At 46.0% G+C, this 144179-nt stretch overlaps 1 protein-coding gene across 2 annotated transcripts; it reads right to left on the reverse strand.

Annotated features, from left to right (window-relative positions):
* Nucleotides 1–29729: 29729 nt before the first annotated feature.
* On the reverse strand, nt 29730–90488 carry LOC100501270 (uncharacterized). 2 transcript variants are annotated; one of them, XM_020539145.2, is made up of 43 exons: nt 90163–90488; nt 89772–90090; nt 88317–88417; nt 87712–87833; nt 87520–87616; nt 87326–87436; nt 87109–87237; nt 86862–86954; nt 86419–86510; nt 86207–86339; nt 85977–86114; nt 85827–85903; nt 85527–85614; nt 85310–85438; nt 85110–85224; nt 64394–64731; nt 54959–55011; nt 54801–54861; nt 54646–54727; nt 54505–54554; nt 52888–52974; nt 48393–48515; nt 48218–48312; nt 48060–48144; nt 47821–47981; nt 46522–46645; nt 46304–46398; nt 46096–46219; nt 45847–45998; nt 34195–34304; nt 33971–34096; nt 33813–33881; nt 33544–33733; nt 33240–33351; nt 33026–33145; nt 32839–32954; nt 32669–32752; nt 32142–32254; nt 31793–32022; nt 30899–31696; nt 30693–30743; nt 30418–30603; nt 29730–30203 (listed from the first exon to the last, which is right to left on the reverse strand). In XM_020539145.2, the coding sequence occupies exons 2-43, from the start codon at nt 90031–90033 to the stop codon at nt 29973–29975; spliced, it is 5853 nt and encodes a 1950-aa protein (XP_020394734.1). In that variant the 5' UTR covers nt 90034–90090; nt 90163–90488; the 3' UTR covers nt 29730–29972. The 2 variants fall into 2 exon arrangements, with proteins under 2 accessions (XP_020394734.1, XP_020394735.1); XM_020539146.2 differs by having other exon boundaries at nt 89772–90087; nt 90163–90391.
* Nucleotides 90489–144179: the final 53691 nt, after the last annotated feature.

The raw sequence follows: 144179 nt of genomic DNA on the forward strand, positions 1-144179 counted from the left end.
GGCGCGGACTTTATCCCTCATGCGACCTGAGACTGGGTCTCCCATTCTAGATAAGGTGGGTACAAGTGCGGCCACTGCACGGCGGCGGCCGGGGTCAGTGGAGCATTGTATGCCAAGGCGGTGAGGCCTGGCCGCGAACGGGGAATCGATGGGGACGATTGACGTGTGTGGGGACGGAGTGCCCTGACATGTCGTGTGTTTAGGTTTACCTTGCAAGGTTAAAACTCGATTCGAATCGTCTGCTTCTCACAGCTAATGAGACTGCTTGATCCATTGTACTTAGGGGTGGTAATGGATCATGACCCTAATACTTCCTTCACAAACCAACAAGGCCCTTAATTTTGTTAGTTCAAAATTGTATTGTTTTATGATCCGGCCCTAACTTGACCCGATCCTTAAATTTGCTAGGCTAAATTAAATAGCCCATTACCACCCCTAATTGTACTGCATTGAGTAAGAAGTGGAAATGAGATACTGATAAAAGATGTTGATTGATATAATGTTTGATACCATGTATGAATAGATAGTTTCTCATCTAGTCTGAATTATTATTATAGAACTTGAAAAATCTAAAACTTGATTTTAGACTTAGCTAGTGCTTTTGGCAAACCAAACCCCTCAGCCAAACAGCTGCATGTCTAGAGGTAGAGTAGACTCCTCACACCGGGTAAGTCTAGCTGAGTATTAGTATACTCAGTCTTGCTTGTGGCATAATTTTTGCATGTACTCCATAGGATGATTGGTTGATGGTGTGACTTGGCCTCCATCCCCGCCACCGGGATAGATGGTCGAGAGGGTTACCACTTCCACAGGAGAGGACCAGGAGGAGTAGCGTGGCCAGGCTTCGCCATGTTACTCAGTTTTCTCCGTTAGTTATTTCCGCTGCATTAAAAACTATTGTTACTATTTCTGAAACTCCGATAATGTAATTACTAATGATACTTATTAAATTTGTGGTATTATGCTTAATTGTATTTCTCTGTGCCTCACCTTCGAGTGAGCTAGTGGTATTCGATCCTGGATAAGTGGCTTTATCGGACTAGATCCGAGGGACTGACGGGTTATTCCGATTTAAGAGTGTTGCTGCCTTTAAGGGTGCGACTTGGGCACTTAAGCTGGAATAATTTGGGCGGTTCCGCCACAGCTGGTATCGGAGCGAATACCATTACAGAGAAGCCAATAAGTCATGATTACCAACTTTTCAAAAGTAAAACTTGCTTAGAAACCAATGTTGGATAGATCGTCAGGACGATGATGATAGACTTAGGACGTGAAGCATTAGGAAATAGACGGGTAGCTAGGTGGCTATTTATATAGGCCATAAAGGCTATTACTACTACTATTAGGATGCTGTAGAAGCACCCGAAAAATTAGTTAGGTCTGAGAAGATGACTAGAATGAGCATGCATCATGATTGTCACATTATCATTGTCTCTTGTACACCAACATGCTTCTCTCACCTTTATTCCAATAATAATAACTTGTGAATAATGTGATGTACTGCTATGTTAGGAACTATAAGAAATGCCTTACCTCGTGTTAGATTGGTAAGCCTTGTTAGGTCGTGTCATGTGCTTCTCTTGTCTTGCTATCTAGGAAATGTTTTAGTTGTTCAACCCTTTTCCCCCCAACCAACAAAAAAAATTATATATATAAAAGGTTGTTTGTTTCGCTCATGAAAAGACCCCCCATCCAACAACCATGAGTTTGGCAAGTGAAACCTCTTTAAAAAAAGTCCTTGCTTGTGTTAGTGTTTTCTAACCACCATAGGAGTCTTTGAAGGATAAGACATATGCATATTGAATTTTTCCAATACCTTTTGGGTATATGTACTTTGATGTACAAGGATTCCAGAAGGTAAATGCTCAAGTTGTAGACCTAAGCAAAATTTGGTTTTACCCAAATCCTTCATCTCAAATTTCGTCATTAAATGATGACGTGCTTCATCAATATCAAGTTTATTTCCTATGATGTTAAGGTCATCAACATAAACTGATATGATACAGAATCCCACTTTGGATCTTTTGATGAAGACGCATGGGCAATCATCATTTTTCGTGTATCCCTTACTCAAAAGGAATTCACTCAATCGGTTGTACCACATTTTGCCCGATTGTTTTAAGCCATATAATGACTTCTACAACTTTACACAATACATGTTGCGCTTTGCCTTTGGATTCGGTACATCTATTCCATCAGGAACTTTCATGTATATATCAGAATCCAGTGACCCATAGAGATATGCGGTCACTACGTCCATCAACTGCAAAGATAGACGATTTTGTACTGCCAAAGATATTAAATATCGGAATGTTATTGCACTCATGACTGGTGAATAAGTTTCATTGAAATCAACGTCGGGTCTTTGCGTAAACCCTTGTGCTACTAGCCTTGCTTTGTATCTCACTACCTCACCATTTTCATTTCATTTCTGAATGAAAACCCACTTATATCCACAGGGAAGATATCACGTGGTGTAGGTATTACAGCAGAGAAAACTTCTCTTTTGTAAAGTGAGGCTAACTCCGCTTTGATTGCCGCCTTCCATTTGATCCAATCTGAGCGCTTACTGCACTCTGCCATGGTCTTAGGATCTAGATCATTTTGAAGGTCCTCAGCAATCTGCTCGGAGAAATATATGTCGACATTGGTAGCTTTTCTATCATAAGTTTCACCAGTCTCAACATAGTTGTTGGGGACTTGTTCTCAAATGCTATGAATTAAGAACAAGGCAACATAGAATATTAAATATCAAAGCCCTTCGTCCTTCGAAACATTATTTCCCCTTGGGTATAATGAATTTCGGACGAAGGTTATGAAGGTCATACCTTCATAATCATAATAAGAGACAAGAAAAGATTTATGCATGAAATAGAGAGAATAACATAATTATTTTAAACATTATTATTGATTTATTTCTATTTCATTTTACTCGTATAAATAATGGTAAATTACAAATGTACCTTCGGTTTGAAGAGAAGCAAGGGTACAAGCGTGATGCGAGTGCCAAGTCAGCGTGAACAGTACGGGAGTACTGTTCATCTATTTATAGGCACGGGACGCAGCCCGTGTAAAATTACATTGATGCCCTTTACATTTATCAATAACTCTACAGTAATTCTTCAGGGTCTAATTTGGCTTTTCATCTTTAAGTGGTTCCCCTTTTCTATTGTCATGCCGAAGCTTATCTGCGCATAGCTTCGTGATGATCTTTTCCTTCGTCACAATCGCCTTCCGTCCCACTCAAGCTTCGTCTTGACCATACTCTTATATACTCGTAATCCAATTCCGAAGATACCTGTTCACACATTTCACTTGGAAAACATTGTCAAATCATGTTTTTGAGGACCTTCGGAAGCCGAAGGCCCCCAACAGTAGCCCCTCGCGATATTAATTTGTTGTACTGATAAATTCATATTGTGATATGGACGAAGGCCTTAAACCAAAGGTCCGAAAAAACACCTTCCCCTTGCTAGAATAGCAATCAGTCTTTGACAAGCGGGACCCTCCAGTTTTCAACGCTCTGGGCGTATAAATAAGAGCTCATCCCGAGTTATTTGACACGCTCTCTTGCCAACTGTTTTTACTCACCCAACCTTTAGCCTACGCGCAACAACCTTTGCTCGGCCTTTTAAATTTTAAGGCTTCGGAGTTGAGAGCACTTTCTCAGCGTTTGCAAGGATGTCTGAAGATAACAAAGTTGTTGGTGATTCGAAGCTGAGTCTTTCTGAGGAAATGCATCTGGGTTTTCTTCAATCTATGTCGAAGACTAATACAGAGAAGATTATTAAAGAAATTCTGGAAGGTTTATCTGAAGATACTGGTGACAGCGACAGCTATGATGTGGATAGTGGTGGTGAGGACTCCGAAGATCGACCTTGGCGGCCAAGCCATGCGGTTTTCGGCAAATCAAGTATTAAAGAAAATCATCTTGTCAACATGAGGGGAAGATATTTTCGGGACTTGTCCGTTGTGAGGGCCGACGAAGGAGAGAAGACTTGTCCCACTCCTGAGGAAAATGAAGTCGTAGTATTCCGAAGCTTCTTGAAAGCTGGACTACGATTTCCCCTAAGCAGCTTTGTTGTAGAGGTGCTGAAGATATTTGAAATCTACCTTTACCAACTTACCCCCGAAGCAATCATAAGGATGAATATCTTAGTGTGGGCCGTGAGAAGCCAAGGCCTGGAACCTGATGCGAAAAGTTTCTACAACATACACGAATTGTTATACGAGACAAAACCCTGGGGTAAGGAACAGTATCACAACAATTTTGGCTGCTACAGCTTCGGCTCCCGGTCTGGGTCAAGCTGCCCAGTGCTGACCTTTCGAAAGAGGTGGCCTGGCGACTGGATGACGGAATGGTTTTACGTGAAGAATGACTTGGAATCACGAGAAGATATAAAGAAGATCATTATGCGTCCCATCTGGCAACACTTCGGCCTGCGGAGGCCGAAGGTGGAAATGAATGAATCAGCCGAAGAATGCCAGAGAGCCTTCGGAGTTGTTTGCTCTTTTATTGGGACGAGGGATTTGGTCCAAGAACACATTGCCTTCAGAGTATGGCCGCTTGTGGAAAAATGGGAAATGCCGCAGGAGACCATTAAAGAGGCTGACGAAGGTGGACTAGTCAGGCTGAAGTACACTTTTAAGTTCGGAGATAAATTCGTTGAGCCAGATGATGACTGGCTAAAAAGCATTGAAACTGTAAGTGATGAACTACTTGGGGTATATTCAAAGGCCGAAGATACTGCATTGTCAGCAGCCTTCGGAGGCCGAAAAAAGAAGAGACTAAACCGAGTGTTCGACGTAATTGGGTTCGTGTACCCCGACTACCACTATCCAGTGCGGGGTCAAAAAAGAAAGAACACTTCCTCTGCGAAGGAAACTACTTCAGCCGCTCCTAGTGAGCCGGTGCCGAAGAGGAAAAGGGTAAAAGTTCTCACAAATCGGCCACGTTACATTGAACTGCCCACAGTGCCTGAGTTCACTGGTGAGACCTCTTCGGCCACCGAAGCTAAAGAATCAACTCTGCTGCCAGGAATCAAAGAGCTGGTCGAAGAGCCAGCAACAGAAAAGATAGAAGAAGCAAAGACTGAAGAAGCGAAAACATTAGAAGTTTTAAGTGCTTCAGCAAAAATTGAGTCAGAAAAAAGCCAGAAGGGTCCAACAGTGACCCTAAAAAGAAAAAGGATGGTTAATGTGTTAGATGTTTTGGAGACAATTAAATCTTCGAGCATAACTCCAAAGAAAACCATTGGAACTTGTGAAGTATCTACTGAAGCCTTTGTTGCTGAAACTTCGAAGCAACAACTTGAAGCTGAAGCTGGGCCTTCAGAGCCCTCCAAGGAACAACCTTTGGAAACCGAAGAAACAAAGGTTACAAAGGCAGCATTGGAAGCCGAAAAAATAAAAATGTCAAAGCCAATTTCGGTTGAAGGAATTGACACTGCTGCCCCCGAAGCACCTTCCAACATAAGCGATTACATTGTACGGCATGCTTCGAGGAAAAAAACTATCTGAAGAAGAGATTTATGAAGCTAATCACTATGCTAGAGAATTAAAATATCCGAAGGGAACATTAGTGTTCAATGGAACAGACGAAGATGACTTCCTATACTGCCTCCCTGACAATAAAGAATTATCTGTCTGCCGGGAGATGGCTAGGAGTATGGGGTTTCCGAAGCTTGAAGCTGGATTATGCGCTATGACAAAGGAGGATCTTGCGGATAGCCTTGCATATAATAGCCTGAAGGTGCAAGAATTCTATATTTAAAAACTTACAATTTTTGAATCATTCTTTTATTCTTATACTAATTCTTGTATATACAGGGCTTAATATTGAGCAACGCGCTGAGAGCACAAAAGAATGCCGAGGACGAGAGCTATGACATTGCTTTCAACAACCTACGATCAGAGGTTATTAAGCTGAGAAACGAAGCTTTAGAAAAGGATAAAATTCTGCTTACATTGGTGGACAAGATAAAAGAGGACGAAGCTACCTCTAAGGCTCAAGCTGAAGCCCAAAAACGCGAAATTAAAGATCTTCAGAAACAGCTAGCCAGAGCTAAGGAAGAGTGTATTCTTGAAGAGACAAAACGAGAGCTTAGTGATCAATGGGCCAATCATTTAGAAATAAATGTTAAAGAGCTTCGTGCATCCCAGAGAAGATGCTATGTTAAATCCATAGAGTGCGTCAAGAAGATAAAATCCAGCTTCGCCAACGTTGGCGCATTCTCTAGCGAAGAGGATTTCTCAAGAGGCAATCCCGAAGGTCCAATGGAATGGATCAGTCATGAAGCTGAGGCCTTCGAAGAAATCCTGAATATCCGTGGAGACATATGTGCTTTTTCAGGTGCTAGAGGAATTGCTACTGTTTTGGAGAAGAAAGGTTGTGAGCATGTAAAATCTCTAGCGCAATCCGAAGCTACCTTGTCCTCCGAAGACATTAAAGACCCCTCAGCCGAAGCAAGCATGATCGGCGGAAAATTTTTCACTGATATCTGGGACAATGGCGGCCGAGAAATGGCGCAAGAAATTATTCAAAAGAGCGAAAAAGGCATCCACGATGCTAGAAAAGTAGCAGAAGCTGCCGAGAAAAGTACAGAGCCCGAAAGGCAAATAGGTATTAATTAGTGGTTTTTATTATGTTGTAATTTTTGATTCCAGACTTTGTTCGCGGTTTGTAATAGTAATATAGTCGTATCTTCTCTTCCCTCAGAACCTGCTGAGGCATCTCCGGGCCCCCACCCGAAGGGGGACGATGAAATTAGAAAAATGGCCGAAGCCATTATGGACAAGGTTGTCGACCAACTACTGAACGAAGCTGCAGAAATAGTTCTTAAGGAGGATTAAATGCTATTGTAGAAACATTTGGAATGTAACATGTGTAATACATTGTAACTTTGAATGTAATATATAATCTATTTATAGTTTAATTCTTTACGATGCATGAAATTTTGCATACATACCATTTTTTGAGCCTTCGGCGAAAAAACACCTTCCCTTCTTTTCATGCTTCGTGAAGAAAATCTTTTCTATATCACAAGAATTTGCATACTTCTCTGATGAAGAATATCCAAGCTTCGTGAAATATTCTCCGAAGCTATAAAAAAGTTCTATGTTGCCTCTCTAATGAAGCTACACTTCTTCTCGATTTATCTTGTGCCTTAGGACGATTTTCTCTTTTCCAAAATATTCTCCGAAGATCAACACTGTATCCCCTTCTTGTTCCACATGCAGTATGTTGTATGATGCTTATGTTATGCAGAATGATGTGATGATGTTATGTTATGCAAAATGATATTTGTGCCGCAGATACATATCCCTATAATAGAGCACACACACTTTTTATATCAGCGCTGACTTTTCGCTGTAAGCCTCCCTTAGGAGCTTCTTCGCCTTTTACTTTCAGCGGAATCAGCGTTTATTTTTCGCTATAAGCCTCCCTTAGGAGCTTCTTCGCCTTTTACTTTCAGCGGAATCAGCGTTTATTTTTTGCTGTAAGCCTCCCTTAGGAGCTTCTTCGCCTTTTACTTTCGGCGGAATCAGCGCTGACTTTTCGCTGTAGGCTCAGAAAACTTACTCTGCGCTCGCTTAGGAACGACTTTTTACTGTTTCGAACAATTTGCACTATGTTCGTTAGAACAAATTTTTGATAATACAAAGGTCCTTCATGCCACCATAAATTCGTATGCTTCGGCAACTCAAGCCTATGGAAAAGACATATTTTTATTATGGTAAAAGACGAAAGTGTTACAAGAAATTGAAAAACGATAAAAGACACTTAAGCTTCCCATAATTGTTCCTTATTAACAAAAAAGTAATACTAAATATAAAAATGCGAAAAAACTGCTGTTGAGGTAGGATATTTATCAATAAATGTGCTTCGACTCTGGCACAGTGCTATTGACTGTGCGAGCTTCGGACTCCTCTCTGAAGTCTCTCTGAAGGTGATTGTGTTGACTCCCTTCTGGCTGCTGTCCTCGCTGCGTCGGCGGTGGCGGTGGAGGTTGTTGCCAAGATGCTTGGGGTTGGCTTGCTGAAGCAACAGAAGCTGCAGGGTGGTTGCCTACATATTCTGGAATATAAGGCGAATGATACGAAGCAGTATGCATGACCTGCTTCGGCTGACTTTGTTGCGCTGCTGCTTCTGCTATCTCCTTCTTCTTCTGGATGGTAACGTGGCACATCCTGGTGGTATGGCCCTTGTCTTCACCCCAGAATAGGCAGTAAATTTTTCTTGGCTGATCTCCAAACCTTCCCCCAAAGCCCCTGGCGCCTCTGCCCCTTGGCGCTGACGGCTGAAAAGAACTTTGCTGCTGCCCCGAAGCTTGTGAAGAGTATTGTGGCCTTTGCTGCTGGCTCCCTCGATCATCACTTTGAGTAGAGTTATGAATTGACCTAACATGCCTCGGGTGAAATCTTCCTCCGAAGCCCCTGGTCATCTCGGAGAACCTGAATGCTTCCTCCCTTCTTTGGCGGAAGTCATTGTCAGCTCGAATATACTCGTCCATCTTCTGGAGCAGCTTCTCCAAAGTTTGTGGTGGCTTCTTGGCAAAGTATTGAGCTGAAGGTCCCGGCCGAAGCCCCTTAATCATGGCCTCAATGACAATTTCATTGGGCACTGTTGGCGCCTGTGCCCTCAGACGCAGAAACCTTCGGACATACGCCTGAAGGTATTCTTCATGGTTCTGGGTACACTGGAAAAGAGCCTGAGCAGTGATTAGCTCTGTCTGAAATCCTTGGAAGCTGGTTATCAACATATCCTTCAGCTTCTGCCAAGAGGTGATTGTCCCTGTCCGGAGAGAGGAGTACCAGGTCTGAGCGACACTCTTGACAGCCATAACAAAAGACTTTGCCATGACTGCAGTATTGCCACCATACGAAGATATGGTTGCTTCATAGCTCATCAAAAATTGCTTCGGGTCTGTATGACCGTCGTACATGGGGAGCTGGGGTGGCTTGTAAGACTGGGGCCATGGTGTAGCCTGCAATTCTGTTGAGAGAGGAGAAGCATCATCGAAAGCAAAATTTCCATGATGGAAATCTTCATACCAGTCGTCCTCATTGTAAAAGCCTTCTTGATGAAGCTCTCTGCGCGGAGGCCTTCGGTTCTGATCATCTTGAACAAGATGACGAACCTCTTCCGAAGCTTCATCTATTTGTCTCTGAAGATCAGCTAGACGAGCCATCTTCTCCTTCTTTCGTTGCACCTGCTGCTGAAGGATCTCCAGGTTTTGGATCTCCTGATCCAAGTCGTCCTCCGGAGGCGTTGGACTAGCGGCCTTCCTCTTCTGGCTTCGGGCCTCCCTAAGGGAAAGGACGTCCTGATTGGGGTCCAGCGGCTGCAGAGTGGCAGCCCCTGTTGCTGAAGCTTTTTTCGGCGGCATGACGAAGGTGATGCTTGCCGAAGGTATTCAAAGCTCAAGAAATGGAAGTGAGTTCACCGGAGGTGGGCGCCAATGTTTGGGACTTGTTCTCAAATGCTATGAATTAAGAACAAGGCAACATAGAATATTAAATATCAAAGCCCTTCGTCCTTCGAAACATTATTTCCCCTTGGGTATAATGAATTTCGGACGAAGGTTATGAAGGTCATACCTTCATAATCATAATAAGAGACAAGAAAAGATTTATGCATGAAATAGAGAGAATATCATAATTATTTTAAACATTATTATTGATTTATTTCTATTTCATTTTACTCGTATAAATAATGGTAAATTACAAATGTACCTTCGGTTTGAAGAGAAGCAAGGGTACAAGCGTGATGCGAGTGCCAAGTCAGCGTGAACAGTATGGGAGTATTGTTCATCTATTTATAGGCACGGGACGCAGCCCGTGTAAAATTACATTGATGCCCTTTACATTTATCAATAACTCTACAGTAATTCTTTAGGGTCTAATTTGGCTTTTCATCTTTAAGTCGGTTCCCCTTTTCTACTGTCATGCCGAAGCTTATCTGCGCATAGCTTTGTGATGATCTTTTCCTTCGTCACAATCGCCTTTCGTCCCACTCAAGCTTCGTCTTGACCATACTCTTATATACTCGTAATCCAATTCCGAAGATACCTGTTCACACATTTCACTTGGAAAACATTGTCAAATCATGTTTTTGAGGACCTTCGGAAGCCGAAGGCCCCCAACAATAGTTGATGGCAATTTCATCATTCCTTAGAGACTCATCAGAATTTCCCAAATTCATGTGTCTAGGATTTTCCGATGTCCCAGCCTCGGTTATGTGCACATCCGAGCTGGGTCGTGGATCATCACAATCCACATGATACATTGTATCATTTTGGTGTCCTTTTGCATTCACTATTGTTCTTTGCTTTTTAGCAACAGAACAGCGCTTATTCACCATACTTCTCCTCTCTAGGAGTTGAGTGGCCTTACTCGGTACTTCCACTCTTTCTGGTGCATTCCTAGCAGGAATGAATGATTTAGTGACATATTTGTAATTAGTGAATGCATCTGGCAGTTCATTTGCAAGTCTTTGCAAATGTATAATTTTCTGAACTTGCAGTTCAGTTTCTAAAGTACGTGGATCAGAACCTAGAACACATTGAGTATTCCAATTTATTTCCTGGCATTCTTTTTGGTACTTAAATTCTCCCCCTAATGTTGGGAAATGTTCCTCATCAAAAATAGAGTCAGCAAAACGGGCTGTAAATAGATCCCCTATTAAGGGTTCTAAATACTTAATGATCGACGGAGATGGAAATCCCACATAGATCCCCACTTTCCTGTGTGGGCCCATAGCTGTTCTCTGAGGTGGTGAGATTGGAATGTATACACAACATCCAAATTTACGCAAATGGGAAATACTTGGAGGATTTCCACGTACCATTTGTATTGGGGATGTTGAATGATATGCAGTTGGTCGTAATTGTATAAGGTCAGCAGTGTGCAGAACTGCATGACCCCAACACGACGAAGGCAATTTGCAATTCATCAATAATGGCCTTGCTATGAGTTTAATCCTCTTGATTAGTGACTCAGCCAAACCATTCTGGGTGTGGACATACGGTATCGAGTGCTGTACTTGAATACCCAGCGCCATACAATAATCATTGAATGCCTGAGATGTGAATTCAGCAGCATTGTCCATCCGGATTGAATTAATCCGATGTTCAGGAAAATTTGCCTTTAACTTGATAATTTGAGACATTATCTTGGCAAATGCATGGTTGTGTGTTGATAGTAAACACACATGTGACCATCTAGTAGATGCGTCAATCAGTACCATGAAATACCTGAACGGTCCAGAAGTTGGCATAATTGGCCCACAAATATCTCCTTGAATCCTTTCAAGGAATTTAAGCGGTTCAGCTTTAATTTTGAGATATGATGGTCTCAAAATAAGTTTCCCAGTTGCACATGCGGTGCAAACAAAATCTTTAGATTAGGGAAAACTTGTTGTAGGCAAATTATGACCAATTGAATTGCCTGTAATTTTCCTCATCATCCCTATGCCAGGATGACCAAGTCGATCATGCCAAATCTGGAATGCATCAACATCTTGGAAAATTACCTTATATGCAACATGTGCATTGCTCTTAATATATGTATAGTACAACCCTAACGTGAGTGATGGAATTTTCTTCCATATGCGCTTGCCATATTTATTCGGCTTGGTCAAGAAGAGAAAATCTTCTTGATTTTCATCATGGGTTTCAATATGAAATCCATTCTGCCGGATATCTCTAAAACTTAGGAGGGTACGTGTAGAATCAGGATACAATAATGCATCCTCGATCACAATTTCAGTACCCATGGGGAGGGTAATAGTTGCTCGACCAGAGCCAACTATCACAGCATCGCGTCCGGCGATGGTCAAAACTTTCCCATCTCTTTTCTTAAGAGTCTGAAAGTATTTGATCTCCCTAAGTATAGAGTTTGTGGTACAACTTTCCACAAGGCATAATTCCTCTTCCGTCGAGTTGTCATCATTATGCTTCTATACATAAAGAAAATTCTGAATAAGAATTTTGTGATGCAACTTAGTACTATACAGAACATGATATTAAATATCACAATGTCGAAACCATATTACAATAATGGTATGGCGACTCAACCAATGAGTTCGCACTACTCACAGGACCCAACAATGGTCTGTAGAGTATGTTACATCTCAAAACATGAGATTGTATACCTCTACTTATTACAACAACATTATAAAGACAGTATAGAACAACCACACAAGCCACAATGATCATGATCAAATCTCCAAGCATGAGAGATTTATGCCAAATCTCCAAATGGATCCTTTGACATATACTCAATGATCATATCATCAGATTCATCTTCTTGTAGAAGGGGAGGCTTGTTGTCAACCACATTGAGGTGCTCTTTAGCAAGAGTGTTCTTCAGACCACCAGAAGCCAGTGAAGAACTTCCAACCTCAATTGGTGCTTCAGTAGAATTGAAATGAGCCTCAAAACCAGGCTTATTAGACTTTGGCTTCTTTAGGGATTGTTGATACAAAAGAACTAGGTACTTAGGGCAAGTGCAATCCCTAGCAAAATGGCCCTCAGTACCACATTTAAGGCAAGCTCTATTGCCCTTAGATGGTAGAGGCTTGCCATTTCCTTTTCCTTTTCCTTTACCTTTCTTGTGGAATTTGTTCTTATTGAATTTGCGAGGTCCAGGAGGATTCTTGAAGTTTTTCTTGAATCCTTTCTTATTCTCAGTCTTATGCACATTGAAATGTACCTCAGGCAGAGGGGCAGACCCAGGAGGGCGCTGCTGAGCATTCTTTAGAAGAAGCTCATGATGCTTTTCTGCTTGGGTCAATGTGTGCATAAGTTGAGAATATCTCTGGAAATTACTAGAGTGATACTGCTGATGCAATATCCTGTCCTTTGGAAGCATGGTAGATAGAGTCTTCTCTATCTTGTCTGCTTCAGAGGGCTCTTTCTCGCAAAACTTCAATTTAGAACAAATGCTATGAAGAGCATGGTTATATTCTACAACAGATTTAAAATCTTGTAGTCGAAGGTGGTTCCACTCATGGTTGGCTGACAGCCATATGAGCTCCTTCTGCTGTTCATAGCGCTCTTTGAGAGCTTTCCACAAGTTGTGAGGGCATCTCTCCATAAGGTACTCTTGCTTAAGGTCCTTATGGATGTAAAGCCTCAAAAGGAAAAGTGATGTGTTCTTTTTAACCTCATTCACTGGATCAGTACCAGTGATGGGTGCCGCAATGGCATCAATGATCCCACGAGAAGCAAAAGTTATTTCAATATCTGAAGCCCAAGTTGGGTAGTTATGTCCATCAAAGGCGAGTTCCTCGAACTCTTTGGTTGACATGTTCCTATAGTCATTACCATGGACATCCATTAATTTACGCATAAATTAATAGTCACAATGGTGATGTTGTAAGCTCAATATGCAAAACTTCTTAAAATTACATATGTAACGAGTTCCTTGAAGGTTCCAAACCTTCCCATTGAATAAATACTTTGAATTTTAGTAAGCATAGTATAGATAATCCTCAAATTTATGAGGTAGATCTAGTAGTGGGCAAGAAACTTGCTGCCTAAAAGCATGGTCTCTGGGCTGATAAGTTCACGGATGAACAAACCGCAGCCAATGCTTAGGTCTCCACTACCCATGCTCTACTAATTATAAAAGTAAAATTCAATAACTCTTACATGTGATATGAGTTTCCTGAAGGTTCCAAACCTTCTAATTGAATAAATACTTTGAATTTTAGTAAGCATAGTATAGATAATCCTCAAATTAATGAGGTAGATCTAGTAGTGGGCAAGAAACTTGCTGCCTAGAAGCACGGTGTCTGGGCTGATAAGTTCACGGATGAACAAACCGCAGCCAATGCTTAGGTCTCCACTACCCATGCTCTACTAATTATCAAAGTAAAATTCAATAACTCCATATCCTGTTATTTTGGATAGCATGTATAGGTAATCATCCCGAGGGATGTAGACCTCATAGAGATAGGCATTCCAAATGCTGCCACAAGCACGGTCTCTGGGCTACTAAATTCTATAAAAGAATTTAGTGCAGCCAATGCTTAGGACTCTATCTCCCTATGCTCTTAATCCAAAATAATGTAATTTCATTTTTGCATGAGTTTTATTAAGTCTGAACTTAATAAATGCTATATTTATATGCAAACAAAAATGAATGCATAAATAATAGCAAGTAGAGATATGTGAATTATTAATGTAAAACAAACAATAATTCACGAACTAAAATCTGCTATATGTACAATAAAACAGATATGTCTTTACAATATATGCAGCCTAAATTACGAATTTAGACGCCTAACATAACTTTGAACTAAAATCACATATAAAACAGAGTCTTATACTGAAATTCAGAATTTAAAAATAGTAAAACAGACTTTATTGGGCTCTGTAAAACAGCCCAGGCGGCTTGCCAGGCGAGCCAGGCAGCGGCCCGGAGGCCTGCACGCCGGCCCAGCCTGGCTGGCCGGCCCAGGCGGCTCAACAGAGGGCCAACAAGTCGGCGGCTAGGGTTTCAAAAGAACCCTAACCGCCCAGGGTCTTCAGCCGCCGCCGCGAGTGAGAGCACCTAGAGGGGGGGGGTGAATAGGTGATCCTGTGAAACTTAAACTTATGGCCACAAAATCTTGTTAAGTGTTAGCACAATAATTGCCAAGTGGCTAGAGAGAAGGTCTTGCACAATATGATAATCACAAAGAATTCAACACAGAGAAGACACAGTGATTTATCCCGTGGTTCGGCCAAGTACAAAACTTGCCTACTCCACGTTGTGGCGTCCCAACGGACGAGAGTTGCACTCAACTCCTCTCAAGTGATCCAATGATCAACTTGAATACCACAGTGTTTTGCTTTGCTTATCTTTATCCCACTTGCGAGGAATCTCCACAAATTGGAGTCTCTCGCCCTTACACTTAAAGTTCACAAAGAAGCACGGAGTAAGGGAGGGAAGCAACACACACAAATCCACAGCAAAATGCGCACACACACGGCCAAGAAACGAGCTCAAAAGACTATCACAAAGTTCTCACTAGAACGGAGCTCGAATCACTGAGAATGACAAACGAATGCGCAAAGACTGAGTGTGGATGATCAAGAATGCTCTAAGGTTGCTTGGTGTACTCCTCCATGCGCCTAGGGGTCCCTTTTATAGCCCCAAGGCAGCTAGGAGCCGTTGAGAACAAATCTGGAAGGCCATCCTTGCCTTCTGTCGTCGGGCGCACCGGACAGTCCGGTGCCCGATTCCCTTCCTTAAATGGCGAAGCCGACCGTTGCAGATGCGGGAGGCGTTGGCGCACCGGACATGTCCGGTGCACACCGGACAGTCCGGTGCCCCCTTCCGACCGTTGGCTCGGCCACGTGTCCCGCGCAGATCGCGCGGCCGACCGTTGGCCCGGCCGACCGTTGGCTCACCGGACAGTCCGGTGCACACCGGACAGTCCGGTGAATTTTAGCCGTACGTCGTCGGCGAATTCCCGAGAGCGGCCACTTCGCTCGAGCCAGCCTGGCGCACCGGACACTGTCCGGTGCACCACCGGACTGTCCGGTGCCCCAGACCGAAACAGCCTCTTGGCTGTACACAGCCAACTCTTCTCTTCTTCTTTCTGTTTCTGATACTTAGGCAAGTATATTAGTACACAAAACCAATGTACTAAGACTTAGAAACATACCTTTGCTCTTGATTTGCACTTTGTTCATCCATGGGCATAGATTCACCTTTAAGCACTTGTGTTGGCACTCAATCACCAAAATACTTAGAAATGGCCCAAGGGCACATTTCCCTTTCAATCTCCCCCTTTTTGGTGATTTATGCCAACACAACATAAAGCAACTAGAACAAGTGCAATATCACTTCAAATAAAAACTCAAATTTATTTTGATTCAATTTTGGCATATATGGATCATCCTTTGCCACCACTTGGTTTGTTTTTGCAAATCAAACACAAAATCCTATCTCTAAGTCAAATCCACTTGTAGAGACATAAAGAGAGGTTTTCCAAAGAAAATTGATTCAAGATTCCAAAAACTCCCCCTGTTCCCATAATCAACACTTCTCCCCACAAGAGGCCAACTTTTGACAAAAGAGACAATGCAAGAGTTTTGTCAAAACAAAAAGCTCTATTCTACTATTTTCAAAATCTCTCAAGTGGTAGCTGATCCATTTATCGCTTTGGCCTTTATTTTCTCCCCCTTTGGCATCAAACACCAAAACGGGATCAATCTTGGCCCTATAACCCCATTGCCTCACCAAAGTCTTCAATTAAGATCAAATGGCAATAAGAGTTCATGAGATGAACTTGGAATAAGTTACCCTCTCATCGGAGTGCAGTGGAAGTCTTTCATGGTCCAAGTCCACCTTTTCCCTTTCAATCCTCCTTCGAGACTAAATCATCAAACTCAAGCGCATGGTTAGTCTCAAAAGATCAAGTTGTAACACATCTCCCCCTAAACATGTGCATCACTTTGCAACGGACTTGTGAGGTCCAGGGAATGTTTGTACAACTTGAGCACCATAATAAGCAACAAAATGCAAAAAGGAACATGATCAAAAGCATAAATACATGTATGCTACAATTCAATCCAAGTTCCGCGAATCTAAGACATTTAGCTCACTACGCAGCCTGCAAAAGGTCTTCTCATCTAGAGGCTTGGTAAAGATATCGGCTAGCTGGTTCTCGGTGCTAACATGAAACACTTCGATATCTCCCTTTTGCTGGTGGTCTCTCAAAAAGTGATGTCGGATGTCTATGTGCTTTGTGCGGCTGTGCTCAACAGGATTCTCCGCCATGCGGATAGCACTCTCATTATCACATAGGAGTGGGACTTTGCTCAGATTGTAGCCAAAGTCCCGGAGGGTTTGCCTCATCCAAAGCAGTTGCGCGCAACACTGTCCTGCGGCAATGTACTCGGCCTCAGCGGTGGATAGGGCAACGGAGGTTTGTTTCTTAGAGTTCCATGACACCAGGGACCTTCCTAAGAATTGGCACGTCCCTGATGTACTCTTCCTATCGACCTTACATCCAGCATAGTCGGAGTCTGAGTATCCAACTAAGTCAAAGGTAGACCCCTTTGGGTACCAGAGCCCGAAGCAAGGCGTAGCAACCAAATATCTAAGAATTCTCTTCACCGCCACTAAGTGACACTCCTTAGGATCGGATTGAAATCTAGCACACATGCATACGCTAAGCATAATGTCCGGTCTACTAGCACATAAATAAAGTAAAGACCCTATCATTGACCGGTATGCTTTTTGATCAACGGACTTACCTCCTTTGTTGAGGTCGGTGTGTCCGTCGGTCCCCATCGGAGTCTTTGCGGGCTTGGCGTCCTTCATCCCAAACCGCTTTAGCAGATCTTGCGTGTACTTCGTTTGGGAGATGAAGGTGCCATCCTTGAGTTGCTTCACTTGGAACCCAAGGAAGTAGTTCAATTCGCCCATCATTGACATCTCGAATTTCTGCGTCATCACCCTGCTAAACTCTTCACAAGACTTTTGGTTAGTAGAACCAAATATTATGTCATCGACATAAATTTGGCATACAAACAAATCACCATCACACGTCTTAGTAAACAGAGTTGGATCGGCTTTCCCAACCTTGAAAGCATTAATAATTAGAAAGTCTCTAAGGCATTCATACCATGCTCTTGGGGCTTGCTTAAGTCCATAGAGCGCCTTAGAGAGCTTACACACGTGGTCGGGGTACCGTTCATCCTCGAAGCCAGGGGGTTGCTCTACGTACACCTCCTCCTTGATTGGCCCGTTGAGGAAAGCGCTCTTCACATCCATTTGGTACAACCTGAAAGAATGGTGAGCGGCATATGCTAGCAAGATACGAATTGATTCTAGCCTAGCCACAGGAGCAAACGTCTCCTCAAAGTCCAAACCTGTGACTTGGGCATAACCTTTTGCCACAAGTCGAGCCTTGTTCCTCGTCACCACCCCGTGCTCGTCCTGTTTGTTGCGGAACACCCACTTGGTTCCCACAACATTTTGCTTGGGACGAGGCACCAGTGTCCAAACTTCATTGCGCTTGAAGTTTGTTGAGTTCCTCCTGCATGGCCAATACCCAATCCGGATCTAGCAAGGCCTCCTCTACCCTGAAAGGCTCAATAGAAGAGACAAAGGAGTAATGCTCACAAAAATTAACTAATCGAGATCGAGTAGTTACTCCCTTGCTAATGTCACCCAGAATTTGGTCGACGGGATGATCCCTTTGAATCATCGCTCGAACTTGGGTTGGAGGTGCCGGTTGCGCTTCTTCCTCCATCACGTGAACATCTTGTGCTCCCCCTTGATCACACGCCTCCTTTTGATGAACCTGTTCATCATCTTGAGGTGGGGGATGCACCGTTGTTGAGGAAGAAGGTTGATCTCGTTCATCTTATTCCTGTGGTCGCACTTCTCCAATCGCCATGGTTCGTATAGCGGCCGTCGGAACATCTTCTTCATCTATATCATCACAATCAACAACTTGCTCTCTTGGAGAGCCATTAGTCTCATCAAATACAACGTCGCTAGAGACTTCAACCAAACCCGATGATTTGTTGAAGACTCTATACGCCTTTGTATTTGAGTCATAACCTAACAAAAACCCTTCTACAGCTTTGGGAGCAAATTTAGAATTTCTACCCTTCTTCACTAGAATGTAGCACCTGCTCCCAAATACACGAAAGTAAGATACATTGGGTTTGTTACCGGTTAGTAGCTCATACGAAGTCTTCTTGAGGAGACGATGAAGGTAGACCCGGTTGATGGCGTGGCAAGCCGTGTTCACGGCTTCCGACCAAAAACGCTCGGGGGTCTTGAATTCTCCAAGCATCGTCCTCGCCATATCGATTAGCGTCCTGTTCTTCCTCTCTACCACACCATTTTGCTGTGGTGTGTAGGGAGCGGAGAACTCGTGCTTGATCCCTTCCTCCTCAAGGAACTCCTCCACTTGAAGGTTCTTGAACTCGGACCCATTGTCGCTCCTTATCTTCTTCACCTTGAGCTCAAACTCATTTTGAGCTCTCCTGAGGAAGCGCTTGAGGGTCCCTTGGGTTTCAGACTTATCCTGCAAAAAGAACACCCAAGTGAAGCGGGAAAAGTCATCAACGATAACTAGACCATACTTACTTCCTCCTATGCTTAGATAGGCGACGGGTCCGAAGAGGTCCATATGCAGCAGCTCCAGAGGTCTTGAAGTGGTCATCACATTTTGCTGTGATGCACTCCTCCCACCTGTTTACCTGCTTGACAAGCTGCACAAGGTCTATCTTTTTCGAATTGTACGTTAGTCAAACCTATCACGTGTTCTCCCTTTAGAAGCTTGTGAAGGTTCTTCATCCCCACATGTGCTAAGCGGCGATGCCACAGCCAGCCCATGCTAGTCTTAGCAATTAAGCATGCATCTAGACCGGCCTCTTCTTTTGCAAAATCAACTAAGTAAAGCTTGCCGTCTAATACACCCTTAAAAGCTAGTGAACTATCACATCTTCTAAAGACAGACACATCTACATTTGTAAACAAACAGTTATATCCCATATTGCATAATTGACTAACAGATAGCAAATTATATCCAAGAGACTCTACTAAAAACACATTAGAGATAGAGTGCTCATTTGAGATTGCAATTTTACCTAACCCTTTTACCTTGCCTTGATTCCCATCACCGAATATTATTGAATCTTGGGAATCTTTATTCTTGACGTAGGAGGTGAACATCTTCTTCTCTCCCGTCATATGGTTTGTGCATCCGCTGTCAATAATCCAGCTTGAACCCCCGGATGCATAAACCTGCAAGGCAAATTTAGACTTGGGACTTAGGTACCCAACTCTTGTTGGGTCCTACAAGGTTAGTCACAATTTCCTTAGGGATCCAAATGCAAGTTTTATCACCCTTGCATTTTGCCCCTAACTTCCTAGCAATCACCTTTCTATTCTTTCTACAAATTGCAAAGGAAGCATTCAAAGCATGATATATTGTAGAAGGCTCATTAACTTTCCTAGGAACATTAACAACATTTCTCCTAGGCATATTATGAACAACATTCCTATCATGCTCATAGAAAGAACTAGAAGCAACCATGTCATGATGAACATATGAATCAAAAACATTATAACTTCTATTTGCATTTCTAGTATGTCTCCTATCATGATACATAAAAGCATGGTTGTTTTTAGCACTACCAGCCATAGGGGCCTTCCCTTTCTCCTTGGCGGAAATGGGAGCCTTATGGCTTGTTAAGTTCTTGGCTTCCCTCTTGAAGCCAAGTCCATCCTTAATTGAGGGATGTCTACCAATCGTATAGGCATCCCTTGCAAATTTTAATTTATCAAATTCGCTTTTGCTAGTCTTAAGTTGGGCATTAAGACTAGCCACTTCATCATTCAATTTAGAAATTGAAACTAGGTGTTCACTACAAGCATCAACATTAAAATCTTTACACCTAGTGCAAACCATAACATGTTCTACACAAGAGTTAGATTTACTAGCCACTTCTAGTCTAGCATTTAAATCATCATTAAAACTCTTTAACTTAGCAATAGTTTCATGACAAGAACATAGTTCACTAGAGAGCATTTCATTTCTCTTAATTTCTAGAGCAAGAGATTTCTGAGCTTCTACAAATTTATCATGTTCTTCATACAACAAATCCTCTTGCTTTTCTAAAAGTATATTCCTATCATTCAAGGCATCAGTCAATTCATTAATTTTGTCTACCTTGGTTCTATCTAATCCCTTGAATAAGCATGAGTAATCTATCTCATCATCATCACTAGACTCATCCTCACTTGAAGAAGCATAAGTACTAGTATTATGAGTGCTTACTTTCTTCTCCCTTGCCATGAGGCAAGTGTGTCGCTCGTTGGGGAAGAGGGATGACTTGTTGAAGGCAGTGGCGGCGAGTCCTTCATTGTCGGAGTCGGACGAAGAGCAGTCCGAATCCCACTCCTTGCCAAGATGAGCCTCGCCCTTTGCCTTCTTATAGTTCTTCTTGTCCTGATCACTATCATTGTCGGGACAGTTAGCAATAAAATGACCAAGCTTACCACATTTGAAGCATGAGCGCTTCCCCTTGGCTTTGGTCTTGCTTGGCTGTCCCTTGCGACCTTTCAGCATCGTCTTGAATCTTTTGATGATGAGAGCCATCTCTTCATCATTAAGTCCGGCCGCCTCAATCTGTGCCACCTTGCTAGGTAGCGCCTCCTTGCTTCGTGTTGCCTTGAGAGCAAGGGGTTGCGGCTCGTTGATCGGACCATTCAAGGCGTCGTCCACGTACCTTGCCTCCTTGATCATCATTCGCCCACTAACGAATTTCCCAAGAACTTCTTCGGGCGACATCTTGGTGTACCTGGGATTTTCACGTATATTGTTCACCAAATGAGGATCAAGAACGGTAAATGACCTTAGCATTAGGCGGACGACGTCGTGGTCCGTCCATCGCGTGCTCCCGTAGCTCCTTATTTTGTTGATAAGGGTCTTGAGCCGGTTGTATGTTTGCGTCGGCTCTTCCCCCCTTATCATCGCGAACCGTCCAAGTTCGCCTTCCACCAACTCCATCTTGGTGAGCAAGGTGACATCATTCCCCTCATGAGAGATCTTGAGGGTGTCCCAGATCTGCTTGGCATTGTCCAAGCCGCTCACCTTATGGTACTCGTCCCTGCACAAAGAGGCTAGCAACACAGTAGTAGCTTGTGCATTTTTATGAATTTGTTCATTAATAAATATGGGACTATCCGTACTATCAAAGTGCATTCCACTCTCTACAATCTCCCATATGCTAGGATGGAGAGAGAACAAGTGACTACGCATTTTGTGACTCCAAAATCCGTAGTCCTCTCCATCAAAATGAGGAGGTTTACCAAGTGGAATAGATAATAAATGAGCATTAGTACTTTGAGGAATACGAGAGTAATCAAAAGAAAAGTTCGAATTGACCGGTTTCTTTCTCTCATAGTCGTTGTGGTCGTCGTCCTTTTGGGAGGAGGAAGATTCGTCGCTGTCGTAGTAGACAATTTCCTTGATGCGCCTTGTCTTCTTCTTCCTCCCATCTTTTCTTTTGTGGCCTGAGCCCGAGTCGTTGGACTTGTCATCCCTTGGCTCGTTGACGAAGGACTCCTTCTCCTTGTCGTTGATCACGATTCCCTTCCCTTTAGGATCCATCTCTTCGGGCGGTTAGTCCCTTTCTTGAAGAGAACGGCTCCGATACCAATTGAGAGCACCTAGAGGGGGGGGGGGTGAATAGGTGATCCTGTGAAACTTAAACTTATGGCCACAAAATCTTGTTAAGTGTTAGCACAATAATTGCCAAGTGGCTAGAGAGAAGGTCTTGCACAATATGATAATCACAAAGAATTCAACACAGAGAAGACACAGTGATTTATCCCGTGGTTCGGCCAAGTACAAAACTTGCCTACTCCACGTTGTGGCGTCCCAACGGACGAGAGTTGCACTCAACTCCTCTCAAGTGATCCAATGATCAACTTGAATACCACAGTGTTTTGCTTTGCTTATCTTTATCCCACTTGCGAGGAATCTCCACAAATTGGAGTCTCTCGCCCTTACACTTAAAGTTCACAAAGAAGCACGGAGTAAGGGAGGGAAGCAACACACACAAATCCACAGCAAAATGCGCACACACACGGCCAAGAAACGAGCTCAAAAGACTATCACAAAGTTCTCACTAGAACGGAGCTCGAATCACTGAGAATGACAAACGAATGCGCAAAGACTGAGTGTGGATGATCAAGAATGCTCTAAGGTTGCTTGGTGTACTCCTCCATGCGCCTAGGGGTCCCTTTTATAGCCCCAAGGCAGCTAGGAGCCGTTGAGAACAAATCTGGAAGGCCATCCTTGCCTTCTGTCGTCGGGCGCACCGGACAGTCCGGTGCCCGATTCCCTTCCTTAAATGGCGAAGCCGACCGTTGCAGATGCGGGAGCCGTTGGCGCACCGGACATGTCCGGTGCACACCGGACAGTCCGGTGCCCCCTTCCGACCGTTGGCTCGGCCACGTGTCCCGCGCAGATCGCGCGGCCGACCGTTGGCCCGGCCGACCGTTGGCCCAGCCGACCGTTGGCTCACCGGACAGTCCGGTGCACACCGGACAGTCCGGTGAATTTTAGCCGTACGTCGTCGGCGAATTCCCGAGAGCGGCCACTTCGCTCGAGCCAGCCTGGCGCACCGGACACTGTCCGGTGCACCACCGGACAGTCCGGTGCCCCAGACCGAAACAGCCTCTTGGCTGTACACAGCCAACTCTTCTCTTCTCTTCTTCTTTCTGTTTCTGATACTTAGGCAAGTATATTAGTACACAAAACCAATGTACTAAGACTTAGAAACATACCTTTGCTCTTGATTTGCACTTTGTTCATCCATGGGCATAGATTCACCTTTAAGCACTTGTGTTGGCACTCAATCACCAAAATACTTAGAAATGGCCCAAGGGCACATTTCCCTTTCAGCGAGAGGCTTTCCCAGCTTGCAACCGACCCTGGTCGATCCTCGTGCACATGGTCCATCCATGGAGCCAGTGAGCGCCGCCGGGCTGCGCCAGGACGGAGATGGCCTCCACCGGACCTGAGGCCGAGCCTCGTCGAGCGTGCCTGGTCGCGTGAAAGCCGTTGGGGCCACGCCAGGGGGAGCCCGCCTGCTCCCTACGCGCCTTGTCCGAGATCGGACAGCGCCAACGAGTTGGCGCCGCGCAAGCCGCGCCATGCGCCGGCCGAGTGCCGCGCTGAGCGTGCCAGGCATGTGCCCTGGCCGGAGCCACCCACGCCGGGGCGTGCGGCCGCGCCATGCGCCGGCCGTTGCCGAGCGCGCGCTCTACCAGCCGCTAGGCCGGGCGCCTGGCCGGAAGCCGTGCCCGCAGCCAGGACGTCCGACCGCGCCCGAGGTCGAGTCGCGTAGCCGCGACCGCAGTCGCCGAGGGTGAGGCCTTCCCCGTGCCCGCGCTGGGGGCTTGTCCGCGCCCGCGCCGAGCGCCGGGGTGGGGCGCTGCGTCGAGCCCGCGCCTCGCCGGCCGAGCCGCGCCGAGTACCGACCTTCTGCGCAGTGCAGCGCCCGCGCCGAGGCTTGTCGCGCCACTCCCCACCCTCTCCCCCCAAACGGCCGACGTGGCGGCCGGATCGAGGGCCATTAGGCCCTCCCGTTGGAGGAGGAAGACGAGGCCATCCCATTTGGGCGATGGCCAGTGAAGATAATGCGTCCACGTGGAGCATCGACGGCACGCGGGGGCTGTCCACGACGGGCAGCAATGGTCTCGACGACCACAGGCACCGGCGGAGATGGTGAACGATGAGTAATTGCCTCTGCAGTGGGCGGTGGCGGTGGTGGTGTTGCCAAGTCGACATCCATGGGGACCGATGCAGACGATCCCGCGTCAAACACCGGCGCCGGTGGCAATGGGGATGCAGTGGGGAGTCCACACTCCACCACCGGCAGTGGAACCACCGCTGTCCATCCATGGAGAACGCAGAAGTGCACATTTTGCACTTGCACACGGCGTTCAGGGATCTCGTGCACCGGTGGGAGTGCTGTGGCTTGCCCAACGGTGAACGCTTCCAACATCGCAACATCAACAATATGAAGAACTTCGCGTATACGGCGTATGCGCATGGAAACGGTATGCTCCATACCTTGCTGTTGATGTGTAGATCGATCTTGCTGTTCTTGTCAAGAACAGTGTGTTCTTCTTCTTTCTTCTGATTTCTTCCTTGAGACAGTGTTGATAACGTGTTGCAATCTATTGCAGTGCTCAGTGGCAAATGGAAAAGAACAGACACAAATGATAGAGAGAGACAAATGACAGGGGACTGATTCTTTATTGCAGAGATAGATGTATATATAGTACAGTACACAGGGTCCCCAAAGGGTGCAACCCTTAGGCAATAACTGCCACCAGTTGGGATTGATCACATGTGAAACTTTTGTAACACAGACCATGCCGCACCTCAACAAACTCCCATGGCTGGCATCACAACAATCCCCCTGATCTTCTTGCAACCAGCCGAGTCTCAGGGATAGAACATGCATGTGTGCCCTGCCCCTTTCCGTGCCACCCAACAAAACCCTGTCATGGCTAAGAGTGCCACGAGAGCCAGCGACGAGACAAATGGGAGGGAGATCCGCCACTGGAGAAGATCGCGTCCTCGAAACCAATTGAACCTTCGATGGGCCGAGGATCATCGCCGTCTCGCTCCATGCGTGCATGTGGCATCCTCGGAGGAGGGGAACAACGGAACAGACGGCATTGCTCACCTATTTGGCTATTTGCAAGAACCACTACCGAGCCGCTACTCGCCGGGGTAGCGTAGAGACTACCTAGATTCATGGTAAGCATACCCTTATCATACTCATTGTGCATTTGTCTACGTGTAGAACCCATTGTCTTTGGGATTAGCGCCAGGGGGATTGAATCACGTGACGCCGGTGAAGCCTCGCTGTGTCACGACTCACGAGGCCGGCGCCGTCATGCATGGTCTGCGTGTTGGGGTGATGCAGGGGATGGGCATCAGCCGTCAGATCTCGATGGACGGTCAAGATTAGACCTGGGTATCGGTTTATATTGAAGCATCGGGTGCCGACGATCTTGGATCGTGTGGATTTAATTTGATCTGAGGTGTTTTAAAATTTGTGCCATCGATCACTGATCTAACGGTTATAGCGCCGTATCGGTTCGATTGAATCAAAGTCTAATCTGGACCGTTGTCTAGTAGATCTGCGGTCCACGGCAGAGCACGTGTAACAGCCGATGTAAAATAGTTATGGTGTGTTTGGTTTGTGAAATCACTCTATGCTTCATGAGGTGATGCATCATAGGTTTATTCCATCAATTTTGGTGGAATTAACCCACTCCTCATGTATATACTAATTATTAGCTTATGAGAAATGGGGTGGTGATGGATCAACCCATTTTATTACACAAACCAAATAAAAAAGTGAGGAGTGAGAATAAGATGGATCACTTTATTCCTCAAACCTAACACATTCTTAAAGAACCACCAGGAAATCAATAAATCAACCCGTCATCCGCATGTGTTGAAAAGTAATCATAGATAGGTCCTAATTTTTGTAGATCTGATCATGAGTTTGCTAAATATGCAACTGTCATCCAACAGTGCCTTTTAATTATGAAAGTAAATCGGGAATTTAATTTTTAGTAGGAAAAATAATTCTAGAAAATTGAAAAACCAAATCTTGATAGTTTTAACTTCGATTGAACACATTCAAGTTGTGTTAGCTCTGTATTAATATTACCTGTATATTAGGCAAAATTATTTCCTCATGTTTTCAGAAGTAATAAAATAATGGTTTAACTTGTGCTCATTAGGGATACTTTCCTAATTAAAAAAATAGGTATAATGCTTTTCGCCCATAACTATGTTTTGACTAAAAGATAATCTCTGACCAAGTTATACCTTAGTTTAAGGTGGAACTATCTATTTCTTTGTAATCTTGCCTCCCATGAATTATATTAAATAACATAGAGTATATATATTATCATTATTTAATCATCTAAAGCTTCAGAAAATCATATCTTCATAACCATAACTCTGATTTTAGTGGTTCTCAAATCTACGATCTCGTATCGACGCATATAAATTTATGATTGCATTTGTTCTCATGTTTGCAGTGATGTTAATTTTTCCTATGTAATGTTTGTTTGTATTGTTGTAAGTAGACGAGCAAGTGACCGAGGAGCTCGAAGCACATCAGGTTGATGATTCTGAGCAGGAGCTCGGTGAAGGCAAGTTGTGCCCTTGGCCACTCTTCTTTACCTAATAATGTTATCTATAATCATTGTGATGTGGTCAGGTTAATTTGATAGGACCTAATAGGTTTCCCTAGTCTGTTTACCTCACACCTTGCATACAAATGAATTATTCAGTAGTTTGGCTATGCTCTACCTGATTTTTGAAAAGTAATGTTATACGACATATGATCATGCTTTATTATTGTTACTGGATTATTTAGGGTTCATGATATGATTATGGTGTTAATTGGAACATGGAGTTTAACTTGAGATAACAGTGCTACCACAAGGATGGAATGGGACGCCATTGGCTAAAAGGGGCAAGCGTGGAGCGCGTCGCTGCAGAGTATAGATTGGTCCTTGGGTTAGACTGTCTGTAAAGCTTTTTGGATGAGGGATTCCTATGCTTCCTTCCTGAATCCATAGCGGGTTTTCTCGAACTAGTGGAACTTTGGAAAGCCCTCATAGTGCTACCCTGCCTTGTCTCCTTGGTAGAGATGAATGGAAATTCTAGGCCCTTTGGCAAATGGGTAACCCGACTTGTGAGTAAAGATGTGCAACCTCTGCAGAGTGTAAACTAGTATATCAACCATGCTCACGCTCAGGACTCTCGCATGATTAACTTATGTAATGAAACTTAAACTTTCATATGCATTGCATTGTGAGATTTATTATCAATTGTGAGATTTATTATCAATTGTGATCTCTTATTTTATTGGATGGTATACACTTATACTTAGTAACTGCTAATAAAATTTTTACCAACTTATTAAAAGCAATGCTCATCCTTAACCATTATTGTTGATCAGCCTTACACTACACATGAGCCCCCACCGTAAGTGAGCTCATGCACATTATTCCCGGCACTTGCTGAGCGATGAACATATGTGAGCTTAACCTTGCAATAAATCTCCCCCCATAGGCGAAGAGCAGGTACCACCGGAGGAAGACTACTACGACAAGTTTAACGAGATCTAGGTGTCGTCTCCTAGTCAACTGTTGGTGCCGAGGAAATAATATTAGTTCGATTTATTTATTATCAGATATTTTGTAAGACATTTTCGTTATGTAATAAAGTTTGTGACATTCGTCTCTATACACTGAGTCATTGTATGTGACAACCAACTTGTAATTCTAGTACTTTGTGCATCTCATTGTTGATGGTATGCAAAGTTGAAACAATGATTTTATGCTGGTTCGGGCCGAATGTCCCTACGTCTAGTTGATTAACCTGTGTTACCCTACACTTAGTTTGCAATAGGGGGTTACAAAACATTCAACAGAGGGAGGAGCTCCCAAGTCTCTAGAGTGAGCAAGTAAGGTGTTGAGTGCTCTATGTGTTGACATGTGCTAGCTACTTATGCAAGTGGTTGCCCTATGGTCTGGATCAAGATTCTTCCCTCCCTTTTATAAGACAAGGCGAGAGAAGGTCTTGTTATACAAGTTCTAAAGATCGAATGAAATGAGCTAGGGTCAGTTCTTAGTGTGTGGCTCCTTCTCCAATGAGGTTTTTTGTCAGTCGAAGGACTTCTCAGATGACCCGTTCTTCTTTTGTTAGGATACTGTAGCGATATCATCATTATCATGTAGCCTAACATTATGAACCATCTTGTTCCTTGGTGGTTCATCTTGTGTCCTTTGTTGACTTCTCTGTGACAATGGTTGGACCAATGTCAGGGCCATACCATGATAGGTGATGTCTGCTCCCTGACACACCAACCCCTGTGCCATCATTGAGGCCACATGCCTGTGTTAGAGTCTGACCCACACGCTCTCCTTTTCAGGGTGGCAAAGGTGGTACGATCTAAAGAATCCTAGACCTATGGGGTTAAGCGAAGTGTCTGACCCCTGGGTCGGGCGAGATGGAACTCTAGGCGAGGTTTCCTGGTCTAGGGAACTGTCGAATGAGGGTTCAAGGGTCGGGCGAAGCGGAGACTTAAGGACAAGTTATCTTCCCCCAGACCTTTGGGGATCGAAAGTCGGGCGAGACAGAATCGCAAGGCAGAGTTGTTCTTTTCCCGACCTGTGTGGGTCAGGTGTCGGGCGATAAGTAGCCAGTCCCATGAAATCCGAATGATATCCAATCTTTTGAACACTCGTCACCTTTGTTGGTCCCGCTTCATGTCATACCCGTGATATTCATCTTCGACAATTATAATTTTATCTTCACCTTATAATAGCCTTTGGCTCTCTCTACAGCACATAATTATCTCTCGTGTGGTTATAAGTATATCTCTCATGTGACTAACAATAGTATACAAGTATATTTTGTATGTAATTATATTAAGTTAATTGATCTATACCTATATTGTGATTATTTTAATTTTTTTTCTCCCAAAGATCCAATAAAACTGTAACAAATTTTGCTTGGTATTTTGCTCCAACAATAAAGATTTGGACTAAGAGCCCCTTTGGTAGGGCTTCGACTTCTCAAAATGACTTTAGTTTTGGCTTTATGTCAAAGTTGTTTTTCAAGAGGAGCTAAAGATATAAAAAACCATTTGGCAAAACAATTTTTTTTGCTCTGCACTTCTAATACAAATGAGTAGGGTATAAAAAACCATTTGGCAAAACAGTTTTTATACTGTTTTTTAAAAACCTATCTAGTTACATTAGTAATATAGTCAAATGATGGCCGAAGAGTCTTTTTGTAAATGTAACAATGATGAGATAGTCTCTTTATAAAATATACACGAGTCAAAGTTGAACAAACTTTTTTTTGGTCCACACTCCTAATATGAGTGGTGTTTTTCACGTGAAGCCATTTAAAAAATATAGTTTGATACAACTTCACCAAGTATTAGTGAAGCCAAAACAAAAGCCACCTCGAGAAGTACTGCTAAAGAGCCCTAAGTTGAATGAGATCAGATTTGAGGAATACGGAAATGAGGAGAGAAGGTGAGCAGGAGCTAGATCGGTTCTTCCATTGGCGTGTCAACTGTCAAACAGGTTGCCATTGGCAGATTGGTGCAGAATTGTTTTTTTAAATATTTTTCAAACATTAATTGAAAAGCTAGAACAATGAAAATATATAGCCTAGGTATGTACCAAGAGCCAAGAGGCAACAATGTCGTATGACACACAACGGAAATGACAAAGAAAAACCAGCCTTGTGTATACAGCCAAGACTCTGAAAGCATCAGCAGCCTTACAATTCCTCCAACAAACACCCATGACCCATGTACAACAATCATCCTGGAGCTAATCCCTTGCCTAACCCGTGTGTACGAATGTTTCCTGAATTAACATTATCTTTGCTTCTTGCCGCCAGCCAAGATCCGAGAGATTTGAAGGCCTCGGCTAAATGCCTGATTAAAAAGCAATCTCGTCTGGAACTCCGAGACAAATGGGAACCATGCCAGCACAGCCACCGGGACGAAGATGACAATCCCCATCAGGTACTCATACCCCCTAGAGAGGGCCTTCACGGATCCCCAGAGCCCAAACGCCTTGATGACCGGTTTACTTGCTTGAGATATCTGTTGTAAAGGTCAAAAATGGATTGGAATCTGAAATGTTCTCCATAGCAGTCTAACTTTTTTACGCTAGACATCGAATACTAACAGAGGTACCCATCAGCTGGCCAATAGTTTAGAAGCATTTTCATCACAAAAGTTTTTTAGGCTTCATACTTAGAATATGACGTTTAAGGGCTTGAGAAATGAAACTAGAGGGTAATACTGATGGAGGTACCTGCAGAATGGCCCATCCTGTGGGTGCAAATGCAAGGAAGCTTGCGAATATGTCACCAACTGTAAGATGAAGAACAGTGAAAAGAACTGCCAGTGTTCCAACAGATCCGATGAACAGGAACAATTTGAGAAGTCGGAACATAAGCTGGAAATCCGCACTAAATTTCTTCCTACCCATGGATACCACCTAAAGAAGATTTTGATCAGCAACTTAACAAGGAAAATCATTTTGAAGAACTTAAAAATCATTTCAAAGCTCAGGGAAATGAAATTCACCTTTAGGACCATCACCACAGCAACAATAACCAGCCAAGAAAGACCATAAACCTGAATCCACAAATCATATTTTTAGTGTACAGCCACAATAATGGTGTCAAACGGTGGTCTTAAACAACAAAACAACTGTGTGATGGTCTATCCCCAAAGCCTTGTGTTCATTGAATTCTTTGAAGAAAAAAACTCAAATGAAATAAAGAACTTACAGAGATGCTTTTGTTGCCAGCAGATATATTCAGGTGGTATATGATACCGTATTGGAATATGAAGAATCTGAGAGAGAGTATGATTTCCCAGAAACGGCCCAGTAGACCTGTGGACAGCAAATGTTCCTGTTCCTCTTCCCACCAGGATTCCCATGCCTTGTTAGCCGGAACCCCAATGCCACCTCGACTGCTAATCCACTTAGCCCAGTCATCCCAGTCATCTACTATTTTCTGCCACTCAAATCCTGATGGATTGAAGAGGAATGGAGCGAACAGCCAAGTGATGACCAAGAACCACATTGATGATGTCAGAAGTATATATGCAGTCGAATCTGTAGCAACATCGCCATATAACTGATAGACTACTAGCAGTAGCATCAGCTCAAGTCCTTTCACAAAATGGCTTCTGGAGTACATTCTGTAATTCTCAGCAAACCTTACATGGCGAACAACAAAACCTCTGCCAGTTGCCCTATATTTTGCACCGCCGTGGAGAATTGTGCGGCCAAAATAATGTGATTTGGTCCCAAGGGAGAAAGTGAAGAACACTGAACAAAGCTGAAGTTGCATGATTATGAAATCCCCCAGGGCACTTCTGAAACCTCTTTCTAGCCCAATCTCCATAAACATTGGCAATGCCATCAAAAGACCTAGCTGCACAATAGACTGAGATCCCATAGCTGCTTGAAGTGCACGGTTCCCTCTCATCCGTGCTTGTTTCATAATTGCAAACTCCAGTCCACTTAATGCTAAGTACAGTCTCCCATACAAGAAAACATAAACTATTATCACAACCATCTGCACAACATTAAGGCAAGAAGATGAGAAAATATGTAACAGAGGAGAGCTATCGCTAACAAATACTATAATGCAAGTTAGTGCCATACACATTACCATTGAACTAATATAAAAGCCAACAGTTGTAAAATAGCATGAAAGCATCCGGAAGAAATCAAATCGATGACCGAGCCTGTATATATCTCTGCTGAGTATTTGCTCCCCATTTCCACAAGCCACTTTCGCCTCAAAGAGAGAAATTTGATTGAGACCTACATCGCGCCCTTTTCCCACTTGGATGTACTCATGATGGGTGACGTTTCCTCTTCTTAGAGTCGAGTTGAAACCTGAAAATAATATTCAATTCTACGCCGTCAAGAGCAGAAATGAGTAACAAACAGAAATATATGGAGGAATTTTTTTTGTCGAGAATGTGCCTGTACGCCAGTTTAATTAAGTCACATACCAGCAAAAATGTCTTCACTTAAATTTATACCACAGGAAGCCTTGCTGATGCCTCCTCTTGTAATGTGAAAAATCCTATCGAACACATCAGGATGTCCATAGTGAAAACGTACTCTGCACAGAGAATGAAGTCAGATATCAGAGCATTTGGTTTGAACCCAGGCAAAGCTACCTGGCCTAGGCATGAATCTCAGGCGTTCAATTTTGGAGGCCTGGGGCTGAAATTGCTGCCTGGGAGGCCTCCAACCAAACAGGTGACTCAAAAAGTAGCACAACAATTTATCCTGTCAACATGCTTAAACTCGAAAAGCTTCAATGCGGAAAAATTTTCAAGCAACTGCTCTATTTTTTGTTTACTTGTAATATGAGCCATGTTCATCTCGTAATATTTTCCTCAGGGATAGTTGCCACAGATGCTCAGCAGATCAAATATCATATTGCAACATATAAGATACTCGGTTTTTACATCATGAAAATAATTGATATTGTTTCATTCCAATATGACATAAGAAAATGATTCGTACTTACTTCAACGGATTAGCTAGGACCCTCTGTCCTATCGTTACAAAGCTGGTTTCCTGGTTGCTCATAAACCATGCAAGTGACGACACACTACAATCCACAATTATAAAAAATTAGTTGCTGATATGGGAATTATGATGAAGAAACACAATGATAACCGCAAAGTTTCAGCCTACCTTCCTGTAAATATATGCTCACGCACTCCAAGAATCGTGGGTTGACGGACACCATGGTTTTCATTAAACTCTTCCAGCAAATTTCGCATTTTCAAAGCCTCCTCCAAATAGTTGTCCTAGAGATAATTCATAAGTACAACACAAATTGTAAATATATCATGACTTGTACCATAGCTACTCAATTCACCTGATTCATATCGATAGTCTGGAGAGCTTCACCCCGTGTAAAAATGATCGCATGATTTTGATTTTCAGGTTTGCCTTCACCTAATTTTGCTGGTCCTGGCAGTTTTATACGGTATATTTCCTTCACACAGATACGAAGTATAAGTATTATTGAAGCTGGCATCATAAGTTTGGAATGGTGGAAAAGGACTTGTTGAACTCGTGGTTATGCTCACCTGATCATGATTGTCGAGAGCTTTAACTAGAACTGAGTAAAAGACCTTCTGCACCTTGTCACCTTCTCTCTCTTCTACTTCATCGATATATGCCACACGCAGACCAGGGTAACTGTAGTTTCAATTGGAAATTGCCTCAGTGATTATTTTTTTTGGGGGAGACTTCACTATAAATTCAATGTTAACTACTGAAATAAAAATCAACTGAAGTAGTATCCTTAAATTGGAAAAAAAACATCTTGTCATATCTTGTGATTAGCATAACGATCTAATTCCTATTTCTTTCTCAGAAGAAACGACTTACTTCACCATCAAGTTCAAGATATCTGTTGCACGTCGATCACCAGATTGTTTCTGATTTCCATATATCTGGCAAGTAGCAACATATGTAAATTTCATGTCTGCTACAGCCTCGAGTTGAGAGGACAAAGATCTTTGGCTTTTCTTCTCCTCCTCTGCTGGATCTGCAACTGCTTTATATCCTTCCAGTATCTCTGCAAGAAATACAGAGCAAGATCAGTAGCATTTTTAAGGCACTAAAAAAATACACCACCTGACGTTGAACAAGCTTACCAGATTCAGAAGCCATGTCAAGGAAAGCTTGAAGCTTCAAAGCCCTCCTATAGTACATCATACCTCTAACTACTCACATATTAAAAGGAAAACATATATCCGGTAGTTAGCCAAGTCATCCTTAATAGATAAGGCAAGGCAGATGATGATCAAATTACCTGTTCTACAGAGTGTCTGCCCTCTAAGAGAAGCCCAATGACGAAGTTGCAGTACATTTTCATCGTTTCCCCATACTTCACTTTCCCTTTTGCAATTATTTCTTTCCATGAAATTGTTCCATTCATCTACATTAGGAATCAGGATAAAAAAGGAGGAAAATTGGTAACACAATAATAAATAATTGAATCATTGAGATTGAAGGGAAACCAAAGAAAAATGGAACCTGGAAAGATCTTTTGTAGGTAGAATATAATTGATACACCATCTTCATTCTCCAGATCAAGATCACTTTTTGAATATACAGTTTCTTCACTGTAGTAAGGAGTCATAACACTGCCAGGTGCATAGAGTGACATAGAATTATGTAGAGTTTAATATTTTGCAATAAAATTCTTATTACAGACTACACTTAAACCTAACAGGGTTAGGAGATGTTGCCATGGTGAATTTAAACTTTTTCTGCATATTATACGTTTAAATGCCACACACAAAACAACATGGCTGGTAGGGAGATCAGAAAAAAAAAATATGTACAAGATTGCATTCTGTGTTGTTCAAGGAAAATACATTTGTGTTTCTTCAAACAGAAAAGCATACAGTTTTGGTCAACATTAAGAATAAAAATAGGATCAGCGTTTGGTGACGGTATTTATATTTCCCACATTGGCTTGTCCGTTTTCTGGACAGTGTATTATGTTCTACTTGAAATGAGTCAACAATAGCCAAATTCCAGCCATTGGTTTAAGTAACACATATGAAGTAACTTTAAAGAAAGACAGAAGAGTAACTTCTATTCTAGTAAACATCACAACTCAGACATCAGGTCTGATGTCAGGACTATCTGAATCGAGCCAGAGCAAAATTGGCAACAGATGTAAAGCTCACAGGACTTTAAGAATGTTTCAGAAGCAAACCAGCATCATTATGACATCACCAGAGGATTGATGATGAAATAATTAATAACTTTCTACAGTGCCCGTTTTCTGGTTTGTTTCACAAAAACTTTTGTCGTGGGGATCTCCCCCACAGTGCATTTGTCGGAATAAGGGATCACCTGCCTCAAATCCAGTATCCACACTAACTTGTGCATAGTCTTAATGTGTTGAACTGGACCGCCGACACATGGCGCGCTAGCCAGGTCACCCGCACACACACCCCAGGCCCCCGAACGCACATTTTAAGTTTGTTGGGCCAACACCCACCAAAAACACCAGCCCATTAGGGGGTTGCACCCTCCGATAGACTCCTGTTTAGGGTTAGGTTAGGAATTTCCTGCATTTACCTAATTACCCCCCTATGGGCTTGGCCCACCAAACTCTTTTATATAATATATACTACAAACTCTATATTAGGGTTAAGGTTTCACATATTCCAACTTGGTATAGAGCTAGGTATTTTTCTCTCCCCTCCCTTCCAACCGTCAGCCCCTCTCCACCATTGGCCGCCGGCCTCACCCCACCACTGCTCACCGGCACCGCCGCCTAGGCCAGCCGCCGCCACAAAAGTCACCTTTGCCTGGTCGCTATGCCACCCGCCCGAACATGTCATCCCCGCTGTCGGCATGCTCTGCTCAGGATCCGTCTGGCCTTACCCACCGCCAGCCTACTCTGCCCCCTGCCATCGGTCTGATCTGCCCAGGATCCACGCCGCCAGCCTCATCTCTGCCCGAGATTTGCGCCGCCGGCCAGGATCCCCACCACCAACTTGGCTCCACCACGATGTCGCGTCCTCTCCCTCAAAGAGATCACACGCCCTCACGCCACGACCACTGCCCTCACCGGCGCCAACGGGACACCGGCCTTGGTTTCCTCCCCGATGCCCCGTTCTCTGTCACGGGCCCGCTCGCCCCGAGCGCCACCGGTGGACTCCATCTCTGTGCCACTCCGCGCCAACTTCCCTAACAGGCTGCCATCGCCGCCTCTGTTCCTCAGCACCCCAGCACAGCCGCCCTCCTGTCCACCGAGCTCGTCAGGTTGGAGCCCCCTTCATCGCTGGCCTTGGGCCCCTCCCGGACACCCCCACCATCGCGACCACCCCTGCAACAACGGCTACGCTGGGCCGTGCACCCGCAACCGCGCCCAACCTTCTTCCCATGCCTACACCTCCCTGTGCGCCCAATGCCTCCAACACTGTGTCGCCACCTCCTTCACCCGCGATGGCAATGATCTTCCCCGTTACTAGCCTCCTCGTGCTACCGCCCCCTGCACCGCCGTGCCGACCCCTACCTCCGCTACAGTTCCCGTTCCTCCCTACCGTGTGCATGTGTCCATTCACGACAGTCAACTTCTCCAGGGCACATTCATGGCCTTCGACCGGGTCATGAACTATGTTCTCTCTGACTGCGTTGAGCTCCACCCTCAGGCGAACCGCCACGCTACTGGGCCACTTGTGTTCCCTAGTGTCGCGATTGCCTTCATGACAATCAAGAGCTTGTCGTCTCCTCCTAGCATGCTTGCCACTCGTAGGCCCCAGCTCCTCTCCCGGTGGCTCTATAGGGGTGCCTCCCTTGGCTCTCTTCTCGAACCCCTTGTCTTTGTCGCTCCCTCCTCCCACCGACTAGGTTACCGTCTCCGACACCTTGTTTCACACGACTCTCAACCCTAGAGCTGTCGCTTTACCTCACCCCCATAGCCTCACCTTCCCTTCATCCCTGTCGGTAATGGGTCGACTCTGCCTGTCACCTCAGTAGGTGACACGGTCCTTCCTGGTCCTTTTACCTCAACAACATCCTTGTTGCCCGCAACATCATCCAGAACCTCCTCTTGGTCTTTCGCTTCACCATTGACAACTGTTGCTTTATGGAGTTCGATCCCTAGGGGCTCACCATACGGGATCTTACCACTCGTACAGTGGTTGCTCGCTATGATAGATCTGGCCCCCTATACTCCATTCGCTTCCCCACCCCACCTTCCTTCGCCCATGTTGTCCAACCCTACACTCTGGCCTCCACTGCCGCTGCCTCCACTTGGCACCGTCATCTTGGCCACCCCGGCCACGACGTCCTCTCTCAACTCTCGACTCCTCGGCCATTCCTTGCCCTCGCGGCGATACCACCTCGCTTTGCCATGCCTATCAGCTTGGAAGTCATACTCGCTTACCCTTCTCTTCTTCCATGTCCCATGCTACTCACCCCTTCAATCCCATCCACTTTGTGATGGAATAAGTCTTGAGCATCTAGAGGACAGCAGTCGCTTTTGACTGTCCTCTGTAGTCCTTTAACATCTAAAAGACAGCTTGACTGTCCTCTGTAGTCTCTTTAGCATCTAGAGGACAGCAGTCGTTTTTTGACTGTCCTCTGTAGTCTCTTTAGCATCTAGAGGACAGCAGTCGTTTTTTGACTGTCCTCTGTAGTCTCTTTAGCATCTAGAGGACAACAGTCACTTTTGACTGTCCTCTGTAGTCTCTTTAGCATCTAGAGGACAATCCTGTTGTGTAGTGTGTGTGAGAAGGTGTGGTAGTGCAGCCTCTAGGGCTATAAATATGGGTCTCCAACCCTTAGATGGGTATGTCATTGTGTAGTGTTTGAGGAAATAAACAGAAAATTGCCCCAACTCATCCTCTTGATGAGAGTTAGAGTCCCTCTACTTACAATTGGTATCAGAGCCAAACTATCCTGCAGCCTAAACATCTCGTGCTCATCTCCTTCCCGCGCCTCTCCCCACACTCAGTCGACAGCAAGAGCTCCAACTGTTCCTTCCTCCCCTGCTCAGACGAGCAGCCTTTCGTCTGAGACAGCCTCTTCCACACGCAGCGACCCCTCACTAGCCCACCATGTCCCTACGCTCGGCCACTTCGAGTGCGTGGCGCCAGCAAGAGGCCGAGGTCGCCGCGGCACAAGAACACGAGCGAGCAGCAGCAGCTGCAGCAGCGACAGCGGCGAGGGCAGCACGGCTGGCGGCGGCGGAACTGGCAGCAGCGAGAGCGGAAGTAGAAGCAGCGGAGGCGGCGGATGCTGCACGTGCGGCGGCAGCAGAGCTCGAGGTTCTGCGCGGCAGTAGAGCTGGCAGCTCTGCTTTTGTCGACGACAACACCGACGACGAGCTCAGGCTGGCGAGGGAAGCAGCGCGAGAGCAGGCGGCACAGTGGGCAGCCGCGCATCCCCATGGGGGCGCGCGTGGCGGCAGCCCAGATAGGCGCCGACACGCTGACGGCGCTCCGGGCGAGGGCGCACGCGGTGGCAGCCCAGACGGGCGTAGACGCGCCGGCGCTGCTCCCGGCGGCGTCGACTGAGTCGACGGAGATCGCGGCCTCTACAGGCGGCGCGGCTCTCCCTCCCCGGATCGGTACCATGGTCGCCGCATGGCCTAGGCCATTGTCAGGGACATCGGTCCCGACGGTGGGTGGCCTACCTTCACCAAGACCAACTACGTCGAGTGGGCCGCGGTGATGAGGGTACGGCTCCAGGTTCGCCACATGTGGGAAGCAGTTCGGTACGACGACGTCGACTACCACGAGGATCGACGAGTGCTGGATGCCCTCATTGCTGCAGTCCCGCCCGAGATGCAGTTTTCGCTTTCCCAGAAGCGGACTGCCAAGGAGGCCTGGGACACCATCGCTGCGACCCGCATTGGCAGCGACCGTGCCCGCAAGACCACACTGCAGGCACTTCGCAAGGAGTGGGAGAACCTGGACTTCAAGCCAGGTGAGGATGTTGATGACTTTGCTCTCCGCCTCAACACTCTGTTGCAGAAGATGGTGCAGTTCGGCGACGACACCTACGATGAGGAGAGAGCTGTTGAGAAGCTCTTCCGTTGCATCCCCGAGAAGTACAAGCAGATCGCTCGCTCGATCGAGTCTCTGCTAGACCTCTCCACGATGACGATCGAAGAGGCGATAGGTCAGGTCAAGGTGGTCGACGACGATGAACCACAGGCTCCCTCTGGCCCTATCACTATTGGCGGGAAGCTACATCTCAGTCGAGAGCAGTGGGAGGCCTGCCAGGGTGACAAGAAGAAGGGGGAGTCCTCCTCGACACGAGGCCGCAAACGCGGCAAGCCGCGCAAGGCGCGTGGAGGCGCCCAGGCCGGGGCGCGAGGACATGCTGAGGGTGGTGCCCGTGGAGGTGCCCAAGGCGGTGCCGTTGGCAACAAGAAGCCGGCACGAGACGACGGCTGTCACAACTGCGGCAAGCTTGGCCACTGGGCCAGGGATTGTCGACAGCCACGACGTGGCCAGGCCAATGTCGCACAGGCGGAGGCGGAGGAGGAGGCTCTGCTCCTAGCACATGCAAGCATCGAGCTATCTCCAGCGGCACCGGCCGCAGCGGCACTCCTCCACCTTGATGAGTCGAAAGCACGCGCTTTCCTCGGCGACGGCTCCAGCAAAGACATGATCGAAGGATGGTGCCTCGACACCGGCGCCACTCATCACATGACCGGCCAACGGGAGTTCTTCACCGAGCTTGACTCTAGCGTCCGAGGCTCCGTCAAGTTTGGGGACGCCTCCGGCGTAGAGATCAAGGGCGTCGGCTCAGTCGTCTTCACCGCCATGTCAGGTGAGCACAAGCTACTCACCGGAGTCTACTACATCCCCGCGTTGAGGAACTCTATCATCAGCTTGGGACAGCTGGATGAGAACGGTTCGTGCGTGGAGGTCGAGCACAGAGTCATGAGGATCTGGGATCCCTCTCGTCGCCTTCTTGCCAAGGTACGCAGGAGTCCAAATCGGCTATACATCCTCAATCTGAAGGTGGCACAACCTTGCTGCCTTGCTGCTCGTCGAGACGACGGGGCATGGCAGTGGCACGAACGCTTCGGACACCTTAACTTCGAGGCCCTGAAGCGGCTCAGTGCCAAGTAGATGGTACGAGGCATGCCGTGCCTTGACCATGTGGAGCAATTCTGCGATGTCTGCGTGTTGACAAAGCAGAGACGGCTCCCCTTTCCACAGCAGTCGAGCTTTCGAGCCAAGGAGAGGCTCGAGCTCGTGCTTGGGGACTTGTGTGGCTCGGTGACACCAGCCACACCAGGAGGACGACGCTACTTCTTGCTGCTCGTCGACGATCTCTCCCGCTACATGTGGGTGATAATCCTTGGTAGCAAGGGAGAGGCTACGAACGCCATCAGGCATGTGCAGGTCGCCGCGGAGGCGGAGTGCGGCCGCAAGCTGCGCATGCTGCGCACCGACAACGGCGGCGAATTCACGGCAGCTGAGTTCGCGTCGTATTGCGCGGATGAGGGCGTTCAGCGCCACTACTCCGCGCTGTACAGCCCGCAGCAGAACGACGTCGTCGAGCGGCACAACCAGACGGTTGTGGGGATGGCTCGGGCTCTCCTCAAAAAGAGGGGAATGTCGGCTGTCTTCTGGGGAGAGGCGGTGGTGACAGCGGTCTACATCCTCAACCGCTCGCCCACCAAGGCACTCAACGGGATGACACCGTATGAGGCTTGGCATGGGCACAAGCCGGCGGTCTCTCACCTACGGGTCTTCGGCTGCCTCGCGTTCACCAAGGAGCTTGGCCACATCGGCAAGCTCGACGACAGGAGCACCTCGGGGGTGTTCATTGGCTACGCGGAGGGCTCGAAGGCCTACTGCATCCTTGACCCAGGAACACAGCGTGTGCGCACGGCGCGCGACGTAGTGTTCGACGAAGGGCGAGGATGGGCGTGGGACAAGGCAGTGGACGACGGCACGACTCCGACGTACGACGACTTCACCATCGAGTACGTCCACTTTGAGGGAGCTGGGGGAGTAGGCAACTCTTCTCCGAGCAGGTCTACCCCAGCCCCCAAGTCTCCACCGACTCCAGCGCCACGCTCTCCAGCTTCGACTACAACGAGCTCTTCACCACCACGCACTCCAGCCACGACTCTGGCTACAGCGAGCTCTTCGCCACCACGTACTCCAGCACCGACGATACCCTCTCCAGGAACGTCCTCTCCGACACCAGCTCGTGTCGAGCACGACCCAGTGGAGCTCGTGACCTCGCTCTCCCGCGACGAGGAACGCGTCGACACGTGCTACGACGGCGAGCTGTTGCAGTATCGAAGGGTGGAAGGCCTTCTCATCGACCCATCGGTGCCGGGCCCTGCGTCTCGCATTTTGGCAAGAGAGTTGCATCTTGCATGCGACAATGGTGAGCCTCGGTCTTTCGCGGAGGCCGAGAAACATGCGGCTTGGCGTGCCGTGATGCAGTCGGAGATGGACGCGGTTGAGACGAACCGCACTTGGGAGCTCGCTGATCTCCCTCATGGTCATCGCGCGATCACCCTTAAGTGGGTGTTCAAACTGAAGAGGGATGAAGTCGGCGCCATTGTCAAGCATAAGGCTCGTTTGGTGGCACGTGGTTTCTTGCAGCAGGAGGGGATCGACTTCGACGATGCCTTCGCCCCTGTGGCACGAATGGAATCTGTGCGACTCCTCCTCGCGCTGGCAGCCCAGGAGGGCTGGAATGTTCATCACATGGATGTCAAGTCGGCGTTTCTTAACGGCGACTTAAAGGAGGTCTATGTACACCAGCCGCCAGGTTTTGCGATCCCTGGCAAGGAGGGCAAGGTGTTGCGCCTGCGCAAGGCCCTCTACGGCTTGCGACAGACACCGAGGGCGTGAAATGCCAAGCTGGATTCCACGCTCAAGAGGATGGGCTTCATGCCAAGCCCGCACGAGGCGACCATCTATCGGCGGGGCAATGGAGAAAATGCTCTGCTGGTGGGTGTCTACGTCGACGACTTGGTGATCACCGGTGCCAAGGATGCAGAGGTGGCAGCGTTCAAGGAAGAGACGAAGGCAACCTTCCAAATGAGTGACCTAGGGCATCTCTCCTACCTGGGGATTGAGGTGCACCAGGGAGACTCCGGGATCACACTTCGCCAGACCGCCTATGCCAAGCGCATTGTTGAGCTGGCTGGGCTCACCGACTGCAACCCAGCTCTCACTCCGATGGAGGAGAGGCTGAAGTTGAGTCGCGACAGCACGACAGAGGAGGTGGACGCTACACAGTACCAGCGTCTTGTGGGGAGCCTTCGCTACCTCGCTTTTTGACTGTCCTCTGTAGTCTCTTTAGCATCTAGAGGACAACAGTCGCTTTTGACTGTCCTCTGTAGTCTCTTTGGCATCTAGAGGACAATCCTGTTGTGTAGTGTGTGTGAGAAGGTGTGGTAGTGCAGCCTCTAGGGCTATAAATATGGGTCTCCAACCCTTAGATGGGTATGGCATTGTGTAGTGTTTGAGGAAATAAACAGAAAATTGCCCCAACTCATAGTGTCATCCTCTTGATGAGAGTTAGAGTCCCTCTACTTACACTTTGACCTTTGGACATCCCATATTCCGAACATATCTGGTTACCGATACTATCTGGTCATCCTAGTTGATTTCTCATTTTCCTAGACTTTTCCTCTGTGGCTCAAGTCCGACACCTTTCACACCCTCATGCACTTCTTCACCTGGGTCTCCACTCAGTTCCATCGACCGGTGCATGGCCTCCAGTGCGACAACGTCCACGAGTTTGACAACTCTACCTCTCGCTCCTTTCTCTCCCACGACGTTCAGTTGCGACTCTCCTACCCCTATACTTCCCCTCAGAATGGTCGGGCTGAACGTATTATTCGCACCACCGCTAACATGATCTACTGCCTCCTTTTCAGGCGTCTCTTCCCGCCCACTATTGGGCAGAGGCCATAACACTGCTAGTCATCTCCTCAACCGCCTTCCCTTCAAGGTAGTCAATCACTGCACCCCCACTTCACCATGTATGGCACATGCTCCTCCTATACCAACGCTCTGCTACTTCTCCACATAAGCTCTCCCCCTGCCCCACTCGCTGTCATTTCCTCGGTAACTCCCCTGACCACAAGGGGTACTGATGCCTTGACCTCCTCACTCGTTGTATCATCATCTCTCATCATGTTGTCTTTGATAAGGAGGTTTTCCCCCTTGGTGACTCCTCTCCACCCCACGACCTCGATACTCCTCTTTCGCTGCCCTCTTTCACGCCGCCCATGACCACGTCGCCTTCTATTGTGCCACGCGCGGCCCAGCTGCCTCTGCTTCTTCTTGTGCCGCGTGAACCATGCATGGCCCTGTCAACCCCGCCCGCGCCATGCATGGCCCAGTCAACCTTTCCTGCGCTAGGCGTGGCCTCACCAATTCCGTCTGGGCCGAGCGCGACCCCACTAACCTCGCCCGTGTTTACCACCGTCGTGGGTGGACCCGATACACCGGTCCCCTAGCAGCGCCGACTTGTTCTTGTGCCGAGCCACCGATGTACCACCCTATCGCCATCCACCCTGACCCCGACCCCGTCCATCCAATGGTGACACACCACTCGGCCGAAGTACTTTGCCTCGTCGATCGGCTGGTTCTGACGGCTAACGCTGCTCGGGCTCCCTCCTCGGTCCCCTCTTCCGTACACGCCGCTCTAGCCAATCCCCACTGGCGCCGCGCCATGGAGGAGTTTCCACCACAGGCTCAACTCGAATGGCTTGCTCGACCGCTACAAGGCTCGTTGGGTCCTTCGGGGCTTCACTCAGCGTCCCAAAGTGGACTACGATGAGACCTTCAGTCATGTCATCAAGTTCGCCACCGATCGAGTCGTGCTCTCCCTCGCCCTATCTTGAGACTAACGGTCCATCAGCTAGATGACAAGAATGCCTTTCTCTACGGCACTCTGACCAAGACAGTCTACTACAACTAGCCCACCAGATTCGTCAAATCCGCTCGCCGAAACCTAGTATGTCGGTTGAACCACTCCATGTACGGCCTCAAGCAAGCGTCGAGGGTATGGTACAGTCGCTTCACCTCCTACTTGGTCTCCCTCGGCTTCGTTGAGGCCAAGTCGGACACGTCCATGTTCATCTATCGGCACGGCGACGACACCGTCTACCTCCACTTCTACTTCGATGACATCGTGCTCATGACATCTAGTGGTGCCCTGTTTCCGCGCACGATCGCCGTCCTATAGTGTGAGTTCGCGATGAAGGACCACGACCCTCTCCACCACTTCCTCGAGATCACTGTAGAGCGGCGGCCCCAGTGCCTCTTCCTTCACCAGATCCATTACACCCTCGACATTCTAGAGAGAGCTGGCATGCCTGACTGCTAGCCCTGATCCATGCCTGTCGAACCCAGGCAAAACTCTCTGAGGATGACAGGCTCCCGGTCGCCTATGTGACGGCCTATCGGAGCCTCACCGATGCTCTCTAGTACCTAACATCGCCTACGCCATTCAGCAGGTGTGCCTTCACATGCACACCCCACGGGAGCCCCACCTCACCGCTTTCAAGCAGATTGTTTGCTACCTCCACAGCTCCATCGACTACGGCCTTGTTCTTCGACCCTCCTCGACTTCGGAGCTAGCGATCTACACCGACGCCGATTGGGTTGGCTACCCCAACACGCGTCGGTCCACTTCCGACCACGCCATGTTCCTGGGCACCAACCTCATCTTCTGGGCCTTGAAGCGATAGCCCATCGTCCCTTGCTCCAGAGTTGAGGCCAAGTACCTGCCCAACGACGTGACCGAGGCCTCCTGGCTCCGCCAACTTCTCTAGGAGCTCCACATCCCCCTCGAGTGCTCGACCCTCGTCTGCTGCGATAATGTCAGTACGGTCTATCCCTCCACCAATCTCGTGCAGCATCTGCGCACGAAGCATGTGGAGATCGACCTTCACTTCATCCGCGAGCGTGACATCGTCGATGATATTCACATTCTCTGTGTCCCGACCACATCGCAGTTCGTTGACATCTTCACCAAGGGGATGTTGTCGAGTGTATTAGAGGATAAAGTTGAGACTGCAGAGGGTGTTAGACTCCTGTTTACGGTTAGGTTAGGGTTTTCCTGTATTTACCTAATTGCACCTATTGTAATGGGCTTAGCCCACCTAACTCCTCTATATAATATATTCCCAACTCAGGATTATGGTTAGGGTGTCATGTATTATAACTCCCTCAATCATATAAACCATGATTTCCCACCCACAACTCACAATGTGGGCCTATTCCTAACAATCTCCCCAAACACATTGAGACGAGATTTGTCTGAGAATGCACTGGGCCGACCTGAGCTTCAATACCAAATTGTTGGAACCAGACCGCCGCCACATGGCGCACCCGCTAGGTCGTCTGCACACACGGCGCACCCGCACACACACCCCAGACCGTTGGGCCACAACACACACGCCCGAATACACAGCAGCGGGTTTTATGTTTGTTGGGTTAACACTCACCCCAAAAAGCTAGTCCATTAGACGGTTGCACCCTCAACCATATAAAGAATGCTTGCCCCCACCCACAACTCACAATGTGGTACTATTGTTGGAACCAGACCGTCGACACACAATGTGCCCGCCCGGTCACCCGCACACACGGCGCACCCACACACACACTGCAGGTCGTCGGGCCGCGACAAACGCACTCGAACGTATAGTAGCAGTTTTAGGTCTGTTGGGCCAACTCTCCCCAAAAAAGCTAGCCCATTAAGGGTTGCACCCTCAACCATATAAATCTTGTTTTCCCACCTACAACTCACAATATGGGACTATTCCCAACATAATGTAGTTTGCCTCTCTCTTTATTTGAAGGCACACATTCTGAGATAAGTTCCTTCCAAAAGTATTCATGTAAACTTGTGAACAACAGAACATCATGATTTTCATTTTAGAGAATACTAAGCAGAGGACGGAACAGACTAGGATTCAATCAAAATATTTGGAAGACATGAAAAATATCAAGGTTACAGGGATAGAATACCAGCTAGTTAAAGCTTAATTGTCCTTATTAATTAAATAAAATAGTTCAAAGGCATAATAAGTTTTTTCTCTTATTTTTTAAGAAATTCTTGAATAGGATCAAGAGAAACATATGAATTATGATACTGCGATAACATTAAATACTGCAGCAGTTTTGCAATATTATGAACAAGTTTCTATATGAGAATAACCTGAATGAGAGCATTTTGCGTACTCTAGGTGCACGAGGCATGTCCATGAATAGTGAATTAGTGAAAAATGCTATTCTTCGACGAGCTTCTAAATTTGTTGGGACGTCCATTGCAGATTCTTTCACAGTCAAAAGAAGGTACAATCGCTTAATCTGTAGACATTGGAGTTTGTGAACACTGTTATACAAGACAATATACTCTAAGACACACGCTTGGTAATACAGGCAATCAACAATTTGCTTATATAACCTGTTCTTCCCACTGTGCTGAAACCGGAGGAGGGAAAACAATTGCAGGCTTTGTACCAGAACCAGCAAAAAGTTGTCTTCTTGGAACTGAATCCTTATTACCATGACCAAACTCAGCCAGCTCTCTGAAAATGATAAAAGGTAAATAATTGTTAGTTGCCTATACACATGAATATGTGCATATAATTGTCAGGGAATCAACAAAGAACCTAATCTCATTAACCATCATATCTCTTGTTATCACTTCTAACATGTCTTGAAGCAACAGCACCACGTTATCAAACTTTGAGGCATCTCTTTCTTTCTGCAAGTGACCGTGTGATGGTAGTATCACAATCAATACATGATTGATAATCTGTCTTAAAAACTTGAAATACTGGAGTTGCCAAATAGAAGAACATTGAATTAAGTAGTAAAATTGCATTACCAAGGTAGACACAAGCTCTACAAATTTCTTGCAAAGAACTGGGAGTGCGCTCATTCTAAAATTGGCAAGGAATGTATTCTTTCCAATATTACCTTCTATTTCTTTGATTATAATACCAATAATCCTGTTGATGTTAACGAACAAACATTCCAAAATAGGATCAGCAACTGGACATGGAGTTCAAAGACATAAGTGCACAAACAGCCATGCAGTTGAAGAAGCTAAACACATATGCCTTCAGGATCATTTAGGTTACATATTTAGAAACAGCTAAAGCTTGATAATTAGAATCATTCCATTATATTATACATCTATGGTGGTGCTTGTCTAGTTGTCTGTCCTTCTCCCGGGTTCATTTTGGAATAGTTAGTTCCTGAATATTGAAATATGAATATGTGCATCCATATGCAAATCAGAAAATGTTGGATTCTATATTCTCAATATAGGATTTATAAGCTTGGCTTAGTGGCTCACACGTGACTAATTAAATAGGACAATGTAAAGCTCATATCCTGATATTGATTCTGGAATCATTAGTAAGAGTGAAAATAATTCAGTCCAATATACTGGTATATGACTGTCGGCTTGTTTTTTAACACAATGGTAGAAGGTATGCCTTTCAATTGAAAAGAAAACAAAAAAGAGTGAATTACAGGAGTGACGAAGGGGCACACATGACAGGCTACCATAGCCTGCCAGAACACAAGAGACACAGAGTGCCCAAGAGCCAAAAGAAGGCTTCTAGGAAATTTTATCTCCTAAAAGGAACAAGAATATTTGGCTTAGCATGTTCCCGATGTTTAGATATTAGGGAACATATAAATTAATTTATTATAAAGTGCCTCCAGATAAGCACCTTTGAAACTGATGCTTGTGGCAGGCATGGTTTTGCAGGAAAGAAGGGTTCAAAGTTTTCTACCACATTTACTTAGCTGGCTTCACATTTACCATTTTTTAATTTTTTTCATGATTTCTCTCTTGTAGAACATAGTTTGTGTTCGATCTTAGACTTTGTGCAGCTAATCCATTCGCCTAACAAAAATGGTTTTTATGGCATGTCTAAATGAGCATAGTAGTAACATTGTTGAAGAAAAAGGTGCTTAGCACCACCTTATTCCTTAGTCTCATATTGAGATACTTATTTCCTCGAGCACTACAGTGGAAGCAAGTTACAATTTTACAGATAAGAATTTCGAGTGACAGTGTTAACTTCTTTTGTTGTGAAGAAATATTGGAAATAGTATGATAGAATTCGTTATAACAAACAGCATGAAAAGAGTGGAAAAAATTGGAAAATACCTTTTTTCATTTTCTCCAACCACCAATAAATTAAGAACGAGTTTGAATGATTCATAACATTCCAGTACAGCACATTTCATGTACTCATCAGCACATATACGTTTCCAAAGATCTGAATCTCTAGGTCTAAATTGTGCCGCCATGTCTAAAGCTATAGGTATCTGCATCAAACATAATAAATTGCACTCATATGTACTATTAAAAATGTGCAAACAAGTTACAAATCTATTTCACCAAACCTTGCTAGCAAGCAAGAACAGAGGCCACTGCATCAATTTGAGGCTGGGGTCTGACGAATAAGGAACCACTAACAAGTCCATCTCCCTATGCAACAAAAAGTTCTCAGCTGCACTGCAAGAATAATATTTTCTTACTAAACATGAGGTTAGTTCCTCACCCATCACTTATAAGATCTTCTTCCCGGAAACTGCATATTACTTCATTCCACAATTGAGCAAACTTGGCGGCCTCAGTTCTCTTGTTGGGAGAAACCTGTATGTTCAATAACTTATAATAAGAAATTACCTTAGTTTATCAAGGGTATCATGCCAAAAATTTCAGCGATTTGAAACCTCAGCAAAGCGCTTTGAGAGTGAAAAGCGCCTATTTTTGCTTTTATCTGAAGGCACCAAATATGTGTTGAAGGCTCCAGGCAAAGAATGGAATCGTGATCTCAGCATTCCCAATGTTCGTATCTAATGCATATAGATTAACAGCTCAATTAGAAAGTAGATTGATATTATTCAACTGTTACATAAATGGTATACACATGTCTAACTATTGCACAAGGCCAATAACTTTTTTTAAAAAGAAAACAATAACATTAATAGAAACGTGGCAACAGTTAAAGGAGTGAATCAGATTGTGCGTGCAACATGCCATCAGAATAAGTCTCTGAAATTTATTAATAATATGGATAGAGTATATGTCATTAAATAAAAAACTTGATTCGCGGGGTATGATAGCCCCAGGTATATTAAGAAGAGAACCTTCTCACACAAGTCGAGAAAACATCTGAACCCCTACACAAACACAGCGGCACTGTAGCCCATGTGAGAAGTGAGAATGACCGCGACTAAAACTTAGACCTATGCTTTAGCGTAACACAAACAAGAGATTTTTTAACCACAGCCTGAAATTCACACCCACGGGGATTTGAACTTAAGACCTGAGGAGCGCTACTCAGACAACCTAACCAATTCAGCTAGAGACCCTTTCACATGTCATTAAATAAAGCAAAAAAAGCTTGAAATTTGATCATAAAAGAAATAAAGAGAACAGTAAGCCAGAACACAAATCCTTACAACCATAAAAATGCCTTGTGCAACAATTCTAAAATCACATTACCAAACTTATCTATTCAATTGAATTTTTAGTGTGCAGAAGCATTTCAACTGTTAGGACATTTCGGTAAGATTTTTCCGTATAGAAAATATTTTGCATTAGACTTTGTATAATGTGTTGGAAGAAGTAAAATGATAATGCCTTGATAGTGGGACATAAATTGAGTTATATGGGTTGTGCTCTAGGCCCATAACACTTAGATAGGAAACAAAACAGTCTAATTAGTCTAATACTCTCCGAAGTCGAAACTCTAGCTACGACAGTTGTTGAGACTGAATCGAAACTCCAAGAAAAACAAGGAGATGTCGGTAAACTACGAGCTCATCGGGGCGTGACGAACACTTAAGTCCCCGATAGCAACGAGCTCATGGACAAAGTGAAGATCGATCTCAACATTCTTTGTGTGCTAGTGTTGGAATGATTGACGGAGAGGTAGATGGTGCCAACGTTATCGTAGTAGACACATGTGCTCCTAGTGAAGAGATTGTGAAGCTCCTAGAGAAGCTAGCACAAACCAGCTCGCTTTAGCCACCCCATTGGCGACGGCTCGATACTCAGCCTTAGAACTAGAGCGAGAGACCACGGGTTCACGCTCGGAGAACCAAGAAATGAGGTTGGCCCCCAAGAAACACCGTATAGTCAGAGGTAGACCGACGGGTGTCTAGGCACCCGACCTAGTGAGCAATGATGTAGACAATCAGCTCATATGTCTGTTAAGGCCCATTAAGCCAAACCTATTGCTATGGCCTACTGGCCTCTATATATAATCTCCACAGCACCTATGGACTAATCATCCTTTGTTATTTCCAAAAGGTAACATGGTAACAAAGTAGGTTAGGGTTAGCATTAATCCCGCCCTGTAATCCCACCCATTTTTTGGTCGTTTAGCGCTGTCGTGTCGTGGTCGCACCATCCTCTTCTTCTTACGGCGTCGTCCGTCGTCACCCCTGCCCGGTGCCCGGCGCCGCCTACTCTGCTCCAACTCAAAAGTTTGGTTGGATCTGATCTACCTTCGGTGATTTTGGTACCCAGTTCTATGTTCATTCATTCAGTTACTTCTCATCACTATGTCTGTCAATACTATAGTTGTCAATATTGTGCTTGATGGGCAGAACTATCCTAGTGGGCCTTTTCTGTTCAAACTGCATTGAGAGGTCATGGTTTACTGTTTCACCTGACTGAAGCTCCACTAGTTCTTGTTGATGATCGGAGCAATGCTATAGCGATTAGAACATGGGAAATTAATGGTGGCAAAGTTATGGCTGCAATGGTCAATAGTACCAAACCATCCATGATAATGACTTTGTTAAAATTCACAACTGCTAAAGCTATTTCCTATTTGGTCACATTTGAAGGAATGCTTTGTTTAGGATAGTGGTGCACTGTTACACACCCTTATGCAACAAACTCATAACATTGAGCAACATGATATGTCTATTGATGAGTACTACTCAGCCTTTGATCGTCTGATGGGGACATTGACCTCTATGGTGCCTGCTTTGTTATGGGAGTTCGACCTGAGTTTGATACACTTCATGCACGATTGCTTCATACTTCTGACACTCTCACCATGGCTAAGGTGTTGCTTGAATTACTTGCCGAAGAAAGTCGTCTTAAGTCTATGTCTTCTCCTGTTGGTGAGGGTCCTCATAGTGTATTGGTTGTTGTTCAGAAACTCAGGCATCCCTCTTTTCAGCCTTATGAGAATTGCAAACAGATTACTCACCGCTCTGAAAACTGCTTTGCTAAGTTTCCGGAGAAGCTAGCTGATTTTCGAGCTCGTCGTGCTGCTCGTGGACGTGGTACCGGATATCCACTAGAGGCTCAGTTGCTGTTGCTGCTACTTCATCCACTAGTGCATCATCCTCGTCTTGGGTTCTTGACTCTGGAGATTCCTTCCATGTGACATCTGATCAGTCACAATTGGCATCTACTACACGTAAAAAAAACTCGACCTGCAGGGGTAAGATAGCCCCCGGGCATTGTATTAAGAAGAAGACCTTCTCACACAGGTCGAGAAAACCCTCGAACCCCTGCCCCACCCATACACAGCGGCATCGAAACCCATGTGAGAACGACCACGTCCGGGGCTGAGCCTTAGACCTGTGCTTTGGCGTGGGACAGACGAGGGGATTTTTTTTAACCACAGCCTGAATTTCGCTCCCATGGGGAGTCGAACCCAGGACCTAAGGAGTGCTACTCAGACCACCTAACCAACTCAGCTAGAGGCCCTTTCGCATCTGCTACACGTGTCACTAATGGTGCTTCTATTCATACTATTGATGGGTACTTTATGCCCGTCACTCATTAGGGTTCACTTTTCAATCCTCATTTTACTATCCCCAATATTTTCTTTGCACCTACGTTATCTATGGATCCTCTTTCAGTGGGATAAATTACATATCACAATTGTTTTGTTGGATTTGATGACTCATCTTATTTTATATAGGATCGTCGCATACGAGATGTGATTGGGAATGGTTGTCGTCGTAGAGCTGCTCCTCGCCTGTACATCTTGGATAACTTGCGCTTTCCTTCATCCACTACCTCTTCGAGTCATGTGCCTTCTGCTGCATTAGCATCTGCTGTGTCATTTGCCCAATGGCACCATCGTCTTGGTCATCTGTGTGGACCTCGTTTGTCTACACTAATAAAATCAGGTTGCTTAGGTCATATATCTGTTGAGTCTAGTTTTCAGTGTAAAGGTTGTCATCTTGGAAAACAAATACAACTTACATATTTCCCTAGTGACCCTCATTCTGCTAGACCATTTGATTTGATTCACTCAGATATTTGGGGGCATGCACCTTTTGTTTCAAAAGGTTTTCATAAATATAATGTTGGGCCTGTCGATCAACTATTGTTGCACCAATACAACCAGGATTTGGCAGCAACAGCAGCCGATGAAGGCATGAAAGATGGAGAGGACCCAAAAAAGGCCCCCCCTGCTAGCCATGCCTAGGCTAACGGCAACTAGGCCAACAGCAGCGACGGCGGCTAGGCTAACAACGACGATGACAGATGGCAAAGCCTGGGGCTACCACCCACAAGAGGGGTGGATAGTCCGACGGAGGCGATGCGGAGGCGATGCAGGGTGCCTAGGCCCTACTCTGACCAAGGACATCTACGGGAAGGCGCCGGCCAAGACAGCGGCATCGGCTAGGGCGACTGTAGAGGAAGGGGCACCAACGATTGGAGTGGAAGGGGCGACGAGCCGACAACGGGGGCAACAAAAGTGGCCCAACATTGAGGAAAGGGTGAGGGGGAGAAGAGGAAACGAAGAAGGGGGGGAGTAGCCGACTATGGCCCCTGCGGCGATGCCAATGGCTGGAGAGGCCTAGTGGTGGCAGAGAGCAGCAAGAGGCAGGCGACAACTAGGGGAGGGGAGGAGAGAGAAAAACCTGGCTGGATACCATGTTGGAAGAAGTGAAACTCTAATCCATTGACAGTGGGCTAAGTATTACATATAGCGGGTTACATGGGATGGGCTCTCGACCCATAACACTTAGACAGAAAACAAAACAGTCTAATACAATCTAATATATTATATATTGAATTATTTCATTTGTAAAGTTCAATCTTATTGGTTTATGCAACTACTTGTGGGTTCAGTCTATTCAATTACCCACTTAATACAAAAGTCATTGCAAAAAAGAAGCATTTGGCAATCAAACTCTCTACACATTCTCATGCTCGACGAGTAACATATAGACTCATTATTACCTCCCCAAGTCGCCCAAGTGCTCCAGTCATGCCACCAAATATCGTAGAGAAGATGGCATACCAAATTTGTGTATCCATTAAATAGACCTGCAAGAATTAAAGGCAACACTAATGAATATTAGAGTTACAGTTTCAAAACAAAGGAGAAGAATAAGACAAATATTAGTAGCCAGATAAAATATACAAGTCGGATAAGCAAATAAAAGGCTATGAATAAGATGATATTACTAGACAGATAATATACATATATATGCTATTCGTCACCTTAGGTGAAGAGCTTCACCTAGCCGGTAATTATTGAACGATCTTCAGTAATTAACGGTTATGACTGAGCGATATTCAATCGTTATCGTGAAATTACTTAAGATTGTTTAGTAATTATCGGTTGGATGAAGCTTCATCTAGGGTGTCAAATAGCGTTGATATATAGGGCAGTGCTATTGGTTATCGTAGGTGATGATCATCCACCCTAAAATGATTTACAAATATCACAAATAACTTAAATTTCTTAAGTCATTCCAGGGTAGGTGATTATCATCAAGGGTGACAAATAATATATATATATGCAGATCTATTCATCACCTAGGGTGATGGACCGGTGATCCATCACCTAGACCCGACCAAAGGCACCCGACCGCGCGCCCCTGCCCACGTCCCACCCTGCGCCCCAGCCACGAGCCGAGCTGCCACCCCGCGCCCGTACACGAGTCAGCGCCCGCGCCTCGCCCACGAACCGAGCCGCCTTACCCAGCACGCGCCCTCTCACAAGTCGAGCCACCGTACCCGCGCGTGCCCCCCTCATGAGCCAAGCCATTGTGAATGCTTGATGACTTAACATTTTCTGTATGAATGACTTAACGCGCTCAAATGACTTAATGTTTTCTATATGTTGTATGACTTAATGGTACCTGAATGCTTGAAATGACTTAATTTTGACTAGAATGACTGAACCAAAAACAAGGAATATCTGAAAAATATGAAAAATTGTTTGAAAAACGAAAATGACTTAATGTTGCCTATATGCTAGAATGGCATAATGTTGCCTATAATGACTAAACCAAAACCGAAAATGTCTGGAAAAAACATGAAGAACGACTGAAAAACAAGAACTACTTAGTATTTCTTGAAATGACATAATATTTTCGTGAATGACTGAACTAATAACATAAGAAATGACTGAAAAAACCCAAAAAATGGCTGAAACAATAAATAACTTAATGTTTTCTGAAAAATGAATTAATATTTACTAGAATAACTTAATGTTGATTCCAATAACATAGAAAATGTCTGAGAAAACCCAGAAAAATGGCTGAAACAATAATAACTTAATGTTTTTTCTGAAAATGACTTAATATTTACTAGAATGACTTAATGTTGATTGGAATGACTTAATGTGGCTAAAAAACGAGCCGCACGGGGCGGAGTCGCACATGCACGAGAGCCACGCGGGTGCGAGCCGCGCAGGCACGAGCCACGCGGGCACGAGCCGTGCGAGGTGCAGGGCCGCATGGGAGGGCGTGCGCGGTCGGGCACTAGGGTGATCCAGGTGATGGACTGTTGGGTCCATCACCCTAGCTGATGAATATATATATATATATATATAGGGTAAGTGTATACCAGTAGAACAGGAGCCCATAGAGACATGATGGCACCAATATTATAGGATGCTGCAAAGGTAATAGTTTTATATTATATAAAGAAAAGGATTCCCTCAATGGAGATCTCACCCAAGAAAGAATGAACGAAATAATCAATTACCATTTGGAAAAAATTCATGCCACTCGTAATGAATATTATGAACACCCATTACATCCTTTGTTGGTTTTATTAGAGGCTGAATCTGCAAATTAAGACGAACTTTAGATCCAGCACATAGAAGAAACATTGCAAAAACATCTAATTGTAGAACTTACTTGGACAAAGTAGCTAAACGAAAATTTGGAGCATAGCAGCAAAATCCAAAAAAATGTATACCTTTGAATTGAACAGACGAGAATAAGCATCCCAAGAGAGAAAAGTAGTAAAATAATAAATAAATATTAAAAATAAACAAAGAGTATACTAAACTCACTTAAAAAGTGAAACTTGGCTTTCATGCATTCCACGGCCAACGTAAATTCGTTTCTGCATGCATTTGTGCAATTAGGATGGTATTGTAGTAAACTGTAGTACTTGATGTATTGCATAGGAGATGGGGACATGGGGTACAATATATAGACTCACAGGACCCTAACCCTAAAGGTCCGGCAGCCCAACAGTGGTGTCGGCCCACACACACAGTCTAACATCCCCCGCAGTCGCAACGGGGGCACCACACGCAATGACACTGGAGTAGAAAAGCCGAAGGTAGGAGCCGATGGGTTGAAATCCCCCCGCAGTCGCAGCGTTGTGAGGGTGCGAATGTTGCGGCTGGAGTAGAGACCGATGTGTACTCCGAGAAGACAATAGCCCCTGGATGCCGAGTTAGCCGAAGTTGAGGTGGTCGTGGCTGGGAGACACACAGTCGTAGCCTATTCTTCGGGAGGGGTCGACGTTCGAGCGTCAAGGATCGGCGAGGCAACACAAAAGGACAACAGCAACCTCAGGGTCTTCTTGCTTCGTTCCGCGACCGGTCGTCGAGGAGCCTCGCCATGGAAGCCAGCGACAGCGCATGCTTCTGCGTCGATCAGGGTGGCAATCCGGCCAAAGGGTCCAGTCGGGAAAGAAGCAAGAAGGGGTAGGATCCAGTCGGGAAAGCCATGACAGCGACCGATCCATCCATAAAGACAGCAATCCGGCCAAAGGGTGGATGGATCTAGCCGGGGAATGTCACGACAGCGGTGGACCCGGCCGAGGAAGCTGCGGCAGCGACGGATCCAACGAAGGCAACGAAGAAGGAAGGCACGCGGCAGGGCGGGTCCAGCCGGGCAGGGGCCTGCGCCGGACCTGGCAAGGGAGTTTGACGTCGATTATGGGCGCAGGTCGAAGGGGGGGTGCAATAGAGAGGAGGGGAGTAGCCTTCTGGCCGGTCGGCGCCGGGAGGCGCGGCGAATCAAGCGGCTAACGACGATGGGAGGCATGCCATGAGGACTGGCCATGAGGGGGGCCGTCGATGGGAGAGGAGGCCGTCGCGGTCGCCGTAGCTGGGGGCGGCTGCCACGCCACCAGAGAGCAGGAGAGGGGCGGCCGCCAAGGAGATGTGGGGCGGGGCACCAGGGACGGGTGACACGCTGTGGGGGGCTGCACCGGCGAGGAAGGAGATGGGGCCGCCCCCGGGAGTAACCTGCGACGGCGGTGGCACACCGTTAAGCCGGGGTGCGGCGTCGGCGTCCACGCGCTTGCGCACCCGCGGGCCTGTGTGGCGGCGGCGCTCATGCTCGTGCGCCCGCGGTGGCAGCCCGCGCCCTTGTGCCTGCTTGCGGCAGCGGTGGCAGCGGTCCGCACCTGCGTGCTCGCCCGCGACGGCGTGCAGGGCCGCGGCGGCCGCGTCCATCAGAGGGGAGGGGGCAGGGCCAGCCAGGGAAGGGAGCCGCCCTCGGGAGGGAAGGATGAGCCTCCCAGGGTGGCGGCGCAGAATCCGGTGGCGATTGGACCTGGGCAGGGGTGGAGGTGGCGGATGTGGGAGGAAGGAAATGTTAGAAGGATAACTCTTGATTAACTGGGCCAACCCTAGGGGTGGCTATATAGGGTTTATACATGGGCCACATGGGCTTAGCCTCATGGGCCTAATCCACATATTCTAACACCCCCCCGCAGTCTGAACTTCCGTCGCAGTGGAGTTTACAGACTGGACTCGAAAAGAAGAAGTACATCACACACAATAGGATCCCCCAACAGACTCAACTAGCCACTACTGATGTTGAGGCTGGAGCGAAACTCGGCGAAGGTCGAGGACGAAAGACCCTTGGTGAAGATGTCGGCAAACTGGGAGGTGGTCGGGACGTGGAGGACCCGAACAGCACCGGCGGCGACATAATCGCGGACGAAGTGTAGATCGATCTCTACATGCTTGGTCCGCTGGTGCTGCACTGGGTTGGTGGAGAGGTAGACCGCGCTGACGTTGTCGCAGTAGACCAGCGTGCTCCTGGATAGGGGACTGTGAAGCTCAGCGAGGAGCTGTCGTAGCCAGGTAGCCTCCGCCACGCCGTTGGCCACGGCACGGTACTCCGCCTCCGCACTCGAGCGGGAAACGACCGGCTGGCGCTTCGACGACCAGGACACCATGTTGCCGCCTAAGAAGACGGCATAGCCGGAGGTGGAGCGCCGAGTGTCTAGGCACCCAGCCCAGTCAGCGTCGGTGTAGACGACCAGCTCGTCGGAGGTAGACCGATGAAGAAGCAGCCCGTAGTCGATGGTGCCCCGAAGATAGCGGAGGAGGCGTTTGAGAGCCGCAAGGTGGGGCTCCCGGGGATCGTGCATATGGAGACAGATCTGCTGCACGGTGTAGATGTCTGGCCTGGTGAAGGTGAGGTACTGAAGGGCACCTGCAAGACTCCTGTAGCCGGTGGGGTCCGCGACTGGGTCACCTGTGGCCTCACAGAGCTTGGCCTGCGTGTCGACTGGGGTGGAGCAGGGCTTGCAGTCACTCATCTGGGCCCACTCCAGAATGTCAAGAGTGTACTGTCGCTGGTGAAGGAGGAGTCCTGAGGGGCGAGGCTCAGCAGTAACCCCCAGGAAATGGTGAAGCACGCCTAGATCCTTGACCGGAAACTCCCGCTGAAGTGCGTCGATGAGGCGGCGAAGAAGTGACGGGCTGGAGGCGGTGAGGACAATGTCATCCACGTAGAGAAGCAAGTAGGCAGTCTCTGCTCCATGATGGTGGACGAAGAGAGACGTGTCTGACTTGGCCTCCACGAAGCCCAGGGTCACCAGGAACGTAGCCAGTCTGGAGTGCCACGCCCGGGGGGCCTGCTTGAGGCCGTAGAGGGACCTATTGAGCCGGCAGACCAGGTCAGGGCGAGAGGAGTCCATGAACCCCACCGGCTGACAACAGTAGACGGTCTCGGTGAGGGCGCCATGCAGGAAGGCGTTCTTGACGTCGAGCTGGTGAACTGGCCAGGAGCGAGCGAGGGCCAGTGAGAGCACCGTGCGGACGGTGGCCGGCTTCACAACCGGGCTGAAGGTCTCATCGTAGTCGACTCCGGGGCGCTGAGTGAAGCCCCGAAGAACCCAGCGAGCCTTGTACCGCTCCAGGGTACCATCGGCCCGCCGCTTGTGCGTCCAGATCCACTTGCCGGTGACGACGTTGGTGCCGAGCAGACGGGGCACCAGATCCCACGTCTGGTTGGCGACGAGCGCCGCGTACTCCTCCTCCATCGCCCGACGCCAGTGGGGGTCCAGCATGTTGGAGATAACTCTGATTACTCATTTCTGTTAGCCAGAGGCTTTTGATTATATAGAGGTACAGAACCTTGGCAGCCGTACACCTCTTGGGCTGCCCAAGGTCTTTAAAGACTGTAATTAACTAACACAGTTATCTAGGAAATGCTTAGGAAATAAGGCTTATTAACTACATTTCTCCTTATCGAGGAGTGGAAGGCCCATCTCCTTGGGCACGGCCCCGACAATTACTTCCAGCGCACGCCTGTCATCGCGAAACTGGACAGGGCCGCCCTCGATGGCATCCCAGAGATCGCGCGCCTGCATCCTCAGCTTCATGGTCTGGCTCCACTCGTAGTAGTTCGTCTTGTCCAGCATCGGCCACGACGTGCCGCTGCCGGAGTCGCGGTACACCACCCTTCCTTGCGGCGACTCGTAGCGACCGCCGCCGCGGCAGCGCCTCCGGTCCCGCAGTGGTGACTGCGAGCGCCTCCTGTCTCGCGGTGGAGTCCGCGTCCGCCTATTCCTCTCTGTCTCCTCTTCCTCCTCCCAGTCCTCCTCATCTTCTCCCTTCTCGGCGGCGATTTCGGCCCGTAGCTCCTGCGTTGTCCTTGCCGCCGCTTCTGCAGCAGCCGCCGCCTGCTTTGCTGCCTGGACTGCCAGCGCTGCTGCTTCCTCTGCAGCCTTCAAGCGCGCGGCCCGGCCGGAGGAGTCGCCCAGCTCTCCTTCGCCGGGACCCTTGGCCTTGAGCCTGGCAGCACGCTCAGCAGAGGTCGACATGGAGTGGAGAAGGTAAGGAGACGGCCCTGTGGCTCTCTGGTGTCTAACCAAGGCTCTGGTACCAAATGTTGGAGATAACTCTGATTACTCATTTCTGTTAGCCAGAGGCTTTTGATTATATAGAGGTACAGAACCTTGGCAGCCGTACACCTCTTGGGCTGCCCAAGGTCTTTAAAGACTGTAATTAACTAACACAGTTATCTAGGAAATGCTTAGGAAGTAGGGCTTATTAACTACACAGCAGGGCGGTGCGGACGGAGGAGGGTACCGGAGAAACCTGCGAGTCTCCGAGCGTGGTCGCGAGGACACGGGGCGGCAGGGTACCAGCCGCGTGCCGCGTCACCATCGGGTGGACGTGTCGTGGGTCACGGTGAAGGAGCGGTGGGTGGTACACCGCGTCTCGACAGGAGCCGCGGATGGCCGCGACGGAGGTGTAGGTGTCCCTGGCGGGGACTGGGCCGCCGGCGGTGCCGCCGGAGGAGAGGTTACCGGTGGGGACGGCTGTGGTGGTGGCGACGGTGGAGGTGCGAACCCCGGCGGCGGCAGCCGGCGCTGGTAGACGCGCACCGGCTGGGCGAAGCGGGCCGGAGGGGTCGATACCGACGGCCCCGCAGGCGGTGCAGTCCCACCACCCCCGCTCGGCCCGGGGGCGATCGGAGACGGGACCCCGCGGAGAGGCGACACCACCGTAGGCGACACCAACGGACCCGAGCAAGGCACCGGGCCGGGGGTAGGAGCGACAGGCGGTGAGTGAGTACCTGCAGAGAGAGAGGAAGGATAGGTGGCTCGACCACCGCGTCAGTCGAAAGGAGAGTGAATAGGTCAAGGTCAGGGTCGGAGGAGGGTGTTGTGGTGGTGGAGGAGTAGGGAAATACGGACTCATCAAACACCACATGGCGAGAGATGAGGACCCGGCGAGAGGAGAGGTCAAAGCAGCGGTAGCCCTTGTGGTCCGGGGAGTGCCCGAGAAACACACAGAGGGTGGAACGGGGTGCAAGCTTGTGAGGAGCAGTGGCAGCGGTGTTCGGGTAGCAAGCACACCCGAAAACACGGAGGTGGTCATAGCGCGGAGGGGTACCGAAGAGTGCCTGGTGAGGAGTAGGAGCCGGGCACGCAGTAGAAGGGAGACGGTTGAGGAGGTAGGTAGAGGTGTGGAGGCCCTCGGCCCAGAAATGTGCCGGAAGGTGCGCCTGGAGGAGAAGAGTGCGGATGGTGTCGTTGGTCGTGTGGATCATGCGCTCAGCCTTGCCGTTCTGGGAGGAGGTATACGGGCAAGACATCCGCAATTGCATCCTGTGGGAGAGAAAGAAGGCGCGGGAGGTAGAGTTATCGAACTCCCGACCATTGTCACACTGGACGACCTTAATGGTGAGGCCGAACTGAGTGGACACCCAGACGAAGAAGTGGCGGAGGGCGGGGAAAGCTTCAGACTTGGCACGCAAAGGGAAAGTCCACACATAATGAGAAAAATCATCAAGCACCATAAGATAGTATTTGTAGCCTGACATACTGGTAATAGGTGAAGTCCACAAATCGCAGTGTACAAGATCAAATGCATGAGTAGCATGTGAGGAAGAAGAAGAAAACGGAAGACGAACATGGCAGCCTAACTGGCACGCATGACAAAGGTGCTCATCATGTGATCTAGTACATGGGATAGTGGCACTACGAGTAAGCTGCATCAAGGCTTCGCGTCCGGGGTGACCAAGGCGACGATGCCATGTGGTAGGAGACGTAGTGGCAACAAAAACAGCAGCAGTGGCAGGTGACGAAGACGAAGAAGAGGTGGCGGGCGGAAGCCGAAGGGTGTAGAGGGGGCCGGTGCTGTCACATCTGAGGAGGGGTCGCCGAGTTGCCGAGTCCTTCACAGTAAGACTAGAAGAGTCAAACTCGACAGAACAAGAATTATCAGCAGTAAAACGGCGAATAGAAAGAAGATTGTGGACCAAAGAAGGAGCGACAAGAACATCCGGAATACGAAAAGAGCCGGGAGGGCCGGAGGCACCCACAGATGTGACAGGAAAACACGATCCATTCGCTACCATGATGGACGAAGGGAGAGAGGAAGGAGGGCGGACAGAGGTGAGTATACCAGGGTCAGGAGTGGTGTGGTCGGTAGCACCAGTGTCCGCAATCCACTCGGGACCCATCGGCGGAGTCAGAGTGGGAGTCTGGAAGGCAGCCAGGGCGGTCGCGTCCCAACCAACCAGCCCGGACGGTGGAGCAGCCGGCGGTGTGGGCCACGATGAAGCGGCAGGCGTCGAGGTCCAGGGCGACGGAGAGGCGAAGGCGAACCCCGGCAGCGAGGTGAACCCTGGCTGCGCACCAGCGAACATGGCCGCCGGGGGACGAGCCTCAGAACCTGGCCCCTGGAACGGCCACATGGAGATGCGTCGTGACCACGGGTGGTGGAAAGTGGGCCAAGGCGCACCCTGTTGGGGTCCCGGCGTCGATGCGTTGCCACGGGCACCACCGTCGGAACCACCACCACCGCCCCGCCTCTGCCACCGCGAGCCCCGTCGCCCCTACTCAGCCCGTGTGGATGAGGGCCAAGGGCAGAGTGGGACGGAGGAGGTGGACGGGTCGGGGTGATAGCCTCCAGTGCTGTCGAGGAGGACGAGGACCCCGGGCCGAAGAGCGATGCAGCCTGAGCACCCAGAGTGATCTCCTCCAGGGCAAGGTCATCGCGGACCTGGAGGAAGGTAGGGAAGGGACGCTGGCGCATGATCAACGACCAAAGGTGGGTGTAGCGATCGCTGAGGCCGCAGAGGATGTTGAGGACGAGCATGCGGTCCTCCACGGGACAGCCCAGATCACCAAGTGAGTCCGCCACGGCCTTCATCTTGCGGCAGTACTCACCGACACTGAGGTCCCCCTGGACGAAGGTGAGGAAGGTCGCGTCGAGGCGGAGAGCCCGAGCTTCGGCGTTGCCCAGGAACTGGCCCTCGATGGCTAGCCAAACAGCCCGAGCGTGAGGAAGGTTCCAGAGGAGGCTATGGAGGTCGACGGAGATCGTCCCCACGATCCAGGTGAGCATGATGATGTCGAGGCGGAGCCACGTGGCAGTCGGCGCCACGTCGGTGAGGTCGCAGAGGACGTGGTCATCTAGGGCGTAGCGGCGAAGGGTAAGGAGGAGTAAGTCCCGCCAGCGTGCGTAGGACAGCGACTCTGGCTCGAGGACGACAGGAACCATGAGACGAATGTTCTGGACACTCCCGGCCTGAAGGTGGAGCTGAGCCACGAGCGGGTCATTCGGGTCATGCCGGAGCACCGTGGGGATGATGCGGGGCCCGGCGCCGACGGTCGGTGCGGTCGGGACGCCGTATGCGCCGCCCACGGGTGCAGGAGGTGGCCCCGCCGTCGTGAGCCGCAGGTGAGGCGAGGAGCTGTTCCGTCACGGCAATCTGAGCAGCGATAGCGTCGGCTGCCTCGCGCTCGCGCTCCCACACGAGGGCCGCGTCCCGCAGAAGTGTCTGCCGCGCCGCGTGCTCCGCGCGGGCAGCGGCGAGGGCGGCGACGGTGTATCCCTGATGGGCGACCAGTGGAGGAGGCGGCTGATCGACGACAGGGTGCGGATCGATGACCAGCGACAGGGGGGATTGGCGGGGGAGGGTCCTCCGGATCTGCAACCCCGCGGGAACCGCAGTCGCCACAGCACTAAGGGTAGAGGCGGTACTCGCGGCGGTGAGGGCCCCATTGGTGGCGCTCGGTCCCGACCCCCATGCTGGCCCAAGCGCAGAGGAGGCGGTCCTGCCCGCGGGTCCGGGAGAACCGGCACGGGGCGGACGAGCGGCAGTAGCGCGCGGGCCAGGGGCGGCAGCACAGGCCCAAGAGGAGGAGAGGGGAGGGAAGACGTGTTAGTAGGAGGGGGAAGGGGGAGGCGGCTGCTCAGCCATGGAGGGATGGATGGCGGCGCAGCAGCGCGGAGCGGCGACGCCGGCGAGCAGAGGAGGTTGCGGCCGGATCGGGCAGGACCGGGCACGGGGCCCGCGGACCGGAGGAGTCGAAGGAGGTCGGTGGCGCGGCGGCCTGGGCGTGCCTGGGCGTGGGGAGAGGGGCCGCCTGGGCGCGGGCCGCCAGAGGAGGGCACGGCCGGCGGCAGAGGACGTGCGGCGCGGCGGCCTGGGCGCGGGAGAAGGCCGCCTGGGTGCGGTCCGCCAGTGGGCGCGCGGCGCGGCGGACAGGGCGCGGACGGCGGCATAGGGAAGAGAGGGTTGCCTGGGCGCGGCGCCAGAGGAGAGCACGGCCCAGCCGAGCAGCGCAGGGCGCGGGTCCGGGGCGGCGGCTGGAGGAGTAGAGGAAACCCTAGCCGTCGGTTGAGGGGAGAGAGAGGAGAGAAAACCTAGCTAATACCATGTTAGAAGGATAACTCTTGATTAACTGGGCCAACCCTAGGGGTGGCTATATAGGGTTTATACATAGGCCATATGGGCTTAGCCTCATGGGCCTAATCCACATATTCTAACAGGAAACTCTAATCTGGTACCATGTAGGAAATTGTAGTGCTTGATGTTTACATAGGAGATGGGGTACAATATATAGACTGACGGGACCCGAACCCTAATGGGCCGGTAGCCCAACAGTGGTGTCGGCCCACACACACAGTCTAACAGGTATAACAAGTGTATGGACCAATAAATGTGCATGGAATTATTTTGATGCAGCAAAATCCATGAGAAATCTCCAAAACATTGCTTGGGTGCATGCTATGGAAATAGTTAAGTGTAAAAAATGTTTTGACCGACTTGACTGTGGAAGTATTTATGCAAACATTTTCAGATACTGCTGATTAGACATCTACAATTCCTGCAGTAGGACAAAATATCACCTCCTTTATTAACTATGTAGCTCTAACAAATGCAATAGGTAATGTTTGGCTGAAAAAATGTTGTTGAGAGAATTGCAGTATGCTTTGAAGAACTATGCAAGTACGAAAACCACACTTGATCAGGCAAACATCAACAAAAGACGAGACAATTTCTTCCTTCGCACTCCTAGCCGTTTGACATTTTTTTATGGTACAGTTTTATGAGCCAACTCTTGTCCAACTACAAACAATAGGGTGGCTGACATATAACACGAAATTGGCATATAGTGGGCTTAATAATCCAAATTGGCAATAATCCATGATGCTCTTGTAAACTTGACTGTCATTCGAATAATCAAAGAAATGATCAAATGCATTTTTGCAAGATTAACAAAATTACAGATCTAGGAAATCTATGAACAAGAGCACGAATAAGTCAGTGACCAAATGCATTCTTCCAAAATCAATTGAATCATGTCCAAATAATAGCTTAAGACTTTGCCACGTAAAAGCTTGTCTCACAGCAGAAACTTTGAGAAGAACTTTCTACAAACATGTTGAATAAATATTTTTTAAAATATATATACAACAAAAATAAAGAGACTAGATTGAACTGAATACCTGAGACCACCACAAAAGCAGTCTAACAATATGCCAGTCTGAATTTTCTATCCACCTTCGGAACATTGGAAACAGGAAGAGTGCCGCACTAAGGATATTAGGTATTAGGTACACTGCCACAGCCAGGATATATAGAGGTGGCACCCCATTGACATAACGGAGCCATTTTTCCAAGTCCTTGAATGGTAATAAATTGACTTTAGATGCTGTGCTAATGTAGAAAAAGGGAAGAACCACAGCCCACATGGCACTAACTATCATTTTTAGAACATTTCTCATGACGTCAACGAACTTGCATCTATGACTACCAGGAAAGTTCAGAATGAAGTCCAAAATGCCTGCCATTAATTATAGAAAAAGGTCAGCCATACTTTGAACTGAAATTTTTTTAAGGTAATTTGTAAGACCTCAAGAATACTAATGTTAGAATCTAGTAAAACTTCCTAAAGAATTTGAATTTGAAATACCTTCTAGTAATAAATTTTCTTATTTTAAATTACTTCCCCCAAAATGAATCTGTTGTCGAATAAAAGATAAAATAAGAGGAACCTAAATTAATTAAGTCCTTCTTTATCAATATATATATTTAATTTAAATTCTTCTTTAACATAGGGCATTCACTAGGAAGAACCTACTCTTGAAAATAATATTTTTTTTGTATGTATGAATGGCATAAAAAACACACACACACACATGCTTATATAGGAAAAATAAATATATAAATAAATAAAATAATAAAATATTATTGCATTACATTCTGGTGTTTTGGCTGAACATTTGTCTCAAATTATAAACTTAGATTTGAATTCAACTTGGATTTAAAACTAAAAGGAGGAAAGCAGGAAATAGAAAAGGAATAAGAAAAATAGAATTGCGCTGGGCTAAATCCAAACCTTGGCTCGGCCCACCCAAGTCGTGCGGCCCGTTATCCCCCCCCCCCCCCCCGCCTTCTCCTTATCTGTGGAAATCCATGGAGTCGCTAACAGCGGGCCCCTCTGCTCAGCCTCACACTTCCATCACGCGCGCGGGCCCCGGTCACAGCCTCTCCTCCCTTCCGCGCGCTCGTCTCACTGGCGGGTGGGCCATTGCGGCCATCCTGTCCCGCCCTCTATGTTCGCGCCAGCGCGTTCGATCCCCATCGTCGCTGCCACCTGGGTCCCATATGTCTGACCCGTCTCCCACCCTGGGTCCGAAGCAACGAATGGCTGATCCACCGCCGGGAATCTCGCCTCTATCTCACCTAACCTCCTCTCATTTCCTGTGAGAACCTCTACTACTACTTAGTATAGCAATTATCTTTTGATATGACAGGCCGGTATTGGGCCATGTAATCTTGGAGGATTAAGCCCAGATTGTAATAGCTATAAGTACTCATACTTGTGAAAGAAGAAAGACAGGAAATGAATAACAGAAATCCACCACAAACTCACCTGGAAAACTTACCTGGTGTGCTTGCCCGTTGAACTCATCTGAGTTCATTCCCTTGTCGCGGCTCACGTCAGGGAGGCGGGCGCTCCCTCGGCCACGAGCTGTGACAGTTGGTATCAGAGGTTGGAGTCCTGCGGTGGAGTTCAAGAGGACGCGACGGCGCCTTCGGCGAGACCATCGGTGCAGTCGCGCTTCGTGTTGGAAGCCATGGAGGAGCACCAGCGTACGAACCAGGAGAATTGGAATCGTGTGTTCGCGGCGCTGGAGGACTTGACCGGGCGGGTCAAGGAAGTGGAGCGGACGCAGGATCAGCTGATGACGCAATCCGAGTTGGCGGCTGCAGTAGCAGAGCAGGCGGCAATGGAGAGGAACGAGCTGTACGCCAAGGTAGAGGAGACAGGCAAGGAGATGTCGCAGCTGCGTCTGGAGCAGATGGGAAGGGAACTGGGAGATACATCAGGAGGATCGGAAGAGGAACTCCCTAATCGAGATCAGAATCGCATTCCTCAACAAAACAGACAGGTGAAGGGGGAGCAAGGAAAGGGAAACAGAGAAGGGCGACACCCATTTGATGCTAACAAAGAGGTATTGCCTAAACTTCCTTTTCCCAAGTTTGGCAGTGGAGATCCAGTGGTTTGGATTGATCAGTGTTTGGATTATTTCACTATCTATCGTGTTCCCGAGTCAATCTGGGTGTCAGCAGCAACCATGAATTTGGAACAGAATGCTGCCCAGTGGTGGAGATGTTATAAGCTTAGTCATGGAATTGGGAATTGGCAGGAGTTTGTTGCAGCTGTGACTGAACAGTTTGGTGCTGATGCCTATCCAAAAGCCTTGAGGAAGTTGTTGGCTCTGCGTCAGACTGATAGTTTGGAGACTTATGTGGATGAATTTGAACGAGCCAAGTATGGAGTAGTAGTTCATAATCCAAGGATGGGTGAACCATTTTTTGTTACTCAGTTTGTGCGGGGACTCAAGTTTGAGATACAAAATGTGGTTCAAGTTCAAGTACCTACCACCATGAATCGGGCTATTCTGTTGGCCCGCATGCAGCAAGAGGTGTTGGACCGCAGTAAAACTCGAAGTATCAAGTCTGCTAGTATGGTGAGGCAACAACCTTATCAAGTCAGGATGGAGGAGAAGGGTGTTCAGAAGCCAGTGGACTTGAGTCGAGAAAGGCAGATCAGAGATTTTCGAAGACTTAATGGGTTGTGCTATGCTTGTGGAGAAAGATTTGAACCCGGGCATATAGCGAAGTGTGCTAAAAGAAATCAGGGTCAGCTGAATGCATTGACTACTGAACATTTCCAAATGGAATTAACTGATGAGGTGTTGTTGCAGTTGGAACAAGAGGAAGAAAAAGAGGAGGCGTGTTGTCGTTTGTCAATCCATGCTTTATATGGCAGAGACAGCAGTGATAGTATGTGTGTCAGATCCATAGTCAACAAACAAGTGATGGTTATGCTCATAGATTCTGGGAGTTCTACTAGCTTTATCAGTGAGCACATGGTGAAGCAGTTGGGTCTGACTGTGGTGCCTTGCCAACCTGTGCAGGTGAAGGTTGCTAGTGGGGAGAAGCTGCTGAGTGCTACTTTGATTCAGAATCTGGAATGGTGGTCTAATGGACATTTCTATCATACAGATATGAGGGTGTTACCTTTGGGAGCTTTTGATGCTATTCTAGGGTTTGATTGGCTTAAGCAGCACAGCCCAATGGAGTGTGATTGGGAGCATAAGAAGTTGCAGTTTCTGGATGAAGGAGTTCAGGTGAAATTGATTGGTGATGAAGTGCAAGAAGTTACTTCTGTGCCTGGGATATCTGTGTTGCAGGTACAGAAATGGATTAAGGGCAATGATGTGTGGGCCTTTGTGCTAGTGGAATCGGCTGCTGCTAACAAGGAAGGTTCTCAACATTCTGATATCCAACTTCTAGTTGAGGAGTTCAGTGATATATTTGCCACACCTACTCAACTTCCTCCTGTTAGGGTTTATGATCATCACATATCACTGGTTCCTGGAGCTGTTCCAGTCAACTCTAAACCCTACAGGTATTCTCCATTGCATAAGAATGAGATTGAGAAACAGGTGGCTGCATTATTAGAGGCTGGATTTATTACTCCTAGTGTCAGTCCTTTTGCTTCACCTGTTTTACTAGTCAAAAAAAAGGATGGGTCATGGAGATTTTGTGTGGACTATAGGAAGTTAAATGACTTGACCATAAAAAACAGATTTCCCATGCCATTGGTGGAAGAAATTTTGGAGGAATTAGCAGGAACTCGTTACTTTACCAGTCTAGACCTCACAGCTGGGTATCATCAGATAAGAATGGGAGAGGGTGAAGAGTTTAAGACAGCTTTTAAGACACATTTGGGACATTATCAGTTCAGAGTGATGCCTTTTGGGCTCACTAATGCTCCTGCTACATTTCAATGCGCTATGAACTCTATTCTAGCTCCCTTTCTTAGAAAGTTTGCTATGGTTTTTCTGGATGATATACTGATCTACAGTGCTACTTGGTCTGAACATCTATCTCATATTCGACTGGTTTTTGGGAAGATGAGGGAACACCAGTTTTTTCTGAAGAAGACCAAATGTGCTTTTGGCAAAACTGAATTGCTTTATTTGGGGCATGTGATATCTCAGCAAGGGGTGGCAACTGATCCCTCCAAAACTGATGCTATGCTAAGATGGCCTACTCCTGCTTCTGTAACAGATTTGAGAGGATTTCTTGGTTTGACTGGCTATTATAGGAGATTTGTGAAGAATTATGGGATGATTGCTAAGCCACTTACCAACTTATTGCAGACCAAGAATTTTCAGTGGAATTGTGAAGCAGAACAGGCTTTTCAGACTCTTAAGAGGGCCATGACTACTACTCCTGTTTTGGCCCTACCAAATTTTGAGGACACATTTGAAGTTGAGACTGATGCATGTGAGAAGGGCATAGGGGCGGTGTTAATGCAGAAACATAGACCTATTGCTTATCTCAGTAAAGCTTTGAGCACAAAGAATCAGTCGTTGTCCATCTATGAAAAGGAATTTTTAGCTCTGATCTTAGCAGTGGAGAAGTGGAGGCAATATCTGCAACGTGCAGAATTTGTGATCAGAACAGATCATCGAGCTTTGAGTTTTTTGGAGGATCAAGTATTGCATTCAGATTTGCAGAAGAAAGCTATGGCAAAGCTTATGGGGCTGCAATTCAGAATTGTATATAGAAAAGGTAAAGAGAATTTAGCTGCTGATGCTTTGTCCAGAGTGGGTCATGTGATGGCTCTGCAGTCTGTTTCAGAAGTGACACCAGTTTGGATTCAAGAAGTTATCAATTCCTATGTCACAGATCAGGCAGCCCAGGATCTGTTGACTCAATTAAGTGTTCATAGTCCAAATGAACAAGGTTTTTCTTTGAGCCAAGGTTTGATTAAGAAAGGGAATCAAATCTGGATTGCTAATAATTCTGCTCTCAGGACTAAGATAATTGCTGTTATGCATGATAGTGTTGTGGGGGGCCATTCTGGAGGACCTGCTACTTATCACCGAGTTAAAAGACTTTTTTGGTGGAAAGGGTTGAAAGCTGAGGTGATTTCTTTTGTGCAGCAATGTTTGGTGTGTCAACATGCCAAGTCAGAAAGGATTCATCCACCTGGGTTGCTCCAACCATTACCAATTCCTAGTGGGGCGTGGCAAGATCTCACCATGGATTTTATTGAAGGATTACCTAAATCTGAGGGCTATGACACTATTTTAGTGGTGGTGGATCGTTTTTCGAAGTATGCTCATTTCTTACCACTCAAACATCCATTTTCTGCTGCTGTTGTTGCCCAGGTTTTTCTGGATAACGTGGTTAAGCTTCATGGAGTTCCTAAGACATTAGTGTCTGACAGGGTGACATGGACCTTCGGTCCATGGGGATAGCTGTCTTCTCCGGCAAGGTTATACCCCTCTGCCGCAGGCTTGGTTCTAGGGTAGCAGCCCTAGGCGCTTGAGAGGGTCATTGCAAGGGAGAGAGATTGGTTTGATAATGATTTTGCTTGATTTATTCCCTGCTGCCATGCGGCTTATAAATAGCCCTATAGCTAACCAACTTCTCCTACAAACTCTCAACTAACTCCTACTTTCTTGGACTTATCTACTGCTAACCAACTCTCCACAATTCTCTCATCTCAATCTTATTCTCTAGCCTTATCCCAGCTCATCTCAATCTTATTCTCTAGCCTTATCCCAGCCTGGCTGTTGCCTCTCGCTCCCTATGATGCCCATGACATCTCCCCCTCCCTTGAGGTCCAGCTCGTCCTCGAGCTGCCATAGACTTACCTGACACGACTTAAGGTTAAGCCTTTTACATCTCGGCTTACCTTTATTATTTAAGACGAAAATACAAAATAATTGTGGAACTAAAATATAAATTTGAACTCCAGCTATGTCCTCCTGTCCTCCTGGATCCCAAGGAAAGAGCTGAACTGCGGACTTCACGTTGGATGACAGGTGAAGGAGGAACCAGCCCGTTCTTATGTTGGGTCTGTCCAGCACCAAGGCAGTTGCCCGAATGAAGGAGACGACCCTCTTTGGCCGTGCAGGGGGGCTGCATACCCAGATCTCGACTTCTGCAGTGGGTTCAAAAAGTATAGACGAGACCTGGTGGTTGGGCGCGCAGGCTGCGAGTTGGTGCAGCGATGAGCTGATCAGCAAGTGCAGCTTCCGCACCGCCCGCCTAACAAGGAAGCCGCGCACTACGGCTTGCAGGCGCACCACGGCCTGCTCATGTGATGACGGCCATGGGGTGGCCCTGGAGGCCACAGCAAGGTGCTTCTCCCCACGAAGGGACTGTACCTGGCGGCGTGCCAGGAACCCTCGCGCTGCCGCCTGAAGCCGCACCGCTGCTTGGAGTTCCTTCTCTGTCTTCTCCTTGTAGCGGTGGAACATCACAACGAATTGATCCCACTTCTCTTCGAGCCGAGTGAATGCATCTAGAGTTGGAGAGGGCGGGTGGGAGGGCGTTGCGGCGGCAAATGGCGCGGCGGCTGGTGGTGGTGAGGGATGGGCGGCTGGTGGTGGTGAGGATAACCCCACTCACAATGGGGCGGTGATCCCAGAACCGGAGCAGGCTGTTCGGTACAGGTTGGCCAGGGGTATTCAGCAGGTGCTCATCCGCTGGAAAGGGTAGGCCACTACTGATGCTACATGGGAAGATGTCGCCGACTTCCGCGACAAATTTCCCCATTTTCAGCTCGAGGACGAGCTGATCGTCGAGGGGGGGAGAGATGTCATGTACGACCGCACTTACAGGCGCCGTCGTGACGCCAGGAGGGCTGCAGATCGCGCAGCCAAGGCAGGCGCCACAATCAGTGGCTAAGTTTAGAAAGATAAGGATTAGTTTCCCTCTTGCATGCCTTAATAATAGGAGGGATTGGTTAAGATTAGTTTCCTTTTCATATGCCTTAATAATAGGAGAGATTGGTTAAGATTAGTTTCCTTTTCATATGCCTTAATCATAGGAAAGGTTGGTTGAACCAGAGGCTATATATATGCCGTGTAATAGGCTGGGAAATAATCAAGAAAGATCAATTATCCAAAACTGCTCTTCTCCCTTGCCTCTCTCAAGCCACCGGTGAGGAATCCCTCACGGTGAAGGTCTGGAGCGCGACTACGAACTGCGTAGCCGCGGTCCAGCGACGTTGGGCGTCGAGGCGCTTGACAACCTGGTTGCGGCAGCAGATGGTGCGGCGGCTGGTGGTGGTGAGGGATGGGCGGCTGGTGGTGGTGAGGATAACCTGGAGCTGATACCAGGTGTCATGGACCTTCGGTCCATGGGGTTGTCTTCTCCGGCGAGGTTATACCCCTCTGCCGCAGGCTTGGTTCTAGGGTAGCAGCCCTAGACGCTTGAGAGGGTCATTGCAAGAGAGAGAGAGAGATTGGTTTGATAATTATCTTGCTTGATTTATTCCCTGCTGCCATGCGGCTTATAAATAGCCCTATGGCTAACCAACTTCTCCTACAAACTCTCAACTAACTCCTACTTTCTTGGACTTATCTATTGCTAACCAACTCTCCACAATTCTCTCATCTCAATCTTATTCTCTAGCCTTATCCCAGCTCATCGTCAAGCGCCTCGACGCCCAACGTCGCTGGACCGCGGCTACGCAGTTCGTAGTCGCGCTCCAGACCTTCACCGTGAGGGATTCCTCACCGGTGGCTTGAGAGAGGCAAGGGAGAAGAGCAGTTTTGGATAATTGATCTTTATTGATTATTTCCCAGCCTATTACACGGCATATATATAGCCTCTGGTTCAACCAACCTTTCCTATGATTAAGGCATATGAAAAGGAAACTAATCTTAACCAATCTCTCCTATTATTAAGGCATATGAAAAGGAAACTAATCTTAACCAATCCCTCCTATTATTAAGGCATGCAAGAGGGAAACTAATCCTTATCTTTCTAAACTTAGCCACTGATTGTGGCGCCTGCCTTGGCTGCGCGATCTGCAGCCCTCCTGGCGTCACGACGGCGCCTGTAAGTGCGGCCGTACATGACATCTCTCCCCCCCCCCTCGACGATCAGCTCGTCCTCGAGCTGAAAATGGGGAAATTTGTCGCGGAAGTCGGCGACATCTTCCCATGTAGCATCAGTAGTGGCCTGCCCTTTCCAGCGGATGAGCACCTGCTGAATACCCCTGGCCAACCTGTACCGAACAGCCTGCTCCGGTTCTGGGATCACCGCCCCATTGTGAGTGGGTGGAAGAGGAGGTGGTGTAGCTGGTGGGGCGCCGACGAACTTCTTGAGAAGGCCGACGTGGAAGACATCGTGCAACTTGGCACGCGGAGGTAGCGCTAGGCGAACTGCCACCGGATTGATGAGCTCTGTGACTTGATACGGCCCGACGAAGCGCGGCTTCAGCTTGCCCTTGGGCGCGTGGGGAAGGGAGGAGGCTGCCCGATGACGCAGGCGCAGCAGCACCCAGTCGCCCACGATATAGGAGACCGGTCGGTGCAGGCGGTCGTAGAACTTCTTCTGGACGGCCTGGGCTTGTTCCAGACGGTAGTGAACATCCGCTAGGAGCTCCTCGCGTTCAGCCATTGTCTTGGCCACCGCCGCCACCCGGGTATCGCCAGGCTCATAAGAACGGATGGAGGGAGGATCCCTGCCGTAAACCACCTTGAAAGGAGTGTCCCTGAGTGATGATTGGTACGCCGTGTTGTAGACGTACTCCGCCCACGATAGCCAACGTAGCCACTGACGGGGCCGGTCCCCAGTGAAGCACCGGAGGTACATGACGATGACTTTGTTGGCCGCCTCCGTCTGGCCATCGGACTGCGGGTGGAAGGCGGGCGTCATGTGCAGCTTGGTGCCTGTGAGGCGCATTAACTCCTTCCAGAACGCCGAGGTGAACACGGAGTCCCGGTCCGACACCATGGACTGAGGAATCCCATGGAGGCGAACGATCTCGCTGAAGAATGCCTGGGCCACAGACTTAGCACTGTAGGGGTGAGCCAGAGGAAGAAAATGACAATATTTGCTGAACCTGTCGACCACGGTGAGGATCACTGATTTACCCCCAACGCGGGGCAGCGCCTCGATGAAATCCAAGCTGATGTCGGACCACACGGCCTGGGGAACGGGCAGGGGCAGCAGCAGGCCCGCCGGGTGTAGGTGCTCAGACTTGTTGCGCTGGCACGTAGCGCAGGCGCGAACGAAGTCTTGGACCACACGGCGCATGGCGGGGAAGAAGAAATCGCGGCGGAGGCGATGGAGAGTGCGCTGCACCCCTTCATGACCGTCGTCGTGCGTAGCGGCCACCACTTCTAGCAGCAGTGGGGAGTCCGGCGGGATGTACAGCCGGTCTGCGTATGCCACCATGCCGTCGAGCAGCGACCATGGTGCGCCCCTTGTGCCGGCCGCGAGTTCATCCCGGATGGCGACTAGGGCCGGATCCTGAAGTTGAGCCTGACGGAGACGGTCGACGAAGTCGAAGCGGGGCGCGGACAGCACCAAGACCGAGCCTTCCGCGTCGGTGTCGCGCCGAGACAGCGCGTCGGCGACGGTGTTCGTGGTGCCCGGCTTGTACTCCACCGAGAAGTCGAAGCCGAGGAGCTTGCCCACCCAATGGTGCTGCGGGATTGTCGAAAGGCGCTGGTCGAGGAGGAACTTGAGGCTGTAGTGGTCGGTGCGGACGAGGAACGCGTGCCCCCACAGGTACGGCCGCCAGTGTCGCACGGCGTGCACCAGCCCGATGAGCTCCCGCTCATAAGCTGCCAGCGCGCGGTGACGGGGGGCGACTGGCCTGCTGAAGTAGGCGATCGGATGATGTTCTTGCAGTAAGACCGCCCCAAAGCCATGTGTGGATGCGTCACACTCGACGATGAAGGCCTTGGTGAAATCCGGCAGCGCCAAAACCGGAGCCGAGGTCACGGCCATCTTGAGGTCCTGGAAGGCTGCCTGGGCCTCGTCGCTCCAGGAGAAGCCCTCCTTCTTCATCAGCGCGGTGAGGGGTGCTGCAATCTTGTCGTAGTCATGGACGAACTTGCGGTAGTACCCAGCGAGGCCCAAAAACCCACGCACCGCGCGCGCCGACCGAGGTGTCGGCCAGTCGTGAATGGCCTGCACCTTGGTCGGGTCCATGGCCACACCGTGGGCGGAGATGACGTGGCCTAGGTACGCCACCGATGGGGACCCAAAGATGCACTTGGATCGCTTGATGAAGAGGACATGGCGGAGAAGTTCGTCGAGGACGGCGCGGATGTGGCGCAAGTGATCTGCCCAGGTCTTGCTATAAATCAAAATGTCATCAAAAAAGACAAGAACGAATCGACGGAGGAATGGCCGGAGCACGTCGTTCATGAGCGCCTGGAAGGTTGCCGGGGCGTTGCATAATCCGAACGGCATCACCAGGAACTCATAGAAGCCGTCGTGGGTGCGGAACGCCGTCTTGTGCACGTCAGCTGGCCGCATCCGGACTTGGTGATAACCGGAGCGAAGGTCCAGCTTCGTGAAGAACTGCGCACCATGCAGCTCGTCAAGGAGCTCGTCGACGATGGGGATGGGGAAGGCATCTTTGATGGTGAGGGCATTAAGGGCGCGGTAGTCCACGCAAAACCGCCAAGCCCCGTCCTGCTTCTTGACCAGCAGAACCGGTGAGGAGAACGCCGAGTCGCTGCGGCGTACGATGCCTTGGGCCAACATGGCGGCGCATTGCCGCTCCAACTCATCCTTGTGCGCCACCGGGTAGCGGTACGGCCGGACCGCCACAGGTGTAGAGCCTGGCTTGAGGACGATGGCGTGGTCCCGAGCTCGCTGCGGGGGCAGACCCGCCGGCTCAGCAAACACCCCGTCGAAGGAGTGCAAGAGCTCCTCAAGGAGGGCGCTCGGTGTCGTGGTAGCGGCGAGCAGGGGATGCTGACGGTCGGCGACGTCCGACCAGGAGACCTGGCGGCCTTGGTGCAGGAAGGAGACAGAGCGGTCGACGAAGTCCCACACCATGCGACCAAGGGTGACCATCCATTGAGTCCCCAGGACGAGGTCGTACCCTGCGAGCGGCATGACGAAGAGGTCGATGAAGAATGGCTCGCCCTCGATGATGACCTGGGCGCGACGAATGACTCCTGGGCAGGTGACACGTTCACCGTTGGCCACAGTGGCCGTGAGGTGCGGCCGCGGCTGGATCGGCAGGCCGGTGCGGCGGGCGGCATCCTCCCCAATGAAGTTATGCGTGGAGCCGGTGTCCAGGAGCGCGAGGAGGGTGGTGGCGCCTAGGGTGGCCCGCACCTGCATGGAATTGCAGATGGGCATGCCAGTGACTGCCCTGAGGGAGAAGACAGGGGCGCCGTCCTGCGGGTCGTCCCCTGCGAGTTCCTCGGCAGCGGCCGTGAGCTCGACGCCATGGAGGTAGAAGATGCGGCGGCAGACACGGTTGTGGCCGCGGGTGTATGGCTCATTGCAGTTGAAGCAGAGGCCGAGGCGGCGCCGTTCCGCCTGTTCCTCCGGTGACAGCCGCTTCAAGGGCGGACCCTCTGGTCGCGGCTGGGGCGCGCCCGCGGGTGGTGCAGGGAGGGCGAGCAGCGGCTGCTTGGGCGCCGATGCTGGGGGAAGAGCGCGAGGGGCTCCCCTGGCGGCCGGTGGCGGTCCCCGTGCCAACTCCAGCTGCTCGGCCTGACGGGCGAGACTCATGGCCCCATCAAGTGTCTCCGGGTTGTGGATGCGAACGACGTGGCTCAACGGGGGAAGGAGACCGCCTGTGTAGAGTTGGACGCGCTGGCCCTCCGTGAGGCGACCCACGCGCGGCAGCAGGGCCTGGAACCGGTTGCAGTATTCCTCCACGGTCCCGGTGCGGCGACACTCCGCCAACTCGAACAGGGGCGCTGAGCGGAGTGGTGGCCCGAAGCGAAGATTGAGGAGGTCCTTGAACCGCCCCCAGGATGGTGTGCCCTCGTCGTCCTGCAGCTGGATGAACCACAGCTGCGCGACGTCCTCCAGATTATAAGAGGCCATCCACACGCGTTCCTCCGCCATGGTGCGCTGTTGGCGAAAATAGGATTCACATTTGTTGATGAAGAGCATCGGGTCGGTGGTGCCATCGAACCGGGGAAAGTCGAGCTTCTGGAACCTGGGGGGCCGATCCACACGAGGTGGATCCTCGCGCTCGCCGCCGCCGTCGGTGGACGACGAGGACGACTTGTCCTTTATGGTGGCTTTCACGGCAGCCAACTCGGTTTGGAAAAACTGCATCAGCTCCATGAGGTCCTTGATGGTGGGCTCAGCCATGGTGATGGAGTGGTCGGTGGAGGCGGTGGGCGTGGAAGGGGATGGTGGAGGGCAAGGGCGGGTGGGTGAGGATCGACGTGACGCTGATACCAGGTTGTCATGGACCTTCGGTCCATGGGGATAGCTGTCTTCTCCGGCGAGGTTATACCCCTCTGCCGCAGGCTTGGTTCTAGGGTAGCAGCCCTAGGCGCTTGAGAGGGTCATTGCAAGGGAGAGAGATTGGTTTGATAATGATCTTGCTTGATTTATTCCCTGCTGCCATGCGGCTTATAAATAGCCCTATAGCTAACCAACTTCTCCTACAAACTCTCAACTAACTCCTACTTTCTTGGACTTATCTACTGCTAACCAACTCTCCACAATTCTCTCATCTCAATCTTATTCTCTAGCCTTATCCCAGCTCATCTCAATCTTATTCTCTAGCCTTATCCCAGCCTGGCTATTGCCTCTCGCTCCCTATGATGCCCATGACACAGGGATAAGGTCTTCACTAGTCAATTCTGGAAAGCTTTATTTCAGACATTGGGAACTCAGTTGGCCTTATCTACAGCCTATCACCCTCAGTCAGATGGCCAATCTGAAAGAGTTAACCAATGTGTTGAAATGTATTTGAGGTGTGCCATTTATGATACTCCAAAGAAATGGAAGCACTGGTTACCCTTGGCTGAATTGTGGTACAATTCTTCTTTTCATTCAGCCATTGGATGTTCTCCTTTTAAGGCACTATATGGCTATGATCCAGCTGTTTTTGGGGAGTTTGGGGTTGTTGGTACTGGTGAGCATACTGTGGATGAGATGTTGGCCGAAAGGCAGAGTTATTCCAGGCTCTTGCAAGACAAGTTGGCAGCTGCTCGTAATCGTATGAAATTACAAGCAGATAAACATCGAACTGATAGAGAATTTCAGGTGGGAGAATCAGTTCTTCTTAAGCTGCAACCTTATGTGCAGAGTTCAGTGGTCAATAGACCATGTCCAAAGTTGGCTTTCAAATATTTCGGACCTTTTACTGTGCTGAAGCGTATTGGGACAGTTGCTTTTGCTTGCTTATGAGTTGGAGTTGCCGGCTCATGCCTTAATTCATCCAGTATTTCATGTTTCTCAACTGAAACCTTTTACTCCTAACTCTGTTCCAGTATTTTCTGATCTGTCTAAGTTGGTGGATTTGTCTGGGCTGGAGGTTAAACCAGTGCAGATTTTGGACCGCCGTCTGGTGCGCAAGGGCAGCCACCCAGTGGTTCAAGTGAAAGTGGCTTGGTCTCATTTGGATGCTGCTGATTCTATTTGGGAGGATTTTGATGTTTTGAAGGCCAGGTTTCCAAATGAGCTTGATTGGGGGCAATCAACTTCTGGAGCAGGGGGAGATGTGAGAACCTCTACTACTACTTAGTATAGCAATTATCTTTTGATATGACAGGCCGGTATTGGGCCATGTAATCTTGGAGGATTAAGCCCAGATTGTAATAGCTATAAGTACTCATACTTGTGAAAGAAGAAAGACAGGAAATGAATAACAGAAATCCACCACAAACTCACCTGGAAAACTTACCTGGTGTGCTTGCCCGTTGAACTCATCTGAGTTCATTCCCTTGCCGCGGCTCACGTCAGGGAGGCGGGCGCTCCCTCGGCCACGGAGCTGTGACATTTCCCTGGCTCGGACTTCACATTCGGAGTATAAATCGCGTGCCTCTGTGTCATGGCCGATACCTGGACGCGGGTGTGTGGCGTGCATAGCGTTGATTTGTATGTAACCGCGTTTGCGTGTGGGCCGTGGAGACTTGTGTGAGTGGGTCGTGGAAATGGGGCCAGCTCATTTTGGCGCCTATAAAGACTACCGTGCTGTATTAAAGAAGGGATGAAAATTGAAATAGAGAATATACCTTGCCATTTACCCAGAGTTGAGTGTTGTCTTCTCATCGGCAGGCCAGACCTCACGCCGTGCTTGCTCACCAAGGGCCAAGGGGAACGGCGAACGTGACAAGTGGTATCAGAGGTCTCCGATCCTCGGTGGGGCGTGTGAGGGTCGCGTCCTCTTTGGCGGCGATTCCGTTCCAGCGACCTAGCTTACTCGTCTACCTCGGCGTCGACATCATCCCACGATGCGGTTGTGCTTCTCGACACAGAACTTCTTCTCCTGCCGTCGGGATCGGAACAGGACCGGGACGGTCCTTGACGGGAGGTGTGCGAGGTACAAACAACCAACTCGATTCATTCTGTTCGCGATGGAAGAGTGGAGGAAGGAGGATGCAGGGCGTTGGGATAGGGTGATGAACCGGTTGAATCGTTTGATTCAGAAGTTGGAAGTGGTGGATGACGTCCAGCAAACAATCCCGATTCAGTCGAGGTTAGCAACAGAGGTGGCAACAGAATGGACTGTGTTGACACGTCAAATGAAGGAAACCAAGGCTAGGGATATGGAGATGTGGCCTGAGGAACGGGGTTGGTTGTATCCACGGTCTGGTGAACGAGGATGTCAGTGTGGGCTTGCTGCATCGGGTGTTGGAGGTATGACCCCTCTGGTGTTTGATGAAATGCCTCACAACAGCAGCGAGACTGTGGTTGTCCTGTTCCCTGAAGATTCAGATTCCTTGGTGTTCAGTGAAGTGGGCCTAAAAGTGGTATGGGATGAGGAGATGCAATCTGAAACTCACATGCATGAAGGTTTATTGAAGCAGCTTGCTCGAGGTGGAGAAGATTTAGAAGAATCGGCTAGCAAGGATGATCATGTTGAAGTTAAAGCTAGTAGGCCTGACCCACAAAGTGAGGCAACTGTGGTAGTTAAGAATGGTGGAAGTATGGAGGAGCTTCTTCCTGCTAGTGCTGGCAGTGTGCTAGAGGATAGCCTGGAGAAGGAGCAGAACGTTGAAGATCAGGTTGCTGTTAGTAACGTGGAAGATGTTGGCACAGAGGCTGAAAATGTTGATGCTACTAGAGCTGGCGGTATTCTCTCTCAAATATTGGCTCTGGAATCAAACGATGAATTTAATGGTGCAGGGAGCCTGGAGGTTGTGAAGCCGAACTTGAAGGAGTGGACAGAAGGCTTCTCTAGTGGTAGTAGCTCTCGAGACTTCATTAGTAGCGGGGTTGGGCAGATGATATTTGATGAATCTGATGCCGATGAGGATGAAGATGATGAGGAGAAAGTATTTGGTTCATCATACCTTTATTTGCAGCGTGATTTCAGCCCTGCTCGATCAAATTATTTTAGCCTTTTAAAGCTCGTAGCTACGGTTTACCCTACGGAAGAAAGAATACATGTAGAGCTGGAGATTGGACTTGTGCAGAAAATGGCAGTTGCAAGCATTGGCTAACTTCTTGCAGACTTGGTATTGTCATCAGAGCAAATAGCTTGGAGTGGACTCGATAGTGTATCCATCTACTGTTCTGAAGTGTTGTTGATGATTAGTCCACATGGTGATCCTGTTCAATACAAATATGGTGAAACCACAAAACAGATGCCTGAATGCGATGGTGTAATTTTTTTCTCTAATTCAAGTATGGAATTTCTACACCGAGTCTCAGATGTTCCTACATCATTTGTTGGCATTGGAAGCATCTTCCTAATAACATTACTGAACGATGTTCATGGTCACTATGATAGTCAGAGCAAAGGCTGTGTTCAATATGGGATAACTGGACTGAGACAATGGTGGCTAAATGTTTTTAGCTCGGGAAATAGTGGTATGGCAGTTCAGTCACAGTTCGACAATCAAAGAAAAGCCATGAACAAATTAGTGGGCTTACAATTCAGAATGGTTTATGATAAAGGTAAGGAGAATTTAGTGACTAATTATTATGTACAGAATATGTGGCCAATAGTGACCATTCAAAGTCCATATGAGGTTGTGTTCTCAGTTCAGCAGGACAAAGTTATAAGGCTCCATCAACTTGGGGTGGATAGAAGTGCAGCTTTCAGCACTATATTGATTTCAACATTTTATGATTCCATTGTTTGGGAGTATTTTGGAAGGGCTGTTAGTTCCATGCTTAAAGAGCAATTGGTCAGGGATCAGCAGTTCATGGAAAGTGACGAGGAGTGCATAGGATTCAACAATGACATGCGCCAGTTTGCCATACATTTTTTGTGTGTTCTCCACTACCTTATTTCTGCAACAATGACTAGTGTGAAGTGCTGCCTTCGTGTCCTGGAACAGAGAAATTCTTATTTGCAGAAGTTTGCAGTTAATCTGATTTCCTTTTCGCATCTTCTTTTCGTCGTGGTTGGATTCCATTCACTGACCTCACGGTACTCCCAGCAGTACTGTGTCCTCATTGTGCCAGAGCTGATCCAGCAGATGTGGGACTCCAAGAACGTGATGTGTGCTAAGATGGACAAGAGTAGCTGCTATGAGGTGGTTCTTCTTGGCACCATAACTAGGGTCCAACAACTGTTACAGGATCTCTTCAATGGCAAGGAGCTGTGCAAGCACATCATCTTCGATGAGATGGAGTTTAGGGAGGTAGAGAGTAACATGATTTGTGTCTGTTTGCATGAGGAGGATCATGTGATCCTTTGGGAAACTCCAAGACTAGAGAACTGGTTTTGCAGGACCAAGATATTCCTCAAGCTGTTGATCAACGGCCAGAAATGTCAGAGCTCTCTTTGTGGACAGATTTTCATGCAGCGAAGACTTGTTTCTTTAATATTGCCTTGCTTGGGGACAAGCAAGTTTTGGCGAGGGGGCATATGTCATGGCCGATACCTGGACGCGGGTGTGTGTGGCGTGCATAGCGTTGATTTGTATGTAACCGCGTTCGCGTGTGGGCCGTGGAGACTTGTGTGAGTGGGCCGTGGAAATGGGGCCAACTCATTTTGGCGCCTATAAAGGCTACCATGCTGTATTGAAGAAGAGATGAAAATTGAAATAGAGAATATACCTTGCCATTTACCCAGAGTTGAGCGTTGTCTTCTCATCGGCAGGCCAGACCTCACGCCGTGGTTGCTCACCAACGGCCAAGGGGAACGGCGAACGTGACACTCTGTGACCCCCCTCGTCACCACTACGTTCATCTAGCAAAGTGCCAATTGGGGAAGAGAGATACTCCATTGCCAATCTGCCCCTGCAGCGCCGCTTGGGGTCCAGCCTGGGGCCGTGGGACATTGTTGGGACTCTAGGAGTCTCCCCGGGTGTCTGTGCGTGCCGAGGATTGGGGGATCCTGTTGAATCTCTTGCCGGACTTCGGCTACCTCCGGCGATCCGCTACTTCCCGTGGACAGCACCGCCCGCACTTTGGATCTCGGTGAGAGTTCTTTCCCTGAGTTCAATTCCTCCTCCGCTGTGAGTCGAAGCTATCTGCGTCGCGATTCGTACACCAGGGGCTGGGGCCATGTCTCGCTGGCGCGCGCCACCTCGGGAGCTTGGCTCTGTCACGGTTGTGGTGTCGCAGGGAAGAATACATGCTCGCGACCGTTGATTTCCGATGGGTGGTCTGTATTGGAACCTAGATAACACTTGGTTGTATCAAATCATATCCGTCGATTTCAGATCGGGCGTATAAGATTAGAACGTGGAGGCGTAAAACCTTGGTCGTAGATCCATGTCGTAGATCCATGCGCCAACGGTCTAGATTGGCTTCATTACCTGCCGCTTCTCTGATCGGATCTGGGCCGTCCAAATGAGATCTGGCGACTGTGGTTGCGTACCGATTCGTCCCGGGACGGTTCTAATTGGGACTGTCGACTTAAGATCATGCGGCCAGAAAAGCCCCATACCCCTTTGACCGTGCCAAAATGCAAAAGAGCCCCTGTCCTTTCTCCATATCAACCTGTCGTCCTTATACGTGTAAAAGAAATATAAAGCAGACCCTGGAATTTATACAGAACACCCTGTAGTTCAAATAAATAATGTCTCCAGTCCATACAACGAGTAAAGGGTGTAAATTAATATAGAAAAAGGATTTCTATTATAAAAATAATTCCAGAAACTTGTTTAATTCATATTTAATTCATCCTAGCTCCTTTTTGATCCATTCCAGTTGCATTAGATCCATAATAATATTGTTTATCCCTTGGTAACTTTATTTTGTTATGAAACTTAAATTTAAAATTATGTACTTAATTTCTTTTGTACCCACTCCTAAATCTTTAGAAAATCATAACTCTTTAACCGTAACTCCGAATTTAGTGGTTCTCGAACCTAGGATCTCATTACGATGCGTAGAATATTATTATGCTGTTTGTGCTTATGTTTGGTGTAATTTTATTTTTTCCTATACCATGTTTTTTGTATTGCTACGAATAGCAGTGAGGTCACGAGAATCTAAAGATCATCCTGGTACCTGCAATCTCGAGTCTCATACAAGTTGTGCCCTTGATCACTCATTTTTACCTAATAATGTTCGCTGTTAATCACTGTGATACACTCAGGTTAATTTGATAGGACCAAATAGGTTTCCCTAGCATTGTTTATCCCTCACCTTGCAAACAGATGAACTATTGGGTAGATTTGCTATTGCTCTATCTGGTTTTGAAAAACTAATGTTTTATTATGATCATGTTCCAATTATGTTGTTTAATTATTGTTCATGATAAGATCATATTGTTAATTAGAACATGGAGAACCACCCGGAAAAACAGTGCTACCACAAGGGTGGTATGGGACGCCCTTGGCTGATTAATTAGGAAAGCTAGTGGAGGACTACCTTACCTGAAAGGGGCAAGAGCAGTAGGGGAGTAGTCGGTATAGGGAGGTTCTCGGGTTGATTTTGCTACGATGGCTTTTTAGACGAGGGATTCCTATACTGCGCTCCATAGAAACTGTAGCGGGCTTTCTGAAGCTAGTCGAACTTTGTAAAGGCCTTGTAGTGTTACCCTGCCTCGCTTCCTTAGTAGAGATGTATGGGGTCCGATCAACTCCGTGGCAAATGGGTAACACCATTTTTGGGTAAAGATGTACAACATCTGTAGAGTGTAAAACTGATATATCAGCCATGCTCACGGTCATGAGCGGCTCGAACACTCACATGATTAACTTATGGAATTAAACTTAATTTGTCAATTGCATTGCATTGTGGGTGTTATTACTAATCTTGATCTCTTATTTAATTGGGTTGGTATCTACTTATACCTAATAACTGTTAATAAAATTTTGACCAACTTTAAAAGCAATTCTCAGCTTTTACCATCCTCCTTAGTAAGCCTTACACTTCATATGGGCTCCCACCTTCGGTGAGTTCATGCACATTATTCCGCACAACTTGTTGAGGGATGAACGTATGTGAGCTCATCCTTGCTGTACTCACATTCCCCACAGGTCAAGAACATGTACCGTAGGATGAGAAACATGAAGGATGGTGCGATGTGTTCGTGAGAAGTCTAGGCTATCGTCTCCCAGTCAACTTTGGGTTGCTGAATCGTTGTCTTCATATGATGTAATTATTTAACTATTTTGTATAGAAATCCATTATATATTAAAGATGTGACATTCTTTCTGTACTACGAGTCATCATATGTGTGAGACTTGATCCTATCACACTTGATGATTATTTCGCGCTCGGGTTTTGGACCCCTAAAATCCAGGTGTGACATAATGGTAAGAGCTCTATGTTATGACCGACAATGTGTACAGCCGGAGGTCTAAAAGGCCGACTGGTCGGCCCATTGTAAGGGACGATGCAGATAAAGCATAGAGTTATTAGCAATTTCTGTTGCAAACAGATTAGATAAGTCCTAGAAGTAAGGAGCTATTAGAGGGAGTTTGTTACATATTAGATAAGTCCTAGAAATAAGAAGTTGTTAGGGGGAGTTTGTTTCGATCAGGGACTATATAAGTCCTATCTCTGTAACTAGGATGGTCAGCCAGAAATTAATCTAAAGAAGAGATTATTTCCTTACCTCTCATTGTGCCCAGCCGTGCGACAGCACGGCGTCCTCTCGCCCCCGTTCTTCCAGCCTACGCTCTACCCCCCACCACTCATACAACCTAAGGAGTAGAGATCATACCACTCTATCTTTCAATTAAGGAAGAAATAAGTATAATATTGTGTTAAAATATCTGAGGACACATAAGCTCCAAATTCAAGAGCATGGCCAGAACATGACTGCTCCATGCTACATATAGTTCTCAAAACAGATGAGATGAACTGATGAGATTCAAAAATTTTGGGGGATTAGTAGAAGGTATCTGGAGAAGGTTGGACAAACGATTTAAAAAAATGAATTGGCCAACTGAAAAGTTGCAAGTGGTAAGGCTAACAGATATTATCAGATGTAAACAAATTCCTTCTAGCAATATGAGTCATTAGTCCACATTTGACTTCCATTATTTGTTCAGGATCTATTAACTGAGAAGTTCATCTGACACCGTTTAAACAATGAAGACAAATTCAAATACAGTTCATTCCACCCAAAAAAAACCCACTTTGTCAATCACTTTGCAAAAAGTGAAAGTACAAAGAGTGAATTAAAGAACATAAGGCAACAATGGCTTTGGCTTCATAAAGATATATAGTTCAGGAAAACTTATTGTATATCATGTTGATATGTACATATTTAAGAAAAAAATTCGGTCAGCAAAAGCATGTTAAAGGGGAACATACTTTGGAGGAACTGTAGAAATGCTGCAGTGACGAATACACTAGATAGATAATACAAAAGGTCTTTCCGAAGGATTTCGGTCACTGAATAATCATTCCAAGCAAAAATCAGCATTGCCTGTTAAATAAGATACTAGAATATTAGCAGGTGTCAAACTGTAGTCAAGATAAAAGAACATCCATATACAATTTCAGTATAGTACCTGTAGAGCCAAAATATAGAAAGTCCACATTCGGTCAAAACTTCGGAAGATGTGCCAAAATGTTCTAGTCTCAACGAAATTTGTCTTCCCTGTACTTTTCGTGGAATCCTTTTGTGGTGAGCTTCCAGCCTACAAATAAAGTTTGTCACAAAGCAATCCCAATCAAATTTGTTGTCAAGAAATATTGACAGAACACATACGAATATCAAATTTGTACCGTTGTTACAGGCCTTGAATCATGCACGGATTTGAAAAAGTCACCATCATCCCGCATAGGCCACCCAAGCGAGAAACAATCAGATGTCCTGAGTGAATGGAGTAGGACTTGTTACACGCAATACATTGTGATCTTTTTAATATTCTTTGTGTCCCTTTATGCTTCATGAATTATGTTGCTTACAAACTCCTTTTGCTTCTATTATAAATACATTTTAACCAGTAGGGGGCTACCCCTTCTGTTTCTTTAAAAAACACGAAGGAGTAGATATGTACTAAGAAAATAAAGCAGTGAACAGACCAGAAGTACTCATTTAGGTCATCATAGTTAGACCACGCAGAATGTGGTGTCTTCCCATGTTGTGATTTGCCTGCCTCCTGCAAATAATCACAATTATCCGTATTTAACAAAAAAAACTGCTCATTTTTCAGTGATGATTTATCAAAGTACCTTTCTGATGACTCTATAGAAAGGTGTAACCACTTTCTTCAAGAATGCCTCCTCATCCCCACCATAAGATGGCCTGATATTCTCCCCAGTCACAATACTAACATTTCCAGCTAGCAAACCATGCAGCTCATATGCCATCTGAGCAAATCGAAGATGGCATGTCACGATGTATAAACTTCATTGCAATGAGGTTTGCCTCAAAATATGATAAGTAAAAAAGTGTACCATACATTATGGAAGATGTAGCAAAGACACTCCGGCATAAATCTGATGTTTGCTGCTTCACCCCATATAAGAAGATAAAGACCTAGGTATAGAATCTTCCGTTGCTGAATTTCTTGTGGTTGTGCGCCTTGTGGAAATCTACAGTCACGACATCATCAGTACCATTTGCAGTAAGAGTATTTTTTTCCTCAGATAACAATTGTAAGGAATATTACACCTTAAACTATGCTTCCGTGACAAAAATTTGCACCACTTCCTGTAATTGCTGAATAGCTTAGTCATCACCACATCGACAGCTCGGTCATCAAGCTGTTTGAAGGATACAGAACAATTCCAGTTAACTGAGAGGCTTGGAAAACAAAGGCCTTGGTTAGTATTCTCTAGTAATGCACTTGAGGCGCATGCATGCATGCAATCAAAAACTCAATCTATTGTGTAATGTGTCTATGTGTGTTTGGACTGATAAAATGCAACTAGTCAATAATCACCTCACATTTCATATGCAGCTATTTCAAAACTCAGTTAATATGATTGCCAGTGTCACAGAATGTTTGTAGCTAACACAATACAAGTTCGACAACAGAAGAATAGGCATAATATATCAGACTTTTCACATTCTTATGGTCAAGCCACCAAAATGAATTGTCTGAAAGCGCAAACCTTGCTCAGTGGATCGGGCTTTGGCTCAAGCCTTATGTGGACATTAGCAAGGAGGAGAATCAAATGCTCTCTTTGATTCCGCACACTATCTCGCTGCACATAAGAAGAAAACTAAATGTTAGATACAAATGCAACCAGGTTTGACTAGGAATATGACCAAAATGATACATATCTATCTACAGTAGCACCAGACCAAAATTCCCATTAATGATAAAAAAACAAGAAAATTGAAATAGAACCAGAAGACCTGAAAGCCAAACATAGCTCTCAACCAATCCAACAAATCAAGGTCACCACCCTTCTGCCTCTGCGGCTCAAATGTTGAAGGCCAATTCAAGCCTCGAATGTTTCGGAGGGCTGCAACTGCTGCTTTGATCTGCTAATATTACACTATTTCATTAAATCAGTACAATAGCGTTATTCTTTTAGAGGAAACATGTTCCACAGTTATGGATTGTACATACCTCCTCCAGCTGCATGATGGACTGGGATGCACTGGCAGCATCAAGGGGCAGGATATTGAATGGTGTGTAGATGTCTTTCTTCTCTTGCACATCCTTGTGCAAGCGAATAATCTGTGCAGGGGAATATTAGAGAAACTCATTAGATAGTAGACACATTGCAATAGAACTAATTAGGATAGATGGCAAACACAAACCTCAGGATTGAGCTCCTCGACTTTCTCATTTTTATTGACGGCGCAGAGTACCTCAAAGAGGACTCCGGCAGTCTGGTAGGCCTTCCCAAGTTGAGCCCTGCACGTGAGACATTGACATGGGACATGGTGCGCATAAGTAGGATTAGATTTATATATACATTGGGGAGCTCTGGTTGGAAACGTGGGAATTACCTGTCAGCTTGTTCCCCTTTGTCAAGTGCACGAACATAGTTCTCGTAGTACTGTTGGTAAAAACTCTCGATTTCGCGAGCATCGCTTTTCTTCACGCGCTTAGCAAGACTAGGGCTATTATCCTGTTTTATTGCAAAAGAGTGAAAAAAATACATTCTCAGGTTAGATCTTTGAGTTCAAGAGCAAGTTGTGTAAGTTATAACAACCAATATGGTATTTGGTTTGAGCAAGCTTTCCATTCTAGTCAAAATTAAAAGGCTAGCAAGCCACTTGTTCTCTATATGGCTTGTTTTCCAACATAATGTACCTCCATTTCTGAGGCTCACAGAGACACATATATTAATGATATACTAATACACCAATTAATATTTTCAGAATTATTATCCAACTGTAACAAATTTGACAGCAGAGTACAGATTACAAAACATGCAAGCCAAATAAGGTTACTGGCAAGCTAAAAACAAGAAGCAACCAAACTGAAATGAATAAAACCAAAGAAGGAGAATACCGCGTACGCTATAGCATGCAAATGGATAAAACCAAAGAAGGAGAACACCACGTACACTATAGCATGCAAGGCAAAATGGAACAATAGTGTGTCTCACCTTTTCAAGACGTTGGAGCAGAGCTGTCTTGAACTGCCTAACGCCACGGCCGATGGAGTTCTGATCCAGCCGGTGTGCCTTCTCAAATGCATAGAACCGACCTAATTTCACAACGAAACTATGTATCAAGATGAAGGCAGCAAAAAGGTTAACAATTAGCATCTAGTCTTAATTCAAGTCCATTATCCAAGTCTTAATTCCAGTAACTATACACTATTCTAGTCAAACCGATCATGGGCACCATATAGTACGGTTTAAACAAAACAAAATTGTTATAAAACTCCACAGACCGAATCCATAACAATGGAGTGTGAGGAAAACTGGGCACAAACTTGGATACGATTTAAATCTGAGGAGAACTAGAGATAGAGACTGGGTAGCAGCAATAGCAGGAAAATCGGATTAGAGAAACAGAGTTGGAGGGAGAACAAACAGGGGATCGGATGGGCGTCAGAGTTCGGGGAGCAAGAAGAGTATGTAGCCTTTGTGCTTCATGTTCGTCGATGCCCCATTTGCTATGTCAGCCGCTACGTCTTGTAGTGCCAGTGCCAGTCCTTTGTTCCCATGGGCCGAAAGCCCGCTTACCTAGCCCATCTGTATGCTTGCGTATTCTGAGGCCCAGCCCAGTACATAACATAAATGTACACACCTATTTATCAAAGTCTGTATTCCAGTAACACCAATCTGACTGGAAACAATTGATGCATATTGCAAATAATCTGTGTTCTGAAAGACAAAATTGCCCCCGAAACAAACAATTGATGCTTATTGCAATTGATGCTTATTATATACGGTTGGTCATATAGAAAACGAGCTATGATACGTACGGGTGTTAACATACTCCGAAATTTCCTTTCCGAAGCATGGAGACGTGGCAAAACCAGAGAAGTCTGTAGAGAGGGCTGAATAATGAGCCAGCTCGTCTCGACTCGTTAAGTTAACAAGTCACAGAGTTAGCTCGACTTGACTCGTTTTGCTAGCGAGCTAGAACAGAAGAAAAAATATGTACATAATAATTAATTTTTAGTTAATTTTAAACTAATTTAACAATAAAAATTATTATACTTATATTTTCAACAACCACGTCAATGTAACATTAAATTAGCACAATTCATCATTCATCAATTCAGATATATGTTCATGAATATATGTTCATGAGTTCATCTAACATAGAGAAACACGTCAACTCTTTGTTTGAACAGATACGGATGATCACAACGATTCAGCACAACCTTTTCGAAAATCACGAACCAAGGCGTGCATGTGTGCCCCCAAAAATCTCAGAATAAACTTGTCGAAACGCACGAACAAAAAAAGTTCAAAGTAGATAACCAGGTTAGCTAAAAGTTCATCGGGAGCGTTCGATTAATTCATTTTGTCGCAAAAATCAGACCAAACGCGTCGAAACTGCATGCGAGTGCGCCACAGTAATTCCTGAGAGCAGAATGCACATACATAGGTACGCGACCCGGGGGCGCTCGTGCTCGATCTCGGCCGCGACGCGCAGGATGGGCGCGATGCTGTTGAGCGTGGATGGGACGACTTCGTTGTCGAAGACCTCCATCGAGAAGGTGGCCATGCCCGCACCCCTCGACCCGCGGCGGTTGAGTCCCGACACGAGCGCGGAAGTCGGCGTCACTGGCTCGTTCCCCGCGGCGTGCCCCGCCGCAGCCGAAGACGGCGGCGGCTCATCTCCGCCACCGCGCGGCGCCGTCATCTTCGCCGCCGCTCCACCACCACCACCCAGCGCAAGCTCTCAAAGGCGATCCTCCTGCTGCATTGGGCTAGGGTTAGCGCCAGAGATTATGGGGGGTTCGGACGGAGAGAGAGAGAACGAACAACAAACCCGAAATCGCGAAGCCGCGACCGCGAACGCTTCGGCGCCTTCCCGTTCCGGCTCCGCCTCGGCTTGCCTTCTCGGGGTAACAAACGGGGGAGGTGACACGAGAGACGTGCGAACAAATAGAGGGATCGGTCTTGCGTGTCCGTCGTTATTTATACTTCGATCCAACGGTTCAGATGGTCCTCTATAAGGGAAAGCGGGGCGCGAAGAAGATCATAGCCGTCGGGCCGGTTGGTCACTGAGCTCCGCATCTTGGTTAGGCGGTTGCTCTGTCTGGACGGTGAGCCGAGGGTCGAGGTGGACCGTTGGAACACATCGCGCCTTCAGTCATCTTAGGGCATGTACAATGGGTGTCTTGAGTTGTGTCTTCGAGTGTGTCTAGGGGGGTGATTGTAAAAAAACTCAAGACATGTATCTTGACGAAGACATAGTGTCTTAGCTCTATGTTCGAGACAGGAGATTAGCTGATTGGTCATTTTAATTTATTGAATGATCTGATTGGTACAATAAATATGGTAAGACACATGTTTTAGACATACTCACTGTATTATGTTGTGTTTTAGTTATGTCTTATACTTGGAGTACCGTGCAACAGTGTCTAGGTTGTACATGCCCTTACCTTGCAGCGCTGGACCTGTGCGGCTGTGCCCAACAATACTCAACTGTGAAGGGCTGCGTTTTTTGCGTACCGAAATAATTACAAGGCTTACGCTTTTTGTTCAGCTAGTTTCTCGGGCCCGGTGTCGGCGAGTCGTCAGAACGTAGTAGCGTGTGTTACTGCCGTCAGAAAACTCCGTAATAACTCCGTTTCACCGCGAGGGATCGGGGCCGCGGCGAGAGGCAAGGTGGGAGCCGCGGTGTCCGGCTGGACTTTCGTGTGAACCTCTACTCTCTTCGGTGCGGTGGTTGAAGAGTCAATTAGAATAGATTATCTCTATGTTTGTTAAATAGAATAAAGATCTTCCAATCTTTGTTTAGTTGAAAAGTAGAATAAAGCAGAGTCACCTCGTTCTATGTTTGGTTGGAGATCCGTAATAAGTGTAGAGAGTAGGAGAGGGAGGAAAGCGCTCGCATTCGAAAGAGCCCTCAAGTCCAATTGCTTTTGTGCAGTGGAAGCATTTCAATTATTTATATTAAATTTTCATATGTAGACTTCAGGAATCATTTCGCTCATCTTTTGTTGAAAACCAAACATCTAAAATGATGAAAATAAAGCCACTCTATTTTTCTCCTGCTCAACCAAATACACTCTAAGTTTTTTTCTGATAAGCTTTTTCAAGTCTGGATTGGGAGAATTTGATTATAGAGAAATCTACATATTACAAAACTTAGGTTGCCAAGAAAGATAAAGGAGTCCATAAAATTTAAGATATATGAAAATTTTCACTAAAAATAGGTTGAGAAACGAAAAGTTTAACTATCAGAAACCGATTCTGACATCATAATCTGATTTTTAAGTTAAAACAAACGCTCTATCGGCCAGATGGTTGGATGGTCGCCTACTCGCCTGCCTCGCCAAACAGGCTAATCTGATGACTTACATTGATTGGCCAGAATCTAGACTCCAGAGCACACGCATGTACCAGGCTTAAGTTGAGCAACAAGAGGATTAAACTACCAATCTATCATAATAAGTCATGCTTTTCGTATGACCCATATCTATCCATATTTAACCCTGGAGAAAAAAAAACATATTCGTATTTAATGCTCTCTACTCTTGCAAGACAATAATTACTTACATACATCAAAAGTGATAAAATAATAATGTATCTTTTTCAAATTAATTTTTTTAGATAATTAATAGATTCATATAACACTTAATGTATGTGTTTTATATATGTGTCTGGATATATCATCATCTATTCCAATATAGACATAAAAAGTAAGGGATGTTCGGTTTCTAGGGACTAATTTTTAGTCCATCTATTTTATTTCATGTTAGTACTTGAATTGCCAAATAAAGAAACTAAAACCCTATTTTAGTTTTCGTATTTGATGATTTAGAAACTAATATGGAATAAAATGTAATGACTAAATGTTAGTCCCTAAAAACCAAATATCTCCTAAGAGCTAAAATAAATACTATTTTAGGACGGAGCAAGAAAGTATATAGTTTATTTCCTAAAAAACAAAAACGGTTCATATTCCTGACTCCAGAGTTTTGATATCTAAAGCACAACAAAGGAAATAGATAAGATAAAACTAATCATTAAGAAGGGTCCTATTACAATGCATCAAGTAGGGTCGTAGTGATTGAGTGAGCCACCGATTAGAGGTGTGCTTGCATTCTTAGGACTTGTTTAGATATCTAGTATTCACACCCAATACATATGTGTTGAGGGGGATTAGGGTGTAAATTATAATTTACACTCCAATCTATCTCAAACCATTTGTATTGGGTTGAATATTAGACTATCCAAACATAGCCTTAGGTTTTGTTTGGGTACTCTAGTATTGACCTCAATCCACATGTGTTGAGGTGGATTAATGTGTAAATTAGTTTAAGTTACACCCCAATACACCTCAATACATGTGGATTAGTCAATATTAGAGTACCCAAACTAGGACTTAGGGGTGTTTAAATACACTAGAGCCTATAGTTAGCTGCTAAAATTAGCTCAAGACATCCAAACAATATAGCTAATAGTTCAGCTATTAGCTACTTTTAGCAAATTAGCTAGCTAATTCTACTAGCAAAGCCAACTAATTATTAGCTCTAGTGCATTCAAACATTCTCTTAGAGTTGGAACCCCCAGAGATTGAAACTAGGCAAATCAAGATTGTGCAGCGAAGGAGCAATTAATAAAAATCCAAATGCATTTTAGGCTCATACATGTGTGTTGTATAGGCCTAGTCAGTTTTAAGTTCCTAAACTTTCTAAGTAATTCACTGGAGTTTTATACCCTCTCGTTTCATGGTAACATTTTATCATTTAGGCTTTGTTCGTTTACACCAATCCAGCTCTGAATTAGAATGGATTGGAATTAAATCCATCAATCCATGCCCCAAAATAATCCAAGCCTATTCAAATTTTTTTATTTGGTTAAACCCATCTTGGATAACTATGGAAGGCATGGATTCTATCCATAGCTTATTAGGTATGGAACAAATCTATGAAGATATTGCACAAGTTTATATTAGAATCCATGGATCAAGAATAACTAGCTTTGAGAGATACATGGATTAAATGATGAATTTAATCCCACCATGGGATTGAGTGTGAGGTATGGGAGACCTAGATTAAATCCATGGTGGGATTTCATCCCTTATAACCGAACAAAGCCTTATGTGGTGTATACGGCCAGTTGCCAGTGTGTCATACAAATTGCAACTAGACTCTTTGTTTGGTCTCCTTGTTATAATTGCCAGTGTGTCATACAAATTGCAACTAGACTCTTTGTTTGGTTTCCTCTCTCTCTCACCTACACCGGGATGGTTATTAGCTGTTGGGGATATAATTGGTATTTTGCCACTTAGAATGTTGTCTCCTTGTTATAATTACCATTGTGTCTATAAATTGTGGGTCCATCTAAGTCTATGAAAAGTGGCCTCATGGAAATTTAATGAACCTCTTTCGTGGTGAGGACAAATATCATAATGGTGCTCGTGTGTAGGGGTGTTGTGGATATTGTTGGTCACTTGCTTTTGATTGCTATTTGGTATCAAAAACAAGGCAACACAAGTTAAAAGGTTGCAACCTTCTTCGAAGGGTAATTCAAGGGATAAGATATAAGATGGGAATAAACATGTTACAATAAGTATAAGAAAGGAACAGAAAGAGTAAAACATGTTACTCATCTTTATGTATTAGCACTTATCATCTCATCTTTTGTAATATAACATGTGATTACAAATGTACATTCGGCTTTACACGAGAGATATCTCGAAGGTACTTCGAAGGCTGAGTTAAACGAAGCTATGGGCCCTCGAAAGGTGAATTTATGCATGGCAATGTTCCTCTATTTATATAGGAAAGGTACAACTTCGTACAAAATTACAAGTATGCCCACGAAGTTTACACGTATGAGTTACATGTATCATAGGGGCAATAGTGTCTTTCAACCTGCAAATGAAGGGTTTTAAGGATCTTTGGCAATATAGGCACTCAAAAGTAGCCCCTTGCGAAATGAGTTCATTTTTCATAACGAGTTTATACTGTAGAAAATATGATTGGAAGGCCTCGTGTGGGGCCTGGACTTAGGCATCAGGCCAGCTGGCGCACTAGACTGAGTGTGTGGTGCACCGGATCACTCGGTACGTGAATAGTGCGCTCTCGGGAATTTTATTTTAAAATTCATCGGACCACTATTGTTCATGGCCCGGTATGCCACCAGATCACTTCTCGAATGGCTCCTCTCGACGCAACGGCTAGATGACGTCACCAACCGGTCCGATGGTGCATGGACTCGGTCCGGTGTCTGCCAATTTAAGGAAAGACGCCAATCAGATCCCAGACTGGGGGCGCATTGACCCGGTCCAGTGCGCCCGCAGACAGAGAAGTTTTTGGGCTTCCATATGATGATTACAACGACTCCTAGGCCCATTGGGGCTATAAAAGGGACTCCTATGTGCCTCATCCAATACCCAAGCATCAAGATCACACCAACACTTGAAACCTCTGTGACCATGCATTCCAGTGGTTTTAGTCAGATCAGAGCGCCAATTTTGAGTTATAATTGCAATATTGTGTTCTTGCGCTCGTTTCTTTTGCTTTTTCTTGTGTGTGTTGCTGCATTGTGTTTTTGTGCGTGTATTCTGTCTCCCTCCCTTACTCTAAGTTTTGATTTTGATCACTTTGTAAGGCTATGAGAGACTCCAAGTTGTGAAGATTCCTCACAAACGGGAACACTAATATAAGGAAAAAATTGTGGCGCTCAAGTTTGATCTCTGGATCAATTGAGAGGGGTCGATTACAACCCTTGTCCAAATAAGGACACCACAACATGAATGTAGGCTTGGGCAAAACCACGAGATAAAATCGTTGTCTCGTGTCTCATTTACCTATCGTGATTTTTCCTTCTTCCTAAGTTCCTAACTTCACTTGTGATATTGCTCTTAGAATCATTCATATCTTGGAAGAGCAATCCAGTGAAGGGAACATTGTCTCTCTTCTTCCTCTCTCAAACTTGGTTTGATATACACTAACTTCATTTTTTGACCAAGTTTGGATTATTTTAAGTCTATTTTGCAGGATCACCTATTCACCCCATCTAGGTGCTCTCAATTGGTATTAGAGCTGGGCTCTTACGTTGGGTCCAACAACCCGAAATGATGGCTACCGACAACGCTAAAGGTAAGGGCAAGGTGATAGATAAGAATGAGACAATCAACAACAAACCCAAGGGAGACAAGCCCGTTAACTCGGGTTCGAACAATAAGAAGAAGGACGGGAAGAATAAGAAGGACATCAAGAAGATCGTCTACTACGATAGCGACGCTTCTTCATCTTCACCAAAGGAGGACAACGACTCCTCTTCTTCAAAGAAAAAGACAGTCAAACACAATTGCTCTAAAACATCTTTTAATTATTGTCGCATTCCTTACAATTCAAATGCACATTTGCTTTCTATTCCTCTTGGCAAGCCTCCTCACTTTGATGAGGAGGATTATTCTTGGTGGAGCCATAAAATGTGTAGCCATTTATTTTCTCTTCATCCTAGTATTTGGGATGTAGTAGAAAATGGAATTCATGGTTTAGATAGTGATGATGAGAACTACAATGCTATTTACATGCAATAAATGATTCATAAAATGCCCACGCTACTCCTATGCTTCTAGTTTCTCTATGCAGGAAAGAATACAATAAAGTTAGTGGCTTGGACAATGCAAAGGAGATATGGGACACCCTCAAGATTTCTCATGAGGGGCACACTATGATGATGATCACAAAGAAGGAACTCATTGAAGGTGAACTTGGGAGGTTCGCCATTGAAGGAAACAGTGACGCCTAAGAGGGGGGTGAATTAGGACTTCTAAAAATTCTTTCTAAACTAGGCCACAAATAAATCCCTAGAGAAATACCTATGCAAATAATCAAACTAGAATCTGTAAACTAGGTTTTGTCTAAGTGTTGCTATCTCTACCGCAAAGGCTAAGTTTCAATCTAAATAATCTACTGTTGGTCACTCGTTCTCAAATGCTATGAATCAAGAACAAAGCAACATAATCGTTAAGGATTAAGGATCTTCGTCTTCCGAAGCATTATCTCCACATGGAGATAATACTCATTAGACGAAGATCACAAAAGACAAACATTCATTACTTAATGTATGAATGGAAATGCGAAAGGATAAAGATGAAGGCTGGATCTTCATTAATTCATTTATATTCATGTTCCATGAAATGTAAATGAATATTCAACAGTATTGACTTTACATTGATACCTTTGGCTTGCTCGAAGGCGAGAATGCAGGAGAGTGATTACAATCCAGCGTGAACAGTACAGTGTTACTGTTCATCTATGTATAAGCACGGGACATAGCCTGAGAAAAGTACATTTATGTCCTCGACATTTACACATGATCGTAATACAAGTTATTAAGGACTAAGTAGTCTTTTCCTCTTTCGATCATCATCATTATTCATCATCTTCATTGCGAGTCGAAGCTGTCCATCTGGTGATAGCTTCGGCGTTTACTCTTATCCTCTTTAGATGTCTTCATCTTGTGTGCCTTCATCATAAGGGAGAAGCTTGTATCTTGAAGATGAAGTTTCCTGTAATAGCTTATGCTGAAAACAAATGGTTAATTATGTTTTTTAGGACCTTCGAAAGGAGAAGGCCCCCAACAGTAGCCCCTCGCAGTATTGATTTGTTTCTTTGTAACAAATTTAGACTGCGATGTGAACGAAGGCCTTTAGCCAAAGGTCTGAAAAAACACCTTCCCTTTGCTAGAATAGCGAATTACACTGACCTGCAGGACCCACCAAACTGTGGGGTTCTGAACATATAAATAAGAGCCTACATTGTGAGTATTTTTGTGCTATTTTAGTTGCTTACATTGCACTCGTCATTTTAACCTTTCTTGGCTCGTTGAGTTCAATTAGATTTTAAGATTCGACATTCTAGCAACCATCAACCAAATGGCTGTTGAAAAGAAGGTTGTTGATCCGGCACTGGCCGGATTTTACGAAGCTATGGAGAAAACCAACGCAGAGAAGATTGCAAATGAGATGTTGGCTAGAATATCTGAAAACTCTAGCGATAGTGAAAGTTTCGATGTAGAAAGTGGAAATGAAGATGTCAAAGATCGGTCCTAGAGACCAAGCCATGTTGTCTTCGAAACATCAACTATTAAACAAGGGCAGATCGATGCAATGAGGGGGAGGTATTTTCGTGATATCTCAATCGTAAGGGCCGGAGGAGAGAATAATGTTCCTCTTCCCAAAGCTGACGAAGTGGTAGTTTACAGAAGCTTCATGAAAGCGGGACTTCGGTTCCCCCTAGACAAATTGTTGGTCGAGGTTCTAAAAACCTTTGAAATTTACCTTCATCAACTTACTCCCGAGGCCATCATTAAAGTGGGGATCTTTATATGGGCCATGAGGAGCCAAGGACTAGAACCAGATGCAAGATGCTTTTGCAACATCCATGAGTTACAGTATGAGGCAAAGGCTACCGGAAAGGAGCAGTATCACAACAACTTTGGTTGTTATAGCTTCGTGCCTTAGTCTGAGAAGAGCTACCCAATTCCCACATTTCGACAGAGATGGCCTAGGTCCTAGATGCAGGAATGGTTCTACGTGAAGAATGACCTAAGTCAAAGGGAGGATGTAAAAGGGATCATTCAATGTCCTATATGGTCTTGCTTTAGCATTAGGAGGCCAGCCACTACCCTTGGAAATGATATACAAACATGACAGACGACTTTCGATATAGTGTGTACTTACATAGGCACAAGGGACTTGGTGCAGGAGCACATTGCTTATAGAGTGTGGCCACTTGTAGATGGATGGGAAATGCCGAAGGAGACTACTGCTGGCTCTAGCCAAGGTGGTTTAGTCTACCTGAAGTATACCTTCAGGTATAGGAACCAATTTGATGAAACAAATGACGACTGGCTAGATGCCATAAAGGCGACTAGTGATGAATTGCTTGGAGCATATTCGAAGGCCAAAGATGGCGCCATGACAACAACCTTCGGAGCTCGGGGCACAAAGAGGATGAACAGGGTATTCGATGTCATCATATTTGTATATCCAGACTACTGTTATCCTTCGCGAAAGCAAGGAAAGAAGAGAAAAACTGCTACTTCGGCGACTTCTAGCGCACTGAAGTCAAAAAAGGTTAAAGTTTTGATGCGTCGACCTAGGCACATTGAGACGGCCGAGGTGCCGAAGCTAATTGAAGGGTCTACTTCTATGTCTGAGCTGAGTCACTTTGTGCCGGTCAAAGCTAGGATAGAACTGGCTGAAGAGCCGAAACTAGAGAAGGCGGCAGAGCAGTTGAAAGCCCTGAGTCCACCATGCGCAACGGAACTGCCGAAGCCATCAAAGATCCCTGCAACAACTCCAAGGAAAAGGAGAATGGCCAGCGTGCTAGACGCTGTTATGGAATCTGTGAAGACAGCAACTGCTGCTTCTGCTGAAGCGCCTAGCACAAAAGGTGAAATTTCAAAGAAATCTAACGATACTGGCATGGCGTAAACTGTTTCTGAGGCTGGACCCTCAGTTTCTGCCGAAGCAATACCTTCAGAAATTGCACCACTAATCCTGGAAAAAGAGGGTGCCCCTGAGAAATCCATGTCTCCTGCTCCTGGAGCACCTACTGAAGAGCTGGAGTTCATTGTGCAACATGGTTCAGGGAAGCAATTATCGGAGGAGCAGATTGCCGAAGCAAGACAATATGCCAAGGATCTGAAGTACCCCCAAGGATCCTTGGTGTACAGTGGTAATGACAAGGACGATTTCCTTTATTGTCTGCTAGACAATGAAGAGATCTCTGTCTGCCAAGAAATGATGAAAAATATGGGCTACCCGAAGCTTGAACTCGGCCTATCTGCAATGTCGAAGGATGATCTTGCAGATAGCCTTGCTTATAATAGCCTGAAGGTGCATATACTTTCTTCTTGTAAAATAAACTATACTTGTATCTTTTCTTGCTATCATTATGTTCTCATATATTTTTTATTATTAGGGCTTGATTCTAAGTAAGGCTTTAAAGGCCCAAAAGGAAGCAGAAGACGAGTGCTATAAAATATCTCTTGGGAATCTTCGGTCAGAAGTCATTACACTAAGGAACGAAGCTATCGAGAAAGATAAGATATTATTTTCCTTAGTGGTCAGGCTGAAAACTAGCGAAGCCAAACTTAGTGCACAAGCCGAAGCTCACAAAGCCGAAGTTGAAGATTTAAAGAAAAAGCTTGTAGAAACGAGCGAAAAATTTGAAGTTGCAATGGCGAAGCACGAGATAAGCGAAATTGAAAGATTAAGGGTACAAAAGAATGTTGAACAGCTCCGCGACTCCAAAGAGAGATGCTACAAAATATCCTTAGAATGCACCAAAACTCTAAAGAACAGTTTTGTAAAGGTGGGAGCATATTCTTCCGAGCAAAAGTTCATGCGTGGTGACCCCGATGGTGTCGTCCAGTGGATCAGCGGAGCAGTTGAAGCCTTTGACGAAATTTTAAGTGACTGGGGAGACTTTTGTGCATTCGCTGGCGCACGAGGGGTCGCGACGACCTTAGAGAAAACCGGTTGTGAGCATGTTAAGGCTGCAACTCAGCCAGATTTGTTTTCTCGGCGGATGACACCAAAGACCCTTCGACTGAAGCTTCTACGCTGGGCGGTGTCACGGAACCTTCCAAGGTATTAGGCCCACCTACAGATGTCCTTGTCCTAAGGACCTCGGACAACTATATAGATGCACATAATCACTTGACAAGTTTGGTCCTCTGTATCAACATCATACCGCCCAAGAGCCCTTCACCCATCACGCAGATATTACATCACATCGGAGGAAAGAATAAGCGGAAGCAGATTACAATACTTAATTTACATTCATAAAAAATATATAGAGAGAGTATTATTACAATACCAGGTGTCAAGAGTGCATAAAGTATTATTACAAACCAGGGAGGCAAAACACCCTCCCGCACAAAAGTTTAGTGTTTTCAAACTAGGAGGCAAGCATCCTCCCACACCCACAACCACGGATTTGGCTCCTCTTTTGGTACCACCTTTGAACAGAAACAACAAAACTCCGCTGTTTCCTCACCTACAACAACATGGGTTCGAAAACCCTGAGTACAGAGTGTACTTTTGCAAGTCTTACCCGACAAAGGAAAAAGACTCTCAAGGATATGCTGGCTTGAGGGAGTCAAGGTAAGGTTATTCAAGCATCAAAGACTCTGTTTGCAGAAATGCTTACTAATAGTGGATCCTTAAAAATCTAGTTTTATCTTTAGGTTAAGTCATTACCTGCATCTAGAGTTCTTTATGTCCTAGTTCAAACACTTGGCCTATGCTAGCCATCTTTTATCAACCCTTCACATTACTGGATTGCTACATGTAGGGCAGTGACCAAGTCTTCATATCCGAGAAGTAACAGCGATCCGAATCGATTAATACCCAGCTGGGGATCTCCAACCACACGACATATGTAGCACTTAACCCTTGCATATGTCAACTTGCCATCGGGTTTCTCAAGACCAGATCAGGTTCACGCCAACCGAGAGCACATATACACCACTGTCCAGCCTCTTGCCACGGAGGGTACATGCTACTCCCGCCATCTCTCCACTCCCATTGCGTGTTGGCCTTTCTGGTATTGGTCTGCCCAAGGCAAAGCTTACCCATGACGAGGCATGTGGCCAGTTAAAAGGTCCTCAATTAGCAAGCCTACATCGACATGGTTCTTAATCGACTCAGAACGAGACACTACACTGAGACTTCCTTCTCATGCAAGTCACCCGCCCGGTCTCATCTTTATCATTTAAAATCCCAAAGTTTGGTACCTGACAGAGGTACATCTTTTCCGATGTTGAACCCATCACGACCATGATGGATCCACCATCAAGTCTTTTTTTGAAAACTTCCCTTCACATATGAAGCATCATCTTTGTTTAAAACAATTCATTTTGTTTTCTAAGGCAAGACTAAGCATCAGAAAACTTTTAAGTAAAACATAGATCAAGGAATGGTAAACAGTTCCAAGGAAGGAAATGCAGCAATAGTTTATCACTCAACTCCTATCACCTAATGCATCATTTCAAGTGATAAAGAGTTTAAAACAATAAGGAAAGGGGTAACTGCACCGGGGCTTGCCTTGTGTTGTAGGAGACTCGGGATCTGTTCCACAAATATCAAAGTAGAAACTGTTCTCGACAGGTGGAATTTCAGATAATGGGGCAGTTTCTTCTTTGACAATCACTTCTTCTTCGTTTTCTAGGCATAGCAATATACATACATGAATGCCCATGTGATGCTATGAATATGTAGTTACAATAGGAACACACTAAGTTATATCTTGAATATAACTTTCCTTCACGATACACCTGAGTCACTAGGGTTTCCTGAGTCAGTGCTCTATTAGGATTAAGCAAATTCTACCTTAGGAAGCTAGGGTTTTGGGTTTGGGTGCAAACAATGTCCAAAACATGTCAAACTTTACCCAAGGGTTTTAGTTATCATATTAAGCTTACCCAAAAAGTTTTATGATTTTTGGAGATGCCAATTTAATTCTAAAATTCTAAAAGGCTAGGCTTAGGCATCTTTAAATGCTAAATAATTCATGATTGAGACTAAAAATCTTGGAACTATTTTTATTAAATACTAGAGGAATTTAGGAGTCTAATAAAATTGTTCCCATGATTTTATCATTTTTATAAATTTTCCTATAAATTTCCTAAGCCTGGCAGAAAAAGAAAAAGGAAAACTCTGAACAATGATGGGTTCAAACCAACCCAGACCGGCCCATAACCAGGCAAACGCGTCCGCGCCCGCGCTGGCGACTTTGCACAGGGGACCCCGGTTGTTTGAATAACTAGTAAAGAATCCCTAGCCACTATTCACTGTCTCTCTGCCATTCCCACTTAGGCCCCTGTATTTCTGTTTCTTTACTGCGCCAAGTCCACCACGGTGAATGGCAATGAGCACGCCCTCCGGCGAACTTGTACCGACCGGAATACGCAATGGCCGGTGCCCTAACTCAGCTAACACCAAATCGAGGTGTTCTTGATGATTCAGTGCGGTCTAGCTCAATCAAATGGGTCTACGAGCAATAGGAGATTTAATGGATGCTAGAACATCAAGCAGAGAAGCTTGAACTAACCTGTAGAGGGCTAGCCACGACGAGATGTTCACGGCGGCGCGGAAAATGGAATTGGGGGAAAAGCAAAATTGGGACGCTATGGTGGATGATCAGAGGTGAGAGCTGGTGCACTGGACGCGTTACAACCTAACGGGGCACGCTGAGTGCTCAATTTATAGAGATCAACAGCGGTGGTGTCCAATTCGGGGAAGACACGTGTGCGGCCGGAGAGAGGGGGAAGTTACTGGCGCGAGCTACCGTGGCGGTCAATGGCTAATGAGCTACGACGGTCACTGCTGAGTTCTTACGGATGGCAACAACATGGTGAAAGGGTCACGACGTGGAGCAATCGCGACGAACGATGTACACCTCGGCGATGGCCGCTCGGCCACATCGCCGGCAAGTGGGTACGGCGTCTGGGCAGAAGAGTGTCCCAACTTCATCCCAGGCGCGAGATCTTTTTCCCAGAGTTGTTATCCGCGCGTCACCGGGCGCGAATCACAACGCCGACGTGAATCCGGGCGCAAGGGTCACCGACGGCGAGGTGCGATGCATCTGAAGATCTTTCCTTCACCACTGTACCATTGCGATCCTTCATCAGAGCGTCTGACAAAGCAGATTGAGAGGCCAAATTCTCCAGCTTTTATGTGGAGAACTACCAACCGGATTACAGCAAAGTTATTCACCAATATACCATATCCAATTCGACCATAGGAACCTTGGTCATTTGCTCCATTGATTAAGCTTAAATCGACTCCAAAGTTCAGCAGAACTCACTGTTAGTCAAGTTTCAGTTTTCAGTGGTGACTGACAGTCCATCTTTATGTCCATTTATCTCCAATTTTTGTACAACACCAATGCTTAGTCACTTAATCAAAGTTGTACTCCTAACATGGCTCTACAATTTTGATGTATTGACCTAGGGCAAAATTCTCATGAATTTAGAAATACAAAGCTCCAAAGTTGTCCTAATTCCACTAAAATTTAGAGTTAGCTACTTAGGGGTTCTTGGGTCTTTTTGCAATTAAGTCCAAATTACTCCATAATACTTAAAATTCCTCCAATGTAAAAGTTACTTAGTTTTTGATGTTCTATCACTTTGATATTTGCACTTTGGTCCAAAAGTGCATAGAATTTGAATTCACCCCCTAGGGTACCATTTAGGGTTTTCTTTTAGGGTTTTGGGCACTCTAGGGTTTTTGTGCTACTTAAATCCATCACTCTTGATCTCTTTTGAGTACTCCCAATGACTTTTGAGATATTACTCATTTTGGCTTACTATTACCTATATGCCCTAATCCTAGGGTTGGTTATCCTACCTTAGGGTTAGGTACACTTCAGGTCACCACACCACACATGTTTTGAAATTTTACCTAGTGAATGCATTCTAGGTGTGCCAAACAAAATGAAATGTCAATGCATATGATGTCATGCTCAAGTTTTAGTGCCAGTAACACAAGGGGTGTTACATCCTTCCCCCCATAAAAGAATCTCATCCTGAGATTTAAGGTCCTAAGGTAAGTAGTGGAAAAGGAAACACGTCACATCTTTATTTCTTTATTTGTCTTACATAGCAGGGGGTGGTATGGGGTTTATTCCAACTTTACAGTCAGATGTACACATCTTACAAGTTACATGAAGCTAAAAACCTAGGAAAATTTTTCTCCAAGAAGTCTTGAGTCTCCCAGGTAGCTTCATCTTCAGTATGCTGGTTCCATTGTACCTTATAGAACTTACGGGTCCTTTTTTTGAGTGATCTTGTCCTTCTGATCCAAAACTCGAATGGGATGTTGAGAATAAGTCAAATCTGGTTCTAAAGCAACATCCACCACATCGATGGTTCGATCAGGAATCCGAAGGAACTTCTTCAACTGGGATACATGGAACACATCATGTACTGCATATAATGTTTCAGGCAGTTGAAGTCTGTACGCAACTGGTTCGCATTGTTCAAGAATGGGAAACGGGCCAATGTATCGGGGTGCCAACTTTCCTTTTACCCCAAATCGATTAACACCCTTCATTGGTGATACTTTCAGGTATACATGATCCTTGACTTGAAAGAACAAAGGTCGGCATCGTTTATCCGCATAATTTTTCTGCCGAGCTTGAGCCTCTTTCAAGTGGTGGCTTATCCGCTGAACTTTTTCCTCTATTTCTTTGACTAAGTCAGGCCTGAAATACCACCATTCTTTGGGTTCTGACCAATTTAAGGGTGTCCAGCATCGTCGCCCGTACAGTGCTTCAAACGGTGCCATCTTAATGCTTTCCTGATAGCTATTATTATAAGAAAATTCTGCCAAGAGCAGACAATCATCCCATTTCTGTGGGAACTCTAGGACACATGCCCGCAGCATATTTTCAAGTATTTGATTTACTCTTTCAGTTTGTCCACTTGTTTGAGGATGATATGCCGAACTGTGGAGCAACTTAGTACCCAAGGACTTGTGTAGCTCTTCCCAAAACTTGGATACAAATTGTGGTCCCCGGTCCGACACTATCGTTTTTGGAACTCCATGTAAACTGAGAATACGGGCAATATAAAATTCCGCGTATGTGGCCACTGTATACTTTACTTTGACGAGAAGAAATTGGGCAATCTTTGTAAGCCGATCAATTGTGACCCAAATAGAGTCAAAGCCTTTGACTGTCTTGGGCAATCCCACAATGAAATCCATACTAATATCTTCCCATTTCCAAGTTGGGATTGGCAAATATTTCAATGGTCCAGCGGTCTTCATATGCGCTGCCTTGACACGTCTACAGGTGTCACATCTTGCCACATAGCGTGCAATTTCAATCTTCATTTTTGTCCACCAATAATGTTGTTTTAAATCTTGATACATCTTAGTACTTCCAGGGTGAATGGAATGTCGACTAAGATGGGCTTCATCCAAAATCTGTTGGCGGACTTCAGCATCTTTTGGCACAACTATGCGATCTTTAAACCAGATTATTCCTTGGTCATCCTTTCTGAAGCAATTTGCTTTGCCGGCTTCCATTTTCTCACGAATGCACTTCATACCCTTGTCGGTTCTTTGGGCATCGATAATTCTCTGTAGAAGAACTGACTCAAGCTTCAAATGTGTCAAAGTTCTGGGTTGTATCATACCCAGGTTCAACTTTTCCATTTCTTGACATAGGGTGGTGTCAGGTGTCCTTACTGTAAGACAATGACAGGAAGCTTTGCGACTCAATGCATCTGCCACCACATTGGCTTTTCCTGGGTGATAATGGATTTTCAAATCATAATCTTTAATTAGCTCAAGCCATCTTCATTGTCTCATATTCAGTTCTGACTAGGTAAAGATATATTTCAAACTTTTGTGATCCGTATACACATGGCACACATTCCCTAGCAGATAATGACGCCATATTTTGAGGGCATGAATGACTGCAACTAGTTCCAAATCATGAGTTGGATAGTTCTCCTCATGCCGGCATAATTGTCGTGAAGTGTAAGCTATGACTCGGCCCTCTTGCATTAGGACACATCCGAGTCCACTGCCTAATGCATCACAATACACATCAAAAGGCTTTTCAATATCCGGTTGAGCCAACACTGGAGCAATGGTTAACAATACCTTCAGCTGTTCGAAGGCTTCATTGCATTTTGAGGACCAATCAAACTTTGTATCATTCTTCAATGAACCCGTAATAGGTTTAACAATCTTGGAGAAATCCGGAATGAATTTGCGGTAATATGCAGCCAGTCCAAGGAAACTCCGAACTTGATGTACTATAGTTGGTGAGTTCCATTCTAAAATATCTTTGACTTTGCTGGGATCGACCGCAATCCCTTTTGCAAATAATACATGTCCAAGGAACTGGATTTCCTCCAACCAAAACGCGCATTTGCTGAATTTGGCATACAACTGATGTTCCCTTAAGCGCGTTAGCACAATCCGCAAGTGCTTTGCATGCTCCTCTTCATTTCTGGAATAGATCAGAATGTCGTCAATGAAGACCACCACAAATTTATCCAACTCGGCCATAAATACCGAGTTCATTAAGTATGTGAAGTGGACTGGAGCATTTGTTAATCCGAAAGACATGACTAAATATTCAAATAACCCATACCGCATGGTGAATGCGGCTTGGGTGCATCCTCGGGTCGAATACGGATCTGATGATAGCCTGACCTGAGATCAATCTTGGAGAATACCCGAGCTCCAGTAAGTTGATCAAATAAGATATCGATCCGAGGAAGAGGGTACTTGTTCTTGATGGTAACCTCATTGAGGGGTCTATAGTCCACACACATCATAGTGTTTTATCCTTCTTCTTGACGAAAATTGCTGGACATCCCCATGGTGACGAACTTGGTCTAATGAACCCTTTCTCAAGAAAGTCTTGTAGTTGAGTCTTGAGTTCAGCTAGTTCATTAGGTGGCATTTGGTACGACCTTCTAGAAATAGGACTGTACCAGGCTTTAGTTCAATCACAAATTCCACATCCCTTTCTGGAGGCAACCCAGGCAAGTCTTCAGGAAATACATCTGGGAATTCACATACCACTAGAATATCCTGGATTTCTTGTACTCTAGCCTCATAAACTTGTCTAGATGCTTTAATTGGGACAACTATAGGGATGGACGATTGGATCTCTTCATGACCATGACTTAATTTAATGGTCCTTAGGTCTGTATCGATAATGGCTTTATGCTGGGCCAACTAGTTCATGCCCAGAATTACATCTATGTCTTGCCCCTTTATGGCAATCATGTTTGTAGGAAATTCCCGTTCGGCCAATGTTATTGGTATATGGAAGGCTAGTTCCTTAGTAAATATCCACCCCCAGGTGAGTGGATAACAAATCCCTCCCTTGATTCAGTGCAATGTATGCAATATTTCTCCACAAAAAATTCTTGCTTATGAAGGTATGTGATGCACTAGAATTGAAGAGGATAACTGCTAGGTGATTGGCAACAAGGAATGTACCCATCATCACCGGTTCGCCCTCCGGTGTGGTAGCCACCTGGGTATAATAGACCCGTCTGGTTTTCTTGAAATTCTTGCATGTTGAAGTGTTGGTCGTGTTCCCCTTTCCTTGATTTAAGTTCCCAGAGGGCTGCTGAAAGTTGGATTTATTTTGCTTCGAATATGGGCAGTCCTTGATGAAATGTCTGGACTTTCCACAGTTGAAGCACCCACTGGAAGAACTGGGAAGGGCAGGGAAATGAGTACCAGGGGCACTCGGCTGATTGTTAGGAGCGGTTGTAGTAGTGGGACGAATAAAGATGAGCTGCTTGAATGGATATGAAGGTGGGCGAGGCGAAGAACGATTTTGATTGAAAGGTCAGATGACCAACCTTGTTCTCTTTTCAGGTCCTTGAGTGGATCTCTCACCCGCATAACCTTTTGATTTTCCATGTCCCATATTTTTAGCTTCAACTGCTAGTGCTGTACTGACAGCCCTGGTATAGGTAAGGTCCAGACATGTTGCCATTTTTCGCTGGAGCCTGTCGTTCAATCCCCTCATAAAACAAATTTTCTTCTTCAAGTCGGTATCCACCTGGTCAATAGCGTACTGAGAGAGGTGGTTGAATTTATTGAGATACTGCATCACCGTATCTCCTCCTTGCCTCAATCGGATAAACTCTTATAATTTCATCTAGAACACTCCTTCCAGAACATAATGCTCCAGGAATGCCAACTTGAACTCCTCCCAGGTAATCTGATGTCCAACGAGCTGAATTGCTGAAAAATTCGCCCACCAGGTCCTGGTAGGCCCTCTTAGCTGCTGAGCTGCGAACAGGGGCTTTTGCGTCTCCGTGCATCGAATTAACCCAAACTTCTGTTGCATTACTCTCACCCATTCATCGGCTTCTAAGGGTTCCTCTGCTTTAACGAAGAGCAGCGGTCGAGTCTCAGAGAATTCCAAATAGGTAGTATCACGCGGTCCTTGAGGGGAACTCTGCCTCCGTACTGTTGGAATTGGTTGCCTGCCATTTCACGCAAGAAGCAGGTATTATCAGCGGTGGCGTTGACCAGGGCAGCAATAGCCTCGGCCAATGTAGGAGGTACTGGTGGCAGGTTGGGAGTGTCCTCCCCACTGCGAGACGTCCCCGCACCATCATGTGCACGAGTCCGGGATGGCATCTGAGGCAAAGGAACATTTGGAAAAAATAACATGCTAACATACACCATCATATTACATTGCTAAAATGTAATAATTATACAGACTCCATTATACAACTCAACTTTTCTTACTTATTTTACATAAGTACAATACTTAGACTATACTACTCTAGTCTTCTTCATCCTTCGTTGCTCCATTGCCTGCTGCAGGAGACTGTTCGTCAGCAAGGTTCATGGAAGGAGGGGACCTAAAAAGGTCTAGCTCCCCATCAGGTCCTTCATTAGCTGTTCCCGATGGTCCAGCTCCCATTGCAGCAACGTCTGTTGGCAAGTCTGGGTGCAGCCGTCATACAATACATGCACTTCTTCATGTAAGGTATTGCAGTACGCTTGCAGGTTTTCGAGGGATGCGTTAAGTTCTGCCACGCGAGCTAGAGCTTTCGCTTCACAGTCCCAAGCGAAAGAGCGCGAGTTGACGCCCCAATCAATGGACGTATCACGTTCCGAAATTTCGTACTGCAGGCGACTCAATTCGGCTGACAGCTCCGCAATAAAGTGGCTATCCCTCTCACGTGCCCTATTCCTGTGGCGTAGTTCTGACCAAAGTTGTTCCACCCTGGCTTCTAGGTCTCCAATCGGGTCATTACTGCCACTACTACTTCTTTCCTGCCTAGAGGCCAACTGATGTCGAGGCACACCCTGAGGTCCAGTTGATTTGCGTTGGGTAGTCTTAGTGCGCGCCATATCTCCATAAGAGGGGAAGATTTATTAGTATAGTTTTAAACATGATGCATGCATAATATAATAATTATGGAATCAACCTTTGTTGATTCCCCACTTCCTACATATATTGCACTCTGTTACCCGACCTTACAAGATAAGAGACTACCATAAAGTGATAAGGTAAGAGTGAAAGAATATTTTTAGGTAAGTGTTTGAAAATTCTTTTGAAGTACTATGTAATTGAGAGCACCTAGAGGGGGGGGGGGTGAATAGGTGATCCTGTGAAACTTGAAAACTTAAGCCACAAAACACAGTTAATCGTTAGCACAATAATTGCCAAGTGGCTAAAGAGATGTCTTAGCAAAACACAATAACCACAAGAGAACAATCACAGAGATGACACAATGGTTTATCCCGTGGTTCGGCCAAGACCAACGCTTGCCTACTCCACGTTGTGGCGTCCCAATGGACGAGAGTTGCACTCAACTCCTCTCAAGTGATCCAATGATCAACTTGAATACCACGGTGTTTTGCTTTTCTTTTCTTATCCCGTTCGCGAGGAATCTCCACAACTTGGAGCCTCTCGCCCTTACACTTTTGATGTTCACAAAGAATCACGGAGTAAGGGAGGAATGAGCAACTCACACAAGACTCACAAATCAGAGCAACAACACGCACACAAGTCGCAACAAGAGCTCGCAACACAACCCAATGAGTTCACAACTCCACAAGAGCTCTATACGCTATCACAAAGAAACAAATGCGCGGAATCGATGACTTGGTGCTTAGGAATGTTGTGAGTATGCTTGGTGTTCTCCTCCATGCGCCTAGGGGTCCCTTTTATAGCCCCAAGGCAGCTAGGAGCCGTTGAGAGCAATCTAGGAAGGCCGATCTTGCCTTCTGTCGACTGGCGCACTGGACAGTCCGGTGCACACCGGACATGTCCGGTGCCCGATTTCTTTCCATAACTGGCGCAGTTGACCGTTGACAGGCTGAGAGCCGTTGGCGCACCAGACATGTCCGGTGCCCCTTCTAACCGTTGGCTTGGCCACGTGTCCCGCGCAGATCGCGCGGTCGACCGTTGGCCCGGTCGACCGTTGGCTCACCGGACAGTCCGGTGCACACCAGACAGTCCGGTGAATTATAGCCGTACGTCGCCGGTGAATTCCCGAGAGCGGCCACTTCGCTCGAGCCAGCCTGGCGCACCGGACACTGTCCGGTGCACCACCGGATAGTCCGGTGCTCCCAGACTCAGCAGAGTCTTGGCTGCTCGAGCCAAGACATTTACAATTGGATTTTTCCTGTTTCCAGAACTTAGACACAATACATTAGTCCATAAAACAATGTACTAAGTCTGAGAAACATACCTTTATCCTTGATTTGTACTTTGTCCACCTTTTTACACTTAGGCACTTGTGTTAGACACTAAATCACCAAAATACTTAGAAATGGCCCAAGGGCACATTTCCCTTTCAATCTCCCCCTTTTTGGTGATTTATGCCAACACAACATAAAGCCAGTAGAACAAGTACAAAATCAATTCAACTAAGAACTCAAAATTGTTTTGATTCAAATTTGACATATATGGATCACTCTATGCCACCACTTGGTTGTTTTTGCAAATCAAACTCAAATTCCTATCTCTAAGTCAAATCCACTTGTAGAGACATAAAGAGAGGTTTTCCAAAGAAATTTGATCAAGGATTTCAAAAACTCCCCCTTTTTCCCATAATCAACACTTCTCCCCACAAGCGGCCAACTTTTGACATAAGAGACAATAAAAGAGTTTTGACAAACCAAAAGCTCTAATCTACTATTTTCAAAATTTCTCAAGTGGTAGCTGATCCATCTATTGCTTTGGCCTTTATTTTCTCCCCCTTTGGCATCAAGCACCAAAACGGGATCAATCTTGGCCCAAGAACCCTATTGCCTCACCAAAAACTTCAAGAAGAATACAAAGGCAATAAGAGTACATGAGATGAACTTGGAATAAGTTACCCTCTCATCGGAGTGCAGTGGAAGTCTTTCATGGTCCAAGTCCACCTTTTCCCTTTCAAACCTCCTTTGAGACTAAAACAAGCAATCTCAAGCACATGATTAGTCTCAAAGGGTCAAGTTGTAGCACAGCTCCCCCTAAACATGTGCATCACTTTGCAACGGACTTGTGAGGTCCAGGGAGTCTTTATACAACTTGAGCACCATTATTAAGCAACAAAATGCATAAGAAACATGATCAAAGGCATAACCACATGTATGCTATAAATCAATCCAGATTCCGCGAATCTAAGACATTTAGCTCACTACGCAACCTGCAAAAGGTCTTCTCATCTAGAGGCTTGGTAAAGATATCGGCTAGCTGGTTCTCGGAGCTAACATGAAACACTTCGATATCACCCTTTTGCTGGTGGTCTCTCAAAAAGTGATGTCGGATGTCTATGTGCTTTGTGCGGCTGTGCTCAACAGGATTTTCCGCCATGCGGATAGCACTCTCATTATCACATAGGAGTGGGACTTTGCTCAGATTGTAGCCAAAGTCCCTGAGGGTTTGCCTCATCCAAAGTAGTTGCGCGCAACACTGTCCTGCGGCAACATACTCGGCCTCAGCGGTGGATAGGGCAACAAAAGTTTGTTTCTTAGAGTTCCATGACACCAGGGACCTTCCTAAGAATTGGCATGTCCCCGATGTACTCTTCCTATCGACCTTACATCCAGCATAGTCAGAATCTGAATATCCAATTAGGTCAAAGGTAGACCCCTTTGGATACCAGAGTCCGAAGCAAGGCGTAGCAACTAAATATCTAAGGATTCGCTTCACTGCCACTAAGTGACACTCCTTAGGTTCGGATTGAAATCTAGCACACATGCATATGCTTAGCATAATATCCGGTCTACTAGCACATAAATAAAGTAAAGACCCTATCATTGACCGGTATGCCTTTTGATCAACGGACTTACCTCCTTTGTTGAGGTCTGTGTGTCCGTCGGTCCCCATCGGAGTCTTTGCGGGCTTGGCGTCTTTCAACCCAAACCGCTTCAGCAAGTCTTGCGTGTACTTCGTTTGAGAGATGAAGGTGCCATCCTTGAGTTGCTTCACTTGGAACCCAAGGAAGTAGTTCAACTCGCCCATCATCGACATCTCGAATTTCTGTGTCATCACCCTGCTAAACTCTTCACAAGACTTTTTATTAGTAGAACCAAATATTATATCATCGACATAAATTTGGCACACAAAAAGATCACCGTTACAAGTCTTAGTGAAAAGAGTTGGATCGGCTTTCCCAACCTTGAAAGCATTAGCAATTAAGAAATCTCTAAGGCATTCATACCATGCTCTTGGGGCTTGCTTGAGTCCATAGAGCGCCTTAGAGAGCTTACACACGTGGTCGAGGTACCGTTCATCCTCGAAGCCAGGGGGTTGCTCCATGTACACCTCCTCCTTGATCGGCCCATTGAGGAAAGCGCTCTTCACATCCATTTGGTACAACCTGAAAGAATGGTGAGCGGCATATGCTAGCAAGATACGAATGGACTCTAGCCTAGCCACAGGAGCAAAAGTCTCCTCAAAGTCCAAACCTGCGACTTGGGCATAACCTTTTGCCACAAGTCGAGCCTTGTTCCTTGTCACCACTCTGTGCTCGTCTTGTTTGTTGCGGAACACCCACTTGGTTCCCACAACATTCTGCTTAGGACGAGGCACCAGTGTCCAAACTTCATTCCTCTTGAAGTTATTGAGTTCCTCTTGCATGGCCAACACCCAGTCCGGATCTAGCAAGGCCTCTTCTACCCTGAAAGGCTCAATAGAAGAGACAAAAGAGTAATGCTCACAAAAATTAACTAATCGAGATCGAGTAGTTACTCCCTTGCTAATATCACCCAGAATTTAATCGACGGGATGATCCCTTTGAATCATCGCTCGAACTTGGGTTGGAGGTGCCGGTTGTGCTTCTTCCTCCATCACATGATCATCTTGTGCTCCCCCTTGGTCACACGCCTCCTGTTGATGAACCTGTTCATCGTCTTGAGTTGGGGGATGCACCATAGTTGAGGAAGAAGGTTGATCTCGCTCATTTTGTTCCTGTGGTCGCACCTCTCCAATCGCCATGGTGCGTATAGCGGCCGTCGGAACATCTTCTTCATCTACATCATCAAGATCAACAACTTGCTCTCTTGGAGAGCCATTAGTCTCATCAAATACAACGTCGCTAGAGGCTTCAACCAAACCCGATGATTTGTTGAAGACCCTATACGCCTTTGTATTTGAATCATAACCTAACAAAAACCCTTCTACAGCTTTGGGAGCAAACTTAGAATTTCTACCCTTCTTCACTAGAATGTAGCATTTGCTCCTAAATACACGAAAATAAGATACATTGGGGTTGTTACCGGTTAGCAGCTCATACGACGTCTTCTTGAGGAGGCGATGAAGGTAGACCCTGTTGATGGCGTGGCAAGCCGTGTTTACGGCTTCCGACCAAAAGCACTCGGGGGTCTTGAACTCTCCAAGCATCGTCCTCGCCATATCGATAAGCGTCCTGTTCTTCCTCTCTACCACACCATTTTGTTGTGGTGTGTAGGGAGCGGAGAACTCGTGCTTGATCCCTTCCTCCTCAAGAAACTCCTCCACTTGAAGGTTCTTGAACTCGGACCCGTTGTCGCTCCTTATCTTCTTTACCTTGAGCTCAAACTCATTTTGAGCTCTCCTTAGGAAGCGCTTGAGGGTCCCTTGGGTTTCAGACTTATCCTGCAAAAAGAACACCCAAGTGAAGCGGGAAAAGTCATCAACAATAACTAGACCATACTTACTTCCTCCTATGCTTAGATAGGCGACGGGTCCGAAGAGGTCCATATGTAGCAGCTCCAAGGGTCTTGATGTGGTCATCACATTCTTGCTGTGATGCGCTCCTCCAACTTGTTTACCTGCTTGACAAGCTGCACAAGGTCTATCTTTTTCGAATTGCACGTTAGTCAAACCTATCACGTGTTCTCCCTTTAGAAGCTTGTGAAGGTTCTTCATCCCTACATGTGCTAAGCGGCGATGCCACAGCCAGCCCATGCTAGTCTTAGCTATTAAGCATGCATCTAGACCGGCCTCTTCTTTTGCAAAATCAACTAAGTAAAGTTTGCCGTCTAATACACCCTTAAAAGCCAGTGAACCATCACTTCTCCTAAAGACAGACACATCTATGTTTGTGAATAAACAATTGTATCCCATATTGCATAATTGACTAACAGATAGTAAATTATATCCCAGAGACTCAACTAAAAACACACTAGAAATAGAGTGCTCATTTGAGATTGCAATTTTACCTAACCCTTTTACCTTGCCTTGGTTCCCATCACCGAAAATTATTGAATCTTGGGAATCCTTATTCTTGACGTAGGAGGTGAACATCTTCTTCTCCCCCGTCATATGGTTTGTGCATCCGCTGTCGATAATCCAGCTTGAACCTCCGGATGCATAAACCTGCAAGGCAAATTTAGGCTTGGGTCTTAGGTACCCAACTCTTGTTGGGTCCTACAAGGTTAGTCACAATTGTCTTAGGGACCCAAATGCAAGTTTTATCACCCTTGCATTTTGCCCCTAATTTCCTAGCAACTATCTTCCTATCCTTTCTACAAATAGCAAAGGAAGCATTTAAAGCATGATAAATTGTAGAAGGACCATCCATAACTTTCCTAGCAACATGAACAATATTCTTTCTAGGCATATGATGAACAACATTTCTTCTAAACACATTTCTATCATGCATATAGGAAGAACTAGAAGCAAACATGGCATGAGAGTCAAAAGCATTATAAGCATTACAACTCCTATCATCATGAACATTTCTAGAAAATTTTCTATCATGGTACATGAAGGCATGGTTCTTTTTAGCATTACTCACCATAGGGGCCTTCCCTTTCTCCTTTGTGGAGATGGAAGCCTTATGGCTTGTTAAGTTCTTGACTTCTCTCTTGAAGCCAAGACCATCCTTAATTGAGGGGTGTCTACCAATTGTGTAGGCATCCCTTGCAAATTTTAATTTGTCAAATTCACTTTTGCTAGTCTTAAGTTGGGCATTAAGACTAGCAACTTCATCATTTAATTTTGCAATAGAGGCTATGTGTTCACTACAAGCATCAATATCAATATCTTTACACCTATTACAAGTTTCAACAATTTCTACACAAGATGTTGATTTACTAGCTGTTTCTAACTTAGCATTCAAATCATCATTAATGCTCCTTAAGCTAGAAATTGTCTCATGGCAAGAAGATAATTCACAAGAAAGCATTTCATTTATTTTAACTTCTAGAGCATGAGATTTTTGTGCTTCTACAAATTTGTCATGTTCTTCATACAACAAGTCCTCTTGTTTTTCTAAAAGCCTATTCTTATCATTCAAGGCATCAATCAATTCATTAATTTTATCTACCTTGGTTCTATCTAGTCCCTTAAATAAACATGAATAATCTATTTCATCCTCATCACTAGATTCGTCCTCACTTGAAGAAGCATAAGTAGAGTTTTGAGTACATACCTTCTTCTCCCTTGCCATAAGGCATGTGTGACGCTCGTTGGAGAAGAGGGATGACTTGTTGAAGGCAGTGGCGGCGAGTCCTTCATTGTCGGAGTCAGACGAAGAGCAATCCGAATCCCACTCCTTGCCAAGATGTGCCTCGCCCCTTGCCTTCTTATAGTTCTTCTTTTTCTCCCTCTTGATCCCTTGATCCTGATCACTATCATTGTCGGGACAGTTAGCAATAAAATGACCAAGCTTACCACATTTGAAGCATGAGCGCTTCCCCTTTGTCTTGGTCTTGCTTGGTTGTCCCTTGCGACCTTTTAGCGCCGTCTTGAATCTTTTGATGATAAGGGCCATTTCTTCATCATTAAGTCCGGCCGCCTCAATTTGTGCCACCTTGCTAGGTAGCACCTCCTTGCTTCTTGTTGCCTTGAGAGCAAGGGGTTGCGGCTCGTTGATAGGACCATTCAAGGCGTCGTCCACGTATCTTGCTTCCTTGATCATCATTCGCCCGCTAACGAACTTTCCAAGTATCTCCTCGGGCGTCATCTTGGTGTACCTAGGATTCTCACGAATATTGTTCACAAGATGAGGATCAAGAACAGTAAAAGACCTTAGCATTAGGCGGACAACGTCGTGGTCCGTCCATCGCGTGCTTCCATAGCTTCTTATCTTGTTGACAAGGGTCTTGAGCCGGTTGTACGTTTGAGTTGGTTCTTCTCCCCTTATCATAGCGAATCTCCCGAGTTCGCCTTCCACCAACTCCATCTTGGTGAGCATTGTGACATCATTCCCCTCATGAGAGATCTTGAGGGTGTCCCAAATTTGCTTGGCGTTATCCAAGCCGCTCACTTTGTGGTATTCATCCCTGCACAAGGAAGCTAGAAGAACAGTATTAGCTTGTGCATTTTTATGAATTTGCTCATTGATAAACATGGGACTATCACTACTATCAAAATGCATTCCATTCTCAACTATCTCCCATATGCTTGGATGGAGAGAGAACAAATGACTACGCATTTTGTGACTCCAAAATCCGTAGTCCTCTCCATCAAAATGAGGAGGTTTACCAAGTGGAATAGATAATAAATGAGCATTTGTACTTTGAGGAATACGAGAGTAATCAAAAGAAAAATTCGAATTGACCGTTTTCTTTTTCTCGTAGTCGTCGTCGTCCTTTTGGGAAGAGGAAGATTCGTCGCTGTCATAGTAGACGATCTCCTTGATGCGCCTTGTCTTCTTCTTCTTCCCGTCTTTGCGCTTGTGGCCCGAGCCCGAGTCGGTAGGCTTGTCATCCTTCGGCTCGTTGACAAGGGACTCCTTCTCCTTGTCATTGATCACGATTCCCTTCCCCTTAGGATCCATCTCTTCGGGCGATTAGTCCCTTTGTTGAAGAGAACGGCTCCGATACCAATTGAGAGCACCTAGAGGGGGGGGGGGTGAATAGGTGATCCTGTGAAACTTGAAAACTTAAGCCACAAAGCACAGTTAATCGTTAGCACAATAATTGCCAAGTGGCTAAAGAGATGTCTTAGCAAAGCACAATAACCACAAGAGAACAATCACAGAGATGACACAATGGTTTATCCCGTGGTTCGGCCAAGACCAACGCTTGCCTACTCCACGTTGTGGCGTCCCAACGGACGAGAGTTGCACTCAACTCCTCTCAAGTGATCCAATGATCAACTTGAATACCACGGTGTTTTGCTTTTCTTTTCTTATCCCGTTCGCGAGGAATCTCCACAACTTGGAGCCTCTCGCCCTTACACTTTTGATGTTCACAAAGAATCACGGAGTAAGGGATGAATGAGCAACTCACACAAGACTCACAAATCAGAGCAACAACACGCACACAAGTCGCAACAAGAGCTCGCAACACAACCCAATGAGTTCACAACTCCACAAGAGCTCTATACGCTATCACAAAGAAACAAATGCGCGGAATCGATGACTTGGTGCTTAGGAATGTTGTGAGTATGCTTGGTGTTCTCCTCCATGCGCCTAGGGGTCCCTTTTATAGCCCCAAGGCAGCTAGGAGCCGTTGAGAGCAATCTAGGAAGGCTGATCTTGCCTTCTGTCGACTGGCGCACCGGACAGTCCGGTGCATACCGGACATGTCCGGTGTCCGATTTCTTTCCATAACTGGCGCAGTCGACCGTTGACAGGCTGAGAGCCGTTGGCGCACCGGACATGTCCGGTGCCCCCTTCTAACCGTTGGCTTGGCCACGTGTCCCGCGCAGATCGCGCGGCCGACCGTTGGCCCGGTCGACCGTTGGCTCACCGGACAGTCCGGTGCACACCGGACAGTCCGGTGAATTATAGCCGTACGTCGCCGGTGAATTCCCGAGAGCGGCCACTTCGCTCGAGCCAGCCTGGCGCACCGGACACTGTCCGGTGCACCACCGGACAGTCCGGTGCTCCCAGACTCAGCAGAGTCTTGGCTGCTCGAGCCAAGACATTTACAATTGGATTTTTCATGTTTCCAGAACTTAGACACAATACATTAGTCCATAAAACAATGTACTAAGTCTGAGAAACATACCTTTATCCTTGATTTGTACTTTGTCCACCTTTTTACACTTAGGCACTTGTGTTAGAAACTAAATCACCAAAATACTTAGAAATGGCCCAAGGGCACATTTCCCTTTCAGTAATATCTAAAGAAATGGGCTTCGCTCCGATACCAGTTGTCAAAGAACCTCCCAAGGTATTAGGCCCACCTACAGATGTCCTTGTCCTAAGGACCTTGGACAACTATATAGATGCACATAATCACTTGACAAGTTTGGTCCTCTGTATCAACATCATACCGCCCAAGAGCGCTTCACCCATCACGCAGATATTACATCACATCAGAGGAAAGAATAAGCGGAAACATATTACAATACTTAATTTACATTCATAAAATATATAGAGAGTATTATTACAATACCGGGTGTTAAGAGTGCATAAAGTATTATTACAAACTAGGGAGGCAAAACACCCTCCCGCACAAAAGTTTAGTGTTTTCAAACTGGGAGGCAAGCATCCTCCCACACCCATGATCACGGATTTGGCTCCTCTTTTGGTACCACCTTTGAACATAAACAACAAAACTCCGCTGTTTCCCCACCTACAACAACATGGGTTCGAAAACCCTGAGTACAGAGTGTACTTTCGCAAGTCTTACCCGATAAAAAAAAACTCTCAAGGATATGCTGGCTTGAGGGAGTCAAGGTAAGGTTCAGGCATCAAAGACTCTGTTTGCAGAAATGCTTACTAATAGTGGATTCTTAAAAATCTAGTTTTATCTTCAGGTTAAGTCATTACCTGCATCTAGAGTTCTTTCTGTCCTAGTTCAAACACTTGGCCTATGCTAGCTGTCTTTTATCAACCTTCACTTTACTGGATTGCTACGTGTAGGGCAGTGACCAAGTATACATATCCGAGAAGTAACGGTGATCTGAATCGATTAATACCCAGCTGGGGATCTCCAACCACACGACATATGTAGCACTTAGCCCTTGCATATGTCAACTTGCCACCAGGTTTCTCATGATCAGATCGGGTTCACGCCAACCGAGAGCACAGATACACCACCGTCTAACCTCTTGCCACGGAGGGTACACGCTACTCTCGCCATCTCTCCACTCCCATTGTGTGTTGACCTTTCTAGTATTGGTCTGCCCGAGGCAAAGCTTACCCATGATGAGGCATGTGACCAGTTAAAAGGTCCTCAATCAGCAAGCCTACATCGACACAGTCCTTAATCGGCTCAGACAGAGACACTACATGTCACACCCGGGCTTTAAGGAACAAAGCCGGGTGCATCTCATACATGCGCAAAAGAAGACAACATATATAATAACAGAGTGTATAGAGATAAATGTCATAAAACATCAGAGTATTTATTACATAGCGGAAGACTTAATACAAAATAAAAGAATAAACATAAAACGAACTAAGGATCGTCGGCGCCAATGTCAACTGAGAAACGCCACCTAGATCAGATCATACTCCTCGCCTTGTGGCTCCTCCTGAACCACCTGCTCTTCTCCTGTGGGGGGGGGGGTGTGAGACAGCAAGAGTGAGCTCACATACGTTCATAGCTCAACAAGTCGTGGGGAATAATGTGGCATGAACTCACCAAAGGTGGGAGTTCATGAAGTGTAAGGCTGATCAATGGAATAAAGGCTAAGGCTGAGCATTGCTTTTATAATTTGGTCAAAATTTTATTAGCAATTACTAAGTGTAAGTAAATACCGAACCTTAATAATAATAAAGAAAAGTAATAATAAAATAATCCCAAATGCAATGCAAATGCCAAATTAATTTTAAGTTCCATAAATTAAACATGTGAGGGTCCGAGCCGCTCATGACCTTGAGCACGGCTAGTATACTAGTTTTACACTCTGCAGAGGTTGCGCATCTTTACCCACAAGTCATGTTACCCATCTGCCAAGAGATGGCCAATCCCATACACCTCTACCGAGGAGGCGAGGCAGGGTAACACTACGAGGCCTTTACAAAGTTCCACTAGCTTTAGAAAACCCGCTACAGTTTATAGGAAGCTCCAATGCAGGGTTCTTGCCTGATCGCCATCGCAGCAAAATCAACCAAGGACCTCCCTACACTGACCACTCCCCTACTGCCCTTGCCCCTTTCGGGTAAGGAAGACTTCCACTAGCTTTCCTAGTTAATCAGCCAAGGGCGTCCCATTATACCCTTGTGGTAGTACTGTTTTCCCGGGTGGTCGCTCCATGTTCCCATTAACATAATGATCTTAACATGAACAATAATAATAAAAGAGAATAAAAGAGTAATTATGAATAAATTATCTTCATACCCAAATCCACATAAAGCAATAGCAGGTACTACCCAAAGAAATATTTCAGTGGTGAACAAGGTATAAAGATAGCCAAAACTAGGGTAACCTATTGGGTCCCATCAAAATTATCCTATGCAGATCATTATAATTAATAAGAACATGGCTCGGAAAAAGTAAGTGATCAAGGGCACAACTTGCCTTCAATAAGCTCCTGCTCAGCTACTTCTACTTGATGAACCTCAGAATCCACAGTGGCTTGCTCGTTTACTCGCATCAACACAATACATACATAGTATAGCCAACATCAACATCACACCAAACATGTAAATAAAATATACAGTAAAAATCTACACATTAAAATGAGATCATAGGAACTGGAATCACTAAATTTGGAGTTATAGAATTCAAGTTATGAATTTCCTAAGGTTTAATGTGATTAAAATAGGATTAGATGAGAAATTAATTTTCTAACTGAGTTCATGTCAAAACAGAGACACTAAATGGTAGACAATAATATTACAAAATTATAGGAAGTGGAATGGATTAATTTGGAGCTAAAATGAATTTAATATGAATTTATCAAATTCTAGTAATTATCTTCATATTAAAAATCTATTTTCCATTTATATTCTCTGGTTTTCGAGTTCTCTGGACAGGGCCTCAATTATCAGAAAACGCAGGGGTTAGTCTACAATTATTCCCTAGACTCAGGGAAACAGGCCCGAGGACCGCGGGTTTATTTCTAATAGAACCAGGGTTTCTTAAGCAAAAAGTCCCTGCGAAGGCGGTATCCGTAGATGTGGGCCGCACGATTAGAATCTGAGGGCTCAGATTAGAACCCTCACCCCCGAACCGGTATGCATTACTAGCTGCCGGATCGGAATCTGATGGCCCAGAGTTTATGAAACCAGATCTAACCACCACCGTTAGATTCGAGATCAACGGTACCCGAGCCAACTACGCCCGCTTCTAATCCTGACCGTACACGCCCGATCCAACGGTCCAGGGGCCATCACCTACCTCCGTTTCCCAGGGTGGTGGCGTGCGCACACCGCGCGGCGTTCGCGGCTAGGCCATGGCCGAGGCGACCCAATTCGCCCACACGATGAGTCGATTGTTAAATCAGTTGGTGCAAAATGAAATTAGGAAGATGGCGAACACGGAGGTGGGAACTTTACCGAGGATTAGGTCACCGGGAGGGCCGCCCACGGCGCACGGCGGAGGTCTGTGGGTTAACGTCGACAGTGAGCAATTCAGGCCGCTTCCCCGACCGACTCCACTTGGCTCACCCGCGGAAAGCTCCGCCGCGAACCCGCGACGATTACCGACCCGAACTACGGCTCACCCGCGGGCCAGACATCCAGATGGTCGTGCGGCCGCCTCTCTTCTTCCCTTTCTCTCTACTCACGGTAATGGCGGCACACGGTATGCGCGTTGACGAGGTAAGGGAAGGGCAAGGACCCGGCCACGCCCTTCTTATGGCCGCCTGAGATCGGTTCGCGCACTACTCCAACGGATTCCGCGAACTGCGCCACACCGAGCTCGCCCGATTTGCGCGGCGACGGAAGGGGAAGACCCTGGTAGAGCGGGCCCGCGTAGCAGTGACAGATGCAGAGCGCGAGTGCGAGTGAGAGACCGCCAGGTGGGTCCCATATGACAGTGAGTGCAGCACAGGGAGTGGAGTTGGGCTGGTCGCGCGGAGGGGAAAGGTAATGGGCCAGAAATGAGGCAGTCGGCCCATGTAACTCTTTTATTCTTTTTCTTTTTATCTTTTCTTCTTACTTTCTTCATTTCTAAGTTTGGTTTGAATTCGAATTTTGAATTCGAACATTGTGCAAATTTTTATCCTCCAATCATATTGTGAAATGAAAATACCAATTTTGGAAATAATAGTATATTATTTATATTTTTATATCATTTCTCTTCTCCTATTTTCAAAACCCTAATTCCCATTTAGGGTGTGATTTAACTTCTAGTATTTATTTTCTTATTATGCTTATTATTATTTAATGCACAAACATATAAACTCCAACATGATGCATATAAATATATATTTTATCGTTTGTTTTAATTCAACTCTAAATTTTATGTATACTATGTTTATGACGCAAATGAGGCACATCAAATAAGGAAATCACTATATATTTCTTGTACACAATTTTTGAGTATTACAAATCCTACCCCCCTTAAAAATAATCTCGTCCTCGAGATTTAGGAAGATCTAGGGAAAAGGTGGGGAAAATCTATACGAAGCTCTTCTTCTCTTTCCCAAGTTGCTTCGTCTTCACCGTGGTGGCTCCATTGCACTTTGCACATCTTTATAACCTTATTCCTCGTAACTCGAGTCAAAGTATCCAAAATCTTGATGGGGTACTCAACATAAGTCAGGTCATCTTGAACGCTAAGGTCTTCCATTGGTAACTGTTCTTCAGGCACCCTGAGACATTTCTTCAGCTGAGATACATGAAAGACATCATGAACTTCCGCGAGATGATCTGGTAACTCCAATTGATATGCGACCTCTCCCACTCGCTTTAAGATTAAGAAGGGTCCAATGAAGTGAGGGGACAACTTTCCTTTAACTTTAAATCTCCTCATACCCCAGATCGGTGACACCTTCAGATACACGTGATCACCCTCCTTAAACTCCAGTAGTCTTCTCTAGGTATCAGCATAGCTCTTCTGCCTTGATTATGCAATTCTCAAATTTTCTCTTATCATTCGAACTTGTTCTTCTGCCTCTTGAATAAGTTCATGTCCAAAGAATTGTCTTCCTCCAGTCTGGTCCTAATGTAGAGGAGCCCTGCATTTCCTGCCATGTAGAGCCTCGAACGGTGACATCTTTAGACTGGACTGGTAACTGTTATTATATGAGAACTCAGCATAAGGTAGACTCTTGTCCAACTACTACCATTCTGAAGGGCACAAGCTCTCAACATATCTTCTAATACTTGGTTAGTCCTTTCGGTCTGTCCATCAGTCTGAGGATGGTAGGCCGAACTAAAATTCAACTTCGTATCCATATTGTCATCAAAGCTTTTCCAAAATCTGGAGGTAAACTATGATCCTCTATCCAAAATGATCTTCTTCGGTACACCGTGTAGAGACATAATCCGAGCCATATATACTCTGCCAATTGAGATCCCTTATAAGTAGTCTTGACCGGAATGAAATGAGCAACTTTGGTCAGTCCATCCACAATAACCCATATAGAATCGTATGCTTTCGAGGTGCGAGGCAATCCAGTAATGAAGTCCATACCAATCTCTTCCCACTTCCACTTAGGTATCTTCAGTGGATGCAGTAGTCCGGCTGGCCTCTGGTGTTCAGCCTTAACTCTTTGACACACATCGCACGTAGCCACATGCGCAGCCACATCTCTCTTCAATCCATACCACCAATATTTTTGCTTCAAATCCTGATACATCTTAGTACTCCCAGGGTGGATAGAATAAACTGAATCATGTGCCTCCTTCAATATGGTTTCCCGAAGACTATCGATATCAGGAACACAAATCCGATTCTTGAACCATATCGTGCCTTGCTCATCCTCTGTGAATTCTGGGCCTCTACCCTCTGTTATCAGATCTTTGATCTCCTGAATCTTAGCATCACCAACCTGACCCTTATGAATTTCTTGCTCCAAGGTTGGTTCCAATTCAATGGTAACTCCTTCCGTATGTGTAACAATTCCCAGGTTGAGCCTCTCAAAATCTTTTGCTAATTCATCAGGTAGCTGGACAACGAAAGCGGAGTGAACATGCTCCTTCCGACTCAAGGCATCTGCAACCAAATTCGCCTTGCCTGGGTGATAGTGAATCTCCAAATCATAATCCTTAATGAGCTCCAACCAATGGCGTTGCCTAAGGTTGAGATCCTTCTGAGTGAATATGTACTTCAAGCTCTTATGATCCGTGTATACTTGGCACTTAGTTCCCATAATGTAGTGTCTCCAAATCTTAAGTGCATGCACAACGGCTGCCAGCTCCAAGTCATGAGTGGGGTAGTTCAATTCATGTTTCCGCAACTGACGAGATGCATAGGCGATCACATGTCCTTCTTGCATGAGCACACATCCAAGTCCTTGGCCACATGCATCACAGTAAATGTCAAATTCCTTCTGTAGATCTGGCATAATCAACACTGGTGGTGACATCAATCTCTCCTTCAATTGATCAAAGCTTTCTTGGCACCTCTCATCCCACTTGAATTCTCTTCCTTTCTCCAAAAGCGAGGTCATAGGCTTGGCAATTTTAGAGAACCCTTCAATAAATCTCCGATAATATCCTGTAAGTCCCAAGAAACTCTGGACCTCAGTAACTATAGTGGGTATGCTCCACACCACTATCTCCTTGACTTTAGCAGGATCCGCTGATATCCCTCCATTAGAAATGATATGTCCAAGGAATGGCACCTCGCCAATCCAAAACTCGCATTTGCTATACTTGGCGTAGAGTTGATTATCTCGTAGCTTCTATAGCACTAACCTTAGATGTTCTTCATGATCACTTTCACTCTTAGAATAACTAAAAATATCGTCGATGAAAACCACGACGAATCTGTCCAGATCATGAACACCTTATTCTTCAGATCCATAAAATAGGTTGGTGCACTAGTTAGTCCAAATGACATAACAGTGAACTCATATAAACCATATCGGGTCGAAAAATCCGTCTTGGGAATATCCGATGGCCTAATCTTCATTTGATGGTAACCCGATCGAAGATCAATCTTCAAGAATACCCTTGCACCTCTCATCTGATTAAATAAATCCTCAATGCGGGGTAATGGACACTTGTCCTTCATAGTGACATCGTTAAGGAACCTTTAATCCACGCACACCCCTTGCGATCCATCTTTCTTCTGTACAAATAGAACTGATGCTCCACAAGGTGAAGAACTCGGACGAATGTACCCAGCCTCTTGTAATTCCATTAATTGCTTCTTAAGTTCCTTTAGTTCTTCTACGGACATCATGTATGGCCGTTTAGAAATAGGAGCAGTCCCATGTAAAAGATCAATGACAAACTCAACTTCCATATCTGGTGGCATTCCTAGTAACTCCTCTGAAAGACATCCGGGAAATCCCTAACTGCATGGATGTTGTCACCCACCAACTTCTCATCTACTAAGAATGCCGCTAGTCTGGTGGCGGTAGTTACTGCAATTCCAACTTCAAATCTTTCTTCTTTGGAACTGGTGAGTTCTACGGTTCCCTTAGCACAGTGTATAGACTGCCTTTGCCTTTCTTAACCATGACATACCAAGGATCATGTCTATAGTGCTCTCTTCTAACACTATAGGGTAGCCCATCTGGGTTAGAAACACAGGGTAAGAAAGGAAGAATTGTAGACAAGGCGAGTAATTACGAGGAATGTTACTGCGGGTGATTTATTAGCTAAGTAGATTAGTGTGTCACCTACTAAAGCTAATATATTACCTTATGGCGGTACATGCTAAGATTCCCGTCTATACTATTTCAATCAATCAAAGAAGCAAATCAGTCATTGATCATCAGAACAATCAACCAACATTTTTAATAGAGAAAATAATTTTAATTTTTGTTTTAGGTCTCCTATCTCTTAAAAAGATCATAAGTGTAGGATTCCAAGGAGTGAAATCCATCATGTCTTAGAGTAGAAAAGATAAGAGTAATCAGAGTAGAACAGTAGAAGGTGAGACAGGATCAAGATAAGTATAGAGAGAATCAGAGTAAGGTAAGTATAGAATGAATCAGAAGAAGGTAAGTAGGGAAGGGTTTTGTCCATTTCTATCTAGGTTTCGTCCTACAATCAACATTTCCTCTGATACCACTTCTGTCACACCCGGGCTTTAAGGAACAAAGCCGGGTGCATCTCATACATGCGCTAAAGAAGACAACATATATAATAACATAGTGTATAGATATAAATGTCATAAAACATCAGAGTATTTATTACATAGCAGAAGACTTAATACAAAATAAAAGAATAAACATAAAACGAACTAAGGATCGTCGGCGCCAATGTCAACTGAGAAACGCCACCTAGATCAGATCATACTCCTCGCCTTGTGGCTCCTCCTGAACCACCTGCTCTTCTCCTGTGGGGGGGGGGGTGTGAGACAGCAAGAGTGAGCTCACATACGTTCATAGCTCAACAAGTCGTGGGGAATAATGTGGCATGAACTCACCAAAGGTGGGAGTTCATAAAGTGTAAGGCTGATCAATGGAATAAAGGCTGAGGCTGAGCATTGCTTTTATAAGTTGGTCAAAATTTTATTAGCAATTACTAAGTGTAAGTAAATACCGAACCTTAATAATAATAAAGAAAAGTAATAATAAAATAATCCCAAATGCAATGCAAATGCCAAATTAATTTTAAGTTCCATAAATTAATCATGTGAGGGTCCGAGCCGCTCATGACCGTGAGCACGACTAGTATACTAGTTTTACACTCTGCAGAGGTTGCGCATCTTTACCCACAAGTCATGTTACCCATCTGCCAAGAGATGGCCAATCCCATACACCTCTACCGAGGAGGCGAGGCAGGGTAACACTACGAGGCCTTTACAAAGTTCCACTAGCTTCAGAAAACCCGCTACAGTTTATAGGAAGCTCCAATGCAGGGTTCTTGCCTGACCGCCATCGCAGCAAAATCAACCAAGGACCTCCCTACACTGACCACTCCCTTACTGCCCTTGCCCCTTTCGGGTAAGGAAGACTTCCACTAGCTTTCCTAGTTAATCAGCCAAGGGCGTCCCATTATACCCTTGTGATAGTACTGTTTTCCCGGGTGGTCGCTCCATGTTCCCATTAACATAATGATCTTAACATGAACAGTAATAATAAAAGAGAATAAAAGAGTAATTATGAATAAATTATCTTCATACACAAATCCACATAAAGCAATAGCAGGTACTACCCAAAGAAATATTTCATTGGTGAACAAGGTATAAAGATAGCCAAAACTAGGGCAACCTATTGGGTCCCATCAAAATTATCCTATGCAGATCATTATAATTAATAAGAACATGGCTGGGAATAAGTAAGTGATCAAGGGCACAACTTGCCTTCAATGAGCTCCTGCTCAGCTACTTCTACTTGATGAACCTCAGAATCCACAGTGGCTTGCTCGTCTACTCGCATCAACACAATACATACATAGTATAGCCAACATCAACATCACACCAAACATGTAAATAAAATATACAGTAAAAATCTACACATTAAAATGAGATCATAGGAACTGGAATCACTAAATTTGGAGTTATAGAATTCAAGTTATGAATTTCCTAAGGTTTAATGTGATTAAAATAGGATTAGATGAGAAATTAATTTTCTAACTGAGTTCATGTCAAAACAGAGACACTAAATGGTAGACAATAATATTACAAAATTATAGGAAGTGGAATGGATTAATTTGGAGCTAAAATGAATTTAATATGAATTTATCAAATTCTAGTAATTATCTTCATATTAAAAATCTATTTTCCATTTATATTCTCTGGTTTTCGAGTTCTCTGGACAGGGCCTCAATTATCAGAAAACGCAGGGGTTAGTCTACAATTATTCTCTAGACTCAGGGAAACAGGCCCGAGGACCGCGGGTTTATTTCTAATAGAACCAGGGTTTCTTAAGCAAAAAGTCCCTGCGAAGGCGGTATCCGTAGATGTGGGCCGCACGATTAGAATCTGAGGGCTCAAATTAGATCGCTCAACCCCGAACCGGTATGCATTACCAGCCGCCGGATCGGAATCCGATGGCCCAGAGTTTATGAAACCAGATCTAACCACCACCGTTAGATTCGAGATCAACGGTACCCGAGCCAACTACGCCCGCTTCTAATCCTGACCGTACACGCCCGATCCAACGGTCCAGTGGCCATCACCTACCTCCGTTTCCCAGGGTGGCGGCGTGCGCACACCGCGCGGCGTTCGCGGCTAGGCCATGGCCGAGGCGACCCAATTCGCCCACACGATGAGTCGATTGTTAAATCAGTTGGTGCAAAATGAAATTAGGAAGATGGCGAACACAGAGGTGGGAACTTTACCGAGGATTAGGTCACCGGGAGGCCCGCCCACGGCGCACGGCGGAGGTCTGCGGGTTAACGTCGACAGTGAGCAATTCAGGCCGCTTCCCCGACCGACTCCACTTGGCTCACCCGCGGAAAGCTCCGCCGCGAACCCGTGACGATTACCGACCCGAACTACGGCTCACCCGCGGGCCAGACGTCCAGATGGTCGTGCGGTCGCCTCTCTTCTTCCCTTTCTCTCTACTCACGGTAATGGCGGCACACGGTATGCGCGTTGACGAGGTAAGGGAAGGGCAAGAACCCGGCCACGCCCTTCTTATGGCCGCCTGAGATCGGTTCGCGCACTACTCCAACGGATTCCGCGAACTGCGCCACACCGAGCTCGCCCGATTTGCGCGGCGACGGAAGGGGAAGACCCTGGTAGAGCGGGCCCGCGTAGCAGTGACAGATGCAGAGCGCGAGTGCGAGTGAGAGACCGCCAGGTGGGTCCCATATGACAGTGAGTGCAGCACAGGGAGTGGAGTTGGGCTGGTCGCGCGGAGGGGAAAGGTAATCGGCCAGAAATGAGGCAGTTGGCCCATGTAACTCTTTTATTCTTTTTCTTTTTATCTTTTCTTCTTACTTTCTTCATTTCTAAGTTTGGTTTGAATTCGAACATTGTGCAAATTTTTATCCTCCAATCATATTGTGAAATGAAAATACCAATTTTGGAAATAATAGTATATTATTTATATTTTTATATCATTTCTCTTCTCCTATTTTCAAAACCCTAATTCCCATTTAGGGTGTGATTTAACTTCTAGTATTTATTTTCTTATTATGCTTATTATTATTTAATGCACAAACATATAAACTCCAACATGATGCATATATATATATATATATTTTATCGTTTGTTTTAATTCAACTCTAAATTTTATGTATACTATGTTTATGACGCAAATGAGGCACATCAAATAAGGAAATCACTATATATTTCTTGTACACAATTTTTGAGTATTACAAATCCTACCCCCCTTAAAAATAATCTCGTCCTCGAGATTTAGGAAGATCTAGGGAAAAGGTGGGGAAAATCTATACGAAGCTCTTCTTCTCTTTCCCAAGTTGCTTCGTCTTCACCGTGGTGGCTCCATTGCACTTTGCACATCTTTATAACCTTATTCCTCGTAACTCGAGTCAAAGTATCCAAAATCTTGATGGGGTACTCAGCATAAGTCAGGTCATCTTGAACGCTAAGGTCTTCCATTGGTAACTGTTCTTCAGGCACCCTGAGACATTTCTTCAGCTGAGATACATGAAAGACATCATAAACATCCGTGAGATGATCTGGTAACTCCAATTGATATGCGACCTCTCCCACTCGCTTTAAGATTAAGAAGGGTCCAATGAAGTGAGGGGACAACTTTCCTTTAACTTTAAATCTCCTCATACCCCGGATCGGTGACACCTTCAGATACACGTGATCACCCTCCTTAAACTCCAGTAGTCTTCTCTAGGTATCAGCATAGCTCTTCTGCCTTGATTGTGCAATTCTCAAATTTTCTCTTATCATTCGAACTTGTTCTTCTGCCTCTTGAATAAGTTCATGTCCAAAGAATTGTCTTCCTCCAGTCTGGTCCTAATGTAGAGGAGCCCTGCATTTCCTGCCATGTAGAGCCTCGAACGGTGACATCTTTAGACTGGACTGGTAACTGTTATTATATGAGAACTCAGCATAAGGTAGACTCTTGTCCCAACTACTACCATTCCAAAGGGCACAAGCTCTCAACATATCTTCTAATACTTGGTTAGTCCTTTCGGTCTGTCCATCAGTTTGAGGATGGTAGGCCGAACTAAAATTCAACTTCGTATCCATATTGTCATCAAAGCTTTTCCAAAATCTGGAGGTAAACTATGATCCTCTATCCAAAATGATCTTCTTCGGTACACCGTGTAGAGACATAATCCGAGCCATATATACTCTGCCAATTGAGATCCCTTATAAGTAGTCTTGACCGGAATGAAATGAGCAACTTTGGTCAGTCCATCCACAATAACCCATATAGAATCGTATGCTTTCGAGGTGCGAGGCAATCCAGTAATGAAGTCCATACCAATCTCTTCCCACTTCCACTCAGGTATCTTCAGTGGATGTAGTAGTCCGGCTGGCCTCTGGTGTTCAGCCTTAACTCTTTGACACACATCGCACGTAGCCACATGCGCAGCCACATCTCTCTTCAATCCATACCACCAATATTTTTGCTTCAAATCCTGATACATCTTAGTACTCCCAGGGTGGATAGAATAAACTGAATCATGTGCCTCCTTCAATATGGTTTCCCGAAGACTATCGATATCAGGAACACAAATCCGATTCTTGAACCATATCGTGCCTTGCTCATCCTCTGTGAATTCTAGGCCTCTACCCTCTGTTATCAGATCTTTGATCTCCTGAATCTTAGCATCACCAACCTGACCCTTACGAATTTCTTGCTCCAAGGTTGGTTCCAATTCAATGGTAACTCCTTCCGTATGTGTAACAATTCCCAGGTTGAGCCTCTCAAAATCTTTTGCTAATTCATCAGGTAGCTGGACAACGAAAGCGGAGTGAACATGCTCCTTCCAACTCAAGGCATCTGCAACCAAATTCGCCTTGCCTGGGTGATAGTGAATCTCCAAATCATAATCCTTAATGAGCTCCAACCAACGGCGTTGCCTAAGGTTGAGATCCTTCTGAGTGAATATGTACTTCAAGCTCTTATGATCCGTGTATACTTGGCACTTAGTTCCCATAATGTAGTGTCTCCAAATCTTAAGTGCATGCACAACGGCTGCCAGCTCCAAGTCATGAGTGGGGTAGTTCAATTCATGTTTCCGCAACTGACGAGATGCATAGGCGATCACATGTCCTTCTTGCATGAGCACACATCCAAGTCCTTGGCCACATGCATCACAGTAAATGTCAAATTCCTTCTGTAGATCTGGCATAATCAACACTGGTGGTGACATCAATCTCTCCTTCAATTGATCAAAGCTTTCTTGGCACCTCTCATCCCACTTGAATTCTCTTCCTTTCTCCAAAAGCGAGGTCATAGGCTTGGCAATTTTAGAGAACCCTTCAATAAATCTCCGATAATATCCTGTAAGTCCCAAGAAACTCTGGACCTCAGTAACTATAGTGGGTATGCTCCACACCACTATCTCCTTGACTTTAGCAGGATCCGCTGATATCCCTCCATTAGAAATGATATGTCCAAGGAATGGCACCTCACCAATCCAAAACTCGCATTTGCTATACTTGGCGTAGAGTTGATTATCTCGTAGCTTCTATAGCACTAACCTTAGATGTTCTTCATGATCACTTTCACTCTTAGAATAACTAAAAATATCGCCGATGAAAACCACGACGAATCTGTCCAGATCATGAACACCTTATTCTTCAGATCCATAAAATAGGTTGGTGCACTAGTTAGTCCAAATGACATAACAGTGAACTCATATAAACCATATCGGGTCGAAAAATCCGTCTTGGGAATATCCGATGGCCTAATCTTCATTTGATGGTAACCCGATCGGAGATCAATCTTCAAGAATACCCTTGCACCTCTCATCTGATTAAATAAATCCTCAATGCGGGGTAATTGACACTTGTCCTTCATAGTGACATCGTTAAGGAACCTTTAATCCACGCACACCCCTTGCGATCCATCTTTCTTTTGTACAAATAGAACTGATGCTCCACAAGGTGAAGAACTCGGACGAATGTACCCAGCCTCTTGTAATTCCGTTAATTGCTTCTTAAGTTCCTTTAGTTCTTCTACGGACATCATGTATGGACGTTTAGAAATAGGAGCAGTCCCAGGTAAAAGATCAATGACAAACTCAACTTCCATATCTGGTGGCATTCCTAGTAACTCCTCTGAAAGACATCCGGGAAATCCCTAACTGCACGGATGTTGTCACCCACCAACTTCTCATCTACTAAGAATGCCGCTAGTCTGGTGGCGGTAGTTACTGCAATTCCAACTTCAAATCTTTCTTCTTTGGAACTGGTGAGTTCTACGGTTCCCTTAGCACAGTGTATAGACTGCCTTTGCCTTTCTTAACCATGACATACCAAGGATCATGTCTATAGTGCTCTCTTCTAACACTATAGGGTAGCCCATCTGGGTTAGAAACACAGGGTAAGAAAGGAAGAATTGTAGACAAGGCGAGTAATTACGAGGAATGTTACTGCGGGTGATTTATTAGCTAAGTAGATTAGTGTGTCACCTACTAAAGCTAATATATTACCTTATGGCGGTACATGCTAAGATGCCCGTCTATACTATTTCAATCAATCAAAGAAGCAAATCAGTCATTGATCATCAGAACAATCAACCAACATTTTTAATAGAGAAAATAATTTTAATTTTTGTTTTAGGTCTCCTATCTCTTAAAAAGATCATAAGTGTAGGATTCCAAGGAGTGAAATCCATCATGTCTTAGAGTAGAAAAGATAAGAGTAATCAGAGTAGAACAGTAGAAGGTGAGACAGGATCAAGATAAGTATAGAGAGAATCAGAGTAAGGTAAGTATAAAATGAATCAGAAGAAGGTAAGTAGGGAAGGGTTTTGTCCATTTCTATCTAGGTTTCGTCCTACAGTCAACATTTCCTCTGATACCACTTCTGTCACACCCGGGCTTTAAGGAACAAAGCCGGGTGCATCTCATACATGCGCTAAAGAAGACAACATATATAATAACATAGTGTATAGAGATAAATGTCATAAAACATCAGAGTATTTATTACATAGCGGAAGACTTAATACAAAATAAAAGAATAAACATAAAACGAACTAAGGATCGTCGGCGCCAATGTCAACTGAGAAACGCCACCTAGATCAGATCATACTCCTCGCCTTGTGGCTCCTCCTGAACCACCTGCTCTTCTCCTGTGGGGGGTGTGAGACAGCAAGAGTGAGCTCACATACGTTCATAGCTCAACAAGTCGTGGGGAATAATGTGGCATGAACTCACCAAAGGTGGGAGTTCATAAAGTGTAAGGCTGATCAATGGAATAAAGGCTGAGGCTGAGCATTGCTTTTATAAGTTGGTCAAAATTTTATTAGCAATTACTAAGTGTAAGTAAATACCGAACCTTAATAATAATAAAGAAAAGTAAAAAATAAAATAATCCCAAATGCAATGCAAATGCCAAATTAATTTTAAGTTCCATAAATTAATCATGTGAGGGTCCGAGCCGCTCATGACCGTGAGCACGACTAGTATACTAGTTTTACACTCTGCAGAGGTTGCACATCTTTACCCACAAGTCATGTTACCCATCTGCCAAGAGATGGCCAATCCCATACACCTCTACCGAGGAGGCGAGGCAGGGTAACACTACGAGGCCTTTACAAAGTTCCACTAGCTTCAGAAAACCCGCTACAGTTTATAGGAAGCTCCAATGCAGGGTTCTTGCCTGACCGCCATCGCAGCAAAATCAACCAAGGACCTCCCTACACTGACCACTCCCCTACTGCCCTTGCCCCTTTCGGGTAAGGAAGACTTCCACTAGCTTTCCTAGTTAATCAGGCAAGGGCGTCCCATTATACCCTTGTGATAGTACTGTTTTCCCGGGTGGTCGCTCCATGTTCCCATTAACATAATGATCTTAACATGAACAGTAATAAAAAAAGAGAATAAAAGAGTAATTATGAATAAATTATCTTCATACCCAAATCCACATAAAGCAATAGCAGGTACTACCCAAAGAAATATTTCAGTGGTGAACAAGGTATAAAGATAGCCAAAACTAGGGTAACCTATTGGGTCCCATCAAAATTATCCTATGCAGATCATTATAATTAATAAGAACATGGCTGGGAAAAAGTAAGTGATCAAGGGCACAACTTGCCTTCAATGAGCTCCTGCTCAGCTACTTCTACTTGATGAACCTCAGAATCCACAGTGGCTTGCTCGTCTACTCGCATCAACACAATACATACATAGTATAGCCAACATCAACATCACACCAAACATGTAAATAAAATATACAGTAAAAATCTACACATTAAAATGAGATCATAGGAACTGGAATCACTAAATTTGGAGTTATAGAATTCAAGTTATGAATTTCCTAAGGTTTAATGTGATTAAAATAGGATTAGATGAGAAATTAATTTTCTAACTGAGTTCATGTCAAAACAGAGACACTAAATGGTAGACAATAATATTACAAAATTATAGGAAGTGGAATGGATTAATTTGGAGCTAAAATGAATTTAATATGAATTTATAAAATTCTAGTAATTATCTTCATATTAAAAATCTATTTTCCATTTATATTCTCTGGTTTTCGAGTTCTCTGGACAGGGCCTCAATTATCAGAAAACGCAGGGGTTAGTCTACAATTATTCCCTAGACTCAGGGAAACAGGCCTGAGGACCGCGAGTTTATTTCTAATAGAACCAGGGTTTCTTAAGCAAAAAGTCCCTGCGAAGGCGGTATCCGTAGATGTGGGCCGCACGATTAGAATCTGAGGGCTCAGATTAGATCGCTCACCCCCGAACCGGTATGCATTACCAGCCGCCGGATCAGAATCCGATGGCCCAGAGTTTATGAAACCAGATCTAACCACCACCGTTAGATTCGAGATCAACGGTACCCGAGCCAACTACGCCCGCTTCTAATCCTGACCGTACACGCCCGATCCAACGGTCCAGGGGCCATCACCTACCTCCGTTTCCCAGGGTGGCGGCGTGCGCACACCGCGCGGCGTTCGCGGCTAGGCCATGGCCGAGGCGACCCAATTCGCCCACACGATGAGTCGATTGTTAAATCAGTTGGTGCAAAATGAAATTAGGAAGATGGCGAACACGGAGGTGGGAACTTCACCGAGGATTAGGTCACCGGGAGGCCCGCCCACGGCGCACGGCGGAGGTCTGCGGGTTAACGTCGACAGTGAGCAATTCAGGCCGCTTCCCCGACCGACTCCACTTGGCTCACCCGCGGAAAGCTCCGCCACGAACCCGCGATGATTACCGACCCGAACTATGGCTCACCCGCGGGCTAGACGTCCAGATGGTCGTGCGACCGCCTCTCTTCTTCCCTTTCTCTCTACTCACGGTAATGGCGGCACACGGTATGCGCGTTGACGAGGTAAGGGAAGGGCAAGGACCCGCCCACGCCCTTCTTATGGCCGCTTGAGAACGGTTCGCGCACTACTCCAACGGATTCCGCGAACTGCGCCACACCGAGCTTGCCCGATTTGCGCGGCGACGGAAGGGGAAGACCCTGGTAGAGCGGGCCCGCGTAGCAGTGACAGATGCAGAGCGCGAGTGCGAGTGAGAGACCGCCAGGTGGGTCCCATATGACAGTGAGTGCAGCACAGGGAGTGGAGTTGGGCTGGTCGCGCGGAGGGGAAAGGTAATGGGCCAGAAATGAGGCAGTCGGCCCATGTAACTCTTTTATTCTTTTTCTTTTTATCTTTTCTTCTTACTTTCTTCATTTCTAAGTTTGGTTTGAATTCGAACATTGTGCAAATTTTTATCCTCCAATCATATTGTGAAATGAAAATACCAATTTTGGAAAAAATAGTATATTATTTATATTTTTATATCATTTCTCTTCTCCTATTTTCAAAACCCTAATTCCCATTTAGGGTGTGATTTAACTTCTAGTATTTATTTTCTTATTATGCTTATTATTATTATTATTTAATGCACAAACATATAAACTCCAACATGATGCATATATATATATATATTTTTTTTTTATCGTTTGTTTTAATTCAACTCTAAATTTTATGTATACTCTGTTTATGACGCAAATGAGGCACATCAAATAAGGAAATCACTATATATTTCTTGTACACAATTTTTGAGTATTACACTACACAGAGACTTCCTTATCGTGCAAGTCACCTGCCGGATCTCAACTTTATTATTTAAAATCCCAAAGTTTGGTACCTGACAGAGGTACATATTTTCCGATGTTGAATCCATCATGGCCATGATGGATCCACCATCAAGTCTTTTTTTGAAAACTTCCCTTCCCATATGAAGCATCATCTTTGTTTAAAACAGTTCATTTTGTTTTCTAAGGCAAAACTAAGCATCAAAAAACTTTTAAGTAAAACAGGTATCAAGGAATGGTAAACAGTTCTGAGGAAGGAAATGCAGCAATAGTTTATCACTCAACTCCTATCACCTAATGCATCATTTCAAGTGATAAAGAGTTTAAAACAACAAGGAAAGGGGTAATTGCACCGGGGCTTGCCTTGTGTTGTAGGTGACTCGGAATCTGTTCCACAAATATCAAAGTAGAAACTGTTCTTGACAGGTGGAATTTCAGATGCTGGGGCAGTTTCTTCTTCGACAATCACTTCTTCTTCGTTTTCTAGGCATAGCAATATACATACATGAATGCCCATGTGATGCTATGAATATGTAGTTACAATAGGAACACACTAAGTTGTATCTTGAATATAACTTTCCTTCACGGTACACCTGAGTCACTAGGGTTTCCTGAGTCAGTGCTCTATTAGGATTAAGCAAATTCTACCTTAGGAAGCTAGGGTTTTGGGTTTGGGTGCAAACAATGTCCAAACATGTCAAACTTTACCCAAGGGTTTTAGTTATCATATTAAGCTTACCCAAAAAGTTTTATGATTTTTGGAGCTGCCAATTTAATTCTAAAATTCTAAAAGTCTAGGCTTAGGCATCTTTAAATGCTAAATAATTCATCATTGACACTAAAAATCTTGGAACTATTTTTATTAAATACTAGAGGAATTTAGGAGTCCAATAAAATTGATCCCATGATTTTATCATTTTTCTAAATTTTCCTACAAATTTGCTAAGCCTGGGAGAAAAAGAAAAAGGAAAATCTGAACAGTGATGGGCTCAAACCAACCCAGGCCGGCCCATAACCAGGCAAACGCGTCCGCGCCCGCGCTGGTGACTTTGCACAGAGGACCCCGGTTGTTCGAATAACTAGTAAAGAATCCCTAGCCACTATTCACTATCTCTCTGACATTCCCACTTAGGCCCCTGTACTTCTATTTCTTTACTGCGCCAAGTCCACGATGGTGAACGGCGACGAGCACGCCCTCCGGCGAACTTGTACCAGCCGGAATATGCAATGGCTGGTGCCCTAACTCGGCTAACACCAAACCGAGGTGTTCTTGATGATTCAGTGCGGTCTAGCTCAATCAAACGGGTCTACGAGCAATAGGAGGCTTAATGGATGCTAGAACATCAAGCAGAGAAGCTTGAACTAACCTGTAGAGGGCTGGCCACGGTGAGATGTTCACGGCGGCGCGAAAAATGGAATTGGGGGAAAAGCAAAATTGGGACGCTATGGTGGATGATCAGAGGTGAGAGCTGGTGCACTGGACGCGTAACAACCTACCGAAGCACGGTGAGCGCTCAATTTATAGAGATCAACAACGGTGGTGTCCAATTTGAGGAAGACACGCGGGCGGCCGGAGAGAGGGGGAAGTTACTGGCGCGAGCTACCGTGGCGGTCACTGGCTAATGAGCTCCGGCGGTCACTCCTGATATGACAGAACCTCCCAAGTCATTAGGCCCACCTACAGTTGTCCTTGTCCATCGAACCTCGGACAACCCTGCAGGTGCACCTGATCACTTGACAAGTTTGGTATCTGAATTCTTTTCCTTGCCCAAGAGCGTTTCACCCGTCACACAGATATTACAATACATCAGAGGTACGAATATGCGGAAGCAGTTACAACAACTTGTTTTATATTAAAGTACGGAAAGAGTATTATTATTACAGACCAGTAATATAAAGGAGTGCATGAGTAATATTATTACATACCCGGGAGGCAAAAACCCCTCCTGTTAAATAGTTAAGAAGTTTTTAAAGGAGGACCCTTCCTCCCGAGGCTTCAATCTTGTTTTTCTTCCTTGGGCACAACCTTGGAACAAAAGCAACAAAAATTTGCTGCTTCCTCACCTACAACAACATGGGTTCAAAAACTCTGAGTATGAAGTGTACTTTCGCAAGTCTTACCCGTCAAAATAAAAGAGTCTCAAGGATATGCTAGCTTAAGGGAGTCAAGGTAGGGCTTAATCAATAATCAAGACTCTGTTTGCAAAAATGCTTACTAATAGTGGATCCTTAAAAGTCTAGTTTTATTAGCAAGTTAAGTCATTACCCGAGTCTAGAGTTCTTTCTACCCTAGTTCAAGCACTTGGCCTGTACTAGCCATTTTCTTATCAACCCTTCTTGTTTATTGGAATGCTACGTTTAAGGCAGTGACCAAGTCTTCATGTCCAAGAAGTAACGGCGATCCAAATCGATTAATACACAGATGGGGATCTCCAATCACACGACATATGTAGCACTTAACCCTTGCATATGTCAATTCGCCACTGGGGTTCTTAAGACCAGATCAGGTTCACGCCAACCGAGAGTACAGATACACCACCGTCCAGCCTCTTGCCACGGAGGGTACACGCTACTCTCGCCATCTCTCCACTTCCATTGCGTGTTATTTTATTCTAGTATTAGTCTGCCCGAGGCAAAGCTTACTCATGATGAGGCATGTGACCAGTTAAAAGGTCCTCGATCATCAAGCCTACATCGAGATGGTCCTTAATCGACTAGATGGAGACACTACACCGAGACTCTCTTCTCGTGAAAGTCACCCATCCGGTCTCAGCTTTATCATTTTAACCCAAAGTTTGGTACTTGACAGAGGTACATCTTATCCGATGTTGAACCCATCACGACCATGATGGATCCACCATCAAGTTTTATTTTGAAAACATCCCATCCCACTTGAAGCATCATCTTTTGTCAAAACAAAACATTTTGTTTTTCTAGAGCAGGACTAAGCATAAGAAAAACCTTTTTATAAAACAGGGGATCAAGGAAAGGTAATCGAATTCTCAAGGAAGGAAATGCAGCAATTTGTTTAGCACACAACTATCACCTAATGCATCAATCAAGTGAGAAAGATTTTAAAACAGTAAGGGGGTGGCAAATGCACCGGGGCTTGCCTTGTGTTATAGGAATGTCAAAATAAAAGCAGTTCCCGGCCGCTGGGTCTTCAGTTGGTGGTGGTGTAGCTCTTGCTTCTTCAACTTCTACTTCTTCTTCGTTTTCTATATATGTCATATATATAACCATGAATGCTCTAATTCTAGGTCATGAGTTGGATAATGTTCCTCATACCGGCGCAACTGTCTTGAGGCATACTCTATAACTCGGCCTTCTTGCATCAAGACAAAACCTAAACCACTGCCTGATGCATCACAATACACATCAAAAGGCTTTTCAATGTCCGGTTGAGCTAATACTGGAGCAATGGTCAATAACACCTTCAGCTACTCGAAGGCTTCATTGCATCTTGAGGACCAGTTAAATTTCGTATTGTTCTTCAATAAACTTGTGATTGGCTTCACAAGCTTGGAAAAATCTGGAATAAATCGGCGGTAATAACCAGCCAGTCCAAGGAAACTTCGGACTTGATGTACTGTGGTTGGTGGTTTCCACTCTAAAATATCCTTGACCTTGCTGGGATCAACCGCAATCCCCTTGGCAGACAATACATGTCCCAGAAATTGGATTTCCTACAGCCAAAAGGCGCACTTGTTGAATTTAGCATAAAGTTGATGTTCCCTTAAGCGCGTTAATACGATCCGCAGATGCCGAGCATGCTCCTCTTCATTCTTGGAATAAATCAAGATATCATCAATGAAGACCATCACAAATTTATCTAACTCGGGCATAAATACCGAGTTCATCAGATAGGTGAAGTGGGCAGGAGAATTTGTTAATCCGAAAGACATAACCAGATATTCAAATAATCCATACCTTGTGGTAAATGCGGTCTTGGGTATATCTTCGGGTTGGATACAGATCTGATGATAACCCGACCTGAGGTCAATCTTGGAAAATACCCGAGCTCCAGTAAGCTGATCGAATAAGATATCAATCCGAGGAAGAGGGTACTTATTTTTGATTGTGACCTCATTAAGGGGTCTGTAATCCACGCACATCCGAACCGTTTGATCCTTCTTCTCGACAAAGATTGCTGGACAACCCCAAGGTGACGAGCTAGGTCGGATGAATCCCTTTTCTAGCAGATCTTGTAATTAAGTCTTGAGCTCTGCCAATTAATTTGGAGGCATTCGGTACGACCTTCTATAAACAGGAGCCATACCCAGCTTCAATTCAATCACAAATTCTACATCTCTCTCTAGAGGCAATCCAGGCAGATCTTCCGGAAAGACGTCCGGGAATTCACATACTACCAGAATATCTTGAATTTCCGGTATGATGGCTTCATAGATGTTGCCAAATGGTTTAGCTGGAATAGCTACAGGGATGGATAAGAGAACCTCTTCCTGGCCATAGCTCAACCTGATGGTTCTCAGATCAGTGTTGAGGATAGCTTTGTGCTGGGCTAACCAATTCATGCCCAGAATTACATCTATATCTTGGCCTTGGAGAACAATCATGTTTGTGGAAAAGTCCCGTTCAGCCAATGTTACAGACACATGGAAAGCCACTTCTTTAGTGAATATTTGTCCCCCAGGCGAATGAATAATAAACCCTTCCCTTGATTCAATGCAAGTAATGCAATATTTCTCCACAAATTTCTTGCTTATGAATGTGTGCGAAGCACCAGAATCAAAGAGAATGACTGTAGGGTGATTGGCCACGAGAAACGTACCCATCATAACCGGCTCTCCCTCCAGTGTAGTGGCCACTTGTGTATAGTAGATTTGCCCAGTCTTCTTCATATTCTTGCCCGCTGCATTATTTGCCGTGTTTCCCTTGCCTTGGCTTGAACTTCCCGAGTTTTGCTGATTATTGGACTTGTTCTGCTTCGGATATGGGCAGTCTTTGATAAAATGTCTAGACTTCCCACAATTGAAGCAGCCGGTTGAAGAACTCGGGAGGGCGGGGAAACGAGCACCAGGGGCACTCGGCTGAGTTGTTGAAGTGGGGGTAGTGGTAGGGCAGATGAATACAGAATATTTGAAGGGGTAGGAGGGTGGACAAGGCGAAGAACAGTTTTGATTGAAAGGTCGGATTACCAACCTTTGTTGCTTTTCAGGCCCCTGGTTGGACCTGTCACCTCCAATTCCCTTTGATTTGCCTGGGCCTACATACTTAGCTGCAACTGCTAGCGCTGTGCTGACAACCCTGCTGTAGGAGAGATCAAGACAGGTGGCCATCTTTCGTTGTAGCCGGTCATTGAGGCCTCTCACAAAACAATTCCTCTTTTTCAGGTCAGTATTGACCTGGTCAATTACATACTGGGACAAATGATTAAATTTGTTGAGATACTGCATAACAGTATCTCCTCCTTGCTTGAGTTTCATAAATTCTTCTTGCTTCATATGGAGCACTCCTTCTGGAATGTAGTGCTCACAAAACGCCAATTTAAATTTGTCCCATGTGACTTGATGTTCGGTGGGCTGAATGGCCACATAATTTCCCCACTAGGTACTGGCAGGGCCTCTTAACTGCTGAGCCACAAACAATGGCTTCTGGGTCTCCGTGCATCGGATGAGTGAAAGGGAAATGTGCCCTTGGGCAATTTCTATTATATTTTGGTGATTAAGTGCTCAACACATTTAATTGAGTTCTTAAGTGCTAAATGAAGAAAGAAGTGCAAATCAAAGAGAAGGTATGTTTCTAGACTTAGTAGTTGGTTTTTATATACTAATGAAGTTATCTAAGTGTTAGAAACAGAGAAAAGAAGAAATGAATTGGATTGCAAAAGTCTGGCTGCCTACAGCCGAAGACCAGCTCGGCTTGGCACACCGGACTGTCCGGTGGTGCACCGGACAGTGTCCGGTGCGCCAGGCAAAACTCCGGTGAACAGGCCGCTCTCGGGAGAATTTGGCGGCGTACGGCTATAATTCACCAGACTGTTCGGTGTGCACTGGACTGTCCGGTGAGCCAACGGCCGCCAGCGCAACGGTCGGCAGCGCAATCCGCGGGCGAAGCGTGGCCCACACCAACGGTCGGCAGGGGGCACCGGACTGTCCGGTGTGCACCAGACAGTGTCCAGTGCGCCAACTGCCACGAATCTGCAACGGTCGTCTGCGCCAGAATAGGAAGGAGATCGCGCATCGGACATGAACAGTGGCTGTTTGGTGGTGCACCGGACTGTCCGGTGCGCCACCCGACTGAAGGCAAGAATAGCCTTCCTTGTTGGCCTCCAACGGCTCCTAGCTGCCTTGGGGCTATAAAAGGTACCCCTAGGCGCATGGAGGAGTCACCCAAGCACACTCTAAGTATTCCAAGACTTCTAGTCCTCACTTTCACGCAATCGTTCATCGTTCTTGAGATTGGAGCACTTTTCGAGTTGCAAACTCCCCGTGCATGTTTTGTGTGCTCATCTTCTCACTTGTGTGCGTGTTTGCAGTGTGGATTTAATTCTAGTGTGCGTTGCTCTTCCCAACCTTACTCCATGCTTTCTTTGTGATCAATCTTGTAAGGGTGAGAGGCTCCAACTTGTGGAGATTCCTCGCAAACGGGAAGAAAACTATAAGGAAGAATACCGTGGTATTCAAGTTGATCATTGGATCACTTGAAAGGGGTTGAGTGCAACCCTCATCCATTGGAATGCCACAACGTGGAGGTAGGCAAGTGCTATACTTGGCCGAACCACGGGATAAACCACTGTGTCTCTTGTGTTGTCTTTCTCTGTGATTATTGTGATTTGCAAGAGCTCACTCTATAGCCACTTGGTTCTTTTGCACTAACATCTTTATAACCAAGCTTGTGGCTATTTAGTATTGAATTTTACAGGATCACCTATTCACCCCCCTCTAGGTGCTCTCAATTGGTATCAGAGCCGTTCTCTTCACGTAAGGGACTAATCGCCCGAAGAGATGGATCCTAAGGGAAAGGGGATGGTGGTCAACGATAAGTAGGAGTCCATCTTCAACGAGCCAAGAGATGAGAAGACAACTGACTCTGGCTCGAGTCACAAGAAGAAGGACGGGAAGAAGAAGAGGCGCATCAAGAAGATCGTCTACTACGACAGCGACGAATCTTCTTCTTCACCAAGAGACGACGACGACGAGAAAAAGAAACCTGTTAATTCAAATTTTTCATTTGATTATTCTCGTATTCCTTTCAATTCCAATGCTCATTTGCTTTCAATTCCTCTTGGCAAACCTCCACACTTTGATGGAGAGGACTACTCTTTTTGGAGTCACAAAATGCGTAGTCACATATTTTTTCTCCATCCTAGTATTTGGGAGATAGTTGAAAATGGAATGCAATTTGATAGTACGGATAACCCTGTATTTATTAACGAGCAAATTCATAAAAATGCACAAGCTACCACTGTTTTGCTAGCATCTTTGTGCAGGGATGAGTACAACAAGGTGAGCGGCTTGGACAACGCCAAGCAAATCTGGGACACCCTCAAAATATCACATGAGGCAAACGACGCCACCATGATCACCAAAATGGAGTTGGTGGAGGGCGAGCTGGGAAGTTTCGCGATGATCAGGGGAGAGGAGCCAGCACAAACGTACAACAGGCTCAAGACCCTGGTCAACAAGATTAGGAGCTATGGAAGCACAAGATGGATGGACCACGACGTCGTCCGACTTATGCTCAGGTCTTTTACTGTTATTGACCCTCATCTTGTGAACCTCATCTGTGAAAATCCCAGGTACA

This window comes from Zea mays, chromosome 6 (assembly GCF_902167145.1).
Source record: "Zea mays cultivar B73 chromosome 6, Zm-B73-REFERENCE-NAM-5.0, whole genome shotgun sequence".
Lineage (NCBI taxonomy): Eukaryota > Viridiplantae > Streptophyta > Magnoliopsida > Poales > Poaceae > Zea > Zea mays.

What these genes read in the sequence shown, in the direction of transcription:
- LOC100501270 (XM_020539145.2), bottom strand. Translation starts at nt 90,033, where the DNA reads ATGACGGCGCCGCGCGGTGGCGGAGATGAGCCGCCGCCGTCTTCGGCT. An exon ending in CCCCCGGGTCGCGTACCTAT is followed by an intron (nt 88,418 to 89,771) that starts GTATGTGCATTC and finishes TTGTGAAATTAG; the next exon opens with GTCGGTTCTATGCATTTGAG. An exon ending in CTGTGGTGATGGTCCTAAAG is followed by an intron (nt 30,604 to 30,692) that starts GTGAATTTCATT and finishes AATCTTCTTTAG; the next exon opens with GTGGTATCCATGGGTAGGAA.